Source organism: Bos mutus, chromosome 15 (assembly GCF_027580195.1).
Source record: "Bos mutus isolate GX-2022 chromosome 15, NWIPB_WYAK_1.1, whole genome shotgun sequence".
NCBI classification, from domain to species: domain Eukaryota; kingdom Metazoa; phylum Chordata; class Mammalia; order Artiodactyla; family Bovidae; genus Bos; species Bos mutus.
Genome location: NC_091631.1, coordinates 44,862,075 through 45,003,081, shown reverse-complemented (window position 1 = coordinate 45,003,081; position 141,007 = coordinate 44,862,075). Strand labels below are relative to the sequence as shown.

General features: G+C 48.4%; 1 protein-coding gene across 1 annotated transcript; it reads right to left on the bottom strand.

Moving 5' to 3' along the window:
- Positions 1-54,169: 54,169 nt before the first annotated feature.
- On the bottom strand, positions 54,170-139,918 carry OTOG (otogelin). The gene is given in 57 exon segments (XM_070384044.1): positions 54,170-54,455; positions 54,578-54,657; positions 57,236-57,281; positions 62,426-62,545; positions 62,738-62,842; positions 63,564-63,742; positions 63,869-63,902; positions 63,904-63,945; positions 65,384-65,424; positions 66,511-66,609; positions 69,443-69,544; positions 70,434-70,541; positions 70,689-70,793; positions 71,352-71,564; positions 71,789-71,983; positions 73,654-73,792; positions 73,974-74,194; positions 76,632-76,815; positions 78,648-78,737; positions 79,327-79,472; positions 79,761-79,929; positions 80,750-82,551; positions 83,038-83,117; positions 83,675-83,792; positions 85,883-86,161; positions 90,356-90,523; positions 93,097-93,123; positions 100,475-100,631; positions 101,316-101,432; positions 103,240-103,359; positions 103,663-103,809; positions 104,102-104,236; positions 106,192-106,330; positions 107,763-107,870; positions 115,796-115,949; positions 117,464-117,507; positions 117,744-117,818; positions 119,163-119,355; positions 119,971-120,183; positions 121,064-121,188; positions 122,150-122,327; positions 123,464-123,596; positions 125,775-125,920; positions 126,400-126,446; positions 126,716-126,824; positions 127,687-127,815; positions 128,219-128,328; positions 128,728-128,834; positions 129,098-129,228; positions 130,050-130,255; positions 131,708-131,826; positions 134,516-134,670; positions 134,838-134,930; positions 135,815-135,890; positions 139,049-139,109; positions 139,274-139,334; positions 139,772-139,918. Coding segments are annotated over 57 exon segments (8,778 nt in total). The 5' UTR covers positions 139,869-139,918; the 3' UTR covers positions 54,170-54,254.
- Positions 139,919-141,007: the final 1,089 nt, after the last annotated feature.

The window sequence follows — 141,007 nt, the reverse complement described above, 5'->3', positions numbered from 1 at the left end:
ACGACTGAGCGACTGATCTGATCTGATCTGATCTTATAAGAAATAAGAACTATACATTTGAACTGGGAAAATTAACTTGTAACAACAAAATGGCACGCTCACATCTGCTTTATGGATCTGAAGGTAGGATTCTGTTTCTAAAGAAGTTTGGCTTGGGATATCTCCTGGGTGACTTCTGATCCACTTGACACCATTCCCAAAGCCTAAGCTGCCAGTTACTCAGGGAATACCCAGAAAAGGGTGAGAAGGAGGCATCTTGGTCCCAGGGTGTGTTGGGGGGTTTCCCACACAGTGGAGGAGGCTCTGTCTGCCCTCTGCCCTGGGACCTGAAGGGTATGTGGGCCAGGGAACTGTGCTGGTTGTAGCCCCTACCCTGGATCCAAAGATGGGGTGTCCACACTACTTTATATAAAATAAACAACAAGGTCCTATTGTATAGCACAGGGAACTATATTCAATAGCATATAATAACTTATGGGCTTCTCAGGTGGCTCCAGTGGTAAAAAATTCATCTGCCAGTGCAGGAGACGCAAGAGATGTGGGTTCGATCCCTGGGTCAGGAAGATCCCCTAGAGGAGGACATGGCAACCCGCAACAGTATTCCTGCCTAGAGAATCCCATGGACAGAGGAGCCTGGCGGGCTACTGTCCATGTGGCTGCAGAGAGTTGGACATGACTGAGCAACTAAGCAGCAATAACCCATAGTAGAAAAGAATCTGGAAAAGATTTAACATGTTGTGTTCGTTACCAGTGTAAAGTGACTTCTAGGCTAGTGGGAGACAATACCAACAATAATATCTAACACATATACTACCTACTGTATGACAGGAATTACTTCTGAGTTCACTTCACTCCTAACACTAGTGGATGGTTATCTCTTCCATTTTATAGATGAGGAAACAGGGACAGAGGATTAGTGTCCCAAGGTCATAGAGCAGGTAAGATAGAGCTGGAACTTGAAGGCTACTACTTGCAATGCTGGCAACCCACTCCTGTACTCTTGTCTGGAAAATCCCATGGACAGAGGAGCCTGGCGGGCTTCATGGGGTTGCCAAGAGTTGGACACGACTAAAGCAACTTAGCACGCAAGAAGGGGGCAGGGAGAAGGAGGAAGAAGAGGATTTGGGAACTTGTTTCTCTATGAGTCTTGTTCTTGGCTAGAGGCTGGCCCGCTGCGCCCAGCCCTGGTCTCCAGCCCCAAGTCTGTCCAGGCACCTGCTGTGGGGCCTGGCTTCTGCAGACAGGACCAGGGAAGGGCCAGGGTGAGGCCGGAGGGCGGGTGAGGACAGCTCAGCCCAGCTCCTCACTTCTGGGAGCCTAGGGCTGCTCCAGCAGCTTGGAGCCTCCCTGGAAGGACGGAGGACATGAGTGTATGTGGAGGAGTGAGCCAGACTCTCCTGCCTCTTAGAAATGAAGTCCCCAGCAGCCTCTGTCTAGTTGGTGGACAGGGGCAGGGTCCATGTCTCTGCCTGCCGAGTGTCTCCACTCAGAGAGCATTCTCTGTTATCATGTGTCTAGACCTGCCTCTGTTCTCAGGGAGCTACTGTCTCCAGGAGATGCAGATGACACTGGAGTGGCTTAAGCCAGGTGTGATCCAAGGTTCTTCAAGGAGAGAAAAGAGCAGGCTGGGCTGGTGCTACAGGAAGGGCTTCCTGGTGGAGGTGGCTCCTGCGTTCTAGGAAAGGGAGGGGCCTTCTTCTAGGCAGAAAAGAAAGACGGTGAAGTCGCTCTGTTGCGTCTGACTCTCTGCAACCCTGTGGACTGTAGCCTACCAGACTCCTCTGTCCATGGGATTCTCCACGCAAGAATACTGGAGTGGATTGCCATTTCCTTCTCCAGGGGAATCTTCCCGACCCAGGGATGGAACCCGGCTCTCCTGCATTGCAGGCAGACGCTTTACTGTCTGAGCCACCAGGGAAGCCTAGGGAACAGCAGGTGCAAGGGCTCAGAGGCTTATCTGTGACATTAGATAAGAATTTTCAATTCTGACTTTGCCAAGATCTGGTTATTTCGGCCATGTGAAAGCAAGTCTGGGGGCCCTGAGCTAAGGCGCTGGGTTCTAGATGGGCTTGAGGGGGCAGGTCTGAATTTAGAGAGCCCCACTCAGCAGATACATGGCTGAGACACTGCTGTGGGGAAACAGCTTGAGGGAGGTGACTGCTGCAAAGGCTACACCTGCACAGGGTACGTGGGCACCCCGGCCCAGGGAAGGTGGACATTCTTCCTGGCACTAAAGACACAGAGACATCCCTGTAGAGTCTGTGGGTCTCACAGTAGCCTTAAGGTCCTGGACAGTGGCACACAGTCAGCATAGGGTGATAATAGAAACTGTCATGTCGGGGAGACGCACCCAGTTAGAGTCCCCGGGAATCGGACCCGAGGGACACCATCACAAGGTGACAGCTGTCACAATGCCCCACTTGCCCCTCAAAGTTCCGACACACCTTCAAGCCACTGCCCCTCGGCAGCTCACTGCCGAGACCCTCTCAGACCCGCGCAGCCTCCGGCCATCAGCGACAGCCGCAGGGCCCCCGGTGGCACACGTGCGCACGCAGCCCGCGGCCGCACACCCCCGCGCACACGCCGGCGCGGGCTAACGAGCCCACAGCCCTGCTCGGCGGGAGGGAGCCAGTTGTCGGGCGGGGCCGCGCGGTCACACAGCATTAGCCCTGCGGCCGCCCCGCCAGGTGCGGCCACTGCCCCTAATCCCTGGCCCTGGCCCGCTAAGCCGGGCCTGAGCGACGCCACAGCTGGGGGCGGCCGGCCACGCGCCGCCCATCACCACAGCCCCAGCCCACCGCGGGGCCTTCCCCATCCTCCACCCGACTCCCACCTCCCCAGTCCCGGGCAACCCTCGCGCTCCCTCCTCCGCCACTGACCTTGGGCTCCCACCCCATCTAGCCTTTAGCGCCCCACTGCCCCGCCCCCAGCTCCTCCCACTACAGCCTCCGTCTGGGTCCTCCGCTGGTTAGAGCTCCCTGCACCTCCCCGACCCCATTCCAGTCTCTCCACTGCAAGACCAGCGGTGCCCTACTCTGCCCCAGAGCCACTCACTGCCAGCTCCGTGCCCACTCCTCCACCGGATTTGACTTGGGCTCCACCCTCCTCACGCTTCACCCCTCTTATTTACCTGCCCTGCCCCTTGTGCAGGCCAGAGCTGGGGTCCCCCTCCCCTACTTGGATTTGTGAAGTTCCAGGATCCACTCTTCCCCCACCACACATATTTCCAGCCTCCAACTGCTCATCCTGTTACCAGGCAGAAGTCATCTCCCCCCAGGGAAGCTGAACTTCAGTTCTAGATTTCTGACTCTTGCTGGACCTTGGGATGGATCCCAGGACCTTCAGAGGTATTCTGTGGCCTCTTTGAATCTCAGTTTTCCTTGTCTGAAAAATAAAGAAGTGTGATTGAGATGACCTCTGAAAAGCTTTTGTGTTTTCCAATCCCATAACGTTAGCAAGGTCATGTACTTCCTGTCACCTGAATGTTGAAGACAGATGAATGTGGAAGGGCACCCACTGGCCATGTGTCCCCACCCCATCTCATCCCATTATTTAGCTTTCACTGTGTGAGTCGCCCAAGGCAACTTTTACCCTCTGGTATGGGGATGAGTCGGAGAAGGCAATGGCACCCCACTCCAGTACTCTTGCCTGGAAAATCCCATGGATGAAAGAGCCTGGTAGGTTGCAGTCCATGGTCGCTAAGAGTCAGACATGACTGAGTGACTTCACTTTCCCTTTTCACTTTCATGCATTGGAGAAGGAAATGGCAACCCACTCCAGTGTTCTTGCCTGGAGAATTCCAGGGACGGGGGAACCTGGTGGGCTGCCATCTGTGGGGTCGCACAGAGTCGGACACGACTGAAGCGACTTAGCAGCAGCAGCAGCAGCAGAAGCATGGGGATGAGTGGGCTTCCCAGGTGGCTCAGTGGTAAAGAATCTGCCTGCCAGGAGACACAGGAGTCACGGGTTCAATCCCTGGGTGGGAATGATCCCCTGAAAGAGGAAATGACAACCCACTCCAGTATTCTTGCCTGGGAAATCCCATGGACAGAGGAGCCTAGCGGGCTACAGTCCATGGGGTCACAAAAGAGTCAGACACGACTAAGCGACTGAGGATGCATGAATGCATGGCGGATGAGTAAGAGAGAACAAGGTGGAATCTGGGTGCTTAGGGCTTGGCCAAGGCTTGGGACTGGCTGTGGGCAGGGGATCTCTGCCGCCTTGGGATGTCCCCTGGAAGGGTGCACATCTGGGACTGGCCTGGCGGGGGTCCTGGCCTCGGGCACTGTCAGCATTGGTGCTGATGGACAGCCCTGGCAGGTGGGAGCCAGCCAGTCACCCCCGACAGCCCTGCCCACCTGTCGCCCTCCTGCTCTGGTGACCGGCTGCCTGACCCACTGACCAACTTCCTGCTGCTTTGCTGCACCCTGGGCACTGTATGATCAGGACTGCTGTGCCCTGCCCCGTTCCTTTCAGATTTTTCCCAACAACCTGCTGGTTCAGAGCACACAGGCACACAAATATCAGGTTAATATTATGCAGATTCACACAACACAGACAGACACATACAGGGGTTGCAGGCATGCATGCCCATGTCTAAGCCTGCTTCATTCTCATGCAAGCTGAGCCAAGATGCTTCTTCCCAGGTATGACAACATGGGCATTGCCTTCTCTGTGGCCACAGGGCCCTGTGATAAAGATGAAGGCAGGCAGTCTGGGTTTCCAGCCCCGACTCTGTGATATCCTAACTGCGTGACTTTGTCAAGTGACTTAATTTCCCTGGACCTCAGATTCTCCATCTGTTCAATAGAACTGATAATAAGTATCCATCTTATAGGATTGTTTTGAGAATCAGATGAAACAATCCATGGAAAGTACTCAGAATGGTTCCTAGTATTAATACAATAGAAATCCACAATACATGCTAACTGTTAATATTATTATCCAGTGGGGGCTGACAGGTTTCTGGGATATTCTCAGTGATAATTTTCCTTTAATTGGTCATTTCTGGGCATAACTGTTTAAATGGTTATAAATCTCCCTAAAAGTACTTTTATTCCACTTTCCACATTAGGAGATGTCAACTGGCAGATGAAATCAGGATATGCCATTTCCACAGCCTTCCCTGGATTCTGGTCAGGTGTGATTGCTCATGCTTTGCTGTTTAAAAACTAAGAAACCACACAAGTCTAGACCTGAGTTGTTCAGGGGATGCTGGGCTGGGGCCTGGGGCTCACCATCTTCTCTTCAGAATCTAGGCAAGACCCTCTCCCCAGGTCAGGACCCCCAGTCCATGCATCTATGGATCCTCCTCCTTCTTTCTGAAAATCAGGACAACGTCTGCTCCATCCCGTATGACCCCTTCCATCCCCCAGATCTTCCTAAGGGCCACCCGTAGCACTTCAACAATCTCACTTCACATGCTCTTGGGCCCTGAGATTGGGATTTCTTGGTGCCCTAAAGAGAAGACTGCACTTGGCAGAGTTTTGAGTTCTAGAACAATCTTCTTCAGCATCTCCTTCTTCAGTCTGCTCCAACCAAACCAAGTCTGCTCTTGGCAACCTTTGAGCAATGAATGAATGAGGCTCATGATCCCAGTGGCAGCAACAGATGCAGGATAAAGTTGGGGAGTTCTATTTTTCCACCACTCTCGCCCCCACAGGAAGTCTTCTTTGTTCTGCTTCTAAACAAAACTCAAGAAATCCTGTTTTCCACCTTGAGCATTTTCCCAACTCTCACTCCACATGAGTCTTCTCCCCTCCTGACTCCCTCCTCTCGAGCCCTGTCTTTGTTTTATCCTCAGGTGTGTGTCTTGCCTCTGATTTGGGGTATATTCTTCATTTATATTCTTTATCATAACTATTGTAAAGTACTGTCACTTCTAGTATAAAGCTTCCTGTATTAGTTATCTACTGTTGCACAACAAAATACAGTCAAATTTACCAGCTAAAAACAATAAACTTTTATTATCCTGCTGTTTCTGTGGGTCAGGAGTCCAGCAGCAGCTTAGCTCAGGGTTTCTCCCAGGCTGTAACTAAGGTGTTGGCTGGGGCTAACGTTATCTTGCGGCAAGACTAGGAGCAGATCCATGTCCAGCTCACTCATGTGGCTGTTGGCAGGCCTCAGTTCTGTGCTGGCTGTTGGCTGGAGATGTCAGTTCCTTGCCACAAGGGACTCTCCATGGGGCAAGTTGCAACATGGCAGCTGGCTTCTCTCACAGCAAGTGATCCGAGAGAGGAAAGAGATAGAGAATGCACCCAAAACAAAGATGTGTCTTTTGATATTGCTGCTGCCAGTGCCCCTGACCCCACAGCAGGCCACTGTCAACCCACGCCTCCACAGGAGACTCCCAAACACTCACAGGTATAGAAGGATTATTTGCCTCCCTTTTTCTGCTTATCTGGGCCAAATCACTTCCAAACTACCAGTTGGTCTTAATGAGAGTGCTTCTCAACTCCAGGGCTCAAGTGCTTGAGGTGGGTCATGGCTACTACACTGGACAGCACAGCCGTGACCTGACCTGGATACCCGGGGGCCACCAGGGGATCAACACTGGACTGGATAATGCTGTGAAGACCACTTAGCAGATTCTGGTGCCCCAGACAAAATAGGCAGACAAAGACACCCGGGCTCAAATCCCACCCCCCTCCCAGAAGATGCATCTTTTTATAACCTGATCTTGGAAGTAACTTCCATTACTTCCACTGATATTCATATTCAAAGGGGAGGGATTACATTAAACCAGGAGGCAGAGATCACCTATCACACTTCTCAGTGCGGTGGTCCCTGAATTAGCCCACCCATCACTGTGTTCTCAGTAGATGTTTGTTGAAAGAACAAGTGCAGTCACCAGAAGACACTTGGCAGAGGCCCTATAATCTAGACTGTTCTCCTTGGATATGACCCTTCCCCGAACCACCCCCAATTTTCTTCTTGGGAGTCATTTGAAATTAAACTGAAAAATAATGTTACCTTTGAATAACATATCTGCTCCTGGGAGTTTGTCTGCTCTCCCACTTTCTATAATTTGCCTTTCCAAAACTGGACATGTGCGTGGCATTATCTCATGCAGATAATCTCTGTGGTTATCACAAGTTCTAAGGTGACTTGGTTACTTTCTTTCAGGGTTCCTATCTCTTCTCTTCATCTAAGTCAAGACTAGTTTCGAAGAAATGGCCTCCAGTGTGCCCCTAGCACGCATACCCTCCTCTCACAGTGATCAGCACTTGAAGCTTTCCGTGTTTATGGTTCTGTCTTCTCAGCTGAGCAGAGACCTACTGTAAGGTAGGGACAGTTCAGCAAATACTTGGTGAGTATTCATGGAGTGCGTATCCTGTGCTGGGGCTGGGCTAGGGACCAGGGAGACAAGAGGGTCATTCATGGAACTCCCAGCATCAAAATGGAACAGGTGCTCAAGAATGCTTGCTCCTCTGGGAGATCAAACTGTCAGCAAGTCCACCTCAAGTATTAATCAGGTGCTGTTGTGACAGAATTTCCAGGAATGGCTCCCAAGATGCCACACTTTAATCCCTAGAATCTGAGGATGTGATGAGATACAATACACTCCCCTGATTGTATTATGCTGTGTGTTATACAATTGACCTTAAAAAGCGGTGATTATCTGAGGGGGCCTAACCTACTTACATAAGTCATTGCCAGCAAGGAACTCTCACACCCTGGTGGCAGAAAGGGAAGTCAGAGAGATCTGAAGCATAAGAAGGACTCAGAGCTCTGATTTGTTAGTTTGGGGGTAGAGGGGGCCATGTGAGAAGGAATGCAGGTAGTGTTCAGGTGCTGAGAGACAGCAGGCAACAGGGACCTCAGCTCTATAATCACAAGGACTGGACTCTGCCAACAAGCAAGTATGCTTAGAAGTAGATTCTTAGAATATGCCTCATGCCACCCTCCATACCTTCATTTCAGACTTGTAAGCCCTTGAGATTAGAGCCCAGCCAAGCCTTTCTAGACATCTGATCTACAGAACTATGAACTAATTAATGAATATTTTAAAGTTATAATTCGATGCTTTTTAGCATATTCACAAAGTGTGCAACCATCATCGCTATATAATTCCAGAACATTTTACTCACCTCCGCCAAATGAAGCCTGTTAAGTAGTCATTCCCTGATCCTCACTTCCTCCAGCCTCTGGCAAACACTAATCCATTTTCTGTATATATGCATTTGCCTATTCTGAACATTTCATATAAATAGGATCATGTAATATGCAGCCTTTTGCATCTGGCTCCTTTTGCTTAGCATAATATTTCCAAGATTCATCCAAATTGTAGTATGTATCAGTATTTCACTCCTTTTTATGGATGAGTAATAATCCCTTGTATAGATACAGCACATTATATTTATCCATTCAACAGCTGATGGATATTTGGGTTGTTTCTACCTTTTGGTTATTATGAAGAAAGCACTCTGAACATTCGTGAACAGGTTTTTATGTGGATTCACATTTACAATTCTCTTAGGCATATACCTAGGAGCAGAGCTGCTGAGTCACATAATAACCCTATGTTTAACTTTTTGAGGAACTGCCAGACTGCTTCCCAAAGTAACTGCACACTTTTACACTCCCACCAGTTGTGTATGAGGATTTCAATTTCTCCATCCCCATGAACCACTGTTATTTCTCTCTCTCTCTCTTTTTTTTTTTATTAAAACCATCCTAGCAGGGATGAAGTATTGCTTCTTTTTGGCTTTAGCTTGCATTTCCCTAATGACAGTTGATATTGAGTAGATATGGTTTAAATCCACTAAGTTTTGGGTGACTTGTTCTACAGCAATAGAAATCTAATAAAGGTGCTTCCTCAAACCCAGATGGCAAAAATGGAAATGGGGAAAAAGTTGACAACAAAAGAAGCCATTTGAGTTGAGTGGCAAAGGAGTCAATAAATGGCATTGTCATGAGGTAGGTCTGGAACCACCCTGGGTGGGAGGACAGACATCTAATGTTAAGAGGTGGGACTAAATCAAGAACTAGGACAGTTATCCTGTTATAACAGGGCAGCATACATGGAATAAATCAGGGGAATATTGGGAGTAAGCTGCTTCTAGTTTTTGCCCTTTTCTGTTGAATCAGTCATAAATATAGCTGTGCTGAAGGCACCTCAGAGTCTGCAACATGTTTGACTTTTAGCCATTAAGTCCCTTGTAGCAGGACATCCAGATGGATGAAGACCTCATCTGCTTAAATAGGTCTCTGGGTCAGCCCTGGGACACGCTTCAATATGCCAAACTCCATTTCTATAACGTGGCCGGTGAGCTTTAGGCGACTTTCTTCTGCCCTTCACCACCTTGATTCATTCATGAACAGGCTAGGTTTTGTTCTAGGTACCCGGGATACAACAGTGGACAAAATACAGGTCTTGTGTCACTTACCTTTTAGCTGGGAGAGACGGCAACAAGCATAAAGGTAGTAAATAGTGAATCATATACTTTATGTGTATTTGTGTTACATATTAAAAAAAAAGAAGAAAAGTAGACTGTGGTATGGGAGATTAGGCTGCTGGAAGAGAGAAACTGATTGCAGTTGAAGGATAATCAGGGCAGACCTTGGCTTGTTGAAAAGGTGAAATTTGAGCAAAGACCTGAAGGAGTCTTTCGAAGGAGGAGTTAGGAAGGCAGATACCTGGTGGCAGAATATTCCAGGCAGTGAGAAAAATTACAAAGGTGGTTCTACGGCAGAAGCATGTCTACCAAGTTTGAGAAAGAACAAGGTGGTCAATATACCTGGGGCAGAGAAAGAGGAAGAGGAGCAGGAGATGAAGGCCAAGTGTGGCTGAAACAAGACTATGTAGAGCTTTGCAGGCATTGCCAGGACTTTGGATTTTAGTTTGAAAGAAATGTGGAGCCTTGAAGAGTTTTGAGCAGAAAAATTATGAAGAACTAACTTGCATTTTCAAAAGGATTCCCCTAGCTGTTGTGCTTAGAACAGGTCGGGTGGGGAGGTAGGGTGTTGGCCGGGGGGGAGGTTAGAAACAAGAGATCTTGCACAAGGCTTCTGCAGTGAGAGATGGTCACAGCTTGGTCCAGAGTGGGAGCAGTGGAGAGAGTGAGAAGTAGTCAGCTTTTTGATACAGTTTTTGAAAGTAGAGCCAATAGGATCTCATGACAGACTGGATGTGGAAATGGAGAGAGACAGAGAAGATTCAAAGGTAGTGTTTTACCTGAGCAACATGATGGATGGAGTTGCTGCAAGCTCAGATGGAAAAGGTTATATGTAGAGCAAGCTTCGTAGAGCAGATCAGGAGATCAGTTTTGGATGAGTTAAGGTTGAGAGCTTTATTGTATATCCAAGTGATGATATCAAGCAGGCTAATATAAGTTCAGAGTTTAGTTGAGAAATCTCAGCTGAAGATGGAAATTGGATAGCCGTCAGCATATACGTGGTATTTAAAGCAGGGCTGTACAAACACTGATGCTTTTGCCGCACAGGATTATTTGTTCTTCTCTCTGGACAGATCCATTTTCTTTGTGCACATGAAATGTTTCCATCTGGTTTCTGAGGGCTGAGTCCTCATCCCACTATGTCTCCATGAAGTCTAAAAGATGATATTGACTTTGCTGACTTAAAATCTCAAGCTCATGGGGTTCATCACTCAACTCTGATCTCTATATCGAAAGCCACTGCAGTATTTGCCAGCTCGTCCTCCCAAGGTGCATCTCTGAAAAGCTGGGTAGCTCTTCTTTCTAGGTCAGACCAGTAGGTGCCACACCAAGTTTTATCTGGCCATCTTTCTCCCTCTTCCTCCAGTTTCAGTTTTTGGTAGATCAGTGTCAGACCAGGAAGCTCTTGGTGTGAACGTCAATACATCATATGGGTAGAGTCTTAGATGGTGTTTTTAAGTCAGAGAACTATAGACTTCTAAGGTCGGCCCTATAGATCATGCTCATAGGGGCAGGAGGTTAGCACAGCTCCTTCCACCACAGCCCCTCAACACAGGGATTTGGAGTGGGTCCTAGAGTAAGGTGCTCCCTATTCTTGTCAGTTGACTATTCTCTGTCCATTTAAGGGATGGAGACATGACAGTTAGGGGTGTGGCATGTGAAAGAGATGGAGTTAGGCAGTCAGGGCATGACAAAGAAGCTAACGTGCAAGCTCTATGCCCTATCATTCTGGTGTATGGATTTGAGGCCTCACACAGGTGACAGGGAAGGTAGTTGAGCTAGAACACCTCTAGGAGTCCAGCCTGGTTCTTCTGCATAATCCCCACACCCTTTCCATCCTCTGGGTTCCCGATTCCCTCTTCCCTTAGGCCTGGTTCTCCTTGCCACCTCCTCCCTCACCCCAGGCAGAGAGGGGGCCGGTTCAGGGCCCTATGACTCAGGCACAGGGTGGGGGAGGATGTTTTGGATGCCGCTCTGCTGACGCTGGTGCCCTCTGTTCTTACATCCTCCTTAATTTACTGCCTGAGGAGGGGGCCAGGGCTCTAGAGAGGGGATTAGATGGTCCACACTGATCTGAGGCAACAGCTGCTGGGCTGGCGGCCGAGGAGCGAGGAGTGAGCAGGAGGCGGGGGAGGCTCATGCCTCCGCTAGGGCCGGAAGGGAACTAAGCGGGCATCTGGATGGGGCCCCTAGGTGAGGCTGGCTCTGGAAGAAGCTGCCATTGGCCTGAGGGGTAGGGCTAGAAGGTCTGCCTGACCAGTAAATCAAATCTAGGTATCACACAGGAAGGCCAAGGGGGGCCATCTGGTCAACCATCTTGCCAGTTTTCTAAAGAAAATTAAGAAGTGCTTTCTTTAGCTTTCTGCAACCCAGGGAGGGGAAGATTGGCTCTGGGGTCTAAAAGGCCATCTTATCAAGCCCTAAGATGCCACATGATTGTGTGAGAAGCTCCCTAACATCGAGAATGCCCCACATCAGTTGGAACAATTCCTTACAGAGAAACCTCTTTTCCCTCGCTTACAGTCCACTCACTTGTTTCTTACAAAGCAGAAGGCAAACAGTTAGCAGCATTCCCATTTGACAAATGGGGAAACCAAGACCCCACAGAAGTTCAGTGCCTTGCTCCAGGTCACACTTGGGGTCCGTGGTGTGGCTGTGATTAGAGCCCAGTGCTCTTAACTAAGTCAGTCTGCATTTTGAATACCTGGGCACATGTGTTGACATTTTGCACTGGGGACTGGCCTCTTTTCTTCCTTCTAATCCATAATTCCAGGTGATAGTCTTGTTTAAAGGAAAATGGCCCAGGCATGGAAGCCATAAACCTAGAATCTTTGAATCAGTTAATGTCCCCTTTGGGTGACTTGGTTTTCCCATCAATATAATGGACAATATCTTAAACATTTGTCTTATTCAGCCAAAGGACAGGAGGGGCTTTGGGGACCATTAAAAAAGTAAAGATTTGAGCTCTGGAGTTAAAATATCTGGGATCAAATACAATCTCTGCCACTTACCATTATTTTTAGTGAATTTTCCCTCTCTTTGAATTCAATTATTTCATCTTCTGTAGTCAAGTGATAACAACACCTACCACAAATGGATATTATGAGGATTAAAAGAAGTCATTCTAAAAGCAAAGCATTAAAAATAAATAAATAAATAAAAGCAAAGCATTATTTTTGGTGCCTAGTAAATGTTAAATTAGAGAAAGAGCAATAGCTCTAGTAGTTGTGGGGTGTTACTTATTGCTTGCTTACAAGTAGCCACTGAAATTGGGCCAAGAGATCCCGGGCTAGTGGCTAGCTTAGGGCAGTGGTTCTCAACCTTGGCTGACCAATCAGGATCACTATTTTGGAGATGGATGTTTACAAGGTTCCTAGATGACCTTGAGGATCACCCAAGGTTGGTAATCACTATCTAGGGGGCCTTCTTTGATGGTTGGATAATTGACATATCAGTTGTTTGTAAGTAAACAGGTGCTTAGTCATTTAATAGTTTAAACACTTTCCCTGATTGGCACTTCTACTCCTAATTAACTCCTAACAAGCCCTTCCTTCCCTGGGTCATGAGCAGGAATTCCCCACTGGGGGTTCCCAATTAATGAGGTTTTCCCAGCTTGGGGGCCTCTGGGAAGCAGGCAGGACTAATTATGCTCTTGTCCCCCAACCCCCTGGCCAAATCCTCTCCCTGTCCTTCATCAATCTTGTCCTGGCCTCCAGCTGGCTTGCATTAGCTCTGGTTTTCCAGCCCCTATGGCTGCGGCTGTAGCTGAGAGATTGAGCCAGTCCAGGCTGGATGGATCTGTCACCCGATCCTGGGTCTGTGCTGCAGCCAGTCCTGGAATCTGGGGCAATGTGATCCTGCCCTGCGGGAGCCCCTAGCCAAACCAGGGACGCCATGGCGGAGCTCAGGAAATCCCAGCTATCCAGGGACCTTTGCCTAGGCCCCCAAGGATCATATCCACTTATTCTCAGAGAACCTCTTGTCTAAGTGCCTTACCTTAAAGAACAGGAACTGGGGGCCCAGAGATGTGAGTCACCTGCCCAAGGTCACACAACCTGTCCATGGAAGAGCTTACCTAGAGCTCTGATCTCTTTGGTTACAGTCCAGGCTCTTTCCCTGGCTCCTCCTGAAGCAGTGTTTCTGCAGACCATTGTCTGGGTGATGGGGTCTGATATGGGTGCTCCCATCCAACCCCAGACACCAGGCAGAGGAGATCAGGGGAGGGAAGTTTTGAACCAAAGCACATGATCCTTTTAATTCAGATTAAAGAAGTCCAATTTCAGGTCATTGGAATTTGGAAATTTAGGGAATAGCGGGAATAAAAATACGAAAATAATTGAAATAAGAGCAATACATTTTAAAAATGTATTTTATAGACATAACACTTTTCAGCATAATTGAGGAACACAGATGGATGGATCTGACACATAGGAACACTCATCTCTGGAATCTGAGTTTGCTGATTATCATGTTCACCCAAAGGTTATTACATCCCAAAGTATGGACACCTAGACCATGAAACAGAAAATTTTATAGAGGACAGTTTGAACTTTTTCTTTAGTAGTTGAGAAAAAAGACAACTAGTTTCCTAAAGACTGATCTTTCCCACATAATTTCATTTTTTTAATACCCAGATTTTACATATCTCACTCACACCTGCTTCCCTTGTTCCTCCTAAATGATTTGAACCAAATATCTAAGACAAGAAGTGGTTTTGTTGAGGTTCTGAGGGTAAGGACAGCAGAGACCATAGAGTTATCTGGTCTCGGCCTTCAAAGCCCCAGGATGTCAGGCAGCTCCTGTCTAGAGAAGGTGAAATAGCCTCCTTCCCTCAGAGATGATCTGGGGCTTCAAGGTGGCTGAGGGTGTGGAAAACATGCTGGCTCTTTGGCAAGAGCTGCCATATGTTGAGAAAGGGTTTACTACGTCCCAAGGGCTTTGCACATCACTGTTTTTATAAAGTAAGTATTTTTATACCTATCATATATTTGAGGAAACTGAGGCTTAAAGCAGTCAGGTAGCATACTTAATGTCACTAATTTACTAAGTAGATTTGAACCCAAATATTTAGAGGTCAAAAGTTATATGTTTCTCTCCAATGCCTTTTGGGTAGAAGTGTGAAGTACTCCATACTTCAGTTTGGGTTCACATTTCTTGTTCCTTTTGACTTTATTTCCCTGTTGCTTTCCCTCAGAGTTTGTAACATTGTTCAGGAGGGCTGCAGTCAGGGTGTGTAGCCAGTGTTATCTGCTCCGCCAGCGCCTGGCCTGCCTCTGATTTCAGTCACAGTCAAAGAGGACAGACCTATGTGAAACTATGTGAGCTCAGACTCATTCTCAATGTCCTCCCTCAAGCACAGCCGGAGTCTTTCTGATTCTGATTCAGGGTTATCTCCTATACCACACAAACTTGCTCACAGCCTGCAAATGCTACCTGGAAGCGTAAGGGAGTTAACTTCCCAGGAACAACTTCCCAATCAGTGAGGGGCAGAGGGGAGACAGAGACTCCAGCTATCATCCATCAGGTGGACCCTTTTGTGAGGCATCTGCCACCTTCTCAGAGGTTCCAGTGGACTCGAGCCTTCTATGCCTACAGACCTCAAGGAAACACACCCTCATCTTGGCTTTTCCTATTTCCCTGGTTCGCTCTTCCTCCTCCACACTTCTTCCTGGGGTCACTTTCTGAGTAGACCACTTCCATCAAATCCTTGCCTTGCTTGTTCTGCTTTCAGAGTGATCCAAACTAACCTGGTGTGGTGCCCGGAAGGCTGTGTGAATTGGTTTGTGTGCAGGGATGGGGTAGGGGATATGGTGGCAAAGGAAGAAAGAACTTTGAACAGAAAACAAACTTGAATACAGGAGGATCTCCTTTCATGGAGATTCTCCATATATAAAATTCCAGGAGCTCTTGAAATTTCTGTTCAAATGGGAGGCATCACCTGGCAGAGACACATGATCTCAATTTGGGGCAATGGGTGGAGTCATCACTGAGCAGGATGTTTCAGGATGGGGCTGTCTCTGTCTCTAGTTAGGGAGGTCCCTCAGTCCTTGGTGGTGGATCTCCCCAAGCTCTCACCAGTGGAGCTGTCTCAGGTAGATCACTACCTGGCCACAGTTTCAGTGAGCCAGTTTCACTGGTCCCAGAGGCTCCCATCTTGCATGAAGTGGGGGACTGTTTTACCTGGTAATGTCTTTGGAGCTGATATCCAGCCACATCCTAAGCCTCTGTATAAAAACAAAGGGGAGAATTTAACCAGCTGTAAAAATCAATTTAAATGCTTACAGAGAAACAGTAAGGCCTGACACTGCCGTCTCATTTTCATGAGGTGAGTCACTGAAACGGTTGACCTCATGGCTAATCTATGAGCAAAGGCGCGCTGGCAGTTACTGCTGGCGCGGGAATGGCCTCCGACCTGTTTCCTGGAACCCTGGCGCCAGTCAGAGCTCAGAGTGGCCTTTAGCCATTTTGGAAGTCAGATTACCTTTCCAAGGAGAACGTTCCCAGCTCAGAGGTGCAGGTCTAGCTGTGACTCCTCGATTTGTCAGTTTCACTGACTAGGGCCCTTTTTGAAGTTACTGATTGGTCAGATCCACCACCCACTCCTCACAATATGCAGCTTTCATTGGTCGAATCCACCATGTGCTCACCAAAGATCGCCTTTTCTGGTTGGTAAGTCCCACCAGCCAGTCAGTGGGAAGAATCCTGCTCTCACACACCTTTGAAATGATTTCTACTTAAAGGCTCGTAATTCCTGCTATGATCTTCTGCATTTATGCAACTCTAATAAACCTACTTTAAAATGCCTGCTCCCCGTCCTGTAGAGTGAGGAAGTAAGGATTGGAGATACATGAGCTCTGGATTTGAATTCCAGATTAGACTCGTCTTAGCTTTATGATTTTAGCTAAACCAACTATTTGCCTTTTGTATGCCTTAAATTTAATAGCTGAGAGCATTACAGTTAGATGGGTTCAAATATAATTTGCTGGCTGTGTGATTTCAGACGGGTTACTTAAGTTTTTTGAGCCTCACTTTCCATAGATAGAAGATAGGGGTAATAGTAATACATACTTGGAGAACGGAATGGTAACCCACTCCAGTATTCTTGTCTAGAGAATTTCATGGACAGAGGAGCCTGGCGGGCTACAGTCCATGGGGTCCCAAAGAGTCAGACTAACACACACACACACATACACATACACAGTACATAGTATCTACGACTATGTGTGTGTGTGTGTGACTAACACACACACATACACACACAGTACATAGTATCTATGACTGTGTGTGTGTGTGTGTATGCGACTAACACACACACAGTACATAGTATCTACATGTTATGAGGATTAAAGGAGATAATGAATATAAAATATTTGGCACATAATACATTCTTAACAAGTATTAGCTATTTATATTGTGCATTTAGAGAGAAGGAAACTTGTAGAATAATAAAGACCCAGTCCTAAGTGGTTAAGGATACTGTCCAAAGATCAGCCACCGGGCAGACCTGGATGGTGGTCAGTGATCTCATGGATGCAGTTCTTATTTTCCTGGATGTGGACAACCTCAGTGGCTGGTCCTACCTGGACCTGTTGTTTGTGAGTGGCAGGCAGAGTCTTCATGTGTAGACCAGAGGCTCAAGATAGGGAGGAGGAGGTATTAAGACACTGCATTAAGTTCAGTGCTCTGAGAGAACGATGTGATTCAGGAGTGGCAAGAATATTGGCTGTGGCTATTAAATACTCTAAAGCGTTTTAAAATGAACATTAAAGCATTAACAAAGGAAGAATCCTATGCATACTTGCATAGGATTCAAATACAGGAGGAAGAATCTGGTTTCAAACACTTGACTACAGTATCATGATGTGCAACAATTAAACAACAGAGGAAGTAAGATCTAAGGTGTATTAAGGTGTATCTTTGCACCATTCCATTAATACAACATTCTGTCAATTGTCCAATAACACTTAATAACTATCCTCCTAGTCCTTACTTTGTTAAGCAGCTACGAAAGCACAATGCATTGTTCTGATAAAAATAAAAACACCAGTGGGTTTTTTTTAAAGGGTACAGGAAATTGCTGTATTGGTCAAATCCAGCTTTTGGAATTTAGACTTTGTCAAAGTATGTTTCACCTGTATTTATTACTCCAAAATCTTATATTGCATTAGTTGCTCAGTTGTGTCTGACTCTGCAATCCCATGGACTGTAGCCCTTCAAGCTTCTCTGTCCATGAGATTCTCCAGGCAAGAATACTGGAGTGGATTGCCATTCCCTCATCCAACTCTAAAATCTTAGGGTTAGGTTATCCTATGCAATCATTTTCATGTGCAAAAATAATATACATATACCTGGTCAGTATATTGGAAGGTCCTATGTGAACTGGTCATTGCCTGCTCTTTGCAAGAAGAATCTGGAACCTTGTATGAACATTGATACAGCTAGACCACTGTGTCAGTATCTGTTGGTCCTTTGAGACTTGGTTGCTTGTTAGCTGAAAGTATCTGGAAATCTGCAGAATCATGTGTCAGGGATTATACATATGTGTATGTGTACACACACACAGTAATACCAAGTGGTTCGGGCTTGTGCCCTATAGCATTCCCACCATCAACCTTGCGGTTGGAGGGCTGGAGTGGGGTAGGAGGAGAGGATGATGTAAGAGAAGCTCTGTCAGACTGGAGGGGGAAGCCGAGAGCCCTTCAATTGCTAGGAAAAGATAACGTAAGATCAGGGTGCTGCCTTAGCCCAGGGATACAGAGAAGGAAGATGAAAGATGCTGCAGAGGAAATACTTATCTACCACCAAGATCAGGAAATGCAGGCATTCGTGCCACTGTTGCACTTTCTCCCACACTCGCCATCTGACTGTAAGCTGTATCTGGACTGGTAGCCTGAAGTGGTCTTCACATGCTATGAAAGAGATCCCAAAGCCTCTACAGGTCTCAGCCAAACAGAGAAGGTGGCTGAGAACTGAGGATTGGCGGTCATGGTGTGGAGACACAAGGGCTCCCCCATTGTGAGGAGACATGAGGATCCCACGACAAGACGCTGCGGTTAGCAGCCCCAAACTGAAGGTCCAGGTAGCATCTGAAGCTGGAGAAAACAATCGTCTCCCAGAAATCAATCACTGAGTTATTTGCCTGTGCTGAGCACAGACTGCAAGATGTCCATTCATAGGCACCTCAGCAATGGATGAGATTTATGTCCAGAAGCCTGGTGGGTTGAGCTCCCCTTTCCCCAGCAAAAGCCAGACCAGAGACCTCTCTCCTCTGGGGGTCCCTGTAGCACTCAGGGAGCAGAGACAGAGGAGTGAGTGTGGAGCACCTTGAAGGATGAGTAACTACCACAGAGAGAACTTACCCACAGAATTTTTTAACTAGAAGAGTTGGAGTACAGTTTTTCTCCTACCTGCATTTGTTAGGGAACTTTGAATTAAGAAAAAAAAATGCTTAGAGAATAATAAACAGAAGTATATTTTCTTGCGTATCTGACCTGTGATGCATAAATCGTAATCCAGTTATTACTAAAGTGTACAGTGGCCAATGGCATTGTCTTAAAGCCTATGCAAAACTCAACTGTTTTAAATCATATTTCCCACATAGTGAAACTCTCTTGGTTGAAAGGATACTTTAAACATTTTTGTGTCATCTGCTGCAGAGCATATGATGGTTCTCTGATCTGCAGATTCTTTAGAGGAAAGGATTATAGTTCATCATTTTTCATCCTGTAATTGATACACTAGCCGCCTATTGAGACCAAATACTTCCAGAGGCAAAGTCCAGCTTTGTTTGCATGTGTTACTCCAAACCCCCTAAAACTGGGTGAAAAATCCACTGTAGCAGGCACACTAACAGTGTAAAAGGACTTCTCAAGTGATCCTTCAGAAGTATTAAGAAAGCTGCTTTGTGAAAAATCATTAAATGCTAAATGACAAAAAATAAGCCTGAATTTGCTAAGATGGTTACTCTGAAATATTACAGTCTAAGCACCTGATTTTCTGAAATGTAATCTGCAGTCTGAACAATTTTTATGCCTTTTGACTTTGGAAGAATATTCTTTCTCCAAATTAGAGAAAATTAAAGTCTTTTGAGGAACTATGGGAAGCAGCATCATTTGTGAGTGTAACACAGCTTGTTAAAAAAGCTCAAATAGCTGAACCCTCTCCCACCCAGAGGCATTGCAAAACCAGAGTATACCCTCTGTAATTTGTATAAAATTCTTCACAGCAATAGAATATCGTTTGACTATTATATTGTCAAGATTTGTTTTAGATTTTCAGGGTTCTTTTTTCAGGAGGTGTATTTTTGTTTTAACCAATAAACCAGTTACTGGTTATTAGTAAAATTACGTGCCTAGTATTTACAATAAGTCTTCTTCATGGTGCTCAGTCCTGAGTGGAGGCACCTGAGACTTTGCACTGCGGTGTTTGTCCTGCCAGAAGGTCTTGTTATTCCCTAATATCTGCCTGGAATTCCTAGTCTTGGAGTGTGTGGGTTAAGGGACCTTCTTTATGAACTGTGCTCACCTGGGCATGACCACAGTAGGGACAACACAAGCTAGAACCTGACAGGAGAGTTAGGCAGGAGAAAACCACAGACAGAGAAGCACTCTTCCTAGGCTCCTATAGTGTGCTGGACACTGGGCCAAGCTCCTATCATTGTTTTTTAAAAATATATATTTTAAAAAACCTTTTTATTGAAGTATAGTATACATAGAAAAAATACACATAAGTGTACAAATTGATGAATTTTCATAAAATGAACATGTCTGTGTAGTTACCCCCTATATTAAGAAACAAACCATTACAGTTTGCAGAAGATCCTATGATCCCTCCCAGTCACTCTGACTCCCCAATGGGAAATTACTCTCCTGACTTCTTGCACCATTGATTTTATCTGTTTAAAAAAAATTTTTTTTAAACAATCTTAGACTCCTAAGCTGCAAAGGTAGTACAGAGAATTCCTGCATATTTTTTACTCAGCTTCCCCAATAATATATCACAGAACTACAGTATATTATCAAAACCAGGAAACTGATATCAGTATACAATGATAGAAACTTAGCTACAGATCTATTCAGCTTTTACCAGGTTTATGTAAACCTTTGTTTGGTATATAGTTCTATAAAATTTTATCACATTCATGTAAGCACCATCACAATCAGGACACAGAAATGTCCCATCACTACAAAGGGTTTTGCCTGGATTTGAAATTCATGAATGACACCGTACAGTATACTTTTATTTCTGGCTTCTTTCGCTGAAAATTATGTTTACGAGATTTATTCTTGTTGCTGTGTGTAGCTGTAATTTGTTTATTCTCATTGTTGTATTCTGTGGTGTCTCACAATTTACTTACCCATTGTACTCTTGGTAGACACTTCTGGTGGGTTCCAATTTTTGTCTGCTATGAATGGTTCTGTTATGAACATTCTGGTCTATCTTTGGATGAATGTATATAAGCATTTCTGCTGGGCATATACTGAAGAGTGCAATTGCTGGACCTTAGGCTGTCCATATGTTTATCTTTGATACATACTGCAAACCAATTTTCTAAAATGATTCTACCAATTTACATTCCCATCAGCAGTTCACAGAGTCCTGGCTTTCGCATCCTTACCAAATCTTGGGATTTTCTGTCATTTTCCTTTTAGTCATGTAATGGAATGCATGTGATATTATGTGATAGGTTTAATTTGCATTTCCTTAAGAACTAGTCAAGCTGAGCACCATTTCATACATTTACTGGCCACTTGGAAATAATTTTTTTTGAGAAGTATCTACTCAAGTTTTGGTGAATTTTTTTTTAATTACTTTGTCTTTTTTTCCCTCATTGATTTGTAAGAGTTTGTATATGAGTGCTTTGTTGGGTATTTGTGTTGCAATAGCCCCTTGCAGTCTGTGGGTCACATTTAAGGCTTTTTTTTTTTTTTTTTTTAGAGCAGTTGTAATTTCTCACCAAAATTGAGTGGCAAGTACAGGAAGTTCCTAAAACCCTCTGCCCCTACACATGAGCACCCTCTCCACTATCAACACCCTGCACCAGAGTGGTGCATCTGTTATAATCGGTAAATCTACATTGACACATAATTATCATCTAAAGCCTATAGTTTACATTAGGGTTCACTTTTGGTGTTGCAGATTCTATGGCTGTGGACAGATGTATGATGACATGTATTCGCCATCATAGTATACAGAAGAGTTTCATAGCCCTGAAAATCCACTATGCTCTGCCTATTCATCTCTCCCTCCCCTTCATCCCTGCAAACACTGAGCTTTTTATTATCTCTATAGTTTTGCCTTTTCTAGAATGCAGTATTGTATGTAGCCTTGAAATTGGCTTCTCTCACTTACAAATATACCATTAAGTTTCCTCCATGTCTTTTCATGGCTTGATAGCTCATTTGCTTTTTAGTGCTGGATAATACTCCTTTATCTGGATATCCCACAGTTTATCTATAAATTGAAGAACATCTTGGTTATATTCAAGTTTTGGTAAATGAATAAAGCTACTTATAAACATCCATGTGCAGTTTTTCTGTGCAGACATAAGTTTTCAACTCTTTGGGGTATATACCAAGTGTGATTGATTGCTAGATCATATGCTATCAATACATTTAGTTTTATAAAAACTACCAGACTGTCCTCCAAACTGTCTGTACCATTTTGTACTCCCATCAGCAATGAATGAAAGTTCCTGTTGCTCCACATTCTTGTCAGCATTTGGTATTATCCGTATAGGATATGGGGCCTTCTGATGCTTTTGAAAAGCTTTTGATGAAAGTGGAAGTGGAGAGTGAAAAAGTTGGCTTAAAGCTCAACATTCAGAAAATGAAGATCATGGCATCTGGTCCCATCACTTCATGGGAAATAGATGGGGAAACAGTGGAAACAGTGTCAGACTTTATTTTTTGGGGCTCCAAAATCACTCCAGATGGTGACTGCAGCCATGAAATTAAAAGATGCTTACTCCTTGGAAGAAAAGTTATGACCAAATAATAACCAAAGTTATTATTCAAAAGCAGAGACATTACTTTGCCAACTAAGGTCCGTCTAGTCAAGGCTATGGTTTTTCCAGTGGTCATGTATGGATGTGAGAGTTGGACTGTGAAGAAGGCTGAGCACTGAAGAATTGATGCTTTTGAACTGTGGTGTTGGAGAAGACTCTTGAGAGTCCCTTGGACTGCAAGGAGATCCAAACAGTCCATTCTAAAGGAGATCAGCCCTGGGATTTCTTTGGAAGGAATGATGCTAAAGCTGAAATGCCAGTACTTTGGCCATCTCATGCGAAGAGTTGACTCATTGGAAAAGACTGATGCTGGGAGGGATTGGGGGCAGGAGGAGAAGGGGACAGCAGAGGATGAGATGGCTGGATGGCATCACTGACTCGATGGACGTGAGTCTGAGTGAACTCCAGGAGTTGGTGATGGACAGGGAGGCCTGGCGTGCTGCGATTCATGGGGTCGCAAAGAGTCAGACACCACTGAGCGACTGAACTGAACTGAATTGAACTGAGGGTAAGGCTAAAGACGGTTGAAAGAAAGAGTGAAGGCTCTGGGGAAGAAGAACCCTTGAGGATAGGAAACAGTTGGCTCCTCCGCGGAAGCACACCTTCACAACCTCTTCCATTCCCCTGTCCTCACAAGGGCAGTAACTAGGTCCTTCCCCAAGGAGACAGGAATGGCAGAGGGAATAGCAGGTGGGACTGAGGCACTTAAAGGATGCAGTGGAATCACCCTGTCCTCTCTTCATCATTTTTAAGATAATACATAGTAATAACAACAACAGTAATAATAAACATTAATTGTCTAAGCCTCTCAATATTGAGCCATTGTGTTATTCTTATCTTCATTTTACACATTTGTAAATAGATTCAAAGAAATCAACCAACTTGTTTTAAGCCGCACAACAAAGACCTTGAAGCTGGGAAAGATTAGAAAGCAAGAGAAGGGCATGACAGATGGGGAGATGGTTGGATGGCATCACTGACTCAATAGACACGAGCTTGCGCAAACTCTGGGAGATGGTGAAGGATAGGGAAGCCTGGTGGGCTGCAGTCCATGGGGTCACAAAGAGCTGAACACGACTGAGCAACTGAACAACAGAGACTGAAATGCAGATCTGCCAGATTACAAAGCCTACAGGAATAGCTCCAAAGACAGAAGTTTCCCAACTTACAGCCAGTCTCAGGCCAGATGTCTGCTGAGCAGGAGAGGCAGGAGTCCTGAGTGCAGACCCCTCACCTCAGAAAGAGTTGTGGTGAAGAATAAAATAGATACATGCGAGCAGACAGGCATATCCACAGACACCTGATTGATGACAAAGATGCCACCGCAGTGCCACAGGGAAGTGATAATATTCTCAGTAAACAGTGCTGGGTCAGTTGGATATCCATAGAGAAAAACATGATGCTGAACCCCTCCACCGCATACCATACCCAAAATCAACTCTGTTTGGATTACAAATATAAATGTGAAATGTCAAACACCAAAGCTTTAAAAAAAAAAATGGAACATTTTGGAAATCACTTTGGTAAGTGATTTCCCAGGCAAGAATACTGGAGTGGATTGCCATTTCTTTCTCCAGGGGAATCTTCACAACCCTGGGATCAAACCCACATCTCCTGCATTGGCAGGCAGGTTCTTTGCCACTGAGTCACCAGGGAATTGCAAATTAAAACAACAATGAGATAGAGTCCACTACAGACCATTCAGTTCAGTTCAGTTCAGTTCAGTCACTCAGTAGTGTCCAACTGTTTGCAACCCCATGAATCGCAGCACGCCAGGCCTCCCTGTCCATCACCAACTCCTGGAGTTCACTCAGACTCACGTCCATCAAGTCAGTGATGCCATCCAGCCATCTCATCCTCTGTCATCCCCTTCTCCTCCTGCCCCCAATCCCTCCCAGCATCAGAGTCTTTTCCAATGAGTCAACTCTTCGCATGAGATGGCCAAAGTACTGGCATTTCAGCTTTAGCATCATTCCTTCCAAAGAAATCCCAGGGCTGATCTCCTTCAGAATGGACTGGTTGGATCTCCTTGCAGTCCAAGGGACTCTCAAGAGTCTTCTCCAACACCACAGTTCAAAAGCATCAATTCTTCAGTGCTCAGCCTTCTTCACAGTCCAACTCTCACATCCATACATGACCACTGGAAAAACCATAGCCTTGACTAGACGGACCTTTGTTGGCAAAGTAATGTCTCTGCTTTTGAATATGCTATCTAGGTTGGTCATAACTTTTTTTCCAAGGAGTAAGCGTCTTTTAATTTCATGGCTGCAGTCACCATCTGGAGTGATTTTGGAGCCCCCCAAAATAAAGTCTGACACTGTTTCCACTGTTTCCCCATCTATTTCCCATGAAGTGATGGGACCAGATGCCATGATCTTCGTTTTCTGAATGTTGAGCTTTAAGCCAACTTTTTCACTCTCCACTTTCACTTTCATCAAGAGGCTTTTGAGTTCCTCTTCACTTTCTGCCATAAGGGTGGTGTTATCTGCATATCTGAGGTTATTGATATTTCTCCCAGCAATCTTGATTCCAGCTTGTGCTTCTTCCAGCCCAGCGTTTCTCATGATGTACTCTGATATCCCACGTCCAAGGTAAGAGAAACCCAAGTAAGATGGTAGGTGTTGCAAGAGGGCATTAGAGGGCAGACACACTGAAACCATACTCACAGAAAACTAGTCAATCTAATCACAATAGGACCACAGCCTTGTCTAACTCAATGAAACTAAGCCATGCCCATGGGGCCACCCAAGATGGGCGGGTCATGGTCTGACAGAATGTGGTCCACTGGAGAAGGGAATGGCAAACCACTTCAGTATTCTTGCCTTGAGAACCCCATGAACAGTATGAAAAGGCAAAATGATAGGATACTGAAAGAGGAACTCCCCAGGTCAGTAGGTGCCCAATATGCTACTGGAGATCAGTGGAGAAATAACTCCAGAAAGAATGAAGGGATGGAGCCAAAGCAAAAACAATACCCAGTTGTGGATGTGACCGGTGATAGAAGCAAGGTCCGATGCTGTAAAAAGCAATGTCGCATAGGAACCTGGAATGTCAGGTCCATGAATCAAGGCAAATTGGAAGTGGTCAAATAAGAGACGGCAAGAGTGAACATCAACATTCTAGGAATCAGCAAACTAAAATGGACTGGAATGGGTGAATTTAACTCAGGTGACCATTATATCTACTACTGTGGGCAGGAATCCCTCAGAAGAAATGGAGTAGCCATCATGGTCAACAAAAGAGTCCAAAATGCAGTACTTGGATGCAATCTCAAAAATGACAGAATGATCTCTGTTTGTTTCCAAGGCAAACCATTCAATATCATGGTTATCCAAGTCTATGTCCCAACCAGTAATGCTGAAGAAGCTGAAGTTGAATGGTTCTATGAAGACCTACAAGACCTTTTAGAACTAACACCCAAAAAAGATGTCCTTTTCATTATAGGGGACTGGAATGCAAAAGTAGGTAGTCAAGAAACACCTGGAGTAACAGGCAAATTTGGCCTTGGAATATGGAATGAAGTAGGGCAAAGACTAATAGAGTTTTGCCAAGAAAATGCACTGGTCATAGCAAACACCCTCTTCCAACAACACAAGAGAAGACTCTACACATGGACATCACCAGATGGTCAACACCGAAATCAGATTGATTATATTCTTTGCAGCCAAAGATGGAGAAGCTCTATACAATCAGCAAAAACAAGACCGGGAGCTGACTGTGGCTCAGACCATGAACTCCTTATTGCCAAATTCAGACTTAAATTGAAGAAAGTAGGGAAAACCACTAGACCATTCAGGTATGACCTAAATCAAATTCCTTATGATTATACAGTGGAAGTGAGAAATAGATTTAAGGGCCTAGATCTGATAGATAGAATGCCTGATGAACTATGGACCAAGGTTTGTGACATTGTACAGGAGACAGGGATCAAGACCATCCCCATGGAAAAGAAATGCAAAAAAGCAAAATGGCTGTCTGAGGAGGCCTTACAAATAGCTGTGAAAAGAAGAGAAGCGAAAAGCATAGGAGAAAAGGAAAAGTATAAGCATCTGAATGCAGAGTTCCAAAGAATAGCAAGAAGAGATAAGAAAGCCTTCCTCATATAGCAAAACCAATACAATATTGTAAAGTTAAAAATAAAATTAAATTAAAAAAATAAAGTTAAAATTACTTTTTAAGTATCAGAATATCAATAAAATTTATATGAAGCAAAAAAAAAAAAAAAGAAAGAAAGAAAACCTTCCTCAGCGATCAATGCAAAGAAATACAGGAAAACAACAGAGTGGGAAAGACTAGAGATCTCTTCAAGAAAATTAGAGATACCAAGGAAACATTTCATGCAAAGATGGGCTCAATAAAAGACAGAAATGGTATGGACCTAACAGAAGCAGAAGATATTAAGAAGAGATGGCAAGAATACACAGAAGAACTGTACAAAAAAGATCTTCATGACCCAGATAATCACGATGGTGTAATCACTCACCTAGAGCCAGACGTCCTGGAATGTGAAGTCAAGTGGGCCTTAGAAAGCATCACTACGAACAAAGCTAGTGGAGGTGATGGAATTCCAGTTGAGCTATTTCAAATCCTGAAAGATGATGCTGTGAAAGTGCTGCACTCAATATGCCAGCAAATTTGGAAAACTCAGCAGTGGCCACAGGACTGGAAAAGGTCAGTTTTCATTCCAATCCCAAAGAAAGGCAATGCCAAAGAATGCTCAAACTACCACACAATTGCACTCATCTCGTATGCTAGTAAAGTAATGCTCAAAATTCTCCAAGCCAGGCTTCAGCAATACATGAACTGTGAACTTCCAGATGTTCAAGCTGGTTTTAGAAAAGGCAGAGGAACCAGAGATCAAATTGCCAACATCCGCTGGATCATCGAAAAAGCAAGAGAGTTCCACAAAAACATCTATTTCTGCTTTAATGATTATGCCAAAGCCTTTGACTGTGTGGATCACAATAAACTGTGGAAAATTCTAAAAGAGATGGGAATACCAGACCACCTGACCTGCCTCTTGAGAAATTTGTATGCAGGTCAGGAAGCAACAGTTAGAACTGGGCATGGAACAACAGACTGGTTCCAAATAGGAAAAGGAGTCCGTCAAGGCTGTATATTGTCACCCTGCTTATTTAACTTATATGCAGAGTACATCATGAGAGCCTTACCCTCAGGGGATTGTTAATTGCTTGTTATTCCAAAGAAGTCATGAGATGCCGGGAGCAAGAGTAAAGCGTGGCACTTGGGAAACCCTGGTCCTTAGACTTGGCTTAGTTGGTCATGTTCTTGAACAATCTTGGATGAGCTGCTCTCCTTCCCTGAGCCATGCTTTCTCACCCACAATGGTGTAGAATCATTCCATCATGTCCCCAGATCTTCTTGGCACCATATTCTGTGACTGTTTAATAAGATGTGACACCTGTAATCACTGGTTGGTGGTATGATCCAGGGTAGGTTTCCAAGTGCATGTGAGTGTGTGTGATTGTTTGTTCAGTCCAGTCTGGCTCTTTGTGACCCCATGGACCATAGTCTGCCAGGCTTCTCTGTCCATGGAATTCTCCAGGCAAGAATACTGGAGTGGCTTGCCATTTCCTGCTCCAGGGGATCTTCTCAAGCCAGTGATCAAACCTGTTTCTCTTGCATCTCCTGAATTAGCAGGTGGATTCTTTACCACTGCACCACTTGGGAAGCCAAGAGGACCTGCAAAGAAGGCTTATCCCACTCTTGGGGCTTATCCTTTCCCTGAGAAAATCAGGTAGTCTGGTTGCTATTCTTTCTTAGTTGTCCCAAGGAAAGAATCTAAAATATAGAAATAGGTTTATGCACAAAGATGTTCATAGTATTGCTTATGCTAGTAAAAACACCCATTTTGGAAAGAATTGCTCTGCCTATGTTCTATCTGGGGTCAACTAGACTGGTACTCAGGATCCTCCAATCAGCATAGGGAAATCTAATATTGACTTAGTTTCAGGAAGGCAGCCACGATACTTGATACAGAATCAATTAGTTAAACATCAAAAGGTTTTCATCACCCATTAAGCCCTGGGCTACAGCTCATGTGAAGAATTGACTCATTGGAAAAGACTCTGATGCTGGGAGGGATTGGCAGCAGGAGGAGAAGGGGACGACAGAGGATGAGATGGCTGAATGGCATCACCAACTCGATGGACATGAGTTTGGGTGAACTCTGGGAGTTGGTGATGGACAGGGAGGCCTGGCGTGCTGCGATTCATGGGGTTGCAAAGAGTCAGACACAACTGAGTGACTGAACTGAACTGAACAGAACGAAAACAGTGATAGACTATTTCATGGGCTCCAAAATCACTGCAGATGGTGACTGCAGCCATGAAATTAAAAGATGCTTGCTTCTTGGAAGAAAAGCTGTGACAAACCTAGACAGAACATTACTTTGCCAACAAAGGTCCATGTAGTCAAAGCTATGGTTTTTCTGAGTGCCAAACAATTGATGCTTTTGAACTGTGGTGTTGGAGAAGACTCTTGAGAGTCCCTTGGACTGCAAGGAGATCCAACCAGTCAATCCTAAAGGAAATCAATCCTGAATAGTCATTGGAAGGACTGATGCTGAAGCTGAAGCTCCAATACTTTGTCCACCTGATGTGAAGAACTGACTCATTGGAAAACAGCTTGATGCTGGGAAAGACTGAAGGCAGGAGGAGAAGGGGACAACAGAGGATGAGATGGTTGGATGGCATCAATGACTCAGTGGACATGAGTTTGAGTGAGCTTGGGGAGATGGTGAAGGACAGGAAAGCCTGACATGTTGCAGTTCATGGGGTTGCAAAGAATCAGACACAACTGAGCCACTGAACAACAACAGAATGGTTATATGAAGATGACTCAGACATTATTTCTACTCTGAAGGAGATCACAATTTAGCCAAGAAAGGAGAATTCCAAGAGTTAAAATAGAAGTCAATATAAATGCTGCATTAGAGGCAAGTGAAAGATGCCATGAGAACTCAGACAAGACAGTCATGTTTCTTGGTAAATTGGGAAGACTTCCTGGACAAGGTGGCATCTGGGTTTTCCAGACAAAAAGCTGGAAAATTATTTTAAGCAGTTTGAGCCAAGGCATAGAGAGAGCAGTACATCTTTGTGGCTGGATTGTAGGGTGCATGGGAATTGCATAAGGGGTAACATGTAAGAGAAATAACACGTAAGAGCAATAACATGTAAGAGAAATAAGAGAAATATTTCTTATGTACTGTCACTCAGGACAGTAGACTAGAGGTAAATATGTAGGGCCTTGAATGGCAGGGTAAGCAGTGTCAACTGCATCCAATGAATGGATTGGAGCTGAGGGATGGGGGGATGTTGTCTAATATGATAGCATTAGAACGATGATCAAGTGATGTTTTTGAAAGATAGATTTGAGAAGAACAAGGATGGAGGTGGCATGATTAGATAGGAGCTACTGACAATTTTTCAGGAGAGAAAGGAGGAGACATGGGGACCTGAGGGCATTGAGAATGGAAAGAAGCAGAGTCCTAGTGCTCTTTAGGAGGTAGACTCAACAGACCTTGTTGGCGGCGAGGATGTGGGAGGTGTGGTGAGTCTCAGATTTCTGACTCTGGCCACTGCATAGACAGTGGTGTCCTTTCCTGAGATGGGGAACTCAGGAGGAGAAGTTGGGGGAAAGATAAGGACCACAATCTGGGCTGTGTTGAGTTTTAGGTGCTAGAATGGGCTCTCAGGAGGCAGATGGTTGGATAAACCAGGGGCTTAGAGGGAGACTGAGGTTGGTGATGTTGCTCTGGGCCACATCAGCCTAGAGCTGGTGTTTAAAGACTGGGAGAGAAGACCTGTGTCAGGGAGAGTGTCTTGAGAGAAGGGAACTGAGGACAGTGCCAAGAGGAGCCCCCACCCCTAATGGAACGAGAAAGAAGGCATTGGAAAGGCAAAAGGAGAAAAGCCAATGAAGAAGACAGATGAGGGACAGTCAGGAGACCGGAAGAGCTCCCCTGGAAGGAGAGGGAAGCTCAAGGAGGGAGCTGCCAGTTTGTCTTATAATGCGGAGAGGTCCAGACCATTGAGAACTCAGATGTGACATGTCCCTGCAATTTAGCAGTGACATGGTTGGAACAGAAGAGCTTTCTTGGGATGAAGAGAGTGGAATCCAGATGGCAAGGAGTTGAGCGAGTAGGGATGAGGAAGTGCAGGACTTAGAGTAGAGACAGCTCTGGCTAGAGTCAGCCTGGCTAGAAAGAGAAGGAAAGAGATGGAGCAGTGACTGAGCCTGTGGGGAGATGGAGGGAGGGCTTCAAGCTGTGATGGTGGCTACAACCCTCTTTCCACCAACTTCTGGCTAGTGAACAAGCCCAGAGTCTGCTTCAGGACCTTTCTTTTCCAGGCCAGGCTTCCCATGGAAGACGGAGCCTGGGGCACATCTCTGTTCTCTTCCCCTTTCTTTGTGCGTGGGTGTCTATGGGCGTGTATGGGCTCATGTTTATGAGCAGTTGGCATAAAAAGCCTGTAGGTAGAGTTCTGGCTCCCCAGCTGGTCTGGAGTCAGCCGTGGGGCACCCCAAGGTTCCTGAGGGGGTGAGCCTGCATCTCTTTATCCAAGATGAGGGTGAGAAGTAGGAGGCAGGCTGTGGACCATCACGATCTGTCAGCTAGCTCAACAAGTCTGCCCGCCATCTGGGCCCCATCAGATGAGCAGAGCGCTTCCTAGTTAATCTCTGATGAACTTGGCCTGGTTTTCATTTCAAAAGGCTCTACTTCTTTGCCTTCTTCCACCCAGCTCCTTCTTTACATCCCCTCCCCAACATAGGACTAAAAATTACACCTTCTCCCCTCCTTGGTCTCCCCACCCAGCTGGGGCTGAAGAAAGCTTTGAAATTGGAGCAAGGCTCAGGATGGGGAGGGATGGGATGCTGATGTAGCTGCTGGGGAGGTGCTGGGGGAGGAAAGGCCAACTGAGCTCCCAGGCGATGGGGAGAGAACAGAGATCTCTTAGACCAACTCTGCCCCCCTGGGATTTCCAATCCGCTCATTCTCATCTCCCAAGTGTCCTTCCATCGCCTTAGTCTTTCCTTTCCTCATCCCACATCCCACGTAGGATGAGGAAATCATTTCTTGGCATATTTGTTCATCCCCTGGGTGTTTCAATAGACTAGGGACAATCCTCTTGGCCAGTAAGGGAGTGAGTCTGGGTCCTGGCAAAGGCTGCCCTGTTATCAGCTGCCTGAAATCAGGGGCTTCCAGGGCCATGAGCCAGAGGCTTTGGGAACCTGGTCTTCTGTCTTCCTCCCTCCATGTTTGTCATACAGTATAGTGCAGGAGACCAGTGCTGAAAGGCTCTGTGCCAAATGCAGAATGGAGTGTTGAGCTAACCAGAATAGATAGAGTTTATTGTATCTCAGAGTGCAGGAATCCTAGAATTTCAGAACTAAGAGAGACCTTGAGACATGTGGTCCAGCCCAATTATTGTACAGCCTTCCCTGGTGGCTCAAGACAGTAAAGAATCTGCCTGCAATGCAAGAGATCCCGGTTCAATCCCTGGGTTGGGAAGATCCCCTGGAGAAGGAAATGACTACCCACTCCAGTATTCTTGCCTGGAGAATCCCATGGACAGAAGAGCCTGGAGGGCTACAGTCCATGAGGTCGTGAAGAATCAGACATGACTTAGCAACTAATACTTTCATTTTCATTTTTCAATTATTGTATGTAGAGAAATGTGAGGGCCCTAAGAGAGGAGAGTGATCACACAAGGACAGATGAGAATGGGCACCAAGGCTCTCATTTACGAGTCTGACTAGTGTGAAGCCCTGCAACAGGCATCAAAGATGCTTTACCTTCCTAAGTCAAGGGCTGAATTGGCTTCATGGTCAGTGGGAGCCAGAGTTGTCCTGAAAGTGTTTCATGAGAGCTCTGAGTTCCACTCATTGGAGATGAGGCGTGGGTGGGAGGCAAAGTTAAGGATCAGTTTGTAAAAGAGGGAGTGAGGGGAGGATAAGTGAGGGGAGTGAGGCTAAGGATAAAAGGCAATGTTAATGGGAGTCTATTCTTTTCTTAAATTGACGTATAGTTGATTTGTAATGTGTTAATTTCTGGCATACAGCAAAGTGATTCCATTTTACATATATATATATATATCTTTTTCATATTATTTTCCATTATAGTTTATTACAGATATTGAATATAGTTCCATGTGCTATACAGTAGGATCTTATTGTTTATTTTATATGTAGTTGTTTGTACCGGCTAATCCCAAATTCCTAATTTATCTGCCCATCTTTCCCCTTTGGTAACCATAGGTTTGTTTTCTATGTCTGTGAGTCTGTTTCTGTTTTATAAATAAATTAATTTATATCATATTTTGGATTCCACATATTAAGTGGTATCATATGACATTTGTCTTTTTCTTTCAGACTTGTTTCACTTAGTGTGGTGATCTCTAGATCCGTCCAGTTGCTGCAAATGGCATTACTTCATTCTTTGGCTAAGTAATATCCCATTGTATATGTATACCACGTCTTCTTTATCCATTCATCTGTTGATGGACATTTAGGTTGCTTCCATGCCTTAACTATTGTGAATAGCGCTGCTGGGAACATTGGGGTGCATGTAATTTTTTCAAGTTAGAGTTCTCTCTGGATATGTGCCCAGGAGTGGGATTGCTGGATCATATGGCAACTGTCTTACTCCATACTGTTTCCTATAGTGGTTGTACCAATTTACATTAATGGAAACCCATTCTTACTAGGTTCTCGTCTGCGTGATTCTTTTTCTGTTCGCTTGAAGTAGGGATTCATTCAGTAATGGAAGACTGACTACATGGGTACAGGATGGATCTCGCTACAGGAAAACCCAGCTCAAACTGGATCAAACAATAAGAGAATCTAGTAACTCATTTGCAAGTTCAGAGATAAAGTGGGCCTCAGGAAAGGTTGATGTATCAGCTCAACCATGGCATCCAAGCCTCAAAATCTTTCTCAGCTTTGCTTTAATCCATGTCATAAGATAGTTGTCTCCTAGTCATGAAGTAACTGCCAGGAGAAAATAGGAATTTTTACCTGTTTACTCAATTTAATGGGAAAGAGGAAAATAATCTCTCTTCAACCATAGAATATAAGTATTTTTCTTGAGTCTACTTGAGCAACTTTGAGTCATATCGCCATCCCTGGACCAACAGCAGTTATCAAACACTTGCATAATTAATCCTATATAATACATTATAATAGATTTTAAAAAAACACTCAGGTTTTCTTGGAAATAAAAACCTGAGTGGTAGGGGAAAAATAATGGAAAGCCTGATGAACATAATCAAGACAGGATCCGTGAACTAAAACACAGTGCCAAGGAATTCTCTCAAAATACAGAGCAATAAAACAAAGAGGTGAGAAGTGTAAGATAGGAGTTTAAATACAGAGTTTTGAGGCTTCTGCTTATGCCTGGTGTGGAAAACTGGAGAGTCTCTCATTGTTCCTGCACTAATAAAATGAAAAGTTTGGATAAACTACAAAACTACTACATTTCTTGAAACTATCTGTAGTGACCACCTTCCAAGATGGCCCCCAGTGACCCCTACTTCCTGGTATTTACACCTTGTGTACTTATACCCTTCCAGGGTCAGCCTGCGTAAGCCATAAACTATTACAGAAGTGATGTTTTGTCATGTCCAAGATTAAGTTACGAAAGAAGGTGGTATTCTGTCTTGAGTTCTCCCTCTCCCTTGCTATCTCTCCTTCTTCCCTCTCTCTTTCGCTCTCTCATCACTTGCTCTGCAGGAGCAAGCTGCCATGCTGTTAGCAGACCCACAGAAAGGCCCACATAGCAAGGAATTGAAATTCAACAACAGCCAGCAATGCACTGAGGCCTGCTGACAACTGCAGGCATGAGCTGGGAGAGCTCCTCAGCCCTATTCAAGTCTTGAGCTGTCTACAGCCCTGCTGACAGCTAGACAGCAACCTTATAAGAGACTCTGAACCAGAACCACGCCATCAAGCCACTCTCATATTTCTGAGACATGGAAATGGTGAGATGATATTTCTCCTATATTGCTTTAAGCTGCTACATTTGGGGGATGATTTGTTATGTAGCAGGAAATAACTAATAACCTATCCAGAGTGGAGGATTCAGGGTAACCAAGCAGGTTGAAATTTCAGGGAAGACAGGGCCCTTCAAGCAGAGACAGATAGTGAGCATTTGCTTACTTCTGGTAGAGTAGGAGAAGAGATCTAGGTATGTGTGCTCAATTGCATCAGCTGTGTCTGTTGACTCTTCATGACCGCATGGACTGTAGCCTGCCAGCCTCATCTGTCCATGGAATTCTCCAGGCAAGAATACTGGAATGGGTAACCATTCCCTTCTCCAGGGGATCTACCCGACCCAGGGAACAAAGTTGGGCCTCCTGAATTGCAGGCAGATTCTTTACCATCTGAGCCACCAGGGTGCCATAGAAAAAGGTAAAAAGAAAAGAGAGAATTTTTATTTTTGATTCATCAAATGAATTCATTTTTTATTGAGGTATAATTGACATGTAACATTATTTTTGTTTCAGGTGTACAACCTAATGATTCAATACTTGCGTATATTGTGAAATGATCACCAGTGTCTTGTCAGTATCTGTCACCATACATAGTTGCAAGCTATTTTTTTTCTTGTGAGAAGAACTTTTAAGATTTGCTCTCTTAGCCACCTCCAAATATACAGCACAGTATTATTAACTATAGTTCCCATGACTTTATTTTATAACTGAAAAGCTTGCACCTTTTGACCTCTGTCACTCATTTCCCCCATCCCCAATCCCCTACTCCTAGAAACCACCAATCAATTCTCTATATCTGTATGCCTAAGTAAGATTATATAGTATTTGTCCTTCATTGGCTTATTTCAGGAGATAAAAGTTTTAAATTGCTAAAGCCTACATGTGGATGATTATAGAAGGATAGAGATTGTGGGAGCAACAGACAAAAGGGTGGTTCACGTTCACATACAGTCTCTTCTTCCCGAACCTTCAGTGGCTGCTCATGACAAAGACCAGTAGCAATGTAGGAGAATGGAGAATCAAAGACCTGTGCATCTTGATCTTAGGCTTCCCAACTTTCATAACTATGAGAAAATCAATTTATTATTTATGCCACTCAGTCTATGGTAGCCCTGGCGAACACAGGACTTATTTTAAAGTGCAATTTCAAATTCCTTATTGACTATATGTTGACCTTATATCCTATCACTTTGCTAAACTCACTTAGTTCTGTTGCTTCTTGGTTGACCCTTTGGGATTTTCTGCAGAGACAATTATGTCATCTGTAAACAGAGACACTTTTATTTTTTCCTCTCCACTCTTTATACCTTATATTTCTTTAAAAGTGTTTTAAATTACTTTATTTTTTAACCTTAAAATTTTTTTTACTGAAAGAAAGATTCTTTAAATCCTATAATGCTTTACAATTCTCAAAAGTTTTGCACACATGATTTCCTATAAGCCCATAATAACTTTTTTTCCTTTTATCCCCAACCCTATATGGCCTCTCCCTTCTGTCTCTCTCCCCACTGGTAACTGCTAGTTTGTTCTCTGTATCTGTGAGTCTGCTGCTACCTCTTATTTCTTTTTCTTGCCTAATTTCACTGGATAGAATTTTCAGTGCAATTTTAAATAGAAGTGATAAGAACAGATATCCTTCCTTTGTTCTCAGATGTAGGGAGAAAGCCTTTAGTCTTTCATTATTAAGTATAATGCAGTTTATACAGCTCTGTAACCATCACTGCAATCAGTAATTGCTCACCATCTGTAATCACGCTGTTTGTGTGTTCAACTGAATTCCCAGAGCAGCCTTAGAATGGAAGATAGTACAATGGATGGAAGGGAGAATAGTTAATACGTTGAACCATATCCTCCCTTAAAAGTCATAACATGCCCTGGCTCTGTTTACCCTCATATCCAGCCTGCTCTCTGCACTCCTAGTTTGGGTTACTTAACCTTTATGCTGGTTTTAGAAAAGGCAGAGGAACCAGAGATTGAATTGCCAACATCCGCTGGATCATTGAAAAGGCAAGAGAGCTTCAGAAAAACATCTATGTCTGCTTTATTGACTATGCCAAAGCCTTTGACTGTGTGGATGACAATATACTGTGGAAAATTCTGAAAGAGATGGGAATACCAGACTACCTGACCTGCCTCTTGAGAAACCCGTATGCAGGTCAGGAAGCAACAGTTAGAGAACTGGACATGGAACAACAGACTGGTTCCAAATAGGAAAAGGAGTACGCCAAGGCTGTATATTGTCACCCTGCTTATTTAACTTATATGCAGAGTACATCATGAGAAACTGGGATTGCCAGCAACATGAGATTGCCGGAGAAATATCAATAACCTCAGATGTGCAGATGACATCACCCTTATGGCAGAAAGTGAAGAGGAACTAAAGAGCCTCTTGATGAAAGTGAAAGAGGAGAGTGAAAAAGTTGGCTTAAAGCTCAACATTCAGAAAATGAAGATCATGGCATCTGGTCCCATCACTTCATGGGAAATAGATGGGGAAACAGTGGAAACAGTGGCTGTCTTTATTTTTCTGGGCTCCAAAATTACTGCAGATGGTGATTGCAGCCATGAAATTAAAAGACGCTTACTCCTTGGAAGGAAAGTTATGACCAACCTAGACAGCATTAAAAAGCAGAGACATTACTTTGTCAACAAAGGTCCGTCTAGTCAAGACTATGGTTTTTCCAGTGGTCGTGTATGGATGTGAGAGTTGGACTCTGAAGAAAGCTGAGCACCAAAGAATTGATGTTTTTGAACTGTGGTGTTGGAGTAGACTCTTGAGAGTCCCTTGGACTGCAAGATCCAACTAGTCCATCCTAAAGATCAGTCCTGGGTGTTCATTGGTAGGACTGATGTTGAAGCTGAAACTCCAATACTTTGGCCACCTGATGCAAAGAGCTGACTCATCTGAAAAGACCCTGATGCTGGGAAAGATTGAGGGCGAGAGGAGAGGGGGACAACAGAGGATGAGATGCTTGGATGCCATCACCGACTCAATGGACATGGGTTTGGGTGGACTCTGGGAGTTGGTGATGGACAGGGAGGCCTGGCGTGCTGTGGTTCATGGGGTTGCAGAGTCAGACACGACTGAGTGAACTGAACTGAACTAAACTGAATCTTTATGCTCGGCCCCTTCTCTTGCTTCATCTGACGCATTATCTCGTATGGAGGTTTGTACTCAGCCATCCCTTCTTCCACTCACAGAATTGTTGCTATTGTTTCCTGTTGTTTATGGTTGTAGTCAGGTACACACCTTTCCTTTTCCTTGTGGTAGTGGTGGTTTAGTCACTAAGTTCTGTCTGACTCTTGCAACCCTATGGACTGTCGACTGCCAGGCTCCTCTGTCTATGGGATTCTCCAGGCAAGAATACTGGAGCTGGTTGCCATTTCCTTCTCCAAGGGATCTTCCTGACCCAGAAATTGAACCTGGGTCTCCTGCATTACAGAAAGCCTTTTTACTGACTGAGCTATAGGTACTCTACCCTAAACTATGTCTACAACCAAGTCCTGCAGGAAGGTAACTTTCAGTGAATTTGATCTCCCTGGAGTGAATTATTTTGGAATCGGACACATGGCTGACTTTGAAATCAAAACTCAGGAGCTGCTAAAACTTCCATGGATGGCTCCATGTTCTGGTCCTGAACCACAGGCCTCCGACAGTGATGGGAATCTATCGATCCACTCTAAGCAGTTAGAGCTTCCTTTTTCAACCTGTATATGTTTGTCTACAACATTATCCTCTGAGTATGTAAAGCAACTTGAAGATCCAGGTCAGTCCATACAGGATAACTTGAACTTTAGGAAGTCAATGTAGGTAAGCTGATGTGCCTTCATCCTGACTTTGGAGGTATTTTTCAAACTACAGTTTACTGCTAGTTAGAAGTCAGTTGAGTGAATGCAATAAGAATTTTTCAAAACCCAGTGGATTTTGACATACCAGAAGGTGTTGCCTACAAGCAGTGCAGTGTTGTGTGAGAAAGCTTCTGTTGCATGTGTATGTGGGTGGACACACATGCGTGCTGGCTAGTGGTGTAGACTGCATGCCAAGGTTGTGGGAATATCACAGCCCATGAAGCTGAACTATTGAAGAGTGCAGGAACTATGGGTTGGGCAGCATGAATGAAGGCAGAACACAAATATTTTTGATCGAGCAAACTGATCAAGGAATGTCTGTGCTTAACTTTTTAAAAAATATTTGTTTATGGCTGTGCTGGATTTTCATCACTGCCATTGGTTTTTCTGTAGTTACAGCAAGCAGGGGCTACTCTCTCGTGGTGGTGCACGGGCTTCTAATTGAAGTGGCTTCTTTTGTTGTGGAGCGTGTGTTCTAGAGCTCGTGGGCACGTGGGCTCAGTAGTTGAGGTTCCTGGGCTCTAGAGCACAGGCTTAGTAGTTGTGGCACATAGGCTTAGTTCCTCCCTGGCATGTGGGATCTTCTGAGACCAGGAATTGAACCTGTGTCTCCTGTATCGGCAGGCGGATTCTTACCATTGAGCCACCAAGGAAGCCCTGTGCTTAACTAAGGCAACTCACACACCGATTACTAAAGAGGCTATATGATTTTACACTTTCACTAGCAAAGTGCAATGAGGATTCCATTTATCCACATTCTTGCCAAAACTTGATGGGTCAGTCTTTCAGTATGTGGACATTCTAGAGGGTATGTAGTATATTCTCATTATGGTTTTAATTTGGATTTCACTAATAACAAACGATGTTGAGATTCTACATGTGTTTATTTGCCATCATATATATTTAAATGTCAAATGAGATTTTGTTCGTGGTAGAGTTGCTTTTTTAGACTTCTTATTGTTATGTGGGTGTATTTCTGAACTTTCTGTTGTAGTTCACACACACACATATATATATATACCCTTAGAACCATACCATATTATCTGGATTACTGTCACTTTATAAGTTTTGAATAAAGATAGTGTAAGTTTTCCAGCTTTTATCTTTACCAAGTTGTCTTGGCTGATCTGGGTCTTTACATTCCCATATATGTTTTAGGATCAGCTTGTCACATTCTACAAAACAAGCTTCCTGGGATTTTTTTGAGAATTTCTCTTTTAAAAATTAATTATTTTAATTGGATGCTAATTACTTTACAATATTGTGGTGGTTTTTGCCATACATCAACATGAATCAGCCATGGGTGTACATGTGCCCCACCATCTTGGACTCCTCTCCCATCTCCCCGCCCAACCCATCGCTCTGAGTTGTCCCAAAGCACCAGCTTTGGGTGCCTGCTTCATGCATCAAATTTGCACTGGTCATCTATTTTACATGCGGTAGTATACATGTTTCAGTGCTATTCTCTCATATCGTCCCACGCTTGCCTTCTCCCGCATTGTCCAAAAGTCTGTTCTTTACATTTGTGTCTCTTTTGCTATCTTGCATATAGAGTCATCGTTACTGTCTTTCTCAATTCCATATATATGTGTTAATATATTCTATTGGTGTTTCTCATTCTGGCTTACTTCACTCTGTATAATAGGCTCCAGTTTCATCCACCTCTTTAGAACTGACTCAAATGCATTCTTTTTTTTTATAGCTGAGTAATATTCCCTTGTGTATATGTACCTAACTTCCTTATCTATTCATCTGCCAGTGGACATCTAGGTTGCTTCTATGTCCTAGCTATGTAAACAGTGCTGCAATGAACATTGGGATACATGTATCTCTTTAGTTCTGGTTTCCTCGGTGTGTATGCCCAGCAGTGAGATTCCTGGGTCATATGGCAGTTCTATTTCCAGTTTTTTAAGGAATCTCTACACTGTTCTCCATAGTGGCTGTACTAGTTTGTATTCCCACCAACAGTGTAAGAGGGTTCCCTTTTCTCCATACCCTCTCCAGCATTTATTGTTTGTAGATTTTTTGATGGCAGCCATTCTGACCTGCGTGAGACGGTACCTCATTGTGGTTTTGATTTGCATTTCTCTGATATCGAGTGATGTTGAGCATCTTTTCATGTGTTTGTTAGCCATCTGTGTGTCTTTTCTGGAGAAATGTCTGTTTAGCTCTTTGGCCCATTTTTTGATTGGATCATTTATTTTTCTGGTATTGAGCTGCAAGAGTTGCTTGTATATTTTGGAGATTAATTCTTTGTCTGTTGCTTCATTTGCTATTATTTTCTCCTGTTCTGAAGCCTGCCTTTTCACCTTGCTTATAGTTTTCTTCGTTGTGCAAAAGCTTTTAAGTTTAATTAGGTCCCATTTGTTTATTTTTGTTTTTATTTCCATTACTTTGGGAGGTTGATCAATGATAGTAAAGATGATCCAAAATCTTGAAAACAAAATGGAGCTACAGATAAATAGACTAGAGACAAGAATTGATGAGAATTTCAACTGGGGTAAAATTGCCACTTTAACAATATTGAGTCTTCCAATACATGAAGAAGATATAGCTCTCCATTCATTCACATCTTTAAATTCTCTCAGCAATGTTTTTTACTTTTCAGTATATAGGTCTTGCAGGTTTCTTTCTTTTTTTTTTTTTTTTTAACTTTACAATATTGTATTGGTTTTGCCATATATCAAAATGAATCTGCCACAGGTATATATGTGTTCCCCATCCTGATTCCTCCTCCCTCCTCCCTCCCCATACCATCCCTCTGGTATGGTTGTCCCCACTGGTCGTCCCAGTGCACCAGCCCCAAGCATCCAGTATCGTGCATCGAACCTGGACTGGCGACTCATTTCATATATGATATTATACATGTTTCAATGCCATTCTCCCAAATCATCCCACCCTCTCCCTCTCCCACAGAGTCCAATAGACTGTTCTATACATCAGTGTTGCAGGTTTCTTAAATGTATTCTAAACTCTTTTATTCTTTTTTATATTATTGTGATTAGCATTGTTTTCATAATTTCATTTTCAGATTGTTGCTATTATATAGAAATATAATTGAGTTTTGCATATTGAGTTTTACATATTGAGTTTTAATTGTGTTAATAGTTCTAGTAGCTTTTTTTTGTAGTTCCTTAAGATTCTATACATAGATGATTATATAATTTATGAATAAAGACAATATTATTTTTGCCTTTCCACTTTGTATGCTTTTAATTTCTTGTTTTACTTTATTGCACTGGTAGAATCTCTTAGTGGAAAATATTCTGCCTCTGGTCATTAAGTGTGACATTAGTTGAAACATTTTGAGATGCCTTTATCTGGTTTAAGAAGCTTCTTTCTGTTCCTACTTTTCTGAGAGTATTTTCTTGTAATGGATGGGTGTTGGATTTTGTCAAATTCTTTTTCTGTTCCTATTGAGATAATGTTGGAACTAGTTCTTCACTTTATTAATATTATTACTTGATTTTGGGATGTTAAACCAACTTGCATCCCTGAAATACTCCACTTGGCCATAGTATCAGATCAGATCAGATCAAATCAGTCACTCAGTCGTGTCCAACTCTTTGAGACCCCATGAATCGCAGCACACCAGTCCTCCCTGTCCATCACCAACTCCTGGAGTTCACTGAGACTCACGTCCATCGAGTCAGTGATGCCACCCAGCCATCTCATCCTCTGTCATCCCCTTCTCCTCCTGCCCCCAATCCCTCCCAGCATCAGAGTCTTTTCCAATGAGTCAACTCTTTGCATGAGGTGGCCAAAGTACTGGAGTTTCAGCTTTAGCATCATTCCTTCCAAAGAAATCCCAGGGCTGATGTCCTTCAGAAGGGACTCGTTGAATCTCCTTGCAGTCCAAGGGACTCTCAAGAGTCTTCTCTAACACCACAGTTCAAAAACATCAATTCTTCGGCGCTCAGCCTTCTTCACAGTCCAACTCTCACATCCATACATGCCCACAGGAAAAACCATAGCCTTGACTAGATGAACCTTTGTTGGCAAAATAATGTCTCTGCTTTTGAATATGCTATCTTGGTTGGTCATAACTTTCCTTCCAAGGAGTAAGCATCATAGTACACAATCCCTTTTACAAGTTGCTGGATTTTGTCTGCCAATATTCTTGTTAAGGAGTTCTGTACCCACGTTTGGGCTTCCCAGGTGGCTTAGTGTTAAAGAATCTGTCTGCCAATGCAGGAGACACAGGCGATGTGGGTTTGATTCCTGGATTGAGAGGATCCTCTGAAGGAGAAAATGGCAACCCACTCCAATATTCTTGCCTGGGAAATCCCATGGACAGAAGAGCTCGGCGGGTTGTAGGCCACAGGGCTGCAAGACGTCAGACTCGACTGAGCATGCATGAATGCACGCACACACCCATGTTCATGTGAGATGTTACAATGTTTCCATTTTTATCATGTCTCTGCTGGCTTTGGTATCAAGGTTATACCAGCCTTATGAAATTGGGAAGTTTTCCCTCCTCTTTTTTCTGAAAGAGTTTGTGTAGGAATTTGTCTTGTTTATTTCTTAAAATGCTTGACAGAATTCAACAGTGAAGGCATCTGGGCCTAGGGTTTTCTTTGTGGGATAAATTTTGCTTATCAAGTCAGATTCTTTACTTGATATAGGTCCTACATATTTTTTGTTCCTTTTTGAGTGAGTTTTGGTAATTAATCTTTCTCAGAATTTTTTCTGTGTGACATATAACTTCAATTCATTTGGGTTTATACCTAGGAGTGGAATTGCAGGGTCATATGAAAACCACTGAAAACTGACCCGTTGGAAAAGGCCCTGATGCTGGGAAAGATTGAAGGCAAAAGGAGAAGAGGGCAGCAGAGGATGAGATGGTGGACAGCATCACTGACTCAATGGACATGAATCTGAGTAAACTCCAGGAGATGGTGAAGGACAGGGAAGCCTGGCGTGCTTCAGTCCATGAGGTCACAAATAGTCAGACATGACTTAACGACTGGACAACAACGACAACAATGAAAAACATTTGATTAACATTTTGAGTAACTACTAGGCCATTTGCAAAGTAACTGCATCATTTTATACTCCTGATAGCAATGTATAAGGATTTCAATTTGTTCATATCCTCTCCAATACCTATTATTATCTGACTTTTTGATTATAGCCATTTTAATGGATGCAAGGTAGTACCTCATTGTCCATTTTATTTGCATTTCCTCAGTGACTAATGATCATGTTTTTGTGTGTTTATTGAACATTTATACATATTCTTTGGAGAAAGCCTGTTCAGATTTTTTGCCCATTTTAAAAACTAATTTATCTGGGTTTTGTTGCTGTTGTTATGTGCTATTGATGTGTAGAAATTCTTTGTTATGGATAGTTCGTTATGGATACAAGTCCCTTATCAGACATAAAGTTTGCAAATATTTTCTCCCATCTGTGGAGTGGGTTTTTTGTTTGTTTATTTTTTGTTTTACTTTTCTGATGTCTTTTGAAGAACAAAAGTTTTCATTTTGGTGAAGTTCAAGGTATCTATTTTTCTTTTGTGTCTTGAGCTTTTTATGTCACATCTAAGATGACTTTGCTTAACCCAATGTCATGGAAATTTACTCGTTTTTTTTCCTAAGAGTCTTATTGTTTTACCTCTTAGATTTAGGTTTATAATCCATTTGGAGTCAATCTTTGTATATAGTGTAAGGAATGGATTCAACTTCACTTTTTTCACATGGCCATCCAGCTGTTCCAGCACTATTTGCTGAAAAGACTCTTCTCCATTGAATTGTTATGGCATGTGTGTCAAAAATTAATTGACCATAAATGTTTGGGTTTATTCCTTGGCTTTCAATTCTATTCCATTGATCTATATGTTATTCTTATGTGAATTTGTTATTTTTGTTTTTGTTGTTCAGTTGCTAAGTTGAGTCTGACTCTTTGTGACCCCATAGACTGAAGCACACCAGGCTCCTCTGTCCTCCACTATCTCCCAGAAGTTGCTCAAATTCATGTCCATTGAGTCGGTGACGATATCTAACCATCTCATCTTCTGCTGCCCCCTTCTCCTTTTGCCCTCAATCTTTCCCAGCATCGAGGTCTTTTCCAATGAGTCAGCTCTTCGATTCAGGTGGCCAAAGTATTGGAGCTTCAGCTTCAGCATCAGTCCTTCCAATGAATATTCAGGGTTGATTTCCTTTAGGATTGACTGGTTTGTTCTCCTTGCAGTCCAAGGGACTCTCAAGTGTCTTCTTTAGCACCACAGTTCAAAAGCATCGATTTTCAGTGCTCATCCTTCTTTATGGCCCAACTCTCACATCTGTACCTGACTAGTAGAAAAACCATAGCTATGTCTTTATTGGCCTTTGTCGGCAAAGTGATGTCTTTGCTTTTTAAAACTCTGTCTAGGTTTGTCATAGTTTTTCTTCCAAGGAGCAAGTGTCTTTTAATTTCATGGCCGCAGTCACCATCCACAGTAATTTTGGAGCCCAAGAAAATAAACTCTGTCACTATGTCAATTCCATGACTGCAAGTTTTAGTGCACTTGTCAACCTACAAATAGGCCAATAGGCAGAGTATGGACCTTGTGGATTTTGAAGTGTTTAAGCATAACTTAATTCCAATTCATGGGCTAACCACAAAGCTAAGCTATTCTAAGTACTGGGTAAGTGTAATCATACAGTATTTTTCCTTTTATAACTGGCTTAGTTCATTTAGCATGATGCCTTCAAGGTTCATCCTTAGCAAGTGTTAGACTTTTCTTCCTTTTTGAAGTTGAATAATATTCCACTGTATGCATAAGCATTGAGTGTTGGGCTGCTTCTGTGTTTTGATTATTGTGAATAAAGCTGCTATAAACATAAGTGTACAAATATCTGTTGTGTCCTTACTATGAAATCTTTAAAGTATATGCCCAGAAGTAGATTTCTGGATCATATGCTAATTTTATTTTTAATTTTAAGGGAAAGCCTTGCTTTCCATAGTGGCTGTACCACTATGGAATCCCCAAGGCAAGGGCAACAAACGAAGTGAATCTTACTAGAAAGCTCCATCTTTCTTCCTGGAGGGATTTTCATTTTATATGCTGGAGCATTTTATATGCTCACCAACCATGTGCAAATAAATGTTCAGGTTTCTCTGCATCCTCACCAATACTTGTCACTTCTTTTTTGAATAACAGCTATACTGATGAGTATGGTATCTCATTGTGTTTTGAGTTTCATTTCCCTAATGAGTATTAATGGTGAGCATCTTTTCTTGTGCTTATTGGCCATTTGGATATATACATTTCTTTGGAGAAATGCCTGTTCAAGTTCTTTGCCTTTAAAAAAAATTGTGGTTTTTTTTTTTGTGTTGTTGTTGAGTTACAGAAGTTCTATATATATTCTGGATTCAGCCATTATTTCTTTTCTTTCCCTTCTTCTCTCCTTCAGGGCCTTAAATTACACGGATTTTAAAGCCTCTTCATCAGGCCACTGAGGCACTATTCATTTTTTCAGCCTGTGATTTGTTTTAGATATTTTCTCTTATTATGTCTTCGAGTTCACTGATCTTTTCTTCTGAAACCTCTACTCTATGCTTAATCTCATTTAACATTTTGTGTTTTCACCTCTGAAAGTTCCATTTTCTTTATTATATCTTTCTTTTTTTCCTTAGTAGTTTCATATTTTTCTCTGCTTTTCGAGCGTCTTTGTAATAGCTATTTTAAGACGCTTGTCAGCTTTTATCATCACCTTTGTTGATTCAGGTCTGTTTCCATTGAACTGATCACCGCCATTGTTATGAGTCACATTTTCCAGCCTCTTTGCATGCCTAGTAATTTTTAATTGAATTCTAGACATTATCATGTTGTCACATGTCTGGATTTTTTTTTCTAAAGAATATTTAGACTTTGTTGGTTCTTATAGTTAAGTTACTTGTGTAACAACATGGTCACTTTGAGGTATGTTTCTGTGCTTGGTTAGGGTAGGCTTAGGGTAGGATTTACTCTAGGGTTAGTGTTTACTCATTCCTATTTCTATTTATCCAGTCCTATTTCTAAGGGATGACCCTTTCTGGAGAGTCAGTTAAGCAAACTGATGTTCAATGAGGTCTCTTCACTCTGGTCAGCATTTGAATTTCTCCCAGGCCTGTATAAGCTCCAGGAACTGCTCAGTTGACAATTAATTTATAGTTCTCCGCTCAGCCTTACGAATGTGCACCCTCCATGTGTACACTTAGCATTCAGCAGCAGACTTAATCTACGCAGGTTTCTGGAGCTCTTTCTCTACAGAGCAACCTCGGTTCTGGTAGTCTGCCACACAAATTCCAGCTGCCTCAGACTTTCTGAATTTGATCTCTGTCTCCTCAGCTCCGTGGGACTGCCATACTCTAATGGGGCTTCCCCGTCTCTGTACCTTGTTCCAGAAAATACCTCCAGGAAGAAAGATGGAACTTTCTAGTAAGATTCACTTGATCACTAGTAAGATCCCCTTGCTTTGGGGATCCCAGCCCTGCACTGCTTGTTGTCTGATGTCTGAAGACACAAATTTCATGTATTTTGTCTGATTTTTCTAGTTGCTTATAATTGCCAGGCAAGTCAGCAATTGCAGAGTATTCTGTTGTGAGGTCATGAATGTTTTCAATTGCTGAAACATACATGTTTTTTGACTGTGTTTTTACATATAAGCCTCCTATTCTATGGATACATAAATATCCTGGGAATGTTAATAAGAATACTATTCATGTCCTTCTTGTTTCTTGAATTAGTGGTATTTCACTGAGGGAAATTTCCCCTGCTATCTCAATTTGGACACTATTTTTGTCCAAATAGCCAGTGAGTTTTAACTGACTGATAATATTTGTAATATTAGAATTGGCACGCTGTGGGGTTCCCCAGCAACTATGTAGGTGGAAAGTGGGGAGAAACATACCATAACCATTCATTCATTGGGTGATGCTGGTTCCTCTTATGAAAGGATCACAAGGATGTTTCCCACATAGGAACTTTTAAAATCTTTGCATAATTCTCATAACTATTATAATTATTATTCCAATTTTACAGTTGAAGAAACAGAAGTTCAGAGAAGTTCAGTAACTTGCCAAGGTCACAAAACTAGTAAGTGAAGCAACCATAACTGGAAAACAGGCAGTCTGTCCAACCTGTACTCTGCTTCACAGCTGTCAGAAATGTCATGTATCTGGCCTATTGATGGAATTATTTCATATTTTTCATTACAGGTACATAATTTTCTAGTTTAAAATTTTTCTTTGTCATTTCCTATGGCTTTTTTGAGTAATCTGAGCATAGTCAGGCCATTAATTTTTTTAATCTTGAAACTATACCCCAGAATATTTTTCCATATTATAAACTGCTTAAGTCACATTTTTCTTTAAGTGAAAGTCCATGGTGGAACTATTGAGACAAAGGAATAGACATTTTTTGAAGGACTCCATAGTTTAATAAATAGTTCCTGAATTTTATCAAGACAGTTCCATCAAGCAGTGCATAAGCATGCCAGCTACTCCATGGAGTGTAGCTTTAATTGGTATCTTTGAAGACCCAAAGTTTCTACAATGTCTAATGGTGGAATCTGAGGCACAGTGACATATGGGCAGAGGAGATATTTTTGGGAGCAGTCCCTTCCCTGTACCTCCCAAATCCCTTGCAGACCCCCTTTCTCCTCAGGCAGCCCCTCCTGCACATGTTGGGGGCAGGGCCTGGGCTAGGGGCACCTCTGCCAGGATCCTGCTGATCTATGTTCTTGTCTGACACTCAGCAGCTGTCGCAGAGGCGTGGGCTGCAGGCGCTGTTCCCCATGGGCCGTGTGCAGGCTGCAGGCCGGGGATCCTTTCCCGCCTAATCCGAGGGGCACTGGCGGTGGGGAGGGAGACAGCTGGGTGTAACTGATCTGCAAAGGAATGGAATGGTGCAGGCCTCCCAGTGCTGGGCTGGGCGTCTGCAGGCTGCCCTCCCCAGCTGCCAAGCCTTTAACCCTTCCCTCTCTTGCTCCTCGCTCCCCTCCATCCTGGGAGTGGATGTCGCCCAGTTAGACCAAATGCCAGGAACATCCCCGGGTTGGGTCTGAACACCTTGCAGAGGAGCCAGCCTTGTGATAATTACTGTTGGGGAGGCTAGAGCAGGAGCAAGAGGCTCAGGCCCTGTCTCAGAAGAAGACAAAGCCCCAGCAGGTGTCTCACACAGCAGCAGAGACCCTGAGGTAGAAGCGGGGAGGCGGCTTGGGTTGGAGCTCAGGGAAGACTCCCTGGAGGAGGAAGAGAAAGGAGCTCTGGTTTGGACTCCCTTGATTCTTCTTCCACCTTTGCTCACTTTGCAGTGAGAGCTTGTATAAGTCACTGTCTCTCTAGGATCTATTTGCTGCTCCTGAAAATGTGGTATTTGAAGCTGATCTTTACGGTTCTGTCCACAGTGGTAATAGTAGCTCTATTCAACATCTCCCATAGGCCAGGGGCTTTATGCAGAAACATTCTCACCATCACTTTGCCAGATTCTCCCATTTTAGTGACAAGGAAACTGAGAATTTGGAGAGAAGGAATCACACAGCTGCTCAGAGACAGAGCCTGGCCCCATAGTCCAGGCTCCTCCAAGGCCTCCTGTTCTGTCTTCATCTCCAATAGTCTGTAAATGGTGACCAAGTTCAGGTAGAGTGGAGGCCAGGTGCACCGCAGGCTGGGGCCCAGAAGAGGCAAAGGCTAGAGATGAGCCCTAGAGCTCCTGGATGAAGGGTGGGCCGTGGCTGGTTGGGACTCCTGGCCCCTTTTATTCTCCTGTCCTGGGTGCAGCTGGGCTGAGATCTCCTGGCTCAGCCAGGCAGCCTCACACAGAGTCACGGCCTTTGCAGTTGTCCAGCCCGTTCCCATCCATGAGCTCACTTGACCCTCATGCCAAGCTTAGGATGCAGAACCTGTCAGCCCTCTTCACAATGAGGGACGGAGGCTTGAAATTTTCCAGCATTCCTATAACTGGTAACTAACCAAAGAGAGACTAGAGCCCTCTTTCCATTGTCCCCTCTGGCCTCCTAGAGGAGAAGGGGCTGGAATACTAGCTACCAGGCACCCCATGATCCTCTTCATGCTCCTGTTCCTCTAGAGTTAAGAAGGAAAGCATGAGTAGGGGCTCTGGAGTTAAGCAAGCATGGGCTCAAGTCCTGCCTTCCTCACTCTTGAGCTGTGCAGTTGCTTAACCTTTCTGAGCCTTAGCTTCCTCCTGTGTTGTAAATGAGATATGGGTGAATAATAAATAAACACTGGAGGCTGGCCTGCCTCCCTCTTCCCTGACCAGAGCACTGGGACACCCCAGAAGCTGGCATGGGACACCCCAGAGAATCAGAATGTAGGGCTGGGGGTAGGGGGTGGTGCTAATGGCCACAGAGAAGGATCCTGTGGGCTGGAGTTTTGCAGTGAGGTAGGAGTCTAGGCTGGTCTGAAGGGTGGGAGGAGCTGCCTAGAGGGAAGGAGAACAAGGACATTCCGGGTAAGGCACAGGCCACAGGCAGAGGCGGGAACAGACATGGTGTGGGAGGAACAGAGACGGAGTTCGGCTTTAGCTGCCTGGGGAGGACACTTGGCCCAGAGGGAGGCGGGTCTTCATGGAGAATGGGGGCTGAGCAACAAGCCCAGAGGATGCCCAGCTCTGGAGAACAAGTTCTCCAAGGGTGCAGGGGCTGTACCAGCACCCACTGTGTTGCCCACCTATCGCCCCCGCCCTCGTCCCCATCCATGGGTTGCCCAGACCTCTGGGCAAACGGCTGGGTAGGGTATGGTTCCAGCTTGGGAAAGACAGCTGTGCAGGCCTCCTGCCTGCTGCAGGGGATTAACTGGCACTGCCACGGTATGTGGGGGGCACCTGGCTCCCAGCTCAGCCCACCCCATACCCTTTAACTTCTTGCTGCCCGGGTCATCTGCTTTCATGTTTAAAGGCATGTTATTTCTCTTTTTTCAGTGCCCTGTGTTAGACACTGGGGGCACAGAGATAAATAGAAATCCAGGGCAGGGTCTATCCAGCCAGAGGCAGCTTTGTCCATCACTGTCTCTCCTTGTGCCACCCACGGGACCTCTAAGAGCCTAGATCTCTTTCCCAGCAAAACAGTTCTCTCTCCACTGGCTCCTTCCAGGATATATGGTCAAATCACTGCCCTCCTCAAACCAGCAAACAAGCAAACTTTCCTTTGACCTTATGCCCTTTCTCTTTTCTGTTTCCTCAGCCAAACTCCCTAGCATCGTCCGCACTATCTCTACCTCCTCCCTGAGAAGATACCGTCCACCAGACCCACCTCTACTTCTTCCTGAGCATACAGCTGGACTACGTCTCCCAGCCTCCCTTGCAGTTAGGTGTGGCCATGTACTTGAGTTCTGGCCAGTGGGATGCTAGTGGAAGAGAGCCAGACACTTTCAGTCCTGCTCCCTCAAACCTGCAGTGCATGCTCCCTGCACTCCTCTTGGGGTGCAGACAAGCACAGCACTTTTTGAAGGCTCGTGCTGAAGACGGTAGACCCTCAAGATAGAGGAGCCAGGGTCTCTGAATCATTTTGGATGCGAGGTTCCAGCTACACAGGAACATCTAGTTTTCCTTTTCAATAGTAAGAGGGAGATAAACTTCTATCATGTTTCAGCCCAAGAAAAGATCTGAGTTGCTATTCATTAAAAAAAAAAAAAAAAGGAGTTGGGTCCTCCTGCTTCTCCATCTTCCCATGTTGGAGAACCCAAGAAAGCAAGGAAGAGGGGACCTGAATTCTAAAAAGAAGGTTGGAAGAAGGAAACACTCTGCTCTGAGATTTCCTGAGGCAAGACATGGCCAGTGAACTTACTCAGGCAGCATTTAACCTTCACCTTGAAGTTGTTCCTTTTTGGTTTGGGGCTATGTTTGCAATCTGCCTCCCCCAAACCACCACCACAAGTGTGTGAGGCTTCAAGGCTTGGGTGGTCAGAGGCTTAGAGAGATGTAAAAGTCAGGGCCACAGGTGGGCGAACAGACCTAGGCCTGGGGGAGAAGCCTGAAGCTGGGGCAGGTGCTGACACAGCAGATGGGAGAGGCAAGGAAAGGGTTAAGGAATCTGAGAGCAGGATTGGCTCCCCTCTAAGTGAGGGCAGTAAAATCAGCATGTCGCCTCCAATTTGCTCCGGCCTGACCTTGAACGTGAATCATTCCATCACAATGTCCTTATTGATTTCCACAGGAAGAGGATTAAGCCCAGAAAATCAGGGCGGGAACTTGAGCCTGAAGCACGGAAAATGGGATCGTTCTGGAGCTCAAAGCCCCTCGTGTTGGCAAATACGTCACAGGGGGCTGCAGGCTGGACGGCCGCCCAGCTCGGCTACCAACTTTCTGATGGCCGGGTCCTGGGCTTCCGTTTCCTTACCTGTCTGGTGTGTGGCCTCCAGGGTTCCCTCAAGCTTTAAGTCACGTGCAGAGAGTGGGGAGGCAACCGAGGATGGGGAGATGCTATAGACATGCCTTGAGGCTCTTCGGGGGTGGTCACTTCAACCTTCTGTATGCAGTGGCAGCCTTTGGGACCCTCAGAACCCAACAGGCTATTCCAGGACCAATGCTGACATGGAACCAGCTGGCCCAAACAGCCAGGAAGGGCCTCCTTAGTCCTAAAAACCCTTCAAGGGAATGAGAGGGATATGGTGGGTAGGTGGGGTGTGTGTGTGTGTGTGTGTCCCTGCATAGGTGCATGAAGGAAGCAGGTCATTCTCTGGGAACTGACCCACAATTTCCTTCTTTCATTTAACATATTCTGAAGAGCCCACCATATCAGTTTATTAAAAGGCTATATAGTATTCTTTGGTGTGACTGTACTAGGTTATTTTAATCCTTCCCTAATGATAGGCATTTAAAGTTATCTATTTTTTTTAACTTAAGATAAAGTGCCATAAACATCCTGGCACACGCCTCTTTTTAGGAATTACTTCTTTAGATGCTGTGTTCGTTTCCTGATGCTGTAACAAATTACCATAACCTCCAGCCTCAGCTTCTATCATCGCATCTCTTCTGACACTTATCCTGCTGTGATTCCCTTGGGCCCACCTGAATAATCTAGGATCATCTCCCCACCACAAGATCCTGAACTTAATCACATCTGCAAAGCCCCTTTACCATGTAAGGGACACATTCAGAGGCTCTTGGCACTGAATGTGGATGTTTTTGGAGGACCGCTGCTCAGCCCACCACAGCTTCCTAGAAATAAGATGGCTGAGTCAAAGGGTATGTGCATTTTTAATGTAAATCAACATCTCATAATTGTATCAATGAACACTCATATCAGCACTATGGGTACTGGCTTCTTGAATGCCACTGAGCAGTGTTGATTTAGGTTTGACATCCTCACCTTTCGCTATCTTCCCCATTGCAGAGCAGGAAGCATGCTGGTTGGTGATTTGCTTCTTGTTAACCTTTCATTCGTGTCTTAGCCTAAAAGACTTGGTTCCCCAGGAGGAAGCTAGGGGAACAGGACTGGGAGTTTTAGCCATAGGGTTGGGGTGTGAGGTGGGTTTCCAGGAGAAGCAGGCAGGAGGGGGTACCTGGGTGGGGACGGATACCCAGAAACACTGTGATTCCAGAGATGAGTGTGATCATCAGAGCGTGTGGCCACCTGTAAGTGTATAGTGAGGGTGGAGCAGGAGAAGTCAGGGTGACCTCCAGGGTCCTAAAATAGGGTCTTGTCTTCAGAGTTGAAATTCCTTCAGATTCAAACCAAACCTGACACCTTCAGAGATGCTCAGAGGCCTGATGGGTTCCTGTGGTTTATTGGATATACAAACAGAATACAGATACAGGAACGAAGAGGCTGCAGGAACAGCTGGGGACCATCCTGGCACAGGGCCCCCATCCCAAGGGCGCCAGGGCAGCCACACGTCTCCAGACATACAGGGCAGTGCTGGGGTCAGAACACCCTCACGTTCATATCCTTTGGACCCAGAAGCACAAAGTGGCACGTGGTGGGGTGTGGAGGGAGCCCCAGGCTGGCTTTAGGAAGGACGCTGTGGCTCAGAGACCAGGCTCTGACAGACGCTCAGAGACGGCTACACACGCATCAGGCCTCACTTCCCACTGACCACTGCTCTCCTACTGGACCGTCTCATGAAGCAGAGAGCTGGGCATTGGCAGAGCTAGGAACCCCGAACTTGGGCTGTTCCAGAGACCATGTACTTGGAAAAAAGTACTTGGAAAAAAGACATGGCAGAGCCAGGGTGGCCCTTGCAGCCTGAAGGTATCATTCAACACCCTAAGGCCCTTGGAGGGGTGGACTGTGCAGCCACATGGGGGTGAGTGGAGCTGGACCCACATGGAGGGTCCTCCATCACACCTCACCAGAGCCAGCCCACTGGCCAGGGAGGCTGGTTCTGAGGGGTGAGAGTGGAGGTGAGTATGGCCCTGTTCTTCTAAAGCCTTTCCTGAATTACAAGATCAATGACAGACTACCAGGGCTCCCCTCTCTGGGTTATGGCAAACTTGAAGGTCACTGAACACACAGTGAACAGTCTCTGGACCTGACCTCATAGATACTGGTGAGGGCACATGGGCTTGGGAACCCACCCTCTTTGCTTCTGGGAAGCCCTCCTGGACAGCACTGAGCACATCCGGGTGTTGCAATTAAAGCCCTCTTTCCTTTTACTGAGTTTGTGGTTCTTCTGTGGTCCAGAGGGCCAAGGAGGAGGATGGGTCATCAGATCCAGGCTCTCTGCTGGGTCTTGGGTACAGCCTTGGTCCCAGCTTCTCAGGAAAGCTGTCTCCTCCTCCACCAACACTGCAGCCAGAGTCTCCAGTGACAGAGGGCCCTTCCCAGACCTCAAGCCAGGGACAGAGTTGAGCTCCCTGAGCCCCAAGCTGTGGCACTCTCCCACATGTGGAGGAGGGAGAGGCAGGATGGGCCAGTGCGGCCGGTTCTGGTCACTCTCTGTGCTCTGCTCATTCCACCCTCAGCACATACCAGCTCTCCATACTTTTAGTGCCCCCGCCCCCGCCCACCCTACACTAGGCCAGCCAGAGCAGACAGTGGTCCGGCCAGCCCCCGCCCCCAGGCCTCAGGACCACTGGCAGGCACAGTCGGTGGGCTCCTGCAACGTGTAGGGCACCCAGGTGGCATTGGTGGCACAGAAGAGCTGCACGGAGCGCCGCTGCAGGCCCACCTCACGGCAGCACTTGCAGAAGCGGGCGTAGGTGTTGATGTTATAGTTGTAGATGCTGGCGGATGGGCACCTCCCATCACAGGACACTAGGTTCACCTGGAGATAGGCAGGCCAGTGAGGCGGCCTGTGAGGCTTCCTTCCCCCCAAAGCTCCCTCCATTCCCATATTCGGTTCGCCCCACCCCACCCCACCCCCACCGTCTTGCCAGGGCCACGCACAGGGGTGTTGCTCCTGCATTCATTCTTGCGGATGGTCATGCGGATTGTCACCTTCTTGCAGGAGCGCCCATCCTCTTTACCTGCGGGGACAGGGTGAGTGAGGCAGCTACGGCTAAGGAGTGCTCCCGGGGCTGCAGGCTGGGCCAGACTGGGGGGGTTAGTGTCATGCTGGAGGGCCCCTCCACCAGCGTTAGTGCCCCACATTAGAGTCCCTCCCAATCAGAGGAAAAGCTCGTGACCCAGTGCCCCGGAAGGAGTTGGAGGCGGCAAGGCAGGGGAGATGGTGAGACAGAGAAGGATGCCTGAGATGGCCTGGGGGCTCTGGGCTAGGGGAGAGGAGGATCTGGGGACAAAGCAAGCTGCCCCTCTACCCAAGCCCCAATACCTGTCTCTAAGCCATTGGTGACCCTGGGTGTGTATTGTCCCCTCTCTGAGCTTTTGTTCAAGCATTCAGATTTTGCAGTTTCTGGAGTGAATGGAAGCCCCAGTCCCTAGCATAGTCAATGCTTGCACACAGCAGGATCACTCGGCTTCCATAGCTATCAAACACGACAGGCCCACCTCACGTGGGCATCGCAGAGATAGAAACTGATAAGCATGGACCATGCTTATCACGGTCCATGATAAACCCTCTTCCTGGACCATGCTTCCCACAACCAGTCACATGGCTCATGCACACCCTCACCTGCTCAAATATTCCCTCACCAAGGCCTTTCCTGATCCTCTTCTTAAACAACAGCATCCTGCTCCACCCAACCTCCTTCCCTGATCCCTCCCTTCCCTATTTCTACCCAGGGCACTGTCACCATCCTGAGAGACAGATGTGAAATGATGCTCTTGACACATAAGCATTAGGGTCTTCTTTTGCACAGGCTCCTTCCACAATTTGTTATGAGTTCTCATTCTAAGTAAATCTTCACTCTTGTAAGTTTGGGATCCTTTTCTTAATGAAGCCCACCCCCAAGTGCATAAATTTCAACCCCCATAACCCAGTTACATCCATCTTACTGTAATTTACTTGCCATTCTGTCTCTCCCACTAAGCAATATAGCTTTACCCTTGGGGCTCAGCAGGTAAAAAGAATCTGCCTAACCAGGAGACCTGGGTTCAATCCCTGGGTTGGGAAGATCCCCTGGAGAAGGGAGAGGTTACCCACTCCAGTATTCTGGCCTAGAGAATTCCATGGACTGTATAGTCGGACACGACTAAGCGACTTTCACACTTTCACTCCCCCACTAAAACGGCAACTCCACGAGACTGTGTCATTTTTGCTTTATCTACAGGGCCTAGAACAAGGCCTGGCATATTGGTGCTAAACAAATATTTGCCAGATGCATAGACTCCCTCTGTGACCCCAGTGTGCCCACAGGAAATGGGGTGGAATCCTCTCTTCTGGCCTCTGGGCTTCACCACAGTGGGTTTCTGACCACACCTGCTGGAGGTCTCCTTGCCAGAGCTAAGTGCACTTTTTCCTCCTTCTCTAGTCCCAGGAAGCAGAAGAACCAAGGACTGTCCTGGCCATGGCATCAGGGTCCTGGGCTGAGACCAGCTGAGTGACCAGTGGGAGCAAACCACTGGGCATTGGTGGGCATGTGGTGCCAGGAGAGTGGCCACTGCTGAAGCATCCCCATGCTAGCCCAGGGTGCAGCCTGCTACCCAGCATGCACTGTGGGCCTTATGGCCTTTGCCAGCGGCAGGGAGCTGGGGCACCATGCCCCCCTCCCCCACCCGCAGGGCTTGGGGCCACCTAGCATTAGGGACATTGCTGGAAATAGCAATGCAGCTACACGCCTCCGTCCCATGGGCTTCCGAGAGGAGTACCTGGGTGGCAGTGGACAATAACGCGTGGAGGAGAGGCGGGGCTAATGGGGACCACGGGAAGCAGGGTCCCCGGGAAACCTGGGGAGAGGGACACGGGTCACAGGTCACATGGAGCACCTGGGACATTCAGAGAGCATGAGTTGTGCCAGGAAACAGAGGCACAACTCTGTTGTGATCCTCAGGGGACAGAGATCAGCCAATGAGGCACTGAGCTCAGTGTCCTTGGAATATGTGAGCTGGACATAAAAGGGTCCCATATCCTACATCCCTCCATGGGAGGGTCAAGGGCCCTGGGGAATGAGAGGCATGGGGTCAAAGGTCCTCAGGCTGATGGGAGCACACACACACATGCAGCTGGGGCTGTGGGTTCCCGGGGTAGGGGTGAGGACAGATGCTCAGAGCTCTCACTCAGACCTGGTCAGGGAGCCCGTGCGCCTGAGGCCCACCCAGGAGGCACCTCCAAGACAGGGCTCCTGAGCACAGGAGAATTCACGTAGGGGCATCTGGGCTGGAAGTCATGGCATGCCCGGAGGAGGCAGAGTAGCTGGGGAGTTACTGACCTCCTGGATCCAACATCCCAATGTCCCCCATGTCCAACAAGGAGCAGAGGCCTTTTATTGGGAAAGGGATGTGAGCACGGCCCCTGCCCACCTGCAGCCCTACATCAGCTCTGTGAACACCACGGTGGAAGTGTTATCTCTTCATCTACTCCCTCAGAAAGAGCCACCACCAGAGGTGCCAGGCCAGGAACCTGGCCCTCTGAGCCCCAACATGATACCCTGTACCCCCGACCAGAGCCCCCTCCCCACCCTCAATGGCCTACATTTGCTCACTCACATGTCCTGCAGCATCCTTCCAAGGAAGGTACCACTGAGCCCCCAACCTAGAGGGAGAGGAGAAGAGGTGGGTGGCAGACTCTGTCTAGGCCAGGAGCCAAGATGTCAGCAAGAGGCACAAAGATTGCAAGAGTCTTGACTTGTTTCCTCCCATGATGCTCCAGGGCAGGAGTTCCAGGCCCAGTGGTCCAGCAGGCCCAGGCCAGAGCGGGAAGGGCCCCTGGGCTGGCCATCATTGAGAGTCACAAAGCCTAACCTGACTGGTTGGGACACTGGATCTAAGACTACCTCAGCCCCCAGTGAGGCTGGAGGCTGGGTAGAGATGGGGCAGGGTGCCAGGGCCTCCTGTCTGTGTGGCGGTAGCTCTCCTTATGTACCCTGCCCCCGGCACTGTCAGCCCGCTTAGTGTTTCCTGCACAGAGGGTCAGGGGAGGGAGAGGGAAGGGACTGACCTATGTGGAGCAGTGGTCTGGGCTCTCTCTCAGTCCTGGATAATATACCTCTTTCCTCTGGACTCAGTTTTGCCATCTCTCCTGCTTGTGCTTCTGCTCAGTCGCTAAGTCGAATCCATGAACTGTAGCCCATATCTGTCCATGGGATTTTCCAGGCAAGAATATTGGAGTGGGGTTGCCATTTCCTACTCCAGGGGATCTTCCCAACCCAGGGATCGAACTCACATCTACTTGGCAGCAAGATTCTTTACCACTGAGCTACCAGGGAAGCCCATTCTCCCACGTCTAAAATGGGACAATGATCCCTGATAGCCCTTCTCCTCTACAGTGAAATGGATAAAAGAATGGATGTGACAGTTCTTTGTAAATAAGTATGTGTGTGTGTGTGTGTGTGTGTGTGTGTGTGTCTCAGTATATGTGTGTGATTTTTGTGATTTATGTGTGATTTTGCATATGTGTGTCGGTATGAATGAGAGAGAATGACTGGATGTGTGTAATTGTATTCTGGGTGAGACCAGAAATCGTTAAAAGCTCAGTATTAATGTCAATGTCCAGGAGTCTCTGGCAGAGGCGTGGGTCAGCGGTGGCCTGCATCAGGCTACATCAGGGGCACTGAGTGCAGCAGTGCGTGCATGGGACCTCTTGAAGGAGGTCGCCATTATTTTCATTACCTCCACTATAATTTGGCCTCAGGTCAAACAACAGGGAGGGAACACAGCCCTCCAATTTAAAATTGGATTAAAGATTTACTGAGCATGGCCCGGCCCATCAGAACAAGACCCAGTTTCCCTCTCAATCAGTCTCTCCCATCAGGAAGCTTCCATAAGACTCTTATCCTTCTCCATCAGAGGGCAGATAGAATGAAAACCACAGTCACAGAAAACTAACCAATCTGATCACATGGACCACAGCCTTGTCTAACTCAATGAAACTATGAGCCATGCCATGTAGGACCACCCAAGATGGATGGGTCATGGTGGAGACTTCTGACAAAATGTGGTTCACTGGAGAAGGGAATGGCAAACCACTTCAGTATTCTTGTCTTGAGAACCCCATGAACAGTATGAAAAAGCAAAAAGATAGGACACTGAAAGATGAACTCCCCAGGTCAGTAGGTGCCCAATATGCTACTGGAGGTCAGTGGAGAAATAACTCCAGAAAGTTATTTTGGAGCCAAAAGGAGCCAAAGCAAAAACAACACCCAGTTGTGGATGTGACTGGTGATGGAAGTAAAGTCCAATGCTGTAAAAAACAATATTGCATCTGAACCTGGAATGTTAGGTCCATGAAAAGTGAAAGAAAGTGAAGTCACTCAGTCATGTCCAACTCTTTGCGACCCCATGGACTGTAACCTATCAGGCTTCTCAGTCCATGGGATTTTCCAGGCAAGAGTACTGGAGTGGGGTGCCATTTTAGTTCCATGAATCAAGGCAAATTGGAAGTGGTCAAACAGGAGATGGCAAGAGTGAACATTGACATTTTAGGAATCAGCGAACTAAAATGGACTGGAATGGGTGAATTTAACTCAGATGACCATTATATCTACTACTGCGGGCAAGAATCCCTTAGAAGAAATGTAGCAGCCATCATAGTCAACAAAAGAGTCTGAAATGCAGTACTTGGATGCAGTCTCAAAATGACTGAATGACATTTGTTCATTTCCAAGGAAAACCATTCAATATCACAGTAATCCAAGTCTATGCCCTGACCAGTAATGGTGAAGAAACTGAAGTTGAATGGTTTCTATGAAGGCCTGGAAGACCTTCTGGAACTAACACCCAAAAAAGATGTCCTTTTCATTATAGGGGACTGGAATGCAAAAGTAGGAAGTCAAGAGATACGTGGAGTAACAGGCAAATTTGGCCTTGGAGTACCTAATGAAGCTGGGCAAAGGCTAATAGAGTTTTGCCAAGAGAACACACTGCTCATAGCAAACACCCTCTTCCAACAACACAAGAGAAGACTCTATACATGGATATCACCAGATAGTCAACACCGAAATCAGACTGATTATATTCTTTGCAGCCAAAGATGGAGAAGCTCTATACAGTCAACAAAAACAAGACTGGGAGCTGACTGTGGCTCAGACCATGAACTCCTTATTGCCAAATTCAGACTTAAATTGAAGAAAGTAGGGAAAACCACTAGACCATTCAGGTATGACCTAAATCAAATCCCTAACGATTATACAGTGAAAGTGAGAAATAGATTTAAGGGACTAGATGTGATAGACAGGGTGCCTGAAGAACTATGGACAGAGGTTTGTGACATTGTACAGGATCATAGGCAGTGATCAAGACCATCCCCAAGAAAAAGAAATGCAAAAAGGCAAAATGGCTGTCTGAGCAGTCCTTCCAAACAGCTGAGAAGAGTAGCTAAAGGCAAAGGAGAAAAGGAAAGATATACCCATCTGAATGCAGAGTTCCAAAAAATAGCAAAGAGAGATACGAAAGCCTTTCTTAGTGATTAGTGCAAAGAAATAGAGAGTCTTTCCCATTAGAATGGGAAAGACTAGAGATCTCTTCAAGAAAATTAGAGATACCAAGGGAACATTTCATGTAAAGATGGGCTCGATAAAGGACAGAAATGGTATGGACCTAACAGAAGCAGAAAATATTAAGAAGAGGTGGCAAGAATACACAGAAGAACTGTACAAAAAAGATCTGCACAACCCAGATAATCACGATGGTGTGATCACTCACCTAGAGCCAGACAACCTGGAATGCAAAGTCAACTGGGCCTTAGGAAGCATCACTATGAACAAAGCTAGTGGAGGTGATGGAATTCCAGTAGAGCTATTTCAAATCCTAAAAGATGCTGCTGCTAAAGTTCTTCACTCAATACATCAGCAAATCTGGAAAACTGAGCAGTGGCCACAGGACTGGAAAAGGTCAGTTTTTGTTCCAATCCCAAAGAAAGACAATGCCAAAGAATGCTCAAACTACCGCACAATTGCACTTGTCTCACACACGAGCAAAGTAATGCTCAAAATTCTCCAAGCCAGGCTTCAACAGTACATGAACCAAGAACTTCCAAGTGTTCAAACTGGATTTAGAAAAGGCAGAGGAACCAGAGATCAAATTGCCAACATCTGCTGGATCACCAAAAAAGCAAGAGAGTTCCAGAAAAACATCTATTTCTGCTTTATTGACTATGCCAAAGCCTTTGACTCTGTGGATCACAATAAACTGTGGAAAATTATGAGAGATGGGAATACCAGACCACCTGACCTGCCTCCTGAGAAATCTGTATTCAGGTCAGGAAGCAAAAGTTAGAACTGGACATGGAACAACAGACTGGTTCCAAATTGAGAAAGGAGTATGTCAAGGCTGTGTATTGTCACCCTGTTTATTTAACTTACATGCAGAGTACATCATGAGAAATGCTGGGCTGGATGAATCACAAGGTGGAATCAAGATTGCTGGGAGAAATATCAATAACCTCAGAAATGCAGATGACACCACCCTCATGGCAGAAAGTGAAGAACTAAAGAGCCTCTTGATGAAAGTGAAAGAGGAGAGTGAAAAAGTTGGCTTAACACTCAACATTCAGAAAACTAAGATCATGGCATCTGGTCCCATCACTTCATGGCAAATAAATGTGGAAACAGTGGAAGCAGTGACAGACTTTATTTTCTGGGGCTCCTAAATCACTGCAGATGGTGATTGCAGTCATGAAGTTAAAAGATGCTTGGTCCTTGGAAGAAAAGCTATGACCAACCTAGACAGCATATTAAAAAGCAGAGACATTACTTTCCCAGCAAAGATCCGTCTAGTCAAAACTATGGTTTTTTCAGTAGTCATGTATAGATGTGAGAGTTGGACCATAAAGAAAGCTGAGCGCCGAAGACTTGATGCTTTTGAACTGTGGTGTTGGAGGAGACTCTTGAGAGTTCCTTGGACTGCAAGGAGATCCAACCAGTCCATCCTATAGGAAATCAGTCCTGAATATTCATTGGAAGGACTGATGTTGAAGCTGAAACTCCAATACTTTGGCCTCCTGATGCGAACAACTGACTCACTGGAAAAGACCCTGATGCTGGGAAAGACTGAAGGCAGGAGGAAAGGGGGATGACAGAGAATGAGATGGTTGGATGGCATCACTGACTCGATGGACATGAGTTTGAGTAAGCTCGGGGAGTTGGTGATGGACAGGGAAGCCTGGCGTGCTGCAGTCCATGGGGTTGCAGAGTCAGACACAACTGAGCAACTGAACTGAACTGAATGTCAGGAACTCTAATAATTCAACTATAGGCCTAAACCCTCCAGGAAATCTTTTCCTTTAGGTGTGTGCAGAATGACAGCTCTCCATGCTAGCACTGCAGGACTGAACAACACATCTGTGTGATGCATGTGTGCAAGTGTGCCTTGGTGTGTGGCATGCGCACTGGCCCGATGAGGTGTTAACGGCCCTGTGGAGTGTGTGGTGCCTGAGGGTGGCTGACTGCCCACGGTGGTGTGTATATGAGTGTGCTGAGAATGTGTGTATGTCTGTGTGCATCTGGATGCGCTCATGTGATGTGTGTGGATGCAGTATGATGGGGTCAGAGCAAAGATACATGGAGAGGTGTGGAGTTGGGGTGGAGTCAAGGTGGCTGGATACGTCCAGGTTCCAGGGAAGACCTCCTTCCACACATCTCCACACCAAAAGACACCCCTGCCCCTACCCACCACCACCACTAAGACAGCCAGTACCCCTGGCCTCCAGCCATGCTGTAGGGAGAGGTGGCTGGCACTGACCTTGGCACACTCGGTCTCGTTGAGCGGCGGGCAGCTGATGGGCGAGCGGACGAGCACGGCACCCAAGGGAGTGCTGCTGCAGTGGTGGCGGGTGCAGTCTGCGATCCAGGACGCCCCGGGCTGGGGGGACAGGGGGGGTGATGGGGGCTTGGGGACGATGGCCCAAGTGAACCAACAGGGCACAGCTCTGAGGACAGGTGCCACCCAGAACTTGGCACTGCCCAGGACCCCATGTGGACCCAGTCCTGGGAGCTGGTCCTAGGTGTCCCTGCCTGGGACCCCTTCCTAGCTGTGTAGTTAAGGGCGGCATACCAAGAACAGGGAGGTGGTGCCGTTGGGGAAGGTGAAGAGGCAGGACACGTTCCTGCAGGAGCCGCAGCAGGCTGCCAGGTCCCTCGGGTGCTCGTACTCCTGGTTCTGTAGGACGGGGCGGGACTCGATGGGCTCAGCCCCGGGGCCCACCTCCACCCTCCTGCGCTCCCACTCTCTACTTGTCCCTGAGCCCAGAAACCAGAGGAGGGGCGCTGGAGATGGCTGGGAAGGAAACCCCCAGCCTCTTTCAATGTCGAGTAGGAAGGCCGTCGTTATGTACCCTGAACCTCCCTTACAGCCCTTCCTTGACCCAGCCCCAGTGGACCAAGAGACGGCATGGCTGCTAACTAAGGGTGCCAGTATTCATTCCAGATAAACTTTCGTTTGGGTCCCAGTTCCTGGGGAAATGTTGACAAACAGCTGGACCTCCCTAAACTTCAGTTTTCTCATCTGAAAAATGGGAATAATTTCATCATCTTTTGCTCGACTAATTCTGATCCAGGCCTTACTAGAAGCCAGTTGCTGTCCTAGGTACTGGGCATAAAGAAGCACTCAACAAATGGTAGCAATACAAAGACACAAACCAAGATGACAGGGAATGTGCCAGGCACAAGTAGGTGCTTAATAAATGTGTATTTTCTCTGTCAAATGTCCACCCTCACCAGGCCTGCACTCTTGCTATTCCCCTCTGGCTTCGGCACTTTGCACAGGGGGTCTTGGAGGTCCCCCGCCATGCCCACCCTCTAGACTTGTCCAAAGAGCTTGGGCAAGCTTGAAGGGCCCCACGGACACCCAGCCCCCCGGGCCCCCAGCCCCCTCCCCCTACCGCCTCACAGTGGACGTCACACAGCACGGAGGTGGTGTTGATCTGGTAGAAGCTGGTCAGAGGGTCGAGCACGTCAGTGCAGCGGGAGGTGTGGCACACACCATCTGCTGAGAGCTCCACCACCGTCTGGCCCGGCTGCATCACCCCCAGCTCGCGACTCAGACACACGGGGGCCTTCACTGGATGGGCGAGCAGGGTGGTGACAGTCAGCAAGAGCCCAGCACCCCTACCAGCCCCACGCTGACTGGCCCAGCCCTGGACCGCCCAACCTGCTCTACCTCCCTAGCTCTCCCCTCCCCACTTACCGCACTCATATTTGGCGCAGCCACACACGTTCTCCCGCACTGCGCATGAACGCCTCGTCCAGCTGGGACTTCTCCCACTGGGTGGGCAGAGGAGGTCAGCACCCCAGGGTTGGGGAGGCCTAGCCCCACCGTCGGGAGCAGCCTGCCACCTGGGGCCCTCTCTCTGTCCGTAGTTTCCTTGCAGTGGGTAGGGAGGGGGCTGGCAGGCCTGTTGGCCAGGGGGGCCCTTGGCACCCTGTGAGTTCAGTCATCCTCTTATAAGGATGCCTGGGTGCTCCTCCCTGCTGAGGAGTTGCTCCCCAATGTCCTCTTCTGGGCCATGGGCCTCTCCTGTTATCCTGAGCACCCACTGGCCATATCAGCGGGGCCCCTGCATGGCTGGTGGCCCAGAGCCCTGCTCTGCTCATACACTTTCCTTCCTCCTAACCCAGTTAAAAGGAGAAGAGGCTGGGATGGGGGAAAACATGAGAAGACATGAGGGCTGGGTGGGAGGGAGGGAATACTTATGATCCAGAAAATCATGTAAACAACATAACTTTAAACACAACTTTCCATTTCTTAAAGTATTTTCAACTTTTCTCAGTGGCCATGCAGCCTGATAGTTAAGGACATGTTTTCTGAAGTCAGATTTCCTGGGTTTCAATCCTGGCTCTGAGATTTACTAGCTACATTGCATTAACCTTAGTTTCCTTTTTTGTACCGAGATAATCACAGAGTCCACCTCGTTTGGGTTATCATGAGAATTAATACGATAATGTATATAAAGTCTAGTAAAAGCTATGGTTTTTCCAGTAGTCATGTATGGATGTGAGAGTTGGACTATAAAGAAAGCTGAGTGCCGAAGAATGGATACTCTTGAACTATGGTGTTGGAGAAGGCTCTTGAGAGTCCCTTGGACTGCAAGGAGATCCAACCAGTCTATCCTAAAGGAAGTCAGTCCTGAATATTCACTGGAAGGACTGATGCTGAAGCTGAAGCTATAATACTTTGGCCACCGTGATGCAAAGAACTGACTCACTAGAAAAGACTCTGATGCTGGGAAAGATTGAAGGTGGGAGGAGAAGGGGATGACAGAGGATGAGAGGGTTGGATGGTGTCAGTGACTCGATGGACATGAATTTGAGTAAGCTGCAGGAGTTGGTGATGGAAAGGGAAGCCTGGCGTCCTGCAGTCCATGGGGTCGCAAAGAGTCAGACATGACTGAGCGACTGAACTGAAACATCAGCTACTGTCATGAGTATCACCATCATCTCCGCCATCCCCACCATCATCCCCACCACCACCACCACCATCAATGTTTTCCTTGTAGTACTGAATCCTCACCACAACTCTGAACTATGATCAGACCCACTTTACAAGCAAGGGTACTATGCCCAGAGAGCAGAACTTGATACAAGAATGCTGACTTGCCGTTCAAGGCTCATCGACCAGATGAAAGGAGTGGAGAAGGAAAAGGGAGGAAAGAAAAGGTGGGAGGAAGACCAGGGGGAGTGGGGAGGGGCAGGGTCTTCATACCAGATGGCACCGGGGCACTGGGATGGTGTCACAGTCACATTCTGAAAAACAGGAGGGGCCAGGACCCACCTCACCAGAGATGTCCAGGCGGGAGCCCCCTGGGCCTCCCAGATTCCTCATCATAAGTGCAGTCTCCCTTCTAGCTTCCCTCCATCCCCACATGGGGGCTGCAGCTCCCCAGGTTGGGCAGGTGGGGTGTGATGGGTCCATAATTGAATGTGCAGGGAGGATAAGCGGGTGGATGGGTCAACCCCAGGTTCCCTTCCATCATCTGGGCTTCATCTCTCCCAGTGCTCTAGAACCCACTGAGCAGAGCAGAGTGGGGCCTCTCCAAGAAGGAATATGGCAGGGTGGAATTTCTGATCACTTGCATTTCCCAAAGTATATACTCAGCAAGCTGAGCTCTACCCTGAACCTTTGCCTGTGAGAAGGTCCAGTTCTAAGCTGCGAAGGAGCTGACTTTGGAGGCACCGCTGCCTGTGACATAAGGGCTCCACCAGCTCTGGCTTCAGAGGGAAGAGAAGTCAGGGTCACAGTGGCTGTGAAACATGCTTTGGAGTCACCCCCTCATGCAGCAAATAGTTTTAAGCACCTATATGCTGAGATTTTTCTGTGCTTTGGGGACAAATCTGTGGATAAGACAAACTGAAATCCCTATCTGCATGAAGTTTACATTTTAGTGAGACCTGGAAAAAGCAAGCAAAATACCCAGATGCAAAACAGAGTTTTTGAACTCTTTTGAAAACCATTTTTATGTAAAGTTTGCTGGTATTCATCACTGATCACTGCCGCTCCCCACCTGCTTCCCAAAAGGACTTCAGGTGAATTTGAACGAAATCATGATTACTATCTGATGGTTGCAATAAAGATTTTTTTTTAGGTGGAAAATTTCCTTTTTGCAACAGGGAAGTTGCTTATTTTCTTCTTTTATTCTGGGGAGACAAAAAAATGTCCAGCACTCAGGGAGCGGATGAAGCCAGGAGGAAGGCCATTTGAAGGCTTCCCTCTGGTGGCTCTGGAGGAGGAGAACCTGAGCCAGGTGGACAGTGGCGGCCCCGCTCCTGCCTCCCTCCCGGGGCCCTGGGTCTCCTCCTTTGGGGAGGGGGTGTCTCTGTGCAGGGACTTACCACAGGACTTGTAGGGGCAGCAGCGCTCTGGGCTCCACACCTCCACCAGGGCCGTGCCCATGCCACACTGCACGTGGGCGCAGCGGAAGCTCTCGCACACTGCACAGGAGGGGAGGCGGGGACGCATCAGACACAGAGGGTTTGGAGCTGCAGTCCTCAGAAACACATTGGCTAAGGAGGGGGTGCCTCCTGGCACACCCCCTCAGTGTCCTCAGGCACCTTCTGGAGTTCAGGGGAGAAGCATGGGCTCCTGAAGTCTCCCCATAGATCTATGTCAGGACACTAGCTCTGCTCCAGGAGGTATTAGCAACATGACAATGTCAGAACCTTCAACTCTTTCAGCTGGGCCTCCCTCTTGCGATTCTGTGTCACCTTGAGACTAGTGCTCTGAGGGTAGTCAAGGACCAAGGGACGCTCTCCTGATGGACAGTTCCTCTCTAAGAACACAGCTCCTCCATGCTGTGGAGACTTCCTCCTCTGGTAGCATCTCGGCCCCAGTCTGCTCTGCTTCAGCAGATGCTACACACACTCCAGGGCTCACACTTCCCCTCATCCTGCTTTTCAGCAGGTCCCCTCTTAGTTTAGGATTCCCCAGCCACTCATTGAGAGACCAAGACAAGGAGGAGGGAATCACTGGACACAACTTTCTGGTGGGGAGGGAAGGTGCCAGGGACAATGCTGAAGGTGAAAGATTGTAAAACTTATTTTATCTAATAAAAAAATATTGGCACAGATAAGAATTATTAATCAATTTTCAAAAACCTAACAGGCGAAAGGTGAGAAGGACATTTGTATAATGTCTAAGTGATAGGTTACTTTCTGTTTGAAAGAGGAAATTTGTAAATGTAAGATGGACAGGTCACCCTAATCCAGGGCCAGCAACCACAGAGTATGTACCTCCTGGTGTGACGAAGCTCAATTATAGTGTAGATTTTTAGCCTGAATCCACGAAGTCTTGGTTCTAATTTCCAGTTTATGGAAGCACAGAAGACAGAGGAGCCTGTAAACAGTCCCAAGAAGCAGCGGTGGCCAGGTAAATGCAGAAGGTGGGACTTGTGCTGGACCATAACCCAAACTCTACAGTTTAGCGTCACGTGGAAGAAAGGACGCTTACTAGATTCAAAGACACTTAAGAGACATAATGCTAATGTGTGGGTCTGGCTGGGATCCTGGATTGGACAGACCAGGCAAATCATAGATGGGGTGTGATAGGACTTGAAAATGTATTAGCAAGAAAAGTAAAGGTCATTCACTGAAAATCTGGCTTAAAAAGAGCATGTATGGTATAAACTCAATTTGGTAAAACACATTTATATTGTATAAAGGCATGGAAAATATCTGGAAGAATATGTACTAAATTGGAGGATATTGACAATAGGAAAATTGCGTTTTTGTTTTCTTGTCTTTACTTGGATTCAGTGCTTTCTATAAGACTAAGCGCTTTTGCAAGAAAAGTGTAGTGAAGACAAGGTAATATCAGTGGCCTCTCTTTATTGAGGGCGCTAGTGGTATAGAACTCCCCAGCCAGTGCAGGAGACAGAAGAGACATGGGTTCGATCCCTGGGGTCGGGAAGGTCCCCTGGAGGAGGGCATGGCAAGCTACTCCAGTATTCTTGCCTGGAGAATGGACAGAGGAGCCTGGTGGGCCATATAGTCCACAGGGTTGCAAAGAGTCAGAAATGGCTAAAGCGATAGCACGCACTGTATGCCGGGCACCATTATACCAAGGTAGTATGTACATAGCACACACTTCATGTATATTATCTCTAATCTTCACAATAGCCCCTTGAGGCACATGCTATTATCCGCATTTTACAAATGAGAAACCTTGGCTCAGAGAAGTCGTACATTGCCCCAGGCCACACGGCTAGTAAGTGATTGGCACCCAACACAGTGACTGACTCCATACCATTGTACTCACTCCACATTACTTGAGTCCTTCCTGAGAAACACGAGAGGGAACTGAGAAGGAGAGATGAGGATAGAGGCTGAAGAGGACAGAGGAGAGGAAAGATGCTGACCCTCTGCTCAGATGCGCTCTATAAACACTTTGTGACAAGCGGCCTCTGAGCCCCCGGTGCAGCTGCTTGGTCAGGTACAGCTGGGCCTTTTGGGAACTCTCCTCCATGGGAACCTGCATTGCTTCAAAGGTGGATCTAGAAATTGATCCCACTGGGGCTGCCCTTGGGGTATGCTGGAAGAGACCCCTCCCCTACAATGCTCTGTGCCAGTGCGGTCCACCTCACATTTCTCCTACAGTTGGTGTGGAAAGTAATTTTTGTAAATTAAGCCATATTTAAATTTAACCCTTTTGTTAATGTTCATCCAATAGATTTGCTTAAAGTCGATGATGCTGGCTGTATTATGACTATGCTTATTAGGTATCGTATACAGTAATATGTTACTGTAATTGTATACAGTAATATGTTATACAGTAATATGTTACGGTACATCCTATATACATACAGGTGCTATGTCTTGTAAAAATATCAGAAAGGGCCCACTTTGATTTATCATTGCAGAATAACAGGGCTTCAGAGGCTTCAGAATGCAACCTTGTGTAGGGACTATGATAACAGTGGTAGAGACCCTGAGGCAGGGGCCTGGGTCAGTCACAGAATGAGGACTGTGGATCCAGGCTGGGTGGGTGGGAGTGGCCTAAGCATTTGTGCCTCAACCCAGGCTCTTGGGGGCCTCCATGGAGGACAGGGACCTCCTTTAGGAAGCCTCAGAGCCATCTATGTGACAGCCCAGACCCTCGCCATTCAGCCCAGCTTCTTCAGGTGGGGCCTCCTTCCATGGCTTCTCCAGAGCCCACATGTGGGGGCTCCTTGCTGCCCCCTGTTGAATGCCCATGGATCCCAGAGTGAGGAGTTTGTGACGGTCCCCAGAGCCCCTTCTGGCCCTGGCCCCCACGTCCTGCAGGACTCACCGCACTGGTACAGAGGACAGCAGAGCTCCGTGGTGTTCCTGTCCACAGTGAGCGCCTCCCCTTCCTGACACTCGGGGATGGGGTCCGGACAGTCTCCACAGGCTGAGGGGAGAGACGGGCCACCCCTGTCACAGGCAGTCCCCATACTGGGAAGGGCGGTCTAGAGCAGGTGGTTGTGGGAAGCACCTAAACCACAGGTGTGACAGGAGCCAGACTCATAGCGTTACCAAACCAAACGGTCTGCTCGCCTGCCGCGGTAAAGCCAATCTGCTGACACCCAGTTGTGGTGAAGGAAAGTGCTGTGGTTATTGCAGGCCCCAAGCAAGGAATTCGAGTTTGAGCATTAACTGCCTGTTCTCCTTACGGGCTTCCCTGGTGGCTCAGATGGTAAAGAATCTGCCTGCAATGTGCAAGACCTGGGGTTCGATCCCTGGGTCAGGAAGATCCCCTGGAGAAGGAAAGGGCAACCCACTCCAGTATTCTTGACTGGGAAATCCTGTGGACAGAGAAGCCTGGTGGGCTACACTTCATGGGATCGCCAAGAGTCAGACACAACTGAGCAGCTAACTGTTTCTCCTTGCCTGGTGCCTGCAATAAAGGCTGCACTTTCCTTCACCACAACGTGGAGTCAGTAAGTGGGCTTTGCTGTGGGCAGGTGAGCAGACCCAAGATTGGCTTGGTAACGCTTGCAGCGTGCCACAGTCCCATGCAACCCGTCCTGCAGTCAGAGCCGAGGGGTTCTCCCTCACCTCCACCTAAGTTATTTTACTGAAAAAGCACCCATCTTCCTGTGCTCAGTAATGTACGGCTTGAAGCAGTGGTGGTTTCCTCCTACACTTCTTCCTGGACAGGGGTCTCACCCTTCTCCCTGTGCCCCTTCCACCCGAAGATCCCCACCCTTGCCTCCCAGCCACCCAGGGAAGCAGGGGTGAGAGAGGCGGTGGCGGTGATCCGGGCAGGCCTGCTGCCATCGGAGGGCACGTCCACCCACCACAGAGGTAGGAGATGCAACATGAATCCCCCAGGCGGCCTGTGATCAGGATCTGGTCCTGGCGGCAGCTGGGGACCTGCACTGCCTCGCACAGGTCCGGGTCACACTCTGGGGGAAACAGAATTTCGGGGTTGGCAGCAGACCCTGCGTGGCCATGCCTGGGCCCCCACCCTAGCCCTGCTTTCATTTCCAGACAGAACCCAGTCATTCCCAGAGCTAGCCATGCTCCCCACCCCTGGGTGATAGGCCTCTCACCACAGCTGTAGCTGGGGCAGCAGGAGTCCTCCTGGAAGTGGGTGAGGAGCCGGTGGCCGGGGCTGCAGGTGGGGGCAAGGCCCTCACACAGAGTCTGGTTACACACTGCCCGGGGGCCACAGGGCCTGTCACCTGGAGGCCGGGACTCCCCCCAGCCTCCAGCACTGCCCAGCCCCTGGACACCTGGCCCCAGCACTTCCCCCAGGACCCAGGTTCTTGGAGAAGGCTTCTGAGGATCACATAGGGTTCAGGACTGAGACAGAAGAGCCATCAGAGTTAACATTCATCCAGCGGGCCATGTGCCCGTTGTAGTTCTACTAGATCAGTATCAACTTCTATAATTCTCATAACAACCCAGAAAGTGGGTACTATTATCAGCCTCATGTTACAGGAGAATGGACCTCATGTTAAATGATCTGCTGGGGCCACAAGGCTGCAAGGCAGTAGAGGAAGCATCCACCAGGGTGCCTGGCTCCAAGCGCACATCATTAAGTCCTGCCCCACACTGACTCAGAGGGCACAGCTCCCCCCACCCCCATGGTCCTCCACTCTCCCCAACACACCCCCACAATTTCCCGAGGCCTTATCCTATCCATCAAGGTCAAGGAGCAGAGCTGCAGTCTTTTAACCATCTAACAATGGAGGTCTAAGGGTGGGACTCACCGCAAACCGTCCCCAGGCAGCAGGGGTCCTCAGTGGGCTGCAGCAGGGCCACCTCCCCGAAGCGTGGGCAACTTTCAGGGCGGGGACCTGGGCAGCCCAGGTCCACCGGGACGATTGTATCTGGAGCTTGGCACTGGTGCTGGCAGCAGCCACTGAGGGAGCTGTTCCAAGTCTCCCCCAGGGCCCGCGGCATGCCCGTGCTGTCTGTGCAGGCTGCAGTGGGCATGGCGAGGTGCCGGGGACTGAGGAGGGTGGGGAGACCCAGACTGTCCCAGGCCAGACCCTCCCTGGGAAACTGACCACCCCAGAGCAGACCTGGAGGGATGCAGGGGGGCTCAGCCATGGGCATAGGAGGGCAAAGGAGACTCTGGGGTCTACCAGACTCCAGGGCAGACTCTAGGGCAGACTCCCTCTGCCGGGGGAGGGGAGGGACTTACCGCACTTCTCCTCGGGGATGCAGAGCCCCGAGTGGCGCCGGTGCAAGATGGTGCCCTCGGAGCAGACGCAGCCCTCGCCCAGCACCTGGCACTGCTCTGGGTCCAGCGGGCCCAGCATCCCATCCTGGCATGTCTTAGCAGGCTCACAGGCTGACACACATGCCTGGTATGTAGAATCGCTGGAGCACAGGAAGGCTGCAGGGGCACAGCAGCAGGCACCAGGCCCAGGAGGGTGAGCAGGGGGCTCATCTGTGCCTCAGCAGAGAGTATTAATTCAAAATGGTTTAGTGCATTGCTGCCTTCCTCTACATCAGGAGCCAGCAAAGCACAGCCCACAGCCCAAATCCAGCCTCTGCCTGGTTTTGCAAATAAAGTTTTATTGAAACACAGGCATGCCCATGCACTTACTGTTGTATCTGGCTGCTTCTGTACTATAAGAGCGTTGAGTAATTGTGACAGAGACAATTAAAAGCCTCAACTATTTACTAGCTAGCCCTTTACAGAAAACACTTGCCAACATCTTGCTGTAGATCAGTGCTTCCAAACTTCCTTGACTATAAAAACTAGATCTTAGGCTGTGTTCCAATATACACTCGCACATGAACAGTGGTCCTTAAGCCTGACTGCAAAAGGGAGCTTTGGCAACATCATGGCTGGGACCCCACCCCAGACCAATTGAATTAGCATTTCTCACTGTGGGGCCCAGGCATAAATACTTTTTGAAGTTCCCTGAGTAATTTCAAAGGGTAGCTGGGATTAAGAATCACTGATGCATTATAACAGAAACCTTTTTTCACAAAACAATACTTCAATACTTAACCTTTCTAGGTGTAGTACACACTAGGGTTTTGGGTTTTTTTTTTTTTAATTCTATTCCATTTTTAAATGCTGATGCCAACCCCCAAATCAGTAGGTGTGCTGATCTCATGCCCACTGACTTGGAGTTCACAGTCTGAAAAACACTGTGTGTGTATGCTCAGCCTCTCAGTTGCGTCTGACTCTTTGTGACCTCGTGTGCTGTGCAGCCCACTAAGGCCATGGGATTTCCCAGGCAAGAATACTGGAGTGGACTGCCCTTTCCTCCACCAGGGGATCTCCCCAACCCAGGGATCAAACCCACGTATTCTGCAGCTCCAGCATTAACAAGCAAATTCTTTACTACTGAGCCACCTGGGAAGCCCCCGAAAAACACTACCCTAGATAAGCTTGTCTTTTTATCTTTTGCCTGTCATATTATAGATGTGGTCTTCCTTTGAGCTGTCTCCAACCTTTCTGGATGTGTTCACATTTACAAATCAAACTACTCTAGGCTGGTCCACCCCACCTACCCGACCAGTGCAAACCTAATGGGGGATGGGGAGGAATGGCTCTCACATCCATCCTCAACGAAGGAGAGGAAAGATCGAAAGAGAAAGACGACCAAAAACTAAGAGAGAAGGGCTAATGTTTACTAGATGGAAACACGTGATGGGCCTGTGTGAAGCACTTTGTACACATTATCTCATGTCAACTTCAAAACAATACTCAAGGGACTGCCCCCATTTAACAGATGAGGCAAGGAAACAAAGAAACTAAATAATAAACTAATAATATTTATTTGATGTGTTCATATAAATTATAATAAAGGTAAAATTTTAAATTTGTTAGTAGTTTATAGATTTATTTAGAAAATATTTGTAAATGTATTAATTGATATTCATTAGTGAATGAATGAATAATTGAACCTGGGAAAGCCCAGACCCGGACTCAGGCCTGTGAGCCTTCCTCCCACTCTAACAAGGGTGAGGGGTGAGAGCAACAGAAGGCATGGAGGAGACCCTGGGGTTCCGCCGCCTCCCTCCCCTCTCCCCTCCCCGACAACTCACGGCAGTAGTCGGAGCGCCGCCACTCGATGCACACGTGGAACTTGTGGCACATGGCCACGTACACGGTCAGTGCCACACAGGGCTGCTGCACGTATTTGGTGTCCCGGATCCACAGGTCACAGAACGACTCCGGGGGGACCTGGGCCGTGCATCAGATGGTGCTGCTACTCTGGCCCCCCACATGCCAGGGCTCAGCTCCTCCCAGCCCGACCCATCCCAAGATCAACACCTCTGGGGAGTTCGCCTTCTGCACACAGGAGCAGAGGAGCTGCCGTTCTCAGCCCAGGAGGTCCCCCCTGCTGGAGCCCAGTGACACCTACAAAGCGGTGGCAGGCACCGAACGTGCGGTTGGACACCATGCGAAGGCAGGGCGAGCAGTCGGCCGTGGCACAGCTGTCTGGACGGAAGCGGGTCTGGCCAACTGAGGTCAGAGAGCTGGGCACCTGCCAGCTGTCCAGAAAGGGAGCCGGATCTTCGGCCTCACCCACCACAGAACCATCCTTCAGGGTGAGGTCATTGGCCACATCTCCATCACAGATACCTGAAAGGGGCAGAATTACCCCTGTGGCCACAGTAATCTCTACCACTCCCAGCTCCCCAGCTGTCATACTGAACATTCCTCGCAATAACTCTTTGAGGCTGATATTACTGCTATCCCCATTTTATAGACGAGAGAAATACAACACAGAGAGGCCAAGCAACTCCCTGTGGAAGAAACTGTCTTTGTTTAGGAACTACACATCAAAGTACATAGGGATAAAGGGATCCCTGTCTCAAACTTATTTTCAAATGGTTCAGAAAAAACACATTTATATAAACAGCATATGCATAGAGAACTGAATAGATAAAATGCATATATACATATATAAATGAATAGTTACATATACACATGTATACACACACACACACACACACACACAGATACAAGGAGAGAGAACGAAAGAGAAGCAAATGGACAGAATGTGAACACTTGGTAAATCTGGGTAAAAAGTACATGAGAGTTTCTTATACTAGTTTTGCAACTTCTAAGTTTAACGTTATATCAAATTTAAAAGTTACTCCAAAAAATCTGCTTTAGTAGAGATTGCTAGCTAATTATAGCACCTGTCTCCTCTTCCTCCTGGAAGGTCCGCTAGCCTACTTCTCCCAGACTCTCTTGTGGCTATCGAGACCACGTGATGAGTCCCCCACCAATGGAATGTGAGTGAAGGTGATGGGTGCCACTTCCAGGCTGGACACGTAAAATTTGCCCAATTCTTTGCCCTACTGTGCAGTTGGAAGCTTGCGTTGAAAATGGCAGGGCCACGGGATGGAAGGAATCTCCATTTAGGAATTTACGTGTGCAAGAAATAAACCTCTATTGTGTTAAGGCACTGAGATGGGACTCAAGTTCATCTGACACAGCTTCTGAAGTGAAGTGAAGTGAAAAGTGAAGTCGCTCAGTTGTGTCTGACTCTTAGCCACCCCATGGACTGCAGCCTATCAGGCTCCTCCGTCCATGGGATTTTCCAGGCAAGAGTACTGGAGTGGGGTGCCATTGCCTTCATCTCTCACAATCTAGGCTCCGAACACACACTTCCCTGCCCTTGTCTTCTGTCTGAAACATGTTCTCTTAAGTCCTTCCTTCACATGCCCTTCAGATGCATGGTCCCTGACCTTCCCAATTTTGTGTGACAGGTTCAGTTTGCAGGTCTGTCTTGCTTTCTGAGTACAAAGATTCATTTTCCTTTATAGTCTCACTCTCTCAATATTTCCCCAAGTTGTCTAGCAGGTGCCCAAGACACCAAGTGTTAGTTTGGATAAAATAGAGATAAATTAGCTGACTTCTGCTCTGATACCTCTAGCCACTAATTTCATGAATATAAAGCATAATTTAACACAAAATCCTCAGATTTTTATCAACAGTCCCAATGGTCAGATTTTTGGTGTCTTGGCATTGAGTGATGGAAGGGTGTCAAAAAGGCATCATAGGGAGTAGCTGACCCACCAGAGGTTGACCACAGCACCCTTCACCAGTCATAAACAGTGGAAGGAAGAAATGGTGAGAAAGGATGGCAGAGGAGGTGCTGATGGCGGTGGAAAGGTGTGTGCCTGTGTGTGTGTGTGTGTGTGTGTAAGAAGAGATGGTTGTATCAGTAGGAATGGAAGCTTCATAGGACACATTTTGCCTGTTTTGCCTACTCCCTAGTGGCTGATACTCGGTACATATGTGGCGCACAAAGGAGAGAGTGAGCAGGGTGCAGACTGACACGTGTTAGTGCATATGTAGAAGGCATTTCGACAGAGTGTGAATGAATAAAATGGGTGCAGATTTACTGACGGAGGGCATGCAAGTATGTGTGTTTAAGTATTCCTGTGTCATCCATCATTATAACCATGGCAGTCTGTCATGGAGTGTCTCATGGGGGTCCTTCTGTATCTGCAAGAAGCAGCAGCTCATGCTCAGACTCCTGTACCCCTTTTTCTTATCAAAATCCATCCAGACTCTTAGGGAAAGCTCTCTGTAGTCATGCTATGGTCTGAAGAGCACAAGTTCTGTGTTGTGGCAGCTCTGCTGTGTGATCTTAGGCAAGCCACTGAGCTTCTCTGAGTCCCTTTTCTTCCTTAGTTCAATGGAGATCCTTCAGGGCTATTGTGTGGATAACCTGGAATAAGTGAGATCAGTGTGGAAGTGCTTTGTGAAGTGCCCAGGCATACGCAGACAGGGGGATTATCTGGTATTAGGAGGCTATCAAGGGAAGCTGACAGACCATCTCGGCTGAAGCGACAACTGGCCGAGGCCAGAGCCCTGCACCATCTCCCAGCTGGCAACTTCAGCCCCAGGACACAAGACATTAGGTCTCTGCTCCAGTGGCTCCGCTGGTCCCACCTCTGGCACGGCACTCTGTCCCAGCTTTCCCTGTTCCAGGGGAACTGGTGTCTGGGGACAGAGGTGGACCAAGGAGTCATCTCCCTCCCCTAGCTGGGTCCCCTCTCACCACACAGGCCACGGCCCTGGGCCTCGCTGGCTCTGCTGGCCTCCAGGATCATGAGTCCCGAGCTGTGGAGCCACTGGATCTGGATGTGTGACGGCGTCCGGATCACGTACATGTGGCCTGTATCCTCAATTCTGAACCCGTGCCAGCTCACAGGGGGCCACACAGGCTGAGAGTCCACAGACACCTTGCGAGGAGGCGGGTGTTCAACGTGAGCACAGCTTGTCTGCCTGTTCAATCATCCCTCCACCCATCTATCCAACTAGCAGTTATTAAAAATCTGCTCTGTGACAGGCTCTGTTTCAGGTACATGCAGGCAAGACACAGTCTAAGGCGGCACAGAAAAATTCTGAAATCATTTTTATGAGCACAAAACAATGAAACAAATGCAAATAGCCAGAGGCTTGCAATTTCTATATACACCCAAATACGCACAAATCCTGAGCCCATCCAATCACTCTCTTCTTTCCTGATTCTGCTCAGGTCATTTCTTCTGGGACAAGCTCATATGTTTAGCTGCTCAGTCGTGTCTGACTCTTTGTGGTCCCATGGACTGTAGCCCGCCAGGCTCCTCTGTTCATGGGATTTTTTTTCCCAGGCAAGAATACTGGAGTGGGTTGCCATTTCCTCCTCCAGGGAATCTTCTTGACCCAGGGATCAAACCCGCATCTCCTATGTCTCCTTCGTGGCAGGCAGATTCTTTACAAACACTGAGCCATGGGGGAAGTCCTTTTATTCTGGGAGATTTTCCCTAAATCTCCAGCCCCTAGGTTGGGTATTCCTTCTCTGAGGTCTTCCCAGATCTGTGCTGGCCTTTAAGACAGATTTGTTTCTTCATCATGACTTTCAGTGGACTGTGAGCTTCTTAAAGGCAGAAACTGTGTCTAGTCACTCACCTTTGAATCCCCAGCACCTGCCTTGAGGCCTGACATAAATTGGGGGCTCAATGCATGTTTGTTAAATATGCAACACTTTAAACTCAAAGCTACAACCCCTGCTACATACAGACAAGGTTAAATTTGTATGTATTATGGATTCTCAGTTTTACTCTGTAGAAATGGGAGATGAAAAGATTAGGATTTTAAAATATTTATAATGACTTTATACCCTCTCACCCAAGTATCACTGTTTTATTAATCACTTGGCAAATTATCCAGTGCATAAACTACTGTGCTGAACAGAGGGAGTCCCAGCCCAGCAGTCAGAAAACATTAACCTTGGGCAATTCCCTGGCTCTCTCTTATCCCAAGCCTTCTGAGCTGTACAGACAGTGCCGTGGGCTCCACGACCCTGAAGCATGTGGGACAAAACCCAGCAAGTATTATGCTGAAGTCTAAGCAGTGTGTTCATGAGCAGATTCTAGTAAGAGGGCTGCAGGTCTTACCTCAGGAAGAGGTGGGGAGAGCGGGGACTCTGGGACCTGAGAAGGAGTAAGCCCAGCTCACTCTCCCACTGGGAGGAGCAAAGGAAAGGTCCTTGGGGCAGGTGCCCCACACAGAGGGGGGCTGTGGTCAGGCACCGGCCTCCTTGACAAAGGTGGGCTTAATGGGAAGCCGATGCAAGCTTAAATTCACGGCTCCTTGCTTAGATAGTCCCCTTCTTGGAAGAGTCCCCAGTAGTGTGTTCACATGGCCTTCTATTTTTGTAAAAATTGCAAAAGTGAAATATTGGGTTGGCCAAAAAGTTCGTTTGAGTCTTTCCGTCACATCATCTTACAGAAAAACCTGAATGAACTTTTTGGCCAATCCAATATTTTAACCACAATCATTTAAGGCTACTGTCTCTTGCCATTTAGCTTCTTTTCAGTCACAATATTCCTCCTGGCACACTTCCTCCCCTGACATTAGAGTGGTCACAAACATCCTAATGAAAATCACCTCCAAGTATATCTAATTTGCACTACTTTTTTACAGGATCCCTCCCCACCTTTACCCCAAGTTATGAATAAGCTTCAAAGCCCCTCCTGCCCCTCGCCTGATTGCTGCCCTGATCTGTGGGCCGGCTCCCTGACGCACTCACCTTGCGGTTGAAGCGGTCAATGGTGACCTCGTGGGTCTTGTGAGTCACATTCAGCATCACCAGACAGAACGGGGGCCAGTTCAGGTGCCCCTACAGAGAGAACCCAGCCCTCATCAACCCGGAGGCCAGTGTTCCTGGTTCCTCCTCCTGGGAACCAGAGGAAGGAACCAGAGGAACCAGGCCTCTCCCCATTCCCCCAAGCCAGCGCTCCTACAATGTGCTAAGAGCACCCACTGCAGCTGTACAGATGGTGCACAGAATCCCACAGAATGCTCTGGTTCCACCTGACCTCCTGCAAGCCCCCCAAAAAGCTGTCTCCTTCCACCTGGCTCGTGGGAGCATCCCAGGAGGTAGTTCACTGCAGCCAGCATCCTCGACCACAGACCACATCCTAGGGATGGCATGCCAGCTCCTGGCATTTCAGTACCTTTCGCAGGGGCCTGGGCTGCTAGGATGAGCAGTGAATGGTGCAGGCTCTAGGAAGGGCCAGGAGGTGGCGCTCCACTCACTCCTTCTGCAAGTGCTGGCTCCCTAAGACACCTACCCGGCCCTTGCCTGAGAGGAGCTGTGGGCAGGGGCCTCTGATAACCCTCAACAAAGCCAACTCACTGCTCAATCTCCCCTCCAAACCTAGTCAAGTCCCGAGGTCCCAGCAGGAAGGGAAGCAGGGGATAGTCACCAGGTTGGCACTTTTGCAGTCGAGGACGTGGACGGTGACCATTTCTTCCGGTCTCTGGCTGAGGACGTAGATGGCCTCTTTAAACAGGGCCACGTGGCTCCCATCAAAGGTGACAAAGCTCAGATCAGGGAAAATTGAGCACCGGCCTGGGGAGGGGAGAGACGAGAAGAATAAACAGATGCTCCCCCAGGGCCAAGGCCACTCAGGACCATTAGGCCTTTTCCAGGGTGATCCAGAGGCCCTGGGGGCTGGCTGGAGGGTCCCACAGAGATCAAAGGTCACAGGGGTAGGAAATCTGCCAGGTCAGAGATCCTTCTGTGGGTTCATGTCAAAGTTACCCCGAGAGCCAAGAGTACACAGGTGAGGGGCAGAGGTCGGGCTAGGGTAAGGGTATGAGGGAGACACGGGAGGTGCCAGAAGACCCCACGACTCACAGGCGCACTCCCAGATGGGGCAGCAGCGGTCGCCGCCCACCCTCACGGCGAGGCCCAGGACCCCACAGAGAGGGGGTGCGGCGCCCTGGGGACAGTGCTGGGACTGGTTCACACGGATCAGCTCGCCCTGCACGCAAATGTGGCGGACGCAGTCCTGCTCGGCGATCGGCTGGGGCAGAGGGTGGAGGAACAGCTTGAGTGACCCCCTTGGGGCTGCTGCCGCTCACATCCCCTGCTCTGGCCCACCCCCAGCCGTGAGGGCACAGATCCTTACCCTTGCAGGTTCTGGCGGGTGGGGGACCCTGAGGCACAACGATGAGGAAATGGTGCCTTCACCCTCCCTCCACCCACCCAACACCGGCCGCCACCGAGGGCCTGGGGCTGGGCTGAGCGTGAGACTGGAGTCAGGGACTGAGTGCCGGAGAGTCTACATAACTGCCTGGCCCTGCAGAGAGCTCTAGGCACAGAGGTGTGCGGACCACTAGTTCAGACTCAGAGAAACCCAAAACATGCACGCATACACACTTTATCTCTTTTCCTACAAACACACAGACATATACCATCTTGCAACAACATACATCACACGCACAAGAGCACACACGCAGATAGATGAGTGTTCACATGGAGTCCCGTACATGTAAACACAAACGAGTTCACACAGAGTCCCGTGTGGGTACACAGACATAAACATGCTACGCACACGCCAGCACACCATGCTGTCACACTGGCTGTCCCATCAAGCCATCCAACAGGCCCCTGGACTCCAGGTTGGGTATGTGGGATCTGCTATGGCATCAGGGGCCCAAGGAGCCTGGGGCAGGGGCCAGGACGGTGGCTAAATGTCATCTGAGAGTCTGACAGCTGGCTAAGGAGAAGCTGCAGCCAGGCGTGAGGATGTGAGAGCAGGATTGTGTCCAATCCCAGGGGCACAGAAGGAGGGAAGGCACAGAGAGTCCACAAACCGGGGCAGACCCTGACAAGCCACTCACGACACAGGCGGCAGACGTTCTGGCCTCAGCAGTGGTTGCCAAGGCCTCAGCTGAACCCGCAGAGACGCTCTGGACTGCGGGGGCCGAGCGCCCGGACTGCTGGGTGGTGGCCTCTCCCTCCGGCTCCGCTGGGGGCTGAGGTCCTGCCGAGGTACCGTGGGCCTCAGCCAGCTGCGGGGGCAGAATGAGTGGGCTCTCTCGGGAGGCCGTCCTGGCCGAGACTTGGCTCAGCGGGTAGGATGTGGGCACCAGGGGCACCGTGCTGGCCCGGGGGCCCTCGGCCCCCGTCACCAAGGTAGCAGCAGTGTGGGCCACTGCAGGCATGAGCTCCGTGAGGCGCCCCTGGGCAGAGCCGGATATCCAGGTGGGCAGAGACACCTGCTTGGACAGAATGGCCGTCTTCTCCGTGGTGCTCTTTCGTGGGGCAGCAGATACTGTGGAGGCCGCCCCTTCAGCCACGGCCACGACCCCAGGAGTTGGCAGTGTGGCTCCCAGAAGCAGGCCTGGAGCCGTGCCTGTTGCCTGAGGGACCGCATGACCGGGCTGATGACCCTGGGCCACGACAGCCAGGGTTAGAGGCGGTGCAGGACTGAGGGTCCCAGCAGGCAGAGTCGTGGCCACGGCGAGAGACGTGGCCTGTTGCTGGAGTGGAGGGGTTAGGGTAGAGCCTTTGGGGCCAGGCGTGGCCACTGGGGCAGACGTCCCCACCTTGGCCAGGGGCAGGCTGGTATCAGGAGGCAGGCCGGAGAGGAGCTGGGCTGGCCGGGTGGACTCCAGAGTGGTGAAGGGTGTGGCCCCCAACGAGTGAGCAACTGTAGACAGACTGGCGGCAGCTGCAGTCCCTGAGGGCTGAGCTGGGGGCCTGGCGGCTGTGGTGGCGTGCTGGGCGGGGCGGGCTGAGGCCATGGGGAGCGGGCTTGGAAGTGGGGCTGCTGGCAGGCCTGTGGGCTGGTCGGGCCCGGGTTGGACCTTCTCTGGGGAAGGCACGGTCTCCACGCTCTCAGTCACCAGGGTATGGGCAGGAATCTGTTCTGCAGCTGTTCTGGCCTCAGCTGGGGGGCTGCTGGGACTGGAAGGGCCCTGGGCCTGTATGGACTGTGGGACCCCTGTCTCAGTCATGACCTTCGTCATTGCAGGTGTCAGAGAAGCCTCGCGGGCTCCTGAGGAAGTGGGGGGCCTGGAGGTCACTGCCGGCGAAGCCACAGGCCTGGAGGAAGGACTTGCAGGCAACTCCAGGCTGGGGAAGGGCTGGAGGGGCGTCGTCTTAACAGGCAAGGAGCCAAGGCCTAGGACAGTGACAGCTTTGGTCATGAGGGGGACGCGAGGAGCGGGGGGTGACAGAGAGGAGACTGTGATGTTGGGGCTCTCGGCCAGGATCACGGTCACCCTGGTCGTCTCCATGGCACCTGACCCCATGCCAGATGTGGGCACGTGCTGTGAAACGGGGAGGGATGAGGGCTCTGGGGCCCCGGAGCTAGCAGGGTGGCCAGCAGTCACTCCTTTGCTGGCCAGGGCCTCTGTGGGGTGCTCGGGGAGGTTAGAGGCTGTGACTCCCAGGAGCTGTTGCTGAGTGGCCTGGGCGGGGCCTGGAGACAGCGCTGGCCCCACCGTGGCTGCCGTGGGCGGGTTCAGGGCTGTGGTGAGTGGGGCAGTCGGTGTGAGCGCTGGCCTGTGGGATGAGGCCCCGGGAGCTTCCTGTGGAAACTGCGGCTCCCTGTCACTGGCAGTGGGCAGCGCTTGACCGGGAGGCAGGGTCTCGTTGCCAAGGGCCTCCCTGGGAACCAAATCCACAGGCTCCACACCTGGGGCGGACGAGAGAAGAGGCTCAGCCAATGGGGCGACTCCTGCGTCCAGGGGTCATCACTGGACAGGGCTGTGACGTAGGGCTCCTGGGCTAGCATCCTCGGTGAGGGGGATAAGCAGCTGCTGACCCACCCAGGGCCTCTGTTACGTGGTGTCAGATGACTCAAGACATCAGCAGGTCCCTGCCCCACACCTCAAACACTGAGTCCAGAGCCCAGTGACCTCAGGTCTGAATCTGGCCACATTCTCAGCACAGGACCCCAAGCCAGCCTCTTCCCCACATGGGCCTCATATTTTCTCTCTATAAAAAGCCAGGTAATGGACTGGATGAGTCCCTGCCCGCTCTAGAGGATATCACCTTCCAGAGGCCCCTCTGCTGACTCTGCTTCTCCAGGGACCAGGGGGCTCTGCTGAGCATGACTGGTCAGTGAGACCGGGGGATTTAGAGGACACCGGAGGAGGGGTGAGAAGTCCAGGCCACTCACAGTCCTCCAAGTGGACGCATCTCTGTGTGACTTCATCCAGGACCTTGGGGGTGGCACACGCGGGCACACAGCCCTCCACCCTGAGGACAGAGCAGGGCGCTAGTTAATAGTCTGGAGCACAAGGGCTGGTTATGCACACCTGGTGCCCACACTCACATATGTGTACATTTAGGCACATTTTCATGTTTCTTCTCCACACCTGCAGGACTCAAAAACATTCACACAGACACTTATATGTCCACCGTCTACCAAAACATCAGTGTACACACTCTTATGAACACACACCCAGCTACACCAACACCCATATACTTGCAGCTCATATACAAGCACATACACACAGCTCTGTACATCTGTGCACCCACAGCCACCCTTTACACCCACATGAACACACAGAAGGCTCAGCTATATGCCCACATGCACAAATCCATATTCACATATGCCCATATCAGTCAGGTTCACCCTGGTTCACACGCATCCCCATACCCAGTAAACAAAACATATATATATGTATAAGTACATGTGAACACACGCACGTCAGTACAAGCTCATGCCTAAACTCGCAGATGGCATACAAACCCATTCACACAGATGAATGTCAGACACTGGTGTAAGCACCTTGGCTCCCATGACCCCTCACCTGGGCACATCCCGGCAGCCGGCTGCCCATGGGTCCCGGCAGGTTTGGAAGCAGGGGCTGGCACAGGCATCATAGTGCCACTCACAAGTGGGGTAGGCAGCCCCTGAGGGCTTGGCATCTGGAAAGGCAACCAAACCCAGGGCCCCGAGACTGAGTGACACCAGGCACCAGCTCCTGACCAGGTGCCCGAGCACAGAGGTCATCCCAGCTCAGCCCATGCCCATCCTGCTCCATGGAAGAGATGAATGGACTCATGAAAAAAAAGTGAAGACTGAAATGAAATTTTAAAATAAAATGAAAAGCCAACCTAAGGAGAAACTGTATTCTTGAGAGTTGAGATCAGTGTCTAGGGGATCCTTGGGTTGGGACCCTGGGACCTTGGTTTTGTGGGGGCTGAAATCTCAGCAGTGGGGCTATGGAGCAGGCAGTTGGGGCTGGACTTTGAGAGGCGGCCAAAGAGGCTGGGACCCCTGACCTTTCCATGAGGCTGCCCTGTCACCTGCCCCTCTGAGGCCCTGGTGGCCAGAATTGCCCCCTCTGACCTTGGTGGCTAATGATAACAACAGCCAACTCTTAACAGCAAGCACAACACTCAACATTTCACAGGTATTTACTCACTCATCCTCATGGGTAGCACTATTTTAAAGATGAAGAAACTAACCACAGAAGATGCTGGGAATATTAGACTTTCCCAGAAGTAATTTCCTCTAAAAAGGCCTTGAGCTAGTGCCTTGACAAATGAAGGATCTTCATGGAAAGTCTGGAGACCATGGGGGGTTTTGAGGTGGTGTGTTAGTCACTCAGTCGTGTCCAACTCTTTGAGACTCCATGGACTGTAGCCCAACAGACTTCTCTGTCCATGGGATTCTTCAGGCAAGAATACTGGAGTGGGTTGCCATTCCCTTCTCCAGGGGATCTTCCTGACCCAGGGATTGAACCCAGGTCTCTTGCACTGCAGACAGATTCTCCACTGTCTCCAAGACCCCAGACCACATTGGCACAAGTGACCAGTCTCTGAAACTGTGGCCTGAGCTGGGAGGTGTGGGCAAGCTCCCCAGCAGGCTGGAGGGAGCAGCCCCATTCTGACTCCTCAGTCCCCAGCGCCGCTGCTGGCTGTAAAGAAGCCTGCTTTTCCAAGATCCTTGAGACCAGGACTGGGAATTTACATCTGAGGAGCACCTGCTGTGAGCCAGGCCCAGAGCAAAGCCCAGGAGACAGTCAATCCTCACAACAACCTTCTGAGGCAAATGTCCCAGGGAGAAGAAACAGGGAGAGGGGTTCTGGGGCTCTTCCAAGTGCCAAGGACAGGGGTCAGGATTCAAACCCAAGGCTGTCTGGTTTCATAGCCTGGGCTTTTTTCACTCTGCACTGGTGACTTCCAGCAAGGGACACAGTCCTAGCATCACAGCCGGTGATGAATCCATGCTGGGTGGGGTCCCTGGTGGACTTGACAGGTGACCACTGAGTGTAAGAGTGAGCTGGCCTCGCCCTGGGCTGGGAGGGGCAGGGGATGGTAAAGGAAAGGCTGACTGGGGGCGCTTTTACACACATGTGCGTGTAAATGGATCCATTCATACAGCACTGGTGCCCACACAAGCGCAAACATACACGTCCACATACAAGACAGACAGGCCAGCCTGGAGCAGTGAGGACATTATAATCACTGTCTCCAGGGTGTAGGCAGAGAACAACTACTTTTGGGGCAGACCCACCTGGCAGGGGTATGGCAAAGCCTTGGAAGCCATTGGTCTCGGCTAGAAAGGGCACGAAGCTGCCCCATCACCACCCAGGGTCCGGGCCTCTCAGTGGGGACGGGGGGTCTGCGGGCTCCTCGTCTGTGCCCCAGTGGGCAATCTTTGAGCTCACAGGGCAGGCATGTGCCCCCATCAGCAGGAAACCTGAGCCAGCAGGCTACACAAGCTGTGGCCAGGATGATCACTTTCCTCCTTGCTTCCACAAAGGCCGCCCTATTTTTAGACCATGTAAATGGCCTGCAGGAGTAGGCAGACCCGGGAGGCTGGCTGGGCACCAAGCCGCACTGCCCAAGGCTCCCTGGGCCACCAACACGGAGGCCAGGTCCCCTCCCGTCTCAGGGGTGGCACCGTGTGGCCTCCCTGCAGCAGGAGAGTGAAGGTATCGTCTCTCAGGGGCAATGGGAAGGGTGAGGTGGGGAGATGGCAGGGAGGGTGAGGCAGGGTAGACACCTACCCAGAAGGCGGAATAGCGTGCCCCAGCGGAAGGCCTCCGTGTGCTCGTACGGCCGCAGGGCCAGCACTGGGCCCGACACGTAAAGGAAGGCCCCGGGCTCCGCCAGGGACTCCAGGGCCACCAGGCCCGCCCGCCACGTCCCCCGGTGCAGAGAGAAGGAGGCATGGTGGCGGAAGGCATCGTCGGCCTGCCACTTAGCCAGCTCCAGAGACCCGTTGGCTGTGACGTGTAGGAAGAAGTTGGGTCTGTCCGCTGCCTCCAGGGACACCACATCTGGGTCTGCAAAGAGCCATGGGGGTAAAGTCGGCAGAGAGGGATCCAGATGGGCGGGGGCGGGGCAGACACCCAGGCTCCATCTGCAGTCTCAGCGACCCAGGACTGGGCCCTGCTCCTCCAAGCCTGAGCCACCTCCCCTCGGCCCACCCATCTCGGCCTGCTGGCCGCCCCTCTGCACACACCACCTCTGCCTGAGCGGGTGGCGACGGGGGGAGTTACAGTCCCAACTACAGAGCCTTATGCAGGTGACCGAACCACCCCCTCCCTCCCTTTCTTCCCTTCCCGCCTTCCCTTCTTCCTCCCTCTTTCCCTCCCTCCTCCCCACTCCTGCAAACATGTCTGAGGCCCCTCTATGTGCCAGGTGCTATTCTAGATGCTGAGAAAATGGCGGAGAGCAGGACAGACAGAAACGGCCGTCCCAGAGTTCTGTTCCGTGGGACGTACTGGACGAGCTGGGCTTTGCTGATTTGCCAGGCTTCAGTTTCCGTGGTCCTGCCCCTTACAGAATCCCAGAGGGCCAGAGATGGGGGAGCTGGGGACTTGAGTCCAGCTCATGGAGGGGAAACTGCTCCAGAGCTGGGCCCCTCTGTCCTCTCTCCTGTCTCCACCAGGGCCTATTTCTAGAGAGAGTGCATTGTTGCTGGGTGGATAGCCCCCCCACAAACATGCACGCACACACACACACACACACACACAGGGCCCTGCAGGGTCAGGACCCAAATCCACAAGCAGGTGTCTGGAGTCCCTGCCTGCCACGGCTGGCATGTGGTGGGCAAGTGAATTAACGCCTCCAGGTTGTGAAGGATGAACAACGTGTGAAAGCCCAGCACCCGACCTGGTGCGTCTCCCCCATCACCACCCCTCCCCTCGTGGCCCCAGGAGTTCCTGTTAGACCTCCCTGGGCAGCTGTGAGAAGACATGAGATAACTGGAGGAAGAACTCATTATTAATGTCAACAACAACTGCAACTGAGCAAGGACTTAACTCCGTGCCAGGCGCAATGCTAAGCAAGCAAGCCCTCTGCTCGCTGCTTGTACTAAATTCCAAGAGAGCCCTGTGAGGCAGTGAATTCACTCATTCAGCAGCTAATATTACTGAGGGCCCATCATGTGCCAGCCACTGTTCTAGGCATCAGGAACACAAAAGAGAACAAAAGGACAAAACCCCTGTCCTCATGGAGCTGACATTCAAGTGGCAGATGTGGAGGGGCAGGGGTGTAAACTTAGAGAAGAAGCCAATTCTGTATAATAGCTTAGAAGGTGATGACACTGTTATTCCCATTTTACAGATGAGGGAAGTGAGGCCTAGAGTCACACTGATGGTGGATAAGGGAGGCAGGACTGGAGTCCAGACTCTTAACCACCGTGCAGTCAGCCCTAGGGATGGGATCCAGGAGTGGGCATGGGGCACCCCAGAGGGGTGGAGCGTGAAGTCCCTTGCTGTGTGACCTCAGGTTAGTCACCCCCCATCTCTGAGTCTTGGCTTTCTCCTTTATGAAGACTGGGGTTGGCCTAAACCAAGTTTCTCAATCATTTGTCCTTAAGTCCTCCTAACAGGGGAGAGGCTGAAACCCAAAGCTTGAGGTACAGTCATCCCTCAGTACCCCCAATAGCACCAAAATCTGCAGATGCCCAAGTCTGCGATGTTTAATGTCCTAGCAGTCATCCATCCTGATCTGTAGGTTTCACATCTGAAATTTTGCCTGCAGTTGGTTTTAATTCCTAGATGTAGGACCATGGATACAGAGGACTGACTGTACAGAGTCTTGAGTTTTACCTTAATTAATCAAGTGACTTTCACATTCTAAATTTTATTTCTCTTTTAATTTCTCTGTTTGGGAGGCAACCTATCAAAAAGTGGGCTGCTGTCACTTCCAAGTGCCCTTGGGTAAGTTACCTAACCTCTCTGGGCCTCAGTTCTCACATCTGTAAACTGGGAAAGTAATTTAAATGATAGCAACTACTTCCTAAGACTGTTGTGAGGATTAAATGAGTTATTACAGGTGAAACACTTAGAACAGTGCCCAGCACATGGTAGGTACTACAGAAGAGTGAGATAGTATTAATAATAAATCTATTATTAATAATAAATAATAGAATCAATAATAGATAACCTCCTCTAAAAATCTTGAATGAAAATTGATACTCCAGGGAGACGTGCTGCCGGGATGTAGCAATGTGTCCCTTCAGTACATTCCATGCGGGGTCAAGACTGCCAGGGAGAGGCTTAGGCTAAAGGACCGCTGAGTCCTCCTCTTTGTGACCTTTTCACATCGGTGACATTTCTTTCCATCACAGTCTTTCCCGTTCTTCAAGGCTAAGTTCAAAGGACACCTCCTCCACGTAGCCACCCCAGAGCTTACCTGGAAGGGACATTCTCTTCTGCTATCCAGTACTCTGGGCTCAGCACAGGGAAGGAGCACAGGATGGGGTGGGAGGGGAAGCGGGGTCCTCACTAGGTCCTGCCCCCAGCTGCTCAGAAAACCCAGGTCTGACCGAAATGGAGGCTGGCTTTCACAGCCTCGGGGCATCCCATCCACAGTGACATTCTCCAGGGTCAGGCTACTCTAGGTTCTGCTTAACACGCCATAAAACCACTGGAAAATCAACACCCCCTCTCCACTAGACCTTACTTACTGGACTAAAATACTGAATGGGGAATAGAAAATTCCCACTAAGCAGATGGCCCGTTACATCTGGAAGGTTGTGAGACACCCTTAATTCTTCAAGCAGGACCACACAGATCTGAAGGTCAGGCATGTCTAGGGAGGAAGCGTTCTCTTTGGGGGACACTGGAGGTGCTTCTGGCCCTCCCATAGCCTAGTCCCTGGCTCCTCACGCCCACGTTTCCTCATGCAGTGATGGGATTCCTCCCGGCACTTCCTCCTGTACCCCTGACTCACCCCACCATGGACATCACCCCGAGCTGTGCTGGGGTGTCCCTCCTCTCCTTAAAGCCCTTCCATGGCTCCCCACTGCTCTCAGGATAAAGACCCACTTGGATTACAGGTTCCTCCCTGGCTCCTTCCAACCCCTTGAGGAACATATTCTAAGAAGCCTCTCTTGACTCCCCAAGACTGAGCTAGGGACTCCACCTTCCCCCAGGCACTGTAACTGCCTTTGTGTCCGCTGGGTGGGACGGTGGACTTCTGGTGGGCAGGGATGATGTCTCTGACACTGCTGGTTCCCTGGTGCCCAACTCTGTGCCTGGCATGGGAACAGGGTTCAGTGAAAGGGAGGGAGGCAAGGGAAGCTGCAGAGGAGGAAGAGGAAGGAAGGAGGAGGGGAGAGAAATTAAGAGAGGGGAGGACGATCCTCATAACTAGACAAACCACAGATCCTAAGAACATGAGAACTTAAATTCTCAGGCTAGAATGAACTCTCTGAGCCGTGTCTTGGTTCAAGACGCCAGTCCACACTGGGATTGGCTGTGTGAACCATCCTTGTGATTAGGAGATACTGACTAGATGGGACCAACAGGATTTGGGGAAGAAACTCTGATCACAGTGAATGCATGCTGGGACATGCAGAAATGGTCACAGAAGAGAAGGCTTCCCAGCACTGGTGAACTGAGGCTTTGGCTGGCCCAGGACCCAATGCAAATACCACCAGGGGGTCACTCCCCACCAGGCAAGGTCCTGCCAACCCTCAGGCACTACTGCACTCTGAAGAGAAGATGGTGCCCACTACAGCTAAGCCTTTGGGTCTGCTGACAGTCTGAGACTCAGGACATGGGCTATGTGCTTCAGTCTGTGTTAACCCACCAGTCCAGAATTCCGAACCACAACTGAGCAAATCAAGAACCCGGTCCTCCATTCACAGGAGAAGTTCTGCTGCAGTCAATACATTAGCCAGCTCCCCTCTGGCATTTGAAGTCCGTCTAATCTTAAAAATAGAGGGGGCTGAGGAGGAGGAAGAGAGAGACAGAGGGGAGGGGAGGGGAAGTAGTAATTATTGCCACTGGCTTTTCTGGAACATAGCTGTTGTGTGAAGCAGGGTGCACAGGTTCATCTGGACCTTGGCCTCCCTGATCTCTCAGGAAGAAGATGGACAGTGTCTCTTGAAAGAGGCTGAGAGGCTGACCCAGAACCCTGTCTCAACTAAGAAATGGGCGCCTGTTGGAATCCCACACTTCTCCAGCTACCAGAGCTGGCTTAGGGTCACAGCATCTGCCCCTCCTTCCAAGGGTGGGCCTTACCGTGGGCCTTGGCCTTGTACAGGGCAGCTGTCAGCAGGAAGTTCACAATGTCCCCCGGCGCCACGTCCTCTGCTCTCACTAGGACCAGGGCACTGCCTGCCACCTTCATGGCCACCAAGGCACCGCCGGCTGCCAAGCTAGCCAGCTGGTAGGGGCCTTTCCCTAGTGCTGGAGAAAGGGGGCCCAGTCATAAGTCCTGCTTCCCTGGGCCTCTGCTCACCTCCTATCTATCCCTACCTGCCCAGCCTTGCTTGAGATGGGGGAGAAGAGAGGCCCAAGAGCTCCACTGGGTCACGTCCTCCGCCCCAGGCCCTGGGGACCTTGATTTCCAGAAGCAAGGGACGGGAGGCCCAGGTTGCCAGCCACTGAGGAACTGACCCCCTTCATAGCCCCTGAACCACTTTGTGGGAAGCCTGGAAACAGGCCACCCCTAGAGGGGTGGGGGTGTGGGGGTGGGCATCTGGGTCCGCAACGTCTCTCCACCAGCCAGCCCCCCTGCCTGAGACTCTACCATCCCAGCTGCTGTGCTATTCAGAGTTGCCCCTGGGAGAAGACATCTGTGTAGTCTCTGCCCACCCGAGGTCTGGAGAGTAAAGGCCAGAAAGGCTTGGGTTCAGCGTTAGCATCTATCCACTTCTTTCAAACATGTGTCACTTCTGGGTCTCTTGGGTTCCTGGGGTTGTCGGCACAGGCGGGACAGGGGCACAGGTTTCCCAGACAACCACAACAGCCCTGTAACCAACCTCACAGGCTCTGGTGTGCCCTGCCTTCCAGAGTCATCTTTCCAGTCCCTGCTGCAACTCCTCAACAGCTCCCCTCTGCTCTCAGGATAGAGTCCAAGAGCCTGGCCTGAATTCAGGGACCCCTCAAGCCCCAACCCCTGCCCCTGCCACACCAAACTTCTCTCGCTCTTCCCTGTAAGAACCCTATGGCGCTCCACCTTGTCTCCACCCGCGCCGCCCCACCCACTCAGCACAGTCCTCCCTGTCTGTGCCCGCGGCCAACGCCTCCTCCATCTCTGGGGCCCAGCTCAAATGCCGCCTCTGTGGTGCAGCTCTCCCCGCACCCTCTCCTCTCACATGTGAGCATCTTTCCTCCCCTGTGCTCCAGCAGCATCGGTGCATGGTACATGCTGATCACAGCTCTTACGAGGAGGGTCTCAACTGGGGAGACCACATCTGTCTCCCCTACCAGACGGGACACAGGCAGTGCTGTGCTGGGAAATGGTGAACAGTCAGCACTCAAAAAATGAATACACAAAACCCCATTTGGTAATGTTTGCTGATTTCCATGGTGTGAATACTCCCACCAGCGGTCAGCTTCAAACACCAACTGAATGTGGAGTGAAGAAGACACAGTGGGCTCTAGAGAGTTGGGGTGGGCTGGCTCCAGAGCTCCTGGGACAGGTCTCATTAACCATTGCGTCCCCAGCACCGGGCAAGGGCCTGGACCAGAGAAAATGTTGGCAGCAAAGCCGAGCAAGGAATGGATGGGTGGGTGGGTGGGTGGGTGGAGGATGCTAGAAGCAGCCTGTCCTTTGTCAGTTACTGCCACCCAAAATGCCACAGAAGGGAGAAAACTCTGCTCGGAGCTGTCTTGCTGAAATGTCTTGCCTGGTGTCAGACAGACCCTGCCTGTGAAGGGACCGCAGTCCTCCCAGCACAGATTCAGGCCTCCAGGAGTTAAAGGTCAGGGGCTATCAGGAGCCCGCTGAGGCTAATATTTTCAGTCACAGCAGGGACTGTGACTGGAAAGATGACCCTGGAAGGCAGGGCACACCAAAGCCTGTGAGGTCGGTTACAGGGCTGTTGTGATTGTCTAGGAAACCCGTGCCCCTTGAGCTGCTGCTGCAGCTATTGTAAATAATCATGCTGTACCTGGTTCAGCTCTCATCTCATGGACCCCCTACCTGGTATCCTTGTCCCTCTAGTCAGGCCCCCACTATTTTACCCTCCAGGGGGACGTTTCACAAACCAAAATCTGATCATGTGGGTAATAGGGGAAAAGCCTTGGGCTTGTATCCATATAGACTTGCTCCTGGCAGGATGGTGCCTGGAAGCAGGGGCAGAGGGGACCTCAGAAGTCAAAGGTGAATGGCATCAAGGACTTGATGAGCTTTTAATTCGGCCAACCTGGCCCCACCGCACAAAGATCAGTGCTTAAAACTATTCCTGGGCAGCCCTCCAATCCCATCCAACCCCAGTGATTAAACTGACTAATTGATTCTAACACCGGACATTAACCTCCCTGGAGTCTTTAGTCATGACCTAGTTAGCGAGAAGTTGGAGCATATCCTGTTACCCTGAGACCTTGGTTAAAACTGAAGATAAATCTGACAGACTGCGCTGGACCACAGGTTTTGCCCCAACAAAGGAAGAGCAGTTTGCATCTGCCTTTGCCAGCTCAAAACTTCAGGAAACCCAAGACAAGAGTCCATGGGCCTGATGAGCCAGATGAGAAAGGCTATGGGGCAGCACTGGTGCAAAAGGGGTTTCCATTTCCTGGTGAAGCTGCCACATGAGCACACCCGGGAAGCTAGCCTGCCCTGGGCTCTGACAGAGGCAGCAGAAGCTGCTGGGCAGAGTCCCAGGGCATCTCTGGGCCCTGCACTGTCAGGGCCCTCTCTGCATGATGGAGTCTTCCTGCCCCACATCACTCAGGACCAGCAGGGCCTCAGGATGGCTGATGCTGTGGCACCAGGGCACAGATGGCAATGCCTCGGCTTTCAAGGCTGAGCTTACCTTTGTTAAAGAAGTCACAGTCATAGGCTGAAAGACAGAGAACAGAGACCTCTTGAGAAGCCTGGAACAGATGGACAGGGCCAAGGGCCCTAGCATCCCAACTCTCCCTCCTTCCCCAAGGGCTGGACCTGGCCTGCCTCCCAAACTCCAAGATTCAGACATGATCGTTGATCCAGATGTCTTAAAGTGTAGGAAATACAATGGCTCCTCTCTTTGCCCCCAGCATAAAGCTCAAAGGCTGGCCGAGAGTAGGCATTCAGCATGAACTGAATGAATGAATGCTGGGACAGAAGGGTGTATTCTGTGTGATCCCAAAGGGCAAGAATAGAATCAAGAAATGGAAGCTCAGTTCAAGAGAGAGGTGACATATGTATACCTATGGCTGATTCAAGCTGATGTTTGGCAGAAACCAACACAATTCTGTAAAGCAATTATCCTTCAATTTAAAAAATAAATAAATAATTTTTTTTAAAAAAAAGAAAGAAATGGAAGCTCCAGTCGAAAATGTTGTGGAAGGTACTAGAGAAATGCAAGCACAAGACAGAAGTTGGTCTTTCAACAGCATGGATAAGAAGGACCCAAAGGCCTCCAGGATCCAAGGCCCTGAGCGAAGTTTCCATCAGGCTTTGATGAGCTCCTCCAAGTACGTGCTCCATATGCCCTCTAGTGGCTCAGCACAGCACCACAGCCTGTTCCCTTGGCAAGTCAGCCATGGATTAGTCCACTGAGATAACCTGGGGACTTTGCAGGGGGCTTCCCTGGTGGCTCAGAAGGTAAAGAATCTGCCTGCAATGCAGGAGACCTGGGTTCGATCCCTGGAGAAGGGAATAGCCACTCATTCCAGTATTCTTGCTTGGAGAATTCCATGGACAGAGGAGCCTGGTGGGCTACACAGTACATGGGATCTTGCCCTTTGGGATCTTGCCCCATGGGTCACAAAGAGTTGGTCACAACGGTCACAATTGAGCACCTATCACTAACACTTTGCAGGGGGCACCTAAGCCCAGGAGCAAGACCATGAGAAGTCAGTTGACCCAGTAGATTTGGGACAAAGGCTGAGGAAGGGCCTCCCTCACTCATAGGCCACCAACTCCACCCTGCACCCTCCACACCCCATGATGAACACTATTCCTCTGCATTTGGCACTGCCCTCTGGAAAGAGCACTCGGAATCAGTAGACTGACACACCATGTGGTTATGGGCAAGTATGTGCTTTTCCTCACTTGTGGATTCAGAAGATTGAACTTGAAAATCAGATCTCCAAGTCTCTGTTTTCAAGTGTGTACCAGGCTGCCCAAAGATGTGGTCAAGAGCCAGCTATCTAGAGACCCACAGACCTGGGTTCAAATCCCATTTCTCACTCATCAGCTGTGCATACTGGGGACAAGTTTCTCAACCCATCTGAAATTTAGTGTCTTCCTCTGTAGGATGGGAACCACCACAAGTATTGCCCCACAGACTGTTAAGGTCTGAACTGGAGTAAAGCAAGTGATCATTTCAGGAAAATTTAAGGGAACCTCAAAAAAAATCTCGGTAATCAGGATATGTCATACTTTAATACAACTTTTAAAATTTCAGAATTAATGAAAAATATCCATGATGAACAACATATCAAAATTTTAAAACAAAGACAAAAATCAGTGACCGCACCTTGCTGAGCCATATTGGAGCCTGAGGTGAAAGGAAAAATCAATAATATCGAGCCTGTTATTACTAAAATTGTGGTATTTTATTCATCGAAGATGTTCTTGCATTAGTTTTGATTTTTAAAAAGTATTGCCTGAAAATGTGATTTATCTTGATTATTGAGTCTTTCGGTACTCCTTTAAATCTTTGGCTCCAGGCACTGGCCTCACTTGCATTTCCCTAGTCCTGAATATTAAATGATTTAATGCACAGAAGGCACAGGGCCTGACACATAGTGGATCCTCAATAAACATGTTCCCTTCTCCTTCCAGAAGTGCACGCTCAGTCGCTTCCGTCCTGTCTGATACTTTGTGACCCCATGGACTGTAGCCCACCAGGCTCCTCTGTCCATGAGATTCTCCAGGCAAGAGTACTGGAGTGGGTTGCCATGCCCTCCTCCAGGGGATCTTCCTGACCCAGGTATCGAACTTGCATCTGCCTGTGTCTCCTGCATTGCCGGTGGATCCTTTACCTACTAAGTCACCTGGGAAGCCTTCTTCCTGAAGAACTTTTACCAAAGGAGAGGAGAAGCAGACTGCATGAGGACCTAAGGCATCTGTGGTGGAAGGGTCTCAGGGTAAAACAAGCAGAGAAAAGGGAAACCAAAGGTGTTTCTGCTCCATCTTCTTCCTGAGGTCATCCTGCCTGGAGCTCCCAGGGCTCAGGACATGCCAGGCACCACGTCCCCATGAAAAATTACAGGAACATCAGCTCTAGAACTAGTCCTGTGTCCCAAAGCGAGGCGTCTTGTGCCAGGAAGATCTTTGATGTGCAGGAACAAATAATAAATCTTTCGAATTTCTGTGTATTTTACTTCATCTTTTAAATATTTATTTTTGTATCTGTTTTGTGGCATACTTTACACTACTAATATTATATATATGTACATGTACCTATGTATATGTACATATACACATATATGTATATGTATATATATATGTGCTGCTGCTGCTAAGTCGCATCAGTCATGTCCGACTCTGTGCGACCCCATAGACAGCAGCCCACCAGGCTCTTCCATCTCTGGGATTCTCCAGGCAAGAACACTGGAGTGGGTTGCCATTTCCTTCTCCATATATGTACATATATATGTACATATATACATACATATATATGTATATGTACATATACAAAGAGACCTTTGTCAACAAAGGTCCATCTATCTAGTCAAAGCTATGGTTTTTCCAGTAGTCATGTATGGATGTGAGAGTTGGACTATAAAGAAAGCTGAGAGCAGAAGAATTGATGCTTTTAACTAGAAAAGGAAGAAATGAAGAACCCCAGGGTTAGTAGAAGGAAAGAAATCTTAAAAATTAGAGCAGAAATAAATGCAAAAGAAACAAAAGAGACCACAGCAAAAATCAACAAAACCAAAAGCTGGTTCTTTGAAAAGATAAATAAAATTGACAAACCATTAGCCAGACTCATCAAGAAACAAAGGGAGAAAAATCAAATTTATAAAATTAGAAACAAAAACAGAGAGATCACAACAGACAACACAGAAATACAAAGGATCATAAGAGACTACTATCAACAATTATATGACAATAAAATGGACAACGAGGAAGAAATGGACAAATTCTTAGAAAAGTACAACTTTCCAAAACTCGACCAGGAAGAAATAGAAAATCTTAACAGATCCATCACAAGCACGGAAATTGAAACTGTAATCAAAAATCTTCCAGCAAACAAAAGCCCAGGTCCAGACGGCTTCACAGCTGAATTCTACCAAAAATTTAGAGAAGAGCTAACACCTATCCTGCTCAAACTCTTCCAGAAAATTGCAGACGAAGGTAAACTTCCAAACTCATTCTATGAGGCCACCGTCACCCTAATACCAGAACCTGACAAAGATCCCACAAAAAAAGAAAACTACAGGCCAATATCACTGATGAACATAGATGCAAAAATCCTTAACAAAATTCTAGCAATCAGAATCCAACAACACGTTAAAAAGATCATACACCATGACCAAGTGGGCTTTATCCCAGGGATGCAAGGATTCTTCAATATGCGCAAATCAATCAATGTAATACATCACATTAACAAATTGAAAAATAAAAACCATATGATTATCTCAATAGATGCAGAGAAAGCCTTTGACAAAATTCAACACCCATTTATGATAAAAACTCTCCAGAAAGCAGGAATAGAAGGAACATACCTCAACATAATAAAAGCCGTATATGACAAACCCACAGCAGACATTATCCTCAATGGTGAAAAATTGAAAGCATTTCCTCTAAAGTCAGGAACAAGACAAGGGTGCCCACTTTCACCATTACTATTCAACATAGTTTTGGAAGTTTTGGCCACAGCAATCAGAGCAGAAAAAGAAATAAAAGGAATCCAAATTGGAAAAGAAGAAGTAAAATTCTCACTATTTGCAGATGACATGATCCTCTACAAAGAAAACCCTAAAGACTCCACCAGAAAATTACTAGAGCTAATCAATGACTATAGTAAAGTTGCAGGATATAAAATCAACACACAGAAATCCCTTGCATTCCTATACACTAATAATGAGAAAACAGAAAGAGAAATTAAGGAAACAATTCCATTCACCATTGCAACGGAAAGAATAAAATACTTAGGAATATATCTACCTAAAGAAACTAAAGACCTATATATAGAAAACTATAAAACACTGGTGAAAGAAATCAAAGAGGACACTAATAGATGGAGAAATATACCATGTTCATGGATTGGAAGAATCAATATAGTGAAAATGAGTATACTACCCAAAGCAATTTATAGATTCAATGCAATCCCTATCAAGCTACCAACAGTATTCTTCACAGAGCTAGAACAAATAATTTCACAATTTGTATGGAAATACAAAAAACCTCGAATAGCCAAAGCGATCTTGAGAAAGAAGAATGGAACTGGAGGAATCAACCTACCTGACTTCAGGCTCTACTACAAAGCCACAGTTATCAAGACGGTATGGTACTGGCACAAAGACAGAAATATAGATCAATGGAACAAAATAGAAAGCCCAGAGATAAATCCACGCACATATGGACACCTTATCTTTGACAAAGGAGGCAAGAATATACAATAGATTAAAGACAATCTCTTTAACAAGTGGTGCTGGGAAATCTGGTCAACCACTTGTAAAAGAATGAAACTAGAACACTTTCTAACACCATACACAAAAATAAACTCAAAATGGATTAAAGATCTCAACGTAAGACCAGAAACTATAAAACTCCTAGAGGAGAACATAGGCAAAACACTCTCTGACATACATCACAGCAGGATCCTCTATGACCCACCTCCCAGAATATTGGAAATAAAATCAAAAATAAACAAATGGGACCTAATTAACCTTAAAAGCTTCTGCACATCAAAGGAAACTATTAGCAAGGTGAAAAGACAGCCTTCAGAATGGGAGAAAATAATAGCAAATGAAGCAACTGACAAACAACTAATCTCAAAAATATACAAGCAACTCCTGTGCTCAACTCCAGAAAAATAAATGACCCAATCAAAAAATGGGCCAAAGAACTAAATAGACATTTCTCCAAAGAAGACATACAGATGGCTAACAAACACATGAAAAGATGCTCAACATCACTCATTATCAGAGAAATGCAAATCAAAACCACTATGAGGTACCATTTCACACCAGTCAGAATGGCTGCGATCCAAAAGTCTACAAATAATAAATGCTGGAGAGGGTGTGGAGAAAAGGGAACCCTCTTACACTGTTGGTGGGAATGCAAACTAGTACAGCCACTATGGAGAACAGTGTGGAGATTCCTTAAAAAACTGGAAATAGAACTGCCTTATGATGCAGCAATCCCACTGCTGGGCATACACACTGAGGAAACCAGAAGGGAAAGAGACACGTGTACCCCAGTGTTCATCGCAGCACTGTTTATAATAGCCAGGACATGGAAGCAACCTAGAAGTCCATCAGCAGATGAATGGATAAGAAAGCTATGGTACATATACACAATGGAGTATTACTCAGCCATTAAAAAGAATACATTTGAATCAGTTCTAAAGAGGTGGATGAAACTGGAGCCTATTATACAGAGTGAAGTAAGCCAGAAAGAAAAACACCAATACAGTATACTAACGCATATATATGGAATTTAGAAAGACGGTAACAATAACCCTGTGTACGAGACAGCAAAAGAGACACTGATGTATAGAACAGTCTTATGGACTCTGTGGGAGAGGGAGAGGGTGTGAAGATTTGGGATAATGGCATTGAAACATGTAAAATATCATGTATGAAACGAGATGCCAGTCCAGGTTCGATGCACGATACTGGATGCTTGGGGCTAGAGCACCGGGATGATCCAGAGGGATGGTATGGGGAGGGAGGAGGGAGGAGGGTTCAGGGTGGGGAACACATGTATACCTGTGGCGGATTCATTTTGATATTTGGCAAAACTAATACAATTATGTAAAGTTTAAAAATAAAATAAAAAAAAAAAAAAAAGAATTGATGCTTTTGAACTGTGGTGTTGGAGAAGACTCTCGAGAGTCCCTTGGACTGCAAGAAGATCCAACCAGTCCATCCTAAAGGAGATCAGTCCTGGGTGTTCATTGGAAGGACTGATTTGAAGCCAAAACTCCAATATTTTGGCCACCTGATGTGAAGAGCTGACTCATTTGAAAAGACCCTGATGTAGGGAAAGATTGAAGGCAGGAGGAGAAGGGGACGACAGATGATGAGATGGTTGGATGGCATCACTGACTCAATGGACATGAGTTTGGGTGGACTCCAGGAGTTGGTGATGGACAGGGGGGCCTGGCGTGCTGTGGTTCATGGGGTCACAAAGAGTCGGACACAACTGAGCGACTGAACTGAACTGAACTGAACCCATGTATATACATGTATGTGTGTGTGTGAGCATGTGCATGTTTTTACTTGATAGGAGTGTGTAACCAAAAGCATTCTGTAGACCACCAATGGTGAAAACATACTGCTCTCTTGTGTCTCTGATGGGCCTTATGTGTCTCAGCTGACAGGGGCTTTCACACTCACTATCTCCTTTGACCCCCACAATAAACCTTGTGGGACAGGTCTATTCCTATTTTTCAGATAAAAAATTGAGCCCCAGAGAGGTTGGAGAACTAGTTTGAGGTCACACAGCTTGCGGCTCTGAGTCTGGAACCCAGGGCTCCTGACTTATCTGGTGAACTGGTCAGGAGCACAGTCCTGGGTTTGCACCCAGACCATGTGGAGATGAGCCCTGGCTCCTCCACCAACCTCTGTGACCTTGAGCATGTTCCTGAATCTCTCTCTCTCGCTAACCCATTTCTCCAACTGTAAAACAGGAATAAACAGTCCTGCTTCACAGGGTACATGTGTGCTAAGTTGTTTCAGTCGTGTCTGACCCTTTGCCACCCTTTGGAGTATAACCCACCAGGCTCCTCTGTCCATGGGATTCTCCAGGCAGGGATACTGGAGTGAGTAGCCATTCCCTTCTCCAGGGGATCTTCTGGACCCAGAACTGAACTTGCATCTCTTATGTCTCCTGCATTGGCAATCGGGTTCTTTACCACTAGAGCCACCTGGGTACTTGATAATTCGATTAATTATACACACAAGCCATGCTGATGCCTGGCACACGGTAAGTACTCCATAGATGCTCACTAGAGTGATGGGACCCCACAGGCCTGCCCACAGAAGGGGCACCACTGTCCCCCTCAGATGATGGGTCTGGACACTCACGGCAGAGGCGCGGGGTCCTCCAGTCGACGGCCACCCCGTGCTGGCAGCACTGGTGGGCATAGGCGGACACGCTGGCACAGAAGCACTCACAGTCACCGCCCCGGCTGCACCCACACGTGTCTGTCAGGCAGTTGGAGTAAAACCAACTGACGTCAACCTGGAGGAGATCAGAAGTCAGAGGTCAGAGGACAGGCCCTAAATGTTAGCCCTTCAGCTTCTGGGCTGATGCCACTCAGCCCCAGGGAGCAGCACAAGCGTGAAGGATGGTGTGTGCTGCCAGTGTTGGGTGAGGGCAGAAGGCAGGCAGCTCAGAGGGAAATGTTAACTCCGTGGACCGGGCAGACCCGGCTTTTGAGAACTAAGCTCTCTCCTTTCTGGGCCTAGGCTATAGGATCCAGGGCTTCAGGGTGTGGCTGAGAAACAGACATGGGGTGTGAACCCCCAGCCAGGGCCAGAGACAGTCAAGACAGGTCTGACAGCAGCCTTCGAGGCCCCCGAGGGGCCCGTGCAGAGCTGAGCACCAGCTCTCTTCTGTCTCCACTGAGGGCTGCTGCTGCAGCGTGAGGGGTCTGTGTTCACCATTCAGAAGAACAGCCTGATAGGGAGGAAGAGACATAAGGAGAAAGGCTTGTAAAGGGCACAGAAGCTGTTTGACTGTCGGTCTGTCCTGGGTCATCCGAGGAAACAGGACAGAGTCATCTGAAAAGGCCAGAGACAGGGGAATGGCAGAGGTGAGTCTCCCCTCTAGATCAAGGCACAGCAGAGGGTTTCAGGGCAGAAGGGACTCCAGGGAGGTGGCGGTGGGGGATCTCAGGAGCAGCAAAGCCCGGCATCCACTCACCACAGGGTGGCAGGTCTCAAACACCTCGCTGAGCAGGACACTGCATTCCTTCTTGGCAAAGGGTTCTCGGAGAGGATTCAGGACACAAGTGTCTCGGGGGTCAAGGGTGTCTGGGCACTGAGGGGGCAAAGGCACCATGGTTGATCTCCTGACCCCTCACACACCTGCTGCCTGATGTGGTGGAGGGACTCCTGGAGCGGCTCCCTTGAGGCTGGCCTCCTGTGTTCATGTCCTTGGATAATCCCCTGCCCTTGAATGTGGGAGGGACCAAACTGACAAGCCAACAGGAGATGGGAAAGGTGACGCGTGGATGTGGTTATGTGTCAGTGACTGCATATGATCATGTTACGTAAGCCTGCAGGGCCCATCTGGCTGGAGTCCCTCTCTTGCTGACTGTGAATGGCACATGGCAGGAATTGTGGGTGTTCTCTAGGAGCTGAGGGTCATCCTGGGCCAACAGTGTGCAAAAAAATGAAAGTTCTCAGTTCTCTCAGATGCTGTCAACAGCCACAAGAGTGGCTGGAAAAGGAGATCCCTCTCCAGGGGCACCTTCAGATGAGAGCCCAGCCCTGGCTGGCACCTTGACTTGCAGCCTGTGATACTGTATGCAGAGAACCAAGTCTGAACCGTGATTCCTGACCCACAGAAACTGTGAGATAATCCGTGTGTGTGACAAGATGCTGCTAAGTCTATAGTTATGTTGTTATCCTGCTAGAGGGGACGAATACAGATCACCCTGATGTCTGCTGAGCCTCCATCCTTGGGCCTACATTGTCACTTGAGCCCCCCAGAGTATGCCCATAGGAATTACTGAGAGAGAAATAACATTAGGGGGTGGGTAAAAGGAAGGAAGTAATGAAAGTTAATCACCCATTCAGCTTCTCTGTTAAAAACACACTTTTTTGAGGCTTTGAGAAAAGATTTGTCCCACCTCAGGATTTCACTGAGCTCCATGCCATGACTAACTGCTCCCCTAACTCCAGTCTATACAGGCTTCTCTCTATCTACTCTCCAACAGAGAATCAGGAACGGAAGATCACTCAGTCCAGGAAAGGCAAATGTGTAACACTCGCGTCACCACTCTCTAATGCAGCATCCATGGCAGACATAACTAATCAATCGCAGTTCTTCCAGATGAACCTGACACAGTGTTGGCACTTCCCAACATGGCTTCCCAGGCAGCCTCATCTGACTGATCAGGTTTGTCACACGAGGTAAAACGTATCCACCATTCCTCTTCCAGCTCCTTCACTTCACAGAAGATCACAGAGAAGCTGGGGCTTATTCAAGGTCGCCAAGCAAGTCCCTGGATGGTCTAAGACAAGAACCCAGGTCTATTGCTCTCAGTTCAGTGCTGTGTCCCCTCACCGCTCACAGCTTGGCAGCCTCAGTCAGACATCTTCCAAACCTCAGAGACATATATAATTTCTACCTCTGATAATATTGTCCACCCTCTCAGAGGTCTTCTCAGATACATTCAGCCATCCAAATATTGTCTATCCTTTAAGTACCACACTAGTCCCGCCACCTTCAGGAAGTCTTCTCTGATTGCCTCAACCCATGTAGATCTCTCTTGGTCTCTCCTCTGTGCTAGACCTATTGGCACAGAGATGGAAAAAATGGTCCTGCTTCAATAAGCCTCATCTTCCCTACTGGGTGGTCACCTCTCCTAGGGCAGAGACTCTGTCTCCTTCCCAGCCTCAGCTCTCCCACCAGGTCTTGGTCCAGGGACTGACTTGTGAGATGGGATGACGGTGCATGTCCTCAGGCCACAGGGCTGAGGATGCCAGGTCAGAGGCTGACAGTGGGTTGTGGGAGCAGCCTTGCACCGATGTCCTTCTGCCCTGACCTGTGGCCAGGTTCTCTCAGTGCTGACTAGGGTCCATCTGGGTGAGGGGAGTGAGCCAGCTTGGAGAGGCTTTACCTCAACTGCAGCCCAACTGCCACCAAACTCCTGGGGGTTAGTTAATTCTAAGTTCTCTGGGGTCCTCATCTCGTTGACAGTCTTTAAGTCAAAGTTCCCACAGAGTCCTGCCAGCTGGCCCTGAAAGAAGAGAGAATGATCAGTCTCAGGCATTCCCAGGGTGAACCATAGGCGGGGTTGGGGGGTGCGAAGGTGGCCATAAGCCTACGAGTCTGTCACGGGCCTAGAAACAGCTGCTGGGGTCACAGAGTGCAGAGAGATAGGAGAGTCAGAGAAGGGGCCCAGGGAAGGGTGGGGCAGAGAGGACAGAGGTATGATGCTCCTGGCTTTTTGGCGAGGGTACAGCTCATGCAAGGACACCCAGGGGCTCCTCGGCTCTAAGAGGAGCACAGCACTGATGAGGGTCACTGCTCACGTGACTACCTGCCACTGTGGCCCAGCCTGGACGTGCACTGTGGTTCTCTGGTCCCATAAGAGCGTGATGTGCTCCCGTGGGAAATGCACCAGCGTGAAAAACCCTGCCCGCCACGTGTGGACCTGCTGCTTCTCGTCCAGGAAGCTCTCTGGGCTCTAGGGGGACAGAGATGGGCATTCTTGAAGCCAGAGCATCCCCCAGCAGCTGGGTCAGCTGGGCCTGGCAACAAGTCACTGCCCAGCCCCAGGAGTTCACCAATTCCTCTGCTTCCCTCATGTCCTGACAGTGACCTCTGGGTCCCTGGCCATGACCAAGGAACTCAATCTGGGCTGATCACTCAATGGCTCCAAGAGAAAGAGCTGTGATAAGGAAGCCAGTCCTTAACCCTCTTCTGCCCACTTTCAACCGGCAAACTGTCCATACAACCTTCCCTGCACCAGGCCTTACGGGATTTCCTGAGTCGTCATCGAAGATAATGAGTGAGTTCCCCACGTTGATGGAAATAAATTTCCTGCAGATGATGCCAGAGCTGTAGCAGTTTACATTTTCTACAATCACAGAGAAGCTGAAATCCGATGTGCTCTGGGGAGAAATAAGTTAGCGCAATAAACCAGGGCAAGAAGAGATTTTGTTGAGAGGCACGGGGTAGAAGGATGCAGACTCTGAAGAGGTTTTCAACCCACTCCTGCTTCATATGGGTGGTGTGACTTTGGGCAACTTACTTCAGTTCTCCGAAGCTTAGTTTTGTTTTGGGTGCCTGGTGTATGTAGGGACTCTCCAAAAAGTGTTTGATGAATGAATATATAATAGGGACGACTGGTGCTGACGGGAGTGTGAGGGAAGGAGCACTGTCTTACAGACACTGATGATGGTAGTGTAAGCCTTTTTGGAGGGCAATCTGCACCATACACGGAGAAGGCGATGGCACCCCACTCCAGTACTCTTGCCTGGAAAATCCCATGGATGGAGGGGCCTGGTGGGCTGCAGTCCATGGGGTCGAGAAGAGTCAGACACGACTGAACGACTTCACTTTACTTTTTCACTTTCATGCATTGGAGAAGGAAATGGCAACCCACTCCAGTGTTCTTGCCTGGAGAATCCCAGGGACGGGGGAGCCTGGTGGGCTGCCGTCTATGGGGTCGCACAGAGTCAGACACGACTGAAGCAACTTAGCAGCAGCAGCCGCACCAGACAACATTCTAAAGGGATAACTTTTATAGAAATTCTACTTCTAAGAGTCTAGGGACACATCTACACAAATATTCATTGAGTAATTAAATACTGGTGGATAATAAAACAAACTAGAGCACATCCTTTCTGTGGAATTCTACAGAAAGAAGAGAAATTTACCAACCATATGAGAAAATGTCCAAAGTATACTATCAAGTGATGAAAGCAGATTGCGGAATCCTGCTCATGTTCCTGCAGGATTCACTCCTGTCTGTTATGAGCGCTTATTCAGCAGGCAACAGGAACAGAAGAGATGCAAAGAGGGATATTCGTTTTTAATATATGCCTCTCCATTGTTTTAAATGTGAGCGAAGAGCATGCAAAGCCTTTGAGATTTAACAAATAAAATAAAACAAGACCTATCACCTTTGTCTTGTGGAATCATTTAAATTATATGAAAAACCCCAGCACAGTGCCTGCGCCATAGATAGGGCTTATTTCATAAGAAGTATTGAAAGTGAAAGTGAAAGTCGCTCAGTCATGTCTGACTCTTTCTGACCCATGGACTATACAGTCCATAGAATTCTCTAGGTCAGAATACTGGAATGGGTAGCCTTTCCCTTTTCCAGGGGATCTTCCCAACCCAGGGATCAAACCCAGGTCTCCCACATTGCAGGCGGATTCTTTACCAGCTGAGCCACAAGGGGAGCCCATAAAAGGTATTACTATTACTATTATTTGATGAGATGGACAGGCCCTTAGCCAAAGGGCCTGAGGCCTCTCCCACCTGCCCTGTTGGTACCCTCTTCTCCTCCTGGAGGGGATCCTGCCTTTAAGATGCTCTCCTACATCACCATTCCTTTTCCTCTGCGTGAGCTGGTGGCTTTAACACATGACTCCTTTACACACCAACTCTCCAGTCAGATTTCTTGGTTCCAGCTTGACCCCAATTCTGTCACTGACTGTGTGAGACCTGGGTGAGATGCCAACTTTCCTCAGCCCAATTTGCTCCATCCCTAACACGGGCTCAATAAACTCTGTCATTTAGGGTTGCTGTAAGAATTAAGTGAAATAATGCTTTAAAATGGCTTGGTAGACCACCCAGCATCTAATGAGGGCCCAGAAAGTATTCGTTTTTACTATAAACCCATTGGCACCCAAGAAGGTTATAATGGTGAGTGGACAGGCATTGGGGTATTTATAACTGGTGGGCTCTGTCCAGCCCTGATCTTGCTCCTCAGCACCTCTTTGAGGCTCTGAATTGCCAAACACCAGGGCTTAGATCCTCCCGCCCCAACCATCCAATTATGCATCAGCTGCTCTGGGGACCCATGGAGCCAACTGTGCAGACATACGCAGGTGCTCACCTTGACCAGGTGCACTTTGCACGCCCCCACGAAGTCAAATGGGAGCCCATCAAACGTGCGGTAATGCCGGTCACCATAGGCTGTGCAGGTGGAGGCACAGGGGTGGAGGGTGCACTGGAACGAGCCTCGCTGGCACACGCTGAAACACACGCGCCCAGACCCCTCACAGGGTGTGCCCCGCCCCCACCCTGAGCACCCACAGTGGGGCCACTGCCCATCGAGTACCCACTGTGTACCCCTGGGCTGAGTGTCAACAATCATCGACCTCCAACAAAGGCCCAAAGGATACGAGGGTGGGTCCCCATTTTATGCAAGAGACACTGGGGTTCAGAAAGTTAAATCAATCAATAACAGAGCCAAGACTGACCCAAGATCGATTCAACTCCAATATCCACACTCTCTTTGCCACTTCAATCATTCATTCATTCAACAAGTAATAAGCATCTCCCATATCCCAGGCATTATTCTAGGAGTCTGAGCTACATCAGTGAACAAAACAGCAAAAAATCTTCTGCCTTTGTGAAGCTTGTATTCTAAAGGAGGAAGATACACACTAAATAATAAAACATAATAAGTAAGCATGAGTAGGTAACGTGTGTGTGTGTGCACAGTCGTTCAGTTGTGTCCGACTCTTTGTGGCCCCATGCACTGTAGCCCACCAGGCTTCTCTGTCCATGAAATTTTCCAGGCAAGAACGCTGGAGTGGGGTATCATATCCTCCTCCAGAGGATCTTCCCAACCCAGGGATCAAGCCTGCATCTCCTGTATTGCAAATGGATTATTTTACTGCTGAGCTACCTGGGAAGCCCCAAGTAGGTAATAGTTAGAAGGTAATGAGTACTATGTGGGGAAAGGAACAAGATAAGGACTGGGAATGTGTGTGGGGGTGGGTTGCAATTTTAAATAAGATGGACAGAAGGACAGGTGAGCAGAGATTTAATGGGTGTGAGAAAATTATGTATATGGATATTTGGAAAAACAGTGTTCTGGGCAGAGGGTACAGCTTTTGCAAAGGTCCTGAAGAACATTCTGGAAGACAACATGGCTAGAATAGAGAGAGTAGGAGGAGAGGAGGAACTTGGGGAGGTAACAGAGATTCCGATCCCGTAGGTCCTAGAAGACCACTGTAAGAATAGTAGCTTTGCTAGCAGTGAGAGAGGGAGTGCTCAGAGGATTTCATCATGGGAATAACATGATCTGAATGTCCATTTTTTTCATGCACATGAATGTGCATATACACTCACATGTGCAGTCTATGCATTTTGAACATGTACTGACACACATCCATATAAATACACAAACACATCATCACGGTTACAAATACACACGCACACACATTCATATACATGTATGAACAAACTCACATTGATATTTATAGTCACAGAAACATTTCCTCAAATTCTTTCTATGCATATTTGTATATATACACAAACCCCTACGGAGCACACAATCACACAAGATAAATATGAACATGGTTGAAGGGGGAATGCTAGACTGTACTCACAATCACACATCCCATATCCACTCTCAGCCCCAACAAAAAGTAGAGCCTGGATGGGGCCCTCACTTACCAGGAATGGCAGGGAGACATGACCTGGTCCCCAGGGTAGTACTCCTTCCCTTTCCAAGTGCATGGGCACTCCTCTGGCAGAAAGCAGGCATCCCCATGTCTGAGCAGGCTGTAAGGACACAGTGGGCAGATGGTCAGGAGAGCACCCTTCCGTCTCTGCCACCTGTGGACGACCTTGTGGCCACATGGATGCCCTGGGATGGCTTCTCAGCACTTACCCTGGAAGACAGTGAACATGTACCTACCACCATCCTGCTCCTGCCCAGTGAGGTTCAGAGCTACCTCAGCAACTGGAACATGAGAGGCAGGCTTGGCCCAGGTCAGAAGTCTCTGCCATCCATCGGGAAGCAAGGCTCAGCTCTACCAGCCACACCCCCCGGCCAGGCTAGATGCCAGCTGTCCCGTGGACACTAGCTGTACACTAATGAACACACCATGGGCATGGGCATGGACCCTTCTATGCAGGTGGCTCATGGAGTAACTAGGAGACTTGCACTGGAAAGAAATGTGAAAGGGAATTTTTCAGGAAGATGGAAACTCAGATCCACCTGAAGGAATGAACAACTCCAAAAGTGGAAAATATGGTGGTAAACATTTTTAAAAATTATTTCTTAATTTCTTTAAGAGATAACTGAGCATTTAGAGCAAGATTAATGTCAACTGGACATGAGTTGGTCTGCCCTTGTGACTCAGCTGGTAAAGAATCCGCCTGCAATGTGGGAGACCTGGGTTTGATCCCTGGGTTGGGAAGATCTCCTGGAGAAGGGAAAGCTACACCACAGTATTCTGGCCTGGAGAATTCCAGGGACTGTATAGTCCATGGGGTCACAAAGAGTCAGACACGACTGAGTGACTTTCACTTTCACTTAATGTCAATTAATTGTGGGGTTTCTAACACAGGTAGAAGTAAAATGTATGATAATAACAATAAAAAGGACAAGAAGGAAGTAAATGAAAGCAGGCTGTTGCAAGTAGTCTACATAAAGTGGGAAAACATCAATTCATAGTAGATGGTGATAAATGAAAGATACATATTGTAATCTTTAGAGAACTACAAAAATAAAACAAAAAATATCAGGATATAGGAACGTCCCTGGCAGTCCAATAGTTAAGACTCTGCACTTTCAATGCAGAAGGCGTAGGTTGGATCCCTGGTTGGGGAACTAAGATTCCACATATCATGCAGTGCAGCCAAAAAATAATAAATTAAAAATATATAGATTAAAAATACTAATCTATATATTTTAAATGAAATAAAGGAGAAAAAATAGAGACTAAAGTTACTTAACCCAAATAAGAAAGAAAAGAAGAAAAAACAAAGACAAATAACAAATAAGATTGTAATGTTAAATTCAACCCAATTATTAAAGGCAAATGCATAAACTGTCTAATTACAAGGGAAAAACTGTAACACTGGCTAAAAAAGCAAGACTCAACTGTACTCTGTTTCCTAAAGATATAGTTGAAATATTAATATAATAGCACAAATAAATGAAAAGCAAAATGATAGGAAAAGATACCATGTAAACACTAGTTACAAGAGAGACAGAGTGGCTATATTAAACTTACACAAAGTATACTTCAAGACAAATAACATTAACTCTAATAAAAAGGGATATTTCATAATAATAACAGTCAGAGATTTCCCCGGTGGTCCTGTGGCTAAGACTGCACTTCCAATGCAGGGGGCCTGGGTTTGATCCCTGGGCAGGAAACTAAATCCCATATGCTGCAACATAAAAAAAAAAAAAAAAAAAAAAAAAAAAGACTCCCACATGCAGCAACGAAGATCAAAGATCCCATGTCCACAACATGTCCTGGCATAGCCAAATAAATAAATAATTAAAAAAAAAAATAAGCATGTCGCTGTATGGCAAAAATCACCACAATATTGTAAAGTAATTAGCCTCCAATTAAAATAAATAAATTAATTTTTAAAAGATCGGTTTATCAGCAGAACATAAGAAGCTTAAATGGGTATGTACCAAATATCAGAGCTTCAAAAACAAAAGCAAAAACTCACAGAACTGAAGGAGAAAAAAGACGAAAGCACAATTACAGTTGGAGATTTTAACACTCTTCTCCATTAATGATAGAGCAAACAGGCAAAAAAGTTATCACTGACGTGCCTACAAATTTGACAGCTTCTAAGGGATGAACAGCAAAAACACTGAATATCTATAAATAATTCAATGACAAATGTGTGAACCTCTGGGTGAAAACTAGGAAACACTGCTGAGAGAAATTAAAGAAGGCCCAGGAAGGGGAACAATGGTGACCTACTTGCAGATTAGAGGACCCACTAGTATGAAGACGTCAGTTCTCCCAAACTGATCTATAGGTGCAGCACAATCCCAATCAAGATTCCAATGGCCATTTTGTATAAACTGACAAGTTTATCATAAATGTACATGGAAATTCAAAAACCTAGAAGTGGCCAAAAAACTTTGAAAAGGAACAAAGTCAGGGCACTATCAACTTCTGATTTCAGGACTTACTATAAACCTTCAGAAATCAAGACAGAGTGATATTGGCCTAAGGATAGACAAATAGATCAATGAAACAGAAGAAAGAGTCCTGAAATAGACCCACATTTATACAGTCAATTGATTTTTTTTTTTTTAAGTGCCAAAACAATTCAACAGGGAAAATCCTTTTTAAATGGGACTAGAACCACTGGATATCCATCAGAAAAAGATACAATGAGTGACTCCATTTTATAGCAGATACCAAAATACAATAATTTTAGATCAACTATAGACCCAAATGTAAAAGCAAAATTTATAAAGCTCCTAGAGGGTATATAGAAGAATATCTTTGGTATTGTGGCAAAGATGTCTTAGAACACAGACAGCATCATAAGGAAAAAATTGCCAAGATAGATATCACCAACATTTTAAACTTCTGCTCATCAGAACTGTTTGGACATATTAAGACTTTTTAAATAAATGAACAGGCAAACCACAGACTAGGAGAAAATATTTGTTATACATATATCCGAGAAAGGACTTGCATCCAGAATATATAAAGAACTTCTGCAACTCAATTTTTTAAAAAATCAGCTAAATAAAAAGTGAGCAAAAGACTTAACTGGACACTTTACAAATGAAGATATGCAAATGACCAAACAACACATGAAAAAGTACTCCTCACTAGTCACTAGGGAAATACAAATTAAAACCATAATGTTATTTGACTATGTTCTCACTAAAATAACAAAAATGAGACAGCCTGAAAATATCGAGTGTTAGTGAGGATATAGAGCAGCCAGAACTCTCACACGATGAGAGCGTGACATAGTACAAATTCTTTGGAAAATAGTTTGGCAATTTTTTACATAGTGAAATGTACATCTACCCTTCCACTCATTCCACACTGAAGTGCTCTTCCAAGAGAAAGCAACCTTATTTAAAATAGCCCAAACTGCAAATAACCTAAATATGTATCAACATTTGAGTGGATGATTTAATTATAATATATTCATACAATGGAATACTACTGAGCAATAAAAAGAAGCAAACGACTGGGAAATGCAACAATGGATCAAAGACATATGCTAAGGAGAAGTCAGACATCAAAGGGTAGATACTGTATGACTCTATTTTCATGACGTTCTAGAACAGGTAGAGCCTATTTATGCCAAAAATAAAGAACTATGGTGAAGGGGTACGAGGAGATACCAACTGGGAAAAGACATAGGGCACAATAAATTTTTTGAGGGGGAAGAAGCGTTCTATATCTTGATGGAGGTGTGGGTTACAAGACGGTATAAATTTGTCAAAGCTCAGCAAACTGTATGGGGCTTCCCAGGGGGCACTGGTGGTAAAGAACCTGGACTCTGTGGGAGAGGGAGGGGGGGTATGATTTGGGAGAATGGCATTGAAACATGTATAATATCATATAAGAAACGAATCGCCAGTCCAGGTTGGATGCATGATACAGGATGCTTGGGGCTGGTGCACTGGGATGACCCAGAGGGATGGTACGGGGAGGGAGGTGGGAGGGGGGTTCAGGATGGGGAACATGTGTATACCCGTGGCGGATTCATGTTGATGTATGGCAAAACCAATACGATATTGTAAAGTAATTAGCCTCCAATTAAAATAAATAAATTTATATTAAATAGAAAAAAAGAACCTGCCTGCCAATGCAAAGAGACACAAGAGATGCAGCGGCATTAGATCCCTGGGTTGGGAAGATCCCCTGGAGAAGGAAATGGCAACCCACTCCGGTATTCTTGCCTGGAGAATCCTATGGGTGGAGGAGCCTGGAGGGCTGTAGTCCACAGGGTCGCAAAGTCGGACACGACTGAAGCGACCAAGCACACGTGCACAGCAAACTATATGCTTACGATCTGTGTGTTTTACGTATATATTGATTGGAAGCTCCATATTTAAGCCAGGGGGTCATCATTTTGTTGAGGATGTCCCAAAATGTCAGTTTCTGGAGGAATTTTTTTTTTTTTTTTTGCCCAGCCAATTTTCAGGATTAGAATCCTCTTCCCTTTCTGACCTGGGAGGCAAAAACTTTGATGTCACCATCCCAGGAACCAAGCCGGGGAAGTGGGCTGGGCCCCAGTTGGCTTTCACTCATCTCCCTGTCGTCCCTCTGCATCTCATCCTTGCCTCTGTCCCCAGGATCAAAGTCTCTGATTTGACTTTTCTAGAAATTCTTACTGTCTTTCTCCTGCTGGATGGGGTAAGGGAATCTGGGCATTTAACTGCTCCTTACACAGACTTGCCACTTATCCCACAGTCTTGCTCCCACCACCGGCTCTTCTGAGATGCCTGGAGCGTCCTGTTCCTGAAGCTGCCAACACCGGGTAGCCTGCTTCTCCTTGGCCTTCCCCTCTACAAGCATCAGCGTCAACCTCTGCTCTGCAGGGTCAGTTTCTACGTAGCCACCCTGGTTCCTTCTTCAAAAACTATTGGCCTATCTCATGCCACTGTCACCCCATTCTCGTTCCCTTTGTCCCTGGTGATGTATACATTTTTTTTAACTCCATTACCAACATTTCATTGTGGTTGCTAGAGGAAAAAATAAAAAAGCATGTGGTTATGTTCTACCTGAGGCCATTTAACCTTTCTAAGTCTCTGTTTTTCTCACAGGTAAAAAGGGGATAATGACACCTTCCTCCGAAGGTCATCAAGAGAATTTAATTATAGACCTGGGCACACTGCCTAGCACTTGGTAGATACACGATAAATATTGGTTTCTTGTCCTTCCTTTCCCCATAATTGAATCAGACACCAGTGATGGACGGCTCATCACCTTCCATCTTCACCCTCAGGCCCTTCCTTGCCACCCACCATCCACGGCTCCCTCTTGGGCTTTTGCAGACCTGCGTGTATCCTTAGCACCTTCTGTGTGCCCACCACAGACAGGAATATGCAGGGAGGAGCTCTGGGCCTCAGTTTGTGGAGCTCTTTCTCCTTAACTGCTAAGGGAGTCTCTCCTCAGGGGCATTTGCAAATGCATAGAATCCAAGTAAAGGAAGACAGTGCTATCACTCACATAGAGTGCTTGCTGCTGCTAAATCGCTTCAGTCGTGTCCGACTCTGTGCGACCCCATAGACGGCAGCCCACCAGGCTCCCCTGTCCCTGGGATTCTCCAGGCAAGAATACTGGAGTGGGTTGCCATTTCCTTCTCCAATGCATGAAGGCAAAAAGTGAAAGTGAAGTAGCTCAGTCCTGTCCGACTCTGAGCAACCCCATGGACTGCAGCCTACTGGGCTCCTCCATCCACGGGATTTTCCAGGCAAGAGTACAGGAGTGGGGTGCCATAGAGTGCTTACTCTGTGCCATTTTCCAGATGAGGAAACTGAACCTCAGGGAAGTTAATTGGCCCACCCAGTAAGAGGTGGAATCAGGACACAAGCCTGACTCCAGAGTCCATGCTCCTAACCACTGTGCTACATTGCCTTGTGACCCCAGAGCCCTTGGCTCAGCATCAAGATGCAGAAGAATTGGGAGCAGCACAGAGAGTGCCAGATGCCTGCAGGAGCCCAGGAGCAATACACACACCCAGAGATTCTACGAAACACTAGGAGGGTGGCAGGGGGACCAGGGACCCAGAGGGGCCCAGGCAGGGGTTGTTACTTATCACTGGGAGCCCTATCCCAGCTCCCAGGAGAATGTTCCACGATGCCAGGAAGTGCCTGTCCTTCCTTTACAGTTGAGACTGTAGCAATTTCCCTTTGACAAGCCCCTGTGGAGTGTGGAAACTCCTCAGAGGGCATTTAGCGCAGAGCATGAGTCACTACAGCAAAGATGCCAGGAGCTGATAGGGGTTCAACACTAACAAGGGGAAGAGGACAAGGTTCTCTGGAGAACTTAGTGCGAGCAGCTCCTCACAGCTGTTGTCTTCATCAGATCTCACTAGAGTCCTGCACGGTGGGTGTTAACTGCCCTCAAGTCACAGAATGACCAAACTCAGGCTCATAAACATTAAGTGACTTTTCCAAGATCACATAGCTAGTGACAAACACTAAGCCCTCTGGACTGTGGATGCTCTTGGCACAGCACCAGGGCATGGATTGAACTTTGAGAGGCTTGGAGCAGAGGAAGAGGATTCAGGTACTGTCCGTTCAGACTAATCCTGCAAACAGCAGTGGGGCCTCACAGGCAAGAAGACTGTTTCCCAAGTGGTCATGTCACTTGTCAAAGGTCACCCAGCCCTTGGAAACCTTCACATCCTAGCCTACCCTTCACAGCCTGGGGATTGAAAAGGGAACCCCACTCTGGTTTCAGGATCTTTTGAGTTAAACTAATCCCTAATGTCAGGCATTGCTTTAGAGGCTTGCTCTTCAACGTATGGTCCCCAGACCTGCAACATTGGCACCTCGTGGGAGCTTGTTATTAATAGAAATGTAGAGTCTCAGGTCTAGGATCCTGTGCGAGTTCTCCAGACCTCACAGGGGTCCCTGGTGGATGCCTTTGTCTGGGAAAGGGCAGGCTCATGACCTATATCATGACCTCTGTGAAGGGGACTAGACCCCAGGCCTCCCAGAGCCAGCATGCTCTAACCGAAGGGTAGGGTTTGGACTAAGCAGAGTTGGATTCGGGTCATGGATCTTTGGGCAGACCACTTCCCTCCATCCAACCCTTGGCCTCAAATTCCTCATCTGCAAAATTGGAAAAATGATCCTCCCCCTCCTTTCTCCCAAGGATGCTCTGAGATTGAAAGACATCATTATACCAAAGTGTTTTATAAATAGCAAAACTCCAGCTGAATGTTCCCTCCCCTCTGCACACTAGAAGCCCTGATCCTCTTCTCACTTTCTCTGGCTGCCAGGCCTGGCCTGGGACTCCCAGCTGAGCACTGAGCTCTGCACAGGTGGAAGGACGCAGCCCCATGCTGCCAAGTCATGAGATGAGGCAACCAGCCATCTTCTCAGCCTAGACCAGCATCAGGAGTGGGCAGAGTGAGGCGCTGGGCCCTTGCAGTCACCTTGGCAAGCAGAACACCCATGAGGCAACCCATAAAAGTCAGGTAACCCATCACAGCTGTGATGGCAGCATCTCAGACACCTAGGAGGGAGACCGCTTCCACTGGGTGAGGCCTGAGCCCTAAACATGGTCAGAAATTTGCAGGGATGAAGGCTAAGAGCTAAACATGGGTTTCCTCTCATGGTCTTCAGCCCATGAGACCTCTAGGGCAGGCTCGGCACCCACCCATTGTGTCCTCTTCAGCACCTCATTTAATTCTCACAACCATTTCTTGAGGTAGCAGGTATTATTATTATTCCCATTTTTCAGATGAAAAGCTGAGCCTCAGAGGAGTGAGGCCCATTCCTTGTCTAAGGCCACACATTGGTGAAAAGCAGAGGGAGGTAGACACCACTCAGGCTTGGCTTCCCACCCTCCTGTTCTTTCTCAGATTCCTCACTAGTTATAATGCTGTACCTGGGCAGCCCTGGGCTAATGCCTCCCTGCAAGACTGTGTGCGGTTTTCTCTGCCCCTCACTCCACCCTGTGGTCCCTGGTTCTGCCAGCCTTTCAGGGATAGAAACCCAGGGCAACACGGAGACATACCCCTGAGGACAGGCGCATCCTGAGAGGCAGGGCCCGCGGGCTGGCACGCTCAGGTTCAGCAGCTGCTGCTCACACGTCCTCTCTCTGCTCAGCTCAGGGTCAGCATGCAGGTCGCTGCAGTTCACAAAGACCTGGCCCGCTGGGCAGGCAGCAGCTGGAAGAGGAGAGGGTGGTGCTGGCCAGAGCCTGGACCCTCAGAAGGATGCTTGCAACACCTGGGCCTGGGGTGGGTTCCTGGGAGGCAGAGGGTGGGGCGGGCAGGGAGACCTGGGGACCTGCATCTGGGGGATACAGGCAGAGATGGGGCTCTGAGGCTTTCTGCTGCCCTGGCTGCCCCTGAGGCATCCCTCGGGTTCCCAGGAGCACACGACTGTGGGCTGGAGTCGGGTGTTGTGCCACAACAGAACAACCACCACTGGTGCCACCACCAGGTGTGTCCTTTCACGGGTACTGCTCCCGGCCTGTCACCTGCATCTTCTTACTTAACCTGCCACAACTCTGCGAGGTATTACTATCCCCATTTTCCCATATGATGGAGAGAAGCCACTTCTGCTTTCAAAAGACATGATAAAGAAAGAAGAAGCGTCCCAGAGGGACCAGAAGCAGAGCCAGGAAGCGGACAGCCACGCAGTGTGACAAAGTGGCTGGGAACGTTTAACAACAGGAAAGTCAACTTCCCGTTCACCTGTATTTCTGTGACATATACCCACTCTCTCTCCCAGAACCTTCAGTCAAGTCGGCCTTGTACACTTATACCATGAGACTGATCTTTCTTAGGGAGATCAACAAAATGGGGCTGAGTTCTATGTCAAGCCTGGGATGGAACAGAGAGAAAGGGATAGACACAGGAGATGAGATAAAAGTCCCAAAGAGAAGAAACCTGAGGACAGGAACTACAAAAAGAAGCACTTTCAGGGATACACAGGAAATGTGGGAAGAACGCAGGCATCCAGGTTATACAGCAAGAGAGGAAGTGAAGGCTCAGAGCGGTGAAGTGAGCTCCTCAGGGCTGCACAGGTGGTGAGGGCTGGGCAGGATGTGGAGCCGGGGTATCTGAGTCTAGGGGCCCTGCTCTTAGCCACCTGCCATGTGATTGCTCTCTGATATTCTCTGTGCTGGTCTTCACACTTAGCAGCATCCTCTGCCCTCCAAGGCCCTCTCTGAGGGTTCCAGCTCCCTGCCCATCCAAGACACTCACCGGCCAATCCACCACTGTGTCATCCAGCATCCCCACCCCAACTTCCACTGCCTGTGAGGGTCTCAAAGACCCAGCCTATCCTCCCCACTGCTGTGACCCCCACATCCCACACGGGCTGGATACAGAGTCAGCCTCAGCAGACACATGATGGTTCAGATGGAGGAAATCCAGGAGCCAGGGGAGGTCAGGACTGCCCAGATATCCCAGCTGGTCACCCCTGAGGGAGACAGAGTCTCGGCATCTCCTTGACAAGCAGGAGGGACAGCCTCTAGAGTGGAGCTGAGGTTGGGACAGGATCTCACAACGCCACACTCTAAGCTACAGCCTTTCCCGAGAGGACAAGGACTACAGTGGTTTGGCATGAGACCTGGGGCGGGCTCTCCTCATCCTGGCCTGTCCTCAAGCTCCCAACCTTCGTTTCCCCCATCCCACCACCATGAAGGAGCCCCTTCCCTCCCAATCCCCCTTACCCGGGGCTCCGCTATCACAGCTCATGACTCCATCTTTGCAGTGGCTGCAGAGAGAGAGAGAAGCACTGGGGTCAGCCCACCCAGTCACTGCAGGGCCCAGAGACCCCGAGTCACTGCACTCAGGTCACTGCGGAGCTCAGACAGACATCCCACTGCTGTCTCTGGCTCCCTGCGCAGAGAGGGAGGCTGTCACTTCATGGAAAGTCCCACCCAGCTGCATTTTCTTTAGTCAGCAACTTCCATTTAAAGACAGGAATAATAATACCGCTAGAAAGCTCACCAGTGGCCCAGAGTTGGGACATCGCTGTCTCCAGGGGGATAATCCATTCCTTGGAAGTGGCAGGAGCACTGGTTCCTATAAAAGCCAGGAACGGAGAAAGGTGAGGTGACTCCGGAGTCAGGGCAGGGACCACCGAGGACAGGGACCCCGCCCTGCAGCCAGCCAGGGGCATTCACACCCAGCATCTGCTCTGAAGCTCAGTGCCTATACCACACGGGTGGTTAAAATATTTTGAACATCAGGCTAGGCCCCCCTTTCTCTTCCTTACAGGGGATCTGTAAAGTGGGGATCCTTACGTGACCCTTTTCATAGGTTCCTCTTTGTAGGTCATTTGAGGGCAAAGACTGTGTTTCCTCCTCCCATACCTCAAACAGCTGGTTACAGCCAAGTGCAGGCTTTGGAGCAGAGCAGTTGAAGGCTGGACAGGTTGTCTGTACTCATCCAACCCCAGTGTTCCTCACCATCTTCTCCCTCCTTAACTCCTCCTCCATCCCACATAACCCTCACAGGCTCCCCTCGCTCACAACACTCAACCTCAAGGGGTGGGGGCACGGCACACATCTGGATCTCAAGCGAGGACTCCAGCTCAGAAAGGGCTCTGAGTGAATCAAATATGTCCCCCATCATTCATGTTGATGTCCCCACATTCAGTTGAATGTGATACCATTTTACAAATTAAAAAAAAAAAAAAAACCAGGCCTGGAGGGGACCAGGGGTCTTGCCAGTCAACCCTGAGATCTTGTGAGGTCACCACCTCCCAACTGCCCCTTCCACTCTGCCCTCCAGCCACATGGAGAACGCCCACAGCCAGGTCTCAGGGTGCTCCCCGAGTCCCCTTCGCCTGGAGTACTCCTTCCTCAAATCTCCGCTCACATGCCACTCCTCAGAAAGGCCTTCCTCCTAGGTTCACCTCATGTGACAAAAGAGCAACCCCTCCCTCCCCAGGATTCCCTGGGCTCGCTCAGCTGTATTTGGCGATGTAGCTCTTGTTACCACCAGATCCGTTAAGTTTCTGTTTATTTGCTTATTTTATCTGTCTCACCACCTAGAATATGAGCTCTTGTGAAGTCAGGATTCTGTTTTGCTTGTTGCTGAATTGTCTAGAAATGCCTGGAACATACCAGATCAATCAAGATGTGTGGAAGGAGAGGGGAGATGAGGGCAGAGACCCTCTCGGCTCTGTGGGGTTGTCCTGTCTTGTGGCAAAGTCAGACTGGACCCAAGAGCCAGAGTTGGGGAGAGAGGCCTGGGTGGGAAGTGGGGAGGGTGTCCGATAAGCCCAGCTTATCCTCCAAAGCCTGCCCTGTGACTGAGGTGAAGTAGGCACAGGAGAGGCCCAGGTAGGTACCCAGTTTCATATGCTCTGGAGACCCCCAGCTTCACTACCCCCTGACACAGAGCTCAAGCCAGCCTCCTCACCTGGGGACACAGAGGTCAGCCTGGGTGTCCAGATAGGTGTCTGGTGGGCAGGCACAGCCCTCCACACACTCGTCCCCGCTGAGATCACTGCCACCATCGACCCCACAGGCCTCAGGGCCAGCCAGGTCCTGGCAGGTCTGTCCACACGGAGCCACACACGGGCTGTATTCCTTGGTGGCCTCACAGGACAGTGCTGTAGTGAGAAATGTGACCGTGCTTTGCCTCCCTCGCACACCCACAAGTTTGTGGAGTGGGGTCACCATCATAAAGAAGAGAACCAAGAGCCAGAGAAGTTAAGACAGTCGCCCAAGGTCACACAGCAGGTCAAGGTTACAGCTGGGATTTGAACCCAGTCTGCCTCCCACTGTCCCAGAAAGGCAAAGCCACAGAGGTAGATCCCATCTCCCAAGTTCAGCCTGGACCCTATCATTGGCATTTCCTTCTCTCTGCAGGGCATTCCTCTTAGGTAGTGATTTTGTGGGGGGAGTGGAGGTCGTCCCCTGATAGTCTTGCACTCACCCCATCACTCACACATAGACACACGTACACAGGTGTGTAAATACACACACACACTCTGCCTCTCTCACTTCCATGGGCTGTGAAGATCAACTGTGCTCCCTCCAGCATCCTCTCAGGGCCCTTGACTTGGGGCTGCCCTCTCTTTACCTGGCCACCAGCCCACTCCCTGGGGTCTCCCACAGCCAGTCAGGGGGTGGGGGCAGGTGGAAACTCAGATCTGGAGCTCCGGCTCCTCCAGTGCCCTCACAGGGGCACACAAGCATGGGACACACAAGCATGGGGTGCTCACCACAGCCTGGCAGGCGGGCACGGAAGTCAACGGGGAGCCCATGGCGCTGGCAAAGGTGGGCGTAGTGAGCCAGTGTGGCACACAGGCAGGGCTGCCCACAACGGCAGGCATCTCGGCGGCACTGCTCAAAGTAGGGCACGGGGCTCAGGTACGCGGAGCAGGGCGCAAACAGCTCCCCCGTGAGCACGCTGCAGGCCTGCAGGGCAAAGGAGGCTGGAGACAGACGAATGGGCGAGGGTCAGGGGTCTGATTTGCCTGGTGCTCTGGGCCCCAGCTTCTCCCTCCCTCCCCACAGCTGCGGGGACTGTACACAGGAGTGTGTGTGCATGTGTGTATGTGTATATATGTGCAGTATGTATGTGCGTGAACATGTGCAGGCATTCATGCAATGCATTCCTCATGTCAGGAGTCACAGGAGTGGACAAAACAGGAAACAGGCAAAAGTCCCTGCTCTCGTGTAGCAGACATTCTGGGTTGGGGAGACCGTCCCTAAACAAACAGTAAATTCAAGGTGAAGAATCTAAGGAGAGAAAGTTGAGAAGGAAAATGGGGATTGCAAGGTGGTGGCAGAGGGGAATTGTGATTTTAAACCCAGTGGTTTGGAAGGCCTCAGTGGAAAGATGTTGTTAGACTAAAACCTTGAAAGAGGTAGAGAGTCAGGCATGTGTTTATGAAGAAAGAACATTCCAGAAGAATGGAACAGCAAGTGCAAAGAGCTGGAGAGGAGACAGACCAGGCTGGGTCAGAAGAAAGCAAGGAGGCCAGTGCTGCTGAGCTAGGTGCAGGGTGGGTGTGGGGAGGAGGTGAGATAAGGGGGATGGGAGGAGAGTGCAGGGCCTGGCGGGGCCACTGTGAGGACCTGGACTTTTGCCCTGAGATGGGGAAGCCAGTACAGATGTGTGTGCAGGTGACGGGGTAGAACGTGAAGTTTGCTTCTGCCTGATCCTCACCAGAAGGGAAGGCCCATCCCCTCCCCACAGCTCCTCCTTTCTGATCACTCCTACCCAACGTGGGCAACATCCTCACGCCCAGGCTCCCATCTCATCTCTCAAACCAATCCTACCCACCCGCACCCCGACCCCAACCACCTCACCGGCTTGCAGATGCACATCGCAGGGGTCCAGCCGGGAGCCAGAGACCAGCGGGGAGCAGGCGGACAGCGTTTTCCAAGAATTGCCAAAGAGCTGTGGAGTGCTCTCAGGCACACCCACTGGGGACCTGCAGCCATGGTAGAGCCACATTCACACACTGGCCCATGCACACCCAAGTGAACACACAGCATACACCCAGGTAAGCATCCACCTGCTCATGTACACATGCGTGTGCACACACACACAGAGGCAAGCATAAAGCATGAGCACCCATATTCCGATGCATGCGTACCCTCCCAAATATATAACATTCATAGGTTCACATATACCACCTGCACACACACACACACACACACACACAGCACAAATATATACAGACATGGCTGTCCATGGGGATTCTCCAGGCAAGAATACTGGAGTGGGTTGCCCTGCCCTTCTCCAGGGGATCTTCCCAACCCAGGGATCAAACCCAGGTGTCCCGCGTTGCAGGTGGCTTAATTGACTGCGCCTCCAGGGAAGCCCAAGAATACTGGAGGGGTAGCCTATCCCTTCTCCAGAGGATTTTCCAGACCCAGGAATCGAATCAGTCTCCTGCATTGCAGGTGGATTCTTTACCAGCTGAGCTACCAGGGAAGCCCTAAAGAAACAAATTTAAATGTAGAGGAATAAACAACCAATGATGCATATTTTGCACAGTGAGAACCCATGGGGGTTCTGGAGAAATATCAGACAGTGTCCAGGTGCATATCTTCGGAGAAGGCAATGGCACCCCACTCTAGTACTCTTGCCTGGAAAATCCCATGGGTGGAGGAGCCTGGTAGGCTGCAGTCCATGGGGTCGCTAAGAGTCGGACACGACTGAGCGACTTCACTTTCACTTTTCACTTTTCACTTTCAAGCATTGGAGAAGGAAATGGCAACCCACTCCAGTGTTCTTGCCTGGAGAATCCCAGGGACGGGGAGCCTGGTGGGCTGCTGTCTATGGGGTCGCACAGAGTTGGACACGACTGAAGTGATTTAGCAGCAGGTGCATATCTTAAGGGCCCCGCCTCCCCCTCTCCTTCCGGTTCCGGGGCCCAGGGCACATACAGGAAATCGTCCTGCGTGTTCCCGTTGAAGGTGCCGCAGAGGCCCACGGTGTCCTCCACCCATCGCTGGTCCACCTGCAGGTAGAGCCGCAGTCCTTCGCGGTCGTAGAGCACCCGCACACCCACATTGGTCCTCACACGCAGGAACACCGAGGACAGCCTCCGGATCTCAAAGGCGTCTAGGTACAGAAAGAGAAGGGATGTAGGAAGTTCGGACAAGATCACCCCATCCACCGCGATCACCTGCATAGCCCACACTCACCCCATACCCAGCCCAGTCTTCACACACAGTCAAGCTCTGCCACAAAGAAGTGAAGCTCTGGGTTGGTTTGGGGAGTCCTGAAGAAATCCTGGTCAATGATGAAATCAGGACCCAGGGATAAGCTACCGGAGCAGCCCCAGATGAGAAATTTCTTGCCTCCCTAAGCAATTGGTATGTTTCTTTCTCTAGCAAAAAAGAATTCTGTAACTACCCGTTTTGGGTTTTGTTTTTTTCACAGTGGCCACCAGGAAGTTGAAAATATGATTTCAGATTCAATTGTAGCAATTTTAAAATTTAGATTTAGTTGTAGTGAATTTCACATCTTTTGTGACTTGCTTTGTTTTTAAACCTCTTTACACCCCTTGTATCTTCACTCTTCTCAGCCTTGAGCCCTTACTCTTTATTTTTTCTTTTTAGTTTTTTTGATGCTATTTTATTTCTTAATCATTCTGCCATTTTTGTTAGATTTTGTGGTTCCTACAAGCTATCACAAAGTCCTTGTGAAATCAGAAAGGATAATAATAGAGTGGAAATGGAAGCTGCTGCTGCTAAGTCACTTCAGTCATGTCCAACTCTGTGCGACCCCATAGACAGCAGCCCACCAGGCTCCCCGTCCCTGGGATTCTCCAGGCAAGAACACTGGAGTGGGTTGCCATTTCCTTCTCCAATGCATGAAAGTGAAAAGTGAAATTGAAGTTGCTCAGTTGTGTCCAACTCTTAGGGACCCCATGGACTGCAGCTTACCAGGCTCCTCCACCCATGGGATTTTCCAGGCAAGAGTACTAGACTGGGGTGTCATTGCCTTCTCCGGGAGATGGAAGAGAGCTCCATTAATATCCTTAAGTTAGGAGAAGCCATCATACTGCCATGAAACACACTTCAGTGGGGACAGAGACAATTCTACAAGTCCAGAGTCCATGTTCCTGGGACCAAGGTGTCCCCTGGCCTGATTCACCCAGTACTAGAATGTGAGCTCCTGCCCATATATCAGTGCTTTGCCAGAAGAGCCTGCGCTGCTAACTTTCAGCCAGCTCTTGTCCACCAGGGCCATACCGTCTGTGTAGGGTGGGGTGACCTTGTACTGGTCAAACAGAAGAACATCCCCTGCTTGGGTCAAGGTCACCTGCCTCCGAGGGTCCTGATGCAGAATCACTGACACTGACTGGACACAGACTCCGTCCTGGTTCTAGTGAGAGAGGAAGGCCAAATGGGAAGGATTAGTCTGTCTCCCTGCTGATCCCAACAGAGCCCTCCAAGGCAGGGATGTCAGCACAGTTTGAGGCCAGGGGCAGGCTCCTCACAGAGACCTAAGGGACATTAGGGGTCCTCTAACCAAATGCTCTGATCTGGGGAATGAGAAGGCAGAGGCCCAAGCTGGAGAAGGTTAGTGGCAGAACTAGGATACTACAAATAAAAATGGTAGTCAACTCTCAGGCCATGACACAGAGCAGAGCTGGGCCCCAGATGGCTCAGAGTCCAGTCTCTGAAACACTGGCCTCCCCCACTTGACTGCAACCCAGGATTTAATTTCGTCCTTTTATTGGTGTTTGTGTAGCTCTTTCCATGTGTCACACCCTGCGGAATATCAAGCTCCACTCATAAGCAGGCAGGAAATGAGCTAATATTCTCTGGGCCTCAGGGTCTCATCCCCGAAATGGGCAGTACACACTGGGTCCATTTATACTCCCCTTCCACACAATCATACATGATGAAAGTGATAGAGATAGTCCCTGACCTCATGAAGAATACACACTCGTGAGGGATACAGATTTTAAATAAGGGATTACAAAGTTGGTTAATTATTGTGATCAGTGCTGAAAACAGGTATAGGGTGCTAACGAGACTTAGCCTGCAGAGATAGGAAGGGACATCTTGGCGAATGATAATAATAGTGTAAAAATAATCACAACAATAATATAACACATAGTAATACTATCGATACAATATTATTATAGGGCTTCCCCGGTGGCTCAGTGGTAAAGAATCCGCCTGCCAATGCAGGAGACAAGGGTTTGATTCCTGGTCCGGGAAGACCCCACGTGCATAGAGCAACTGAGCCCATGCCCCACAACTATTGCGCCTGTGCTCTAGAGCCTGGAAACTGCAACTATGGAAGCCCATGTGTTCTAGGGCCTGTGCACAGCAACAAGAGAAGCCACTGCAATGAGAAGCCCGTGCACCACAACTACAGAGTAGCCCCTGCTCACAGCAACTAGAGAAAAAGCCCGTGCATGCAGCAATGAAGACCCAGCACAGCCAAACATTAAAAAAAAAAAAAATGCTCTAAGTCTACAAACAGTAAACGCTGGAGAGGGTGTAAGAAGAGGGAGCCCTCCTACACTGTTAGTGGGAATGTAAACTGATAAACCACTATGGAGAACAGTATGAAGGTTCCTTACAAAAACTAAAAATAGAACTACCACATGATCCAGCCATCCCACTCATGGGCACAGCCCGGGAGAAAACCATAATTTGAAAAGATACAAGCCTGTCAATGTTCATTGCAGCACTATTTACAATAGCCAGGACAAGGAAGCAATATAAGTGTCCACTGACAGAGGAATGGATAAAGAAGATGTAATACATATATACAAGGAATATTACTCAGTCATAAAAAAGAATGAAATAATGCAAGTTTCAGCAACACTGGATGGACCTAGAGATTATCATTCTAAGTGAAGTCAGACAGTGAAAGACAAATATGATATCACTCATATGTGGAATCTAATTTTTAAAATATTATATAAATGAACTTAATTACAAAACAGAAACAGATTTTGAAAACAAGCTTATGGTTAGCCAAGAGGAAATGTGGCATAGAAGGAGGGATATATTAGGATCTTGGGATTAATATACACACACTACTGCATATAAAATAGTTAACCAACAAGGACGTACTGTGTAGCACAGGGAACTCTACTCAGTAATCTGTAATAACCTATATGGGAAAGGTATCTGAAAAAGAATGAATATATGTATATGTATAACTGGATCAGTATGCTGTACACCTGAACCTATCATAACATTGTATATCAACTATATTCCAGTAAAATTTAGAAAACAAAACCAGAAAGAATGACTCACTTTGCTGTACAGCAGAAATTAACACAACATTGTAAATCAAATGTATTTCAATAAATTAAAAAAAAACAACAACAGCCAGGACAGGGAAGTGACTCAGCCAACAGATGTTCTGGAGCCAGAACCCAGTTTGCTGTCCCCTGGCTCTGCCCAGAAACAAAAGACAGCAGGGTGGGGCTGTGGGAGACCCTGAGGCCGTGCCCTAAAGCCCCAGCCTCTCTAGGGGGCGGCAGTCAGGGGCAGCTGGCTGGCTGGAGCCTGGGGTCCCAGCCCTTAAACTTACCAGGCCACATGGGGCATTCTGCAGCGTCACTGTGAATGTGCCCGAGGAGCGGCTCTTGGCCAGGATGTACTGACACGTGGCGGGGAATGTGTAGCGGCGGCCGTCGAAGGTTGTGAAGTGGATGTCACCAGTCACTGAACACTCAGCTGAGGGGCAGAGAGAGGCAGCTGACCAGGGGGGCTGCCCCACAGGGAGTGCCTCTGCCCTGCGGCTCTGAGCACCCAGAGGAGACGGCACCCTGTCCTCAGGAATCGGGGGTGCCTGGAGCCCTGGCCCTCCCTTTGAGAGCCCCGGTCACTGGGGAGAAGCCCCCCAGGTCTGTCTGAAGGGAGACGCAGCTCTCGTCTCCTCTCCCTCTAACTGGAGACCAGGCCCTGAGCATGGAGGCCAGTCTTGGTCCAAGCCCCCACACTCAGGAGGGACCCCATGAAAAACCCTCCCTGCCAGGGCAGAACAAAACCCTTCATCAGTCTGAGCAGTTCTGAGAACACAAAGAGGGGCAGGCGGAGCCAATGGAACTGAGTGAGTGCCCCACCCCAGCTGCAGGCCTGGCCCTCTGAGCTCCCCGGCCCGAAAAGCTGAGGGGCTGAGAGAAGGGGTGGAGTCCAAGTGGGGCCAGACGTACCTGGGCAGACAGACGTGCTGCACACCCACCTGCCCGCAGTGCATGTGCTGAAACACAGAGACCAAGGGAGTAGGGACTCACCCCTGCAGGGCTAGGATAGATGCTAGAGGGCTGCAGAGCTCCTTCCCAGCCCTCAGTCTTCCCAGCTCTAAAATGGGTGGTGGAGAGTCCACCCACAGAGTGGATCTGATGAGATCTGTGACTCAGAGGTGCTGAGTGAGTGCCCCAGGTGATCAGGCTCCTAGAGGGGTGGAGGGGTAGTCCTGATGGAAAGCCCCAGAAGTCACCGTTCCCCTCCCCAGCAGTAGACACAGACCAAGAATTGCAGTCTTCTTTCACCACAGAGCCAGTCGGGTACAGGGTCCCATGGAACTCACAGGGACACTCAGCCGGTGCCACACAGCCCCCATCCTCGAAGATCAGCCCTAGGGTGACAGCAAAGGCCCACTTAACTCACCTCCACTCCTGTTTACAAACCTTTCATAGCGCTCCAGGGCCTGTGATAAAAATCAACTCATCCACACTCTTTCACCACCCAGCTCATTTTCAAACTTTCTCCTGTATAAATGCATGGCTCAGGCCAGATCTGAGTCCCCTTTGAGCAAATAATCCCACCTCCAGACCTTTGCTCTGAGAATGACTCACCCCACACAAAGTGCATGCTGACTAGCTTCTTCTCTCCATCTCTCAGAAGCCTGTCACTGTATCTAGAATCAACTAAGGGGCCACCTCCTCCAGGAAGCCTTCCCTGATAATCTCTCCCCACAAATGAATTCCTGTATCTTTTCTTGTTTGAACTCCTGAGCTGGTCCTCACCATATTATGCCTCAGACTGGAGTTATATATGTAAGTGTCATCACTGCAACCAGACTCAGATTCCTAAAGTCAACAACTGTATCTTTATATTTTTTTATCTCATCCTCACCAAGCAAGCTCTGCACCATTAGATGTGCTGCAGATTTATACACCATGAAAAACAGTACACAGATGGAAGTTTAAAGAAATACATGTGTGATAAGTGAATAAATGAATGCCTGAATACCTTGTCCCCATCTACACACCTTAAAAAGCTCAGTCTCAATGAAACTAAATATCCTGATGAATCTTCAAGAGCTACGGCTCTGCCCCTACCCTTACCTCCCTTAAGCCATTCATTCACTCATTCATGTATTGTTTGTTCCTTCCTTCCTTCGTTCTACAAACAGACATGCTCTGACCCCTGGCTTCACGCTCATCTATGCCAGGCCAGAGAAATGCTGCCAGGCACCCACTGAACCACTAGCATACCGTCAGGGCAGTAGCAGCCGTCCACACAGGCTATCTCGCTGTCCACACAGGATGCCCGCGGCTGGCAGGAGGCCGGGCAGCAGGCGACGCACTCGTTGTAGACAAAGGCCTTCTCCTTGCAGAGCACCGCTTGGAAGGAAGGCAGCATAGTACGGCCTGCCTGCTCCCTTCTGGCCCCAGTTCTGCCAGGACCCAACCAGGGCCTACCCAAGCCCTGGGGGCAGGGGGTGGGGGGCGGGGTAGGAGGGCTTTCTTGGTCCCAGTGGGAGCACCGGGTGACCAGGAAATTAGTGAGAGCCTGGGAGACCCTAAGAGCCACTCATTGCACTTGGTGGCCCCAGGTCAGTCCCTCCCTCTCTGAGCCTCAGTTTTCCCATCTGTCTCATGGGGATGGAACCTCAGGGCTTAACACTCCTGATCACTGTGGTTCTCAGCAGGACAGGACATTGACTTGAGGCCTGGGAATGCCACCCACAGCCCCAGGACAGAGCTTGTCTGTATCCCTCCCTGCCCACAATCAGGCTGCACCTACTGCATGACTGGAGCTGGTTCCTCCACCCCTGCAGCGGCCGACCTGCCTGGGCACATGCCCGGGCATACTCTGCCAGTGCCCGGCACCATGTGGCTTCATCGCCTGCTGATCTGTGCAGGGAAGCCGAGGATATAAGATTCAACCTGCAGCCAGCCCCCCAGCACCCAATGGAGTCTGCCAGGGCTCAGACTCTACAGCTGGGAAAGGTAGCCAGGGGAGGCAGCTAGGCAGACCCCTAGACTGGAGGTCGGAAAATCTGGGCTCTCGTCTCAGCATTGCCCCTGACTGATGAGACCCGGGGGTGGTCAGGCCCCATTTATGGGCCTTGATTGAATGAGGACAGTCTGTCCCACCCATGCAAATACATAAGCATTTCAGAACTTTGTGAAGCATATCTGTTACTGCCTGGGATCATCAAGCTCAGTGGCCCACGTGCTGAGCCCCCGCCCACTACTGGGAGAGGTCTCCCCACAGCCCAGTACCACCCTCGCTCCTGGGTCCCCACTCACTGGCAGAGATCGCTGGTACAGCTGGCCATGAAGGGCAGAGGGCTGACGTAGGCATGGCAGGTGTCAAAGGGGGGTCTCAGCAGTGCCTCACAGCGGTCATACACACCCTGGGGTGTGGGCCAGGAGCCAGAGCTGGAGGCTGGCAGGGCCACACGCGGCCCTCTGACTTCACCCGTCCCATGCAGCACCCCAACTTGGGCCCAGGGGAGAGAAAGAGGAGGATGGAGAGGAGACGGAAGGGGTGTGGACACCAACAACCTTGGTCCCCTGCAGCCAGTGACTTTCTAAGAAGTATACAGGAAACCAACCTAAGCCAGACACTAGGTGGGGTTAGGGGGCCAGAGTTGGGGGGTCAGCCCAGGAGCCACACCTGCATGGTTCCCGGGGTCTGCTGCAGGCATGGAGGGCGGGGCAGGGAGGAGGTCGTGGGACCTGGAGGCTGGTTGGGGGCCTGCTCCTGCCAGCTGTGCACGAACTCCGCCACATCATCCGTCAGCTTCCCTGTAGGGCAGAACAAACATGACCGCAGGTGGGGGCCACAGGGGAGGCAGGTGGAGCCGAAGAGATGCCAAGAGAAAGGCAGGGCGTTGAAAAACCAGCCTCATGAGCTACCATTCCAGTCTGCATTTCCCTACAGAGCCATTCTCCTGAAAGAGTTGTTTGCTAAGCATAGTCAAGAATGCTCAAGACCCTGAAGGTTCCAGGAAGTGGCTCCCTGCTGCTCTAAACTCAGAAAAGCAACACCATGCCATCGAGAGGCAATGAACGTATGAGTCTGAACAAGCTCCCATGCGTCTCTGAGCATGAGGTTCCCATGTGTGAACAGGGCAAACCATCCCCTTGTGAATTTATCGCTAGGACTACAAGAGACGCTATGGGTCAAGTGTTCAGTGTGTTGTGGCTGCTCATAGGTGGCACTTTCTCTCTGGCCAGAGTTGCTATGATTTGGTCTAAACTCTTCACTTTAACTTCCTGCCTCTCCAGCTGGAGCCTTTTTCTCCCTGGCTCCCTCTGGCCCCTGCACCCTGCAGTCCCCTCAGCCCCTCCATCCCCTAGACACCTTGCAGGGCCAGCGCCACCTGGCAGTGTCCATTAGATCCTCACGCAACCTAAGTAGAAATTCTCATTACATCTATTTCACAAATGAGGAAACTGAGGTCCAGAGTGGTTAAAACACAGTTGGAAGAGGCCTCTGACCTCCCCCCAGGTCTTTATACCATGACCCCAGGGTTCTGTGCCACGTTCCTTCCCACTCCTCCCAGCCCAGCCTATCCCCCACCCCGACCAAAACCCCTTTGGCGGCCACCTGGCCTGCGCCTCACCATAGCTGGTCACCAGGTCATCCTGGGGGTCGGCATTGTTGTTCCCACACAGCCCATGGGTCCAGCCTAGGAACTCTGGACTCATTTTAATGTAAACAGCTGAGGTGCCATCCCAGGCAAGCGTGAAGGCCGACTGAAGCCGCACGAGGACATAGCCAGCAAGCAGCTGTAGACGCAGGTTCCCCATCACGTGAGGCAGCTGGAGCCTGCAGGATACAGCCCAGAGCTTCAGGGCGTCCACATCACCTCCCCCAGCCCAGGCCCTTCACCAGGGGACCACCATCCTCTACCCGCAGGACCCACCATGTGCACAGGATCAGCCTCACCCCCTGGCCACTGACACCACAGGCTTTAAGGTCCCTATTTTCCTTCCCCCTGACTTCTTGGGTGCTTGGAAGTCCACAGTCAGAAAGGGGTTTCCTTGGTTTTCAGAGTTTTAAAGTTGCTTTTCACAAGTACAATTTCCCTTGCTCTCTGGAATCACAGTGAAGACAATCACGGGATTTTGAGCACTAATAGTGGTAACTTTTTATACAAAAATTATTAACATATATTTTATTGATGGTGTTTCAATAAATAAAGGGCAGTTAGTCAAGCAGAAAATAATACTTAAAAAATAAAACTGCAATTTCCCTGGCAGGAATAAATCTTAGAGTGACTGAAATTGCCAGTTTATTTTTTTAGACAGGAGTGACGATATAAACAGACATCCACTTTGCTTATATTTTTGGTGGGAAGCAAGAAAGGAGTTGGAAGAGAAAAAGAAAAAGCCAAGAGAGAAGACAAACAGGACATGAAGGAAAGAGTTCAGGGCTCCAGCAATCTTAATATCCTCCCCTGTTTTACTGGCACAGACTCTCTTAGCCGATCTGGAATTTAGCAACATTAACACAGATGAAAATCCGGAGGAAAGCAAAAGGAGTGTCTAACCAGTCAGAGCCAGAACCAAAAGAGCCAGCTACCAAGGCTTCATTCACAGGGAAACACTGTGGATCTTCAGTTCTATACTCAGCACCAGAAAGCTTGGCTACCCCGTTTCCAGGTCTGAAGCAGGAAATGAGAAAAGGGAGAAGGGTCAGTGCAGGAGGGTCCCCCTAACAGCAAGATGAAGTGGCAGGGGACAGCCAAGGAAGGAGAGTCCAGTGAAGAAGAGGTGCAAGAAAGATTTCCGAAAGGACCATAGTCTGGAGCCTATTGATGTAGGAAGCTGGGACTTCACCCCTTAAATAGTCCCTCAGTCATCCCTGAGGTCCCAACAAGGTAAGTGACAGTCAAATGACCCCATGCCATCAGAAAAGGGTGAAAGTGTGCTCAAAGTCTGCTCTGATGAGGTTTGAACTATATAGGATACATTCAGGAAGATTTCCTTTAACTTGTGGAAGCAAAAACCTGTTAATCATGCCTATACAGCTATCTGGGAAACTTCGCTCATTGCCTGAAAATGTATTGTCTGCAAACCCACAGGGCCTGAGAGTTCCAGAAAATCATAAGGGACTCGTCTTTCTGTAAGCCCAGCTGATCTGCCAGTATGTTTCTGCCATAGAGGTGGAGATTCTGTTTGCCCCCAGAAAACAACTCGAGAAGGGCAGATGCTCAGCCATCTCCCACCACCCACACCAGGGAGTAGGGGAGCTCAGGGCAGAAGGTGCTGGAGTTACCTCACGCCTCCACGGGTGACCTCCTTGGCCAGATGGATCTCCTGCTCGCCCGCAAAGAAGAGGCTGACAGACCTGGAGCAGGTGTAGGGGAAGGAGCCGCACTGCGGGGCGTTGTGCACCTGGGGGGGATTTCAGAGGCCACTGAGCAAGCTCCTGCCACTCACCTGGCCCCCAGCTTCGGCTATGGGCCCAGAGGCACCCTGTTGAGCTCCCACTAATGCTGGACTGCTGCCCGCGGCATGCCGAGCACCTGTCCTCTGTCATCTCTCCCGGTCCCCACAGCACCACAGGGAGGTCAGAGCTATCTTTACCTGCACCTCAGAGAGGAGGTGGCTCGTGCTCAGAGAGGTGAAGGGACACAGGTGACACGCACACAGCCAGGATTCCAATCCAACTGTGCTGTCTCCCTATTTCTGGACGTTTTTTTGTTTATCCACCCCAGCTTATCCCATCAGATTGAAAGCCCAGTTATATACTCACACCATCTCACACTCATAATGAACACAACACACATCTCAAATAGGTACATCAGAGGGCACTCTCAATGCTCACACTATAAATACACACTCCTACCACCACCCTGGTAGAGGCGGCTTAGCTGTCCCCTACACATACGTATCACTCCTGAGTTGCCTGACACATGTGTGTCTCCTCTGCCCCCGCTCAGACAGAACCTACACCTCCAAAGCCACAGCACCCAAGGAAAGCAGGCAGGGGCTCTCAGAGTTTAGGGAAAAGTCTGAAATGTACCTCTGCCAAATGTGAAAATCCATCCCATGAGTGAACAAACCTTCCACTAGATTATTGTTAAACATGGTTAGGCGGGCTGGAGCCATTTCAACTAAAAGTAGGACCTGTCAAAGCCATTCCATAGCCTAAATATTTTTCAAACTTTTGTGACCATGACCCATAGTGAGAAATATATACACATATAAATTAAATAAAACAAAAAGCTTTACAAAATAATATTCACCACTATTAATGTGCAAAGCATTTCTACAACATTTTCTATTTATATTCTCTTTTGTCTTTTTTTTTCACGCTGGTTATGACTTATTAAGGCTTCCCTGGTGGCTCAGAAGCTAAAGTGTCTGCCTGCAATGCGGGAGACCTGGGTTCGATCCCTGGGTCGGGAAGATCCCCTGGAGAAGGAAATGGCAACCCTCTCCAGTATTCTTGCCTGGAGAATCCCATGGACGGAGGAGCTTGGTGGGCTACAGTCCACGGGGTCACAAAGAGTCAGACACGATTGAATGAGTGACTTGACTTGACTTAACTATGACTTATTACTTTTTCATTTCATAACTCATGAATGTGTGGCACCCCACTGGTCTAGGTAATCATAACAGATTAGTCACTCAGTCATGTCCAACTCTTTTTGACCCCATGAACCGTAGCCCACCAGGTTCCTCTGTCCATGGAATTCTCCAGGCAAGAATACTGAAGTGGGTTGCCATTCCCTTCTCCCGGGGATCTTTCCAACCTAGGAATCAAACCTGGGTCTCGTGCATTGCAGGCGGATTTTTTTTTTTTTTTACCATCTGAGCCACCATAAAATGATACAGTCATGATGTATGATACCCATGATACTCTGAGGCGAAGAAGGTCAGGGTCCCTGGTCCATCCAGGACCTGGCCCCCAGACAGTCCCTTGGCAGGGCTATGCCTGAGACAGAAGGGGCACACCCAGCTGGCAGAGGGGCGACACTGAGCACCACGCTCTCCCCCATCTCCCAACCCCTCAGCCTAACTCCATGCTGGCCAAGGTGCCCTCCAGCACAGCAGCCTCCCCAGCTAGACCCTTCTCCAGGTAGAGACTATACCTGCAGGTGACTGCCACTTGACACACAGGGTAAATGTGAAAATCAGATCTGTCTGACCATGAGACTGTGACTCTCACATGTGTTCATACACAAGACAAGCTTTTACTGAGCATTAATCCAGGTACTGGGAACAGCAATGGCAAAGACATGGTCCCTGCCTAGAAAACTTACATCTGAAGAGGAGACCAACCCAGAAACAGATTTTTGTAAGAGAAACACAATGATAAGGTAAGGGTGTGGAACTCTGGTTCCACAGAAAGGAGCCCCTGAGCCCACTCAGGAGGTCAGAGCATGCAAAAAATCTTAGAAGAGGTCACCCTAAGCTGAGTCACTCAGGACCTCTACCATTTCCTCTGTGGCACCACGCTCTTTCTTATCTAAGGTTCATACCATAGCATCCGGTGTTCCTTTGACCTAGAGTGTTCTCCTGTCTGTACCCAACCCTTCACTTGTCCAGCTCTAATTCATTCTTCAAATACCAATGTAAATATCACTTCCTGCAGCAGGAAGCCCTCCCTGATCACCATCTTTCCCAATAGGCAAGGTTAGGTTTCCATCACATGCTCTTCTAACTGTTTGACATTCTCCTCTATTGCACTCAGTGGCACTTGAAATGATTCATTTGACTTGATGTCTGTTTTCCCATTAGACTGTAAGTTACATGAGGACAGAGACCACATCTGTGGTGTTGTCCACAGGGCCAGCACCAGGCCTTGTGCCAGGAAAAGAGTACAACTATGCACTTAATAAATACTTGGTGAATGAGAGACTAAGTGAGTGAATGGCCAGGGGCACCCAGAAGTGAGTGGATGAGTGAGAACCACGGAGCCTTCAGCTGCCTCCAGGTGCAGAAGCCCTGGGCAGAAGCTGGGAGGGTGAAGGAAAGCGCCAGCCTCTTTAACTCTGCCGAGCAGAGCCCAGGCCAACCAAGCCTTCAGGGCCTAGAGGAACCTTCCCGGACAGGCAGGGGGCAGTGAACACCTCACCTGGACTGAGAAGATCTGCCCCTCAGGTTCATGGTGCCCCACCAGAGTGTAGCTGCCCTTCCCAGACAGGTAGTAGTAGAGGCCATCAAACGTCTCCACGTGATGCTGTCCCCACGCCCGGCAGATGCTGTCTCTCTCAGGGCCGGCATTGTATACTGAGCCAGGGACAAAAAGGGCACCTCTGTGTAGCAGCAGTGGACACTGAGCCCAAGGCTAGTGGGTTCGATGCCCACTCCCTCTAACCCAGACCCCTGAGTCTCAGGTCCACAGATTTTCTTAAACCTGTGGCCCCTCCCAGAGGCAGAATGGAGCCCAGACTCACCCATCTGGCAACGCGGCCCGGTAGCATTGAAGCGCCTGCAGTCACAGAAGGCCGGGTGCACACATTCGCCCCCGTTGAAGCAGGAGAACAAGTCTGCAAGGGAGACGCAAAGCATCGCCCCATCAAGCTGAGAATGGCAGAATCCATTGATGCAGCACCTCCGTCTCGATGGGACTCCAGGCCCCCACTTCCCAGAGCGACATGGAACTCAGATCCCCATCACAGCGAGCCCCAACTTTCCTCAGGAGCTGGCTTTGATGGGGGCAGGAGCAGGGTGCCTCAGACAGCTGCCCCACCCTCTCCCTAATAGGCTGTGAAGTCTGAGTACTGACCTTTGGTATGTATCAACGGCCCCAGGCCAGCCCCACCTAGGCCTTCAGTTTCCTAAGCTAAAAGTTCTTGGCCACCAGGCAAGGCATCAAAGCTGTGAATACGGAGCATGAGGGGTGAGCAGGAGCCTGCCCAGAGCTTTTCATGGACTGCTCTTCCTCATCGCTCCATAAGCTTAGGGGAAGAGTCCGTAGTGTAAACCAAGGAATACACTTGGAATGTAGTAGAAAGGAAGGCCTCAGAGGATGAGAGGACAAAGCAGAGTGGCGTGTGGCAAGGGAGGGAGCCATAATGTGAGAAGAGGGACCACAGACAGAGACCAGGTGAGGGGAGAGGCCACAAAATAGTAGAGAGAGGCTACAGACACAGAGTGATATCCAGGGGGAAAACCACCACTAAATAAGAAGCTCAACCTCACTGGAGTCAGACAGTGTGAGGGGGGACAGCCACAGGGGCATGGTCGTGAGACCAGGACACTCCTCAGGCAGGAAGGAGAAAGCAGAGTAGAGCTGGACGCTGGGGCTGGGGACAGTGGAAAGAGACCCCCTGCAGGGAAAAGAGGTCCCAGGAGGCCCCAAGACAAGCCCCGGGCTTCCCTCACAGGCCTTTCTGCCTCCCACGAGCCCCAGGGAAGGAGGGGCACTTACAAGACGGTGCACATTTGGCCCGATGGAGCCGCCTTTCCCAGGAAGACATGGCCAAGGAGTCCAGGACTTCAGCTTCCTCCTTTTATAGACAGGAGACAGAAAAGAATTCAATCAAGGGCTGACCTCAGGGATGGCGGGCTTCCTGGAGGTCACAGCCCTTCCTGTTCACTACCTGGAGGGAGGCAGGCCCTCTGCTGCTGGGTGCCCCAGTTACTCAGCCCACCTCTGAGAAGCCTGGAGGCAGGATTTTCAGGTGGCTTGAGGCCTGGTTTACACCCTCCAGAGTGGCATCTCACTGGCAGGCTGGGGAGGCCTGTAGCCTGAACACAACCCCCTCCCCTCCATGCTCCAGTGTCCCCTGGCCTCTCCCAACTCCCTCCCTAGTAAACCTTTGTATGCTCCACAGCCCAGCACAAAACCCTCTTGTCTGGAGAACAAACACAACACCTCCTCACCACAGAAACCATACGGGCCAGAGCTCAGAAACAAAGGCAGCCCCTCAATCCTGGGCAGGGGAACATCCCCCACCCCAACTTAGCCTTTTGGGCTCTTCTATCAGCAAAAACAATGCCTCACGGATCACAACCCGCCGTTGGAACTCGTCCGAGTCAGAACTCTCCCTGATACCACACACCTGAGGACAAAGGCAAAGCCCCGCTGAGATCCTGTTTTCCAGACCAGAAGCCCCATCCCATGGTCTCTTGAGATACGAACATCTGAAATCAGGACTTCCGAGAACATCATTGCACTGTGTTCAGTCCCTCTCAGAACTCCAGCCTGAGGGTCTGAAGTCACCTAGGACCGGGACCCTTGGCACAGTAGGATCCTCACTCTCAGGGCCTAAGTCCTCTCATTGGAACAACTTCTGGGACTGGGGGCCCAGCCTGGCCCAGGTACAGGGAACACGTGCTCACAGGGCTGACAAGGCACGAACCACACTGAGGGTGTTTGTCTCATATATTTTCTCCTCACTATCACCTCCTCATCCCTGGGCTAAATCCCCAGCGTCTCGCAAAGACTAGGAACACAGAAGTATTCAGAACCCTTGGTCCCTGGAGCCCAACCCCAGCTCTTTGTCCCTCCTGTGGGTTGTACTTCTCCACCTCCTGCCTGGCCTGTGCTGCAACGAATCGAGGCCATTTCTGGAGAAGAATTTTAAATCCTTTCCAAATGATTCATCTTCAGTATAGATGGGGAGTTCTTAATCATTTTTATGCCATGAATCCCTCTGACAATCTAGTGACGATTATGGGCCCCTTCTTGCAACAGATGTTTCTAAGTATGTAAAATAAAACATAAGATTATAAAGGATATCAAACATATTGCAATGCAGCAATCAAATATTTTATAAAAATGAGTAATGGTAATATTTGTGCTTTTTTATTAATACATTAAATCACAGGACCAAGCGACAGGCCATACCACTGCCAGCATGCAGGAGCAGTGAGCATAGATGCGATCTGGAGACAGCGACAATTGCAAGCTGAGAGCAAAATACCTGTGATTTCTACTAATGAGAGTCACAGACACTGCTAATATTCTGTGGTCTGTAACATCTAGCAGTAATTAAAGGGAAGACTAAATTTCAGTTCCATTGAGGTTTCCATAAATAACAATGCATTTTTCCCCCATCCAAGTTCATGGACTTCTGGTCTACACCAGCAATCCTCTGGAGAATGGCTGAGCTCTATAGAGTGAGGCAGCACAGAAATGAAGGGTGGTGAGCTACTGGTCTGAGACCTCCCCTTCCCTTACTTAAGAGGGCATTCCAGGCAGAAGCCTTTGAGGGATCCCCAGGTTCACTTTTAAGTAGCCTGATTCCTGCCCAGCCTCCTCCACCTCCAGTTGCCTTCAAGGAGGGCCATTCTAACCCCTTGTTTGTTCTAAGGAGTAATGTGAGGAACCTACTGGGGTTGCCTGGTCTGGATGATTCTCCAAGGAAAAGAAGGGGAGGCCTACCCTGTAATCCAGCAAGGAAAGAAGCCCTCTAGGGGAATGAAGTGCTTGGGTAGGAGGATCATTACGCCACTAAATTACAGAGTCGGACACGACTGAAGCGACTTAGCAGCAGCAGCAGCAGCAGAACATGCTAGCTAGAAGACCTTGCTCTGCCTGTGCCCTGAGGGCCCGGCAAACCATCCACCTGCCTCAGTATCCCCATCCATAAAAAGAATGATGAAAACATTTTAAAAATAAAATAAAAACTAAATAAAAAGAATGACGACATTATCTTTCAGTTCAATCTGGGGCCTGGAGAAATGGGAAAAAAAGATACAAAACCCCCACATAATCCAGACATTCAAAAGTAAGCATGCCTCCTCCTTCCTTGGGATCTTCATATCTATTTCAAAAGGGCAGGTATTTGGGACACATTGTTTTCTATTTTAAAAGATGCTTCCATCCTGCTGGCACAAAGAGCTCCCCAGAGCGGATCCCAAGGGCCAGGGTGTGTAAACTGAGGCTCAAGATTCTCTGGGAACCTGATATTGGGTGGGCTGTATTTGTATCATGTTTGTGGTTGTAGAGAGGAGACAGACGCAAGCCAAGACTAGAAAAGGAACCTGAATCACTTGATCCAGAGACCGACCGAAGTTTGGCAAAGAAAGAAAAGCATCACCTCTTCCTAAAGTACAGAGGATCTGATGTATGACAGAAACCCACAAAATTCTGTAAAGCAATCATCCTTCAATCAAAAAAATTTTTTTAAAAAGTAATAAAGCACAGAGGACCTGGGGAGGGTGGGCAACAGGGAATGGTCAGGACTTAGAGGATGGCTCTGCTTTTCAACCAACCCTTCCTTGCAGGCCTCACCAGAGGGCCTCAAAGCAGCATCGCTGGGGATGCTCAGGGGATGAAGAGGGACCTCTGACAGGGTTTAGGCCAGGCAGGGAATAGAGAACTCCACTCTCCCAAACCCTCATCTTCCCGCTTTCACCCAGGAAAGGAAAGAACTGAGCTGTCTCCTGACGGCGACTCTGTGCCCTCTTCCTCTAAAACACAATTTATAAATAAACAAAAGTTGGCTATAGGGCCCCAAGAGATTAGGAAAGTGGAAGCAGAAATATCCTATAAATTTGCATTCTTCAGACACATACTAAGAATCTTGTTGGTCCCCTTTTGAATAACTGTAGAAACATACTTCCTGCCACCTACAGAGCTCCCAGACAGCCTCAAACCCAGACAGAAATAAGCCCCTGCCCAGTGAAGTGACCCCTTCCCCAGGCCTCCCCTTACCTGGCCTCCCATCACCGTGGTAGCATCCCCTATGGCAAGGACTGCCTCCTGATGGCTGTGGCTAGGTGAGAAACAAGCCTGGTGTGGGTGAAGGGAGAGGAGTGGGCCATGCCCCCCCACCATCCCAGGCCCATCCTGTCCCCTGTGCTAACCCCTGAGGTCACCCATGCCAGGAATGAAGATGGAACCAGTGAGCGGGGTAGCTAGCAGTTCTTGCCTACTCACCTGGGATCCTGGGCTGGCTCAGGCTGCAGCTCTGCATTGCCTCGGGGTGTGGGTGCTGCGGCTAGGGGGTGGGGGGATTACTCTCCACTCCTTATGCCTCCCACCCCTTCTCACCCCGTTCCCCACCTGCTGGGAAGCCTCTCTCATACCTGCATCACCCCCATTCTCTCTCCCTGCAGCCTTCTCAAATCCTTTCTCCCCCTCCGTGGGGTCTCTTTTCCAACAAGGGTTTCCCTCTTCCTTCCCACTCTCTGTGCCCCAGTTCTCTCTGGTTCCCCCTCCTTGGATCTCTTCCACGCTGCCCAGCTTGGAAGCCATTCCCCTGACTGCGGCTGGCCTTTCTTTCCTTCTGCGGTCCCTCTCCCTGGACCCACTCCCTGGCTGTCCCCCTGCCCTCCCTCAAACCTTCTTTCTTTACCCTCTCTCCAGCTGGCCCAGGTCTGTCGCTCTAAACGTTCTCCCAGGTTCCTGGCCTCCCCTAGTCCACACCCCTCTCACCGAGAGACTGCAGTGGCGGAAACTCCCCTGCCGGCTCACCCCGGGGCAGCCAGACGCAAGCTAGGAGCAGGCAGAACACTGGCGCCGGGGCCCCCATAGGGGCGCGCGGGGACTGGGAAGCTGAGCGCAGGACCAAGTCCGAGTGCCTCTCCCGCGAAGGCAGAGCCACACCTCCACTGGTTGGAGGCCGCCGGGCCTCTTGCTCTCTTGCCCCGGGATACCCTTGGCTCCGCCTCCCAGGCACTTGGCTCCGCCCCGAACTAGAGAGACAGGACCGCCCAACTTATTACCATAATTTAGGAGCCTGACCGGTGTGCGGGGCGTGGGGGGTGGCCGCCTTTGTTCTTCTTGGTCTGTGGCTGCCCCTCCCGGAGGGAGGTTGGATTCAGATCACACTCAGCGCTAAGTCCCTTGGAGGAGCAAGGAGGCAGGCAGTCTGTGCAGCTTCCAACATCCCTTGCTCCTCAGAGATCCCTGGTCCAGGAACCTGGGTTCTGGAAGCCCCTTACTGGGTTCTTGGAGACCCAGGATGCTGGTATAAGTCTGGTCCTATGCATTCCTTTTACAGAGGTCCCAGGAGGCGCAACTCAGTGATCAGTGGCAGAGCCATGGCTCAGGCCTGCAGAGTCCTAGCCTGTGCTTACACCATTTTCCACTACAGCTTCCTGGGTCCCCAAGACCCCACTCTACCCCTAGTTTTGCGCTAGGGATCCAACCTCTAGAAGCTAGATCATGCCTTAGTCCTCTGTGTGTCCAGCACTAGCTCAGGCCCCAGTTCAGGATATGTTGACTAACAGAAATGCCTTACACTCAGATATTATTGGTTCCATTGAGGCCTGACTTTGACAAAAGCAACTTTAGTTTTGTGAATAAGATACACTCTGCCCAGGAAAAATTTTGGAATGGTAGAAATGTGGGCCTGAGAGCCTTGGGAAACTTTGCATCTTTCACTTGGCCAACTAAGTGTTAGAACACCAACCAGATGCCAGGCCTTGTAGACGGTGATGAAGATAGCGTCAGCCCTCACAGACCCCTGGGCAGAGGTGTATATTTGGGATGCTTTACTCATTCATCCTGTCAACAAATTTATTGAGCATCTACTCCTCGCCACACACTATTCTGGAAATATAGCGGTAAATAAAGCATGGATAGCTATCTCCACACAGCGTATTTGAAGCCATGGGCTTAGGTGGGACAATGAAGAGGAAAAAGCCAAGGATGGAACCTTAAAGAACA